Below are 144,179 nucleotides of genomic sequence, written 5' to 3' on the forward strand. Positions count from 1 at the left end.
GACATCCTTGCCAATCATTGTGCATACTCCATTATGCTTAGAGCTATCAGAAGAAAAGTAAGCTGTGCCAAATTTCTTAAAGGAGGCACGGGGTTCTCGCCCCTTTTTGAAATGGGTCTCCTGTAGCATTACAATATCACATCTGAGCCTTTTATAATCTTTAAAAGCAATGGTTCTTTTGTGTGGGATATTAAACCCCTTGACATTATGAGAGAGGATTTTTAAGTTGGACCTATCTATCAACATTAATACAGAATGGCAAAAGTGAAAATACAAATATCATGTACAGTTCAGCTTTGTAGATCGTGATGGATATGAGCGGCAACAAATAAAAAGCATGAGGCATCACACATACGGCAAGTACAATCATAGTAATAAAAAATAAACAAAAATTATAAACTAATCTAACAAGAAGTGTATTTTTAAAACTATACACCTTGACTGGGGAGTAACTGCGGTTGCTTAATGCTCTTGATTACTATACATTTGTTATTTAGAGGTTTCTGATAGAGACCTACAGGAGGAGGGGAGGAGGAGAGGGGGTGGGGAAAATAAAGGGGGTGTAGTGGAGGGAGAGGGGGTGCAGACAAGACTGGAAGACACCAGGCAAATGGAACTCAAGCCCCACCACCCTCCTACATCACCAGTGCATCATATTAACATAAACTGTTACCATCATTACATATTTGCAAAAATTGAACTCTGAGATGTCCAGTGTCCATAATTCCGGATTTGCAAGTCAAGAAAGAGAGTAAAAGGAACTGGTAACATAACATATCAGGATTACAACAATGATAATTTATCAACTAAACCAGCTGCTGATCATCAGCTTTCAATTTCTTACCCATTACCCAAGATCTGGAACAGTCCAAGGAGAAGAAGGCTAGGGACATCTCCCTAGCATGAGCAAAGTATTCCAGTGGCTGAGGCTTAATGTCCTGACCAAAATAGTCGGGTAAGGTGTGCGCTAGGGGTCTTGTGGACGTGGAGGGCCCGAGGGTGGAGTGTCTGTTTTCCTTCTCTTGGGGTGAACCTTGTTCCATTGAGGTCGTTGCTCCCTGGGGGGATCTAGGGCATTATCCGAGTGCTTTGCTGACGTCTCCAAAACGTTGTCAGCTGGAGGCACAATGGTAATGTTCAATTTCTTTGTCACGGTGTCTAGGTCATGGAAAGTTTTGTAGATGATCTGTGAACCGTTGTGGTTTATAATCAAGCTGAAGGGGTAACCCCAACGATATCTAATGTCGTGCTCTTGTAGGGCTTTAGTGAGGAATCTAACTTCCTTCCTCCTCTGTATGGTTTGTGGGCAGAGGTCCTGAAATATTTGTAAGGTATGATCTTTAAAAGTTATGGATCTTCTTGTTCTCGCCGCTTGCCAGATTTCTTCTTTAGTTGTGAATCTTAGGAACCGCATAATAACATCTCTGGGTGGAGCGGGAGGTTTAGAAGGGGGTCTGAGTGCTCTATGAATCCGTTCAATGTCGTCATGTTGCAAAGGGGGTGATCTGGGGCGCAGGGATTGGAATAGCTCCTTAACATACGATTTTAACTGCTCTTGGGAAACCTCCTCAGGAATGCCCCTAATCCTGAGGTTGTTTCTCCTCCCCCGGTTGTCAAGATCTTCCAGTCTTTCCTGCAGAGACTGTATCATAGAGTCTTGTATGGATAACTGTTGTGTGTTTGTACTGACTATGGAATTGAGCGCCTCTTGCCCCTCTTCTATGTAGTCGATTCTGGAGCTCATATCATTTAAGTCTTTCTTTAGCTCCCTCATCTCCCCTTTTATAAAGGATTTTAACGATTCGAAATCTGATTTGGAGGGGAGATCTGCTATTTGTGATGGCAGGGCTAATAGGGATCTGTATTGTGAAGATGTATATTCTGATTGCATCTCAGGAGGAGACTGCTCTTGTGAGTGGGAGGTCTCTATTAAGTTAGGATCTGACGGTTGAAAAAAAAGTAGTCACAGAAGGTGTAGACGTTGTTGGCTTGTTACCCTTATCTGGTTTAGGGCCTTTACACTGTGACATCTTGTAAGCCACCTGCAGGTGCAATGCAGGGCCTCTTAGAATCCTTCCCCTCTCTATCAACACAGTTGTATAGGTATTATGTGTGAAAACCCTGTTCTGATCTTTGAAATAATCAGCCCTTTTATATTTTAAATTTTAAATAGATCTATGTTGGGTGATGTGTTGCCCTCTATACATCAAGGTCTGAGAGGCCTCCGCGAGGCATAAATGTAGTATGACCCCTATCACAGGACACTAATAATAATGTATAAAGGATGGCTTTTATATTTTCTGTAAAAAATGACCCCAGTAGTGCTTTAGCCTTTATTGTTATCTCAGGCGTTTTTTCCCCCCCTGCTGGTTGCTTATCTGGAAGGCCCTAGTATGGGCTTAAGGCTGCTGTGGCACCTGATTTATTTTATAAACGAGACTCTTGCCCTTTAAGTCTCTAATTGGTGGCTGTGTGAAGCAGGGGTCTGTCTTTATGTCCGCAACCCGCGGCACTTGTGTGGGTAACAGAGGCAAATGTGGTCTTACCTCCGTGCCACGCCAGGTTGTCCTCTGTGATTCCCGGGCCCCACGCGTGCGGTACAAAAGCAGCGCAACCGGAGCGCATCCAAATTCCTCTAGCAACCCGCAACCGCTCCCCTCCGGCCAGCAGGTCCCACCGCAAGGGCTCTCAGGTATGTGAGCAGGCTTTCTAGTTGTAGTGGGTGCCCGGTTAGACTCGGATGTAAAGAGCCGTCGCTTAGGTTATCTCTTTGGCAAGTAAGGGCCGGTCCAAGATGGCGACCGGACCTTTGTCAGGTACATAGGCTCTTTCAGTTTAGTTAGAGAGGGAGTGGGAAAGGCAGTAGGGAAGGGGTCAGCTCCGCTCCGGGTCTCCTCTGTATTGTTAGGAAGGTATTTTTAATGAAGTCAGGGTCTCCACCATTTCACCTCTAGTTAGGTGAGCTGCAACGGCAACAGAGCTTCACACAAAGACGGCCATGTCCCAGCACGGCTTGGCTCCGCCCCCCATTGTATGTGTTTTTTTTACAGGCAAAAGAGCTGAAATTCTTGGGGCATGCCCCGCAAAGGGCCCTGTTCAGGGCTGGTAAGGTAAAAGAGCTTTTAACTTTTTTAATTTAGAATAGGGTAGGGAATTTTTTATTTTGGGGGTCTTTGTTATTTTATTAGGGGGCTTAGAGTAGGTGTAATTAGTTTAAAATTGTTGTAATAATTTTCTGATGTTTGTAAATATTTTTTTATTTTTTGTAACTTAGTTCTTTTTTATTTTTTGTACTTTAGCTAGTTTATTTAATTGTATTTATTTGTAGGAATTGTGTTTAATTAATTTATTGATAGTGTAGTGTTAGGTTAATTGTAGGTAATTGTAGGTAGTTTATTTAATTAATTTATTGATAGGGTAGTGTTAGGTTTAATTATATCTTAGGTTAGGATTTATTTTACAGGTAAATTTGTTATTATTTTAACTAGGTAACTATTAAATAGTTCTTAACTATTTAATAGCTATTGTACCTGGTTAAAATAATTACAAAGTTGCCTGTAAAATAAATATTAATCCTAAAATAGCTATAATATAATTATAATTTATATTGTAGCTATATTAGGATTTATTTTACAGGTAAGTATTTAGCTTTAAATAGGAATAAGTTATTTAATAAGAGTTAATTAATTTCGTTAGATGTAAATTATATTTAAGTTAGGGGGGTGTTAGTGTTAGGGTTAGACTTAGCTTTAGGGGTTAATCCATTTATTATAGTAGCGATGAGCTCCGGTCATCAGATTAGGGGTTAATAATTGAAGGTAGGTGTCGGCGATGTTAGGGAGGGCAGATTAGGGGTTAATACTATTTATGATAGGGTTAGTGAGGCGGATTAGGGGTTAATAACTTTATTATAGTAGCGCTCAGGTCCGCTCGGCAGATTAGGGGTTAATAAATGTAGGCAAGTGGAGGCGACGTTGAGGGGGGCAGATTAGGGGTTAATAAATATAATATAGGGGTCGGCGATGTTAGGGCAGCAGATTAGGGGTACATAGGGATAACGTAGGTTGCGGCGGTTTACTGAGCGGCAGATTAGGGGTTAAAAAAAATATGCAGGGGTCAGCGATAGCGGGAGCGGCAGATTAGGGGTTAATAAGTGTAAGGTTAGGGGTGTTTAGACTCGGGGTACATGTTAGAGTGTTAGGTGCAGACGTAGGAAGTGTTTCCCCATAGGAAACAATGGGGCTGCGTTAGGAGCTGAACGCTGCTTTTTTGCAGGTGTTAGGTTTTTTTTCAGCTCAAACAGCCCCATTGTTTCCTATGGGGATATCGTGCACGAGCACGTTTTTGAGGCTGGCCGCGTCCGTAAGCAACTCTGGTATCGAGAGTTGCATTTGCGGTAAAAATGCTCTACGCTCCTTTTTTGGAGCCTAACGCAGCATTTGTTTGAACTCTCGATACCAGAGTTAAATTTATGGTGCGGCCAGAAAAAAGCCTGCGGAGCGTTAACAGCCCTTCTACCGCCAAACTCCAAATCTAGGCCTAAATTAATAATAGGTGGAGATTTTAACCTTTCTCCAGATTTCCACTTGGATAGAAGCAGGAATGTGATAGGAGATCAAAAGAAAGGGTTAATTAAAAGAGGGAAATATGATAAAAAAGTGGTGAACCTCTTATTAGAGTCATTAAATCTAGTAGAAATATGGAGGTATAAAAATCCATCACAAAGAGAATATACATATCATTCAAAGGCTCAAGCCTCCTTTTCTAGGATTGACTTTTTTCTGATCTCAAAAGCATTAATTACACACACTAAAGAAGTCAATATTAATGAAATTATCATTTCTGATCACGCTGTGATCGATTTAAGCTTAACTTTAGGAAGGAAAAATGCTGGAATACTAAGTTTCAAATATACAAAATTTTTATATGGGTCAGCCAAATTTAGAGAACATATTAAGCAAAAATGGAGAGATTACTTAAACCATAATTTAGAGAGTGACCAGAATATGGAAACTATTTGGGAGGCAGGGAAGGCAGTAATTAGGGGGGAGATAACTTCTTATGTTTTAAAGAATAATAGAGAGATCAATAGACAATATAAAGAATTAAGCGAAAGAACATCACACTCATACAGCCAATATGTAGAAAAAAGATCTGAATTTTGGAGGAAAAAATATATGGAGAATAGAAAAGAACTAGAGATACATTTAAACCAGCAGGCTACAAGAGAGATTATGAAAGAAAAAGGGAAGATATACAGATTTGGAAACAGATCTGGTAAGTTATTGGCCTCTCTAGTTAAAATACAAAATTCGACTAAACACATTTTATCTATAAATAATATTTATAATTATAAATTTGGCTTTGGGTAAAGCCCCTGGACCTGATGGTCTTCCGGCAGAATGGTATAAAAGCATGAAAGAATCTTTAATAGATATAATGACAAACTTGTTTAATGACTATCTCAGAGATAAAATAAAGCCCTCAACAAAGATCCACAATGTGTAACTTCATACCGCCCTATATCTTTGCTTAACCAAGACTATAAGATATTACCTAAATATTTTCTAATAGATTAAAAGTACTTCTTCCAGAGTTAATACATAAGGATCAATCAGGTTTTATTCAGGCTAGGTCATCTAGTAAAAATATAAGTAAAGTTCTCCACATAGTAAACTATTTTTGGCTTTTGAAACAACAAAGAAGTAGTGATTTGATTCCAAACACTATAATGTTAGCCCTAGATGCCAAAAAGGCTTTCAACAGAGTCAAATGGCCATTTTTAACAGCTTGTCTAGCTGAATACAATATAAAAGGCTTATTTAATAACTTTATTAAAAATGTTTACTCCAATGCAAATGCATCTGTCACGGTCAACGGTGAACTATCATCCAGATTTAACTTGGGTAGAGGAACCCATTAGGGGTGTCCTCTATCTCCTCTATTATTTGATTTAGTACTGGAACCCTTGGCAATTAAACTAAGAAGTTTGTATCCAGGAATAGAAATAGAGAATGGACGATACCACCTTTCGCTATATGCAGATGACATGTTGCTGTTTATTCAAAAGCCTGAGCAACATTTAAAAAAGATTTTTGCTGCTATATCCGATTTTGGACACATTTCGGGCTTTAAAATTAACAACACAAAATCAGAAGTATTATGGTTGAACAAGAGAGACAGTGAGCCCATAGATGAATTCCCATTTATAGAGGTGTTAAACTTTATAACTTATTTAGGGATTAATATAGCCCCTAATCTGGAAAAATTGAACAACCTAAATTTTGAGAAAATTTTTGTATATATGGAAAAATCGTTTAAACGGTGGAATTCCTTACCTATTTCACTTATGGGAAGAGTACACATAATCAAAATGATGATCTTACCCAAGCTGTTATACCCCTTGAACATGCTACCAATTTTAATCCTTAAAAAGGATATTGAAAGATTAAATAAGCTCTTTATTAGGTTTATTTGGAAAGGGAAAAAAACACGTATTAGCTTGGATAAACTAAAGCAACCTATGTTACAAGGGGGACTGGGGGTTCCGGATGTGTATTTATATACCCTTTCATCATTGACTAGAATAGCTATAGATTGGATGATGGGTACTGAGCATTTCTATGAACACTCTTTAGAAAAAATAGCAGCCAGAGGGATAAATAAGGCTTATGTACTTCACACTGATCTGAAAGATATTGATCCGTTAATTAAAAATAATATCATGTATAAAGATGTTCTGAGAGCATGGTATAATATCAGTAAGATTATGAATTTCTCAATCAGAGGTTCAATAAATTTACCGAAACGTTGCTGTTATCACCCTGCTTGTCTTTACAATAAAAATATTATGCAGTCACACCTTGCTGCTTTTTGAACTTTCTCTGTGACCTTGGAAGTGGGTCATTGTGACTTTGCATAATTTAGCTGTGTGCTGGACTTTACTTCTGTTCTAGAGATACCTAATTAGTCATCTTGAACACTAAATGGCAGGAAATAGTGCTGCGATCTAGTGCTTTTGCAAATGGATAACCTTCTTGCAAAACTGCTGCTATACAGCATTTTCAAGATGTATCTTTTGAAAAATCAAAAACTTTTGTAAAAAGCTGCTGTGTGCATATTAACTGCAACTGGTGTCTGAAGTTCCAATTGCCTTTGCAAATAATTGCACTTATGTAGAGACTGCAAATTAAGTGAACATGATACACTTTGAAGATATTTCATTAGATATCTTGTTTGGAGCTTTCATTTCAAGTTTTTGTACATTTTCTTCTTTAATATATTTTTAGCAGTCATTTTGAATTCAATTAAAATAAAGTGATTACTAAGTGTACCCTTTAGTTATAACTAATATATTTTCAAGGTGACTTAAATTATTAAACCTTTTTATTAAAGGACATGACATGAATCGCTGAAATACATCACAACAAAATTGATCTCCTGACACACAAAGAATCATATGACAAAAAGAAAGTTTAATTAGCTTTTTAATTTCATTTTAGAATAATTTCAGCATCAAAGCATGTAAAAAAATACATTTGAATTATTTCTTCAATAAGCAGAGACATGTTAGTAAAAAGTTTACAGAGGAGAGTTGCTAATTTTCAGCCAGGACTGGAGATTCTTAAAGGGACATAAGGCTTCCAAAAAAAATGTTCAAATATAGCATTTCATTATTTAATTATTGCCTATATCTGCCCAATGCATTTTAGAGTTTGCAAAAGATTGTATAAGCTTCAGAAAGTGATGCAGAAGAAGATTAAATCTAGTGTATATAACAGAACATTTTTAAACTCTGACATAAATTATAAAGTAGATTTAAACAACTACCTATCAAATACTGTCAAGTGTTCCCTGCTTTCTATCTTATGGGCTAAATGACAAGTGGTGTGCTAATTAATGCTCCTGTTCGAGTGTTAACTGCGCAACAAGTAAGCTTTTTGTGCTTGTCGGGTTGCGCTCATATTATGAATTAAAAGTAAACTGTTTTTAATTGCACGCTTACCCAACAAGCACAAAAAGCTGGACGTAGATTACAGTGTGCGTGTTCACGTACTCCCCCATAGTAGTTAACGGAGAAAAAAAAGTGTAAAAAACCCAACTTACGCGCAAAACTGATATTTTCATGTGCTCTATCCCAACATGAAAATATTAATATTTTACATTCCAATGTTCTGCACATAGGGGAATATGTTCTAAGTATTTATAAATAGATATTCCTATTTTCCTATTTATATATATATATATATATATATAATTTTTGGGGTACAAGATATATTTATACCTATATATATATATATATATATATATATATATATATATATATATATATATATATATATATATATATATATATATATATACATGATTATATAAAGGTATAGATAAATACAGATATACATAGGAATATCTATTTATAAATACTTAGCACATATTCCCCTATGTGCAGAACATTGGAATGTAAAATATTTACAGTAAAAACACACTATAACATTTTATTAAAAATGAATATTACATAAATATGTTTTTTTACATGTTTTCATCTACTTAAAGAAATAGGGAAGTCAAAATTAAACGTGCATGATTCAGATAGAACATGTAATTTTAAGACACTTTTAAAATTCACTTCTATTTTCAAATGTTCTTTGTTCTCTTAGTATCCCTTGTTGAAAAAGAATACGCACATATCCTACACTAGTGGGAGCTGCTGCTGATTGGTGCCTGCACACATTTGTCTCTTGTGATTGGCTGACTAGATGTGTTCAGCTTCCTGCCAGTAGTGCAATGCTGTTCCTTCTGCAATGGATAACAAAAGAATGAAGCAAATTTGATAATAGAAGTAAATTGGAAAGTTGTTTAAAAATGTTATGTTCTATCTGAATCTTAAAAGAAAATGTTTGAGTGTACTATCCCTTTAACTGTAAAGGGTTCCAAATGCACACACACACACACATATTTATTATGATGCAGACGGACGCTGTCGGCATTTAACATTGCACAAGCATTTCTAGTGAAATGCTTGTGCAATGACGCCCCCTGCACATTCGCGGCCAATCAGCCTCTAGCAGGCAGTGTCTATCATCCCGATCGTATCTGATTATTGCTTTCCGCCACCTTATGTTAACTTATGTTTCCAACGATCTGGAAACTACGGGGGTAGATTGCAGCATCCGCTGCTTGTTCAATCTACCCCATAGTATTAAACATATTTCCTAACACGATTTAATATAAAGGAAAATGAGAAACTTCTAATTGTATACATCATGATTTTATATTAATGGTTAACAGGACAGTAAGCACTTGAGATTGCAGTATTGTTTATGTGTAGTAAATTAACTTTCCAATATTTATTTTACCTCTTTTGTGCATTTCCATTTTTTACAGGTTGAAAACACACAGGATTCCCAAACCTTATATTGCCACCATATCTATGCTTAAAGGGACAGCCTACTCCAGACTTTGTATTGTCTTAAAAGATAGATAATCCCTTTATTACCCATTCCCCAGTTCTGTATGACCAACACTGTTATATTAATACACTTTTTACCTGTGTGATTACCTTGTATCTAAGCATCTGCAGACTGCCCCTTATTATAAAGCTTTTTTACAGACTTTTTAGCCAATCAGTGCCTAGGTAACACCAGGGGAGTGAGCACAATATTATCTTTATGGCACACATGAACTTGCCCTGTCTAGCTTAAAAGAAACTGTCAAAATGCACTGAGATAAGAGGCAGCCTTCAAGGGCTTAGAAATTAGCATATGAGTCTAACTAGGATTAGGTTTCAACAAAGAATACCAAGAGAACAATGCAAATTTGATGATAAACGTAAACTAGAAAGTTGTTTAAAATTGCATGCCTTATCTGAATCATTAAAGTTTAATTTTGGCTCGACTGTCCTTATAAGCCATTTCCCACCTGTCTTGCAGTTCACGTTTAAAAACTTTTTGAAGTAATGTTTGTGTGAATAAACTATACAAACTATATATTGTTTTTTTCATCAGACCGAGCAAATTCAAAATATACCATTATTATATGTGTAAGTATCATCAGGTTTAAAAAATAGCGCATAATATGTGAAAAAAGTATATTTTTTTACTCCTGACTCAATAAATGATAGTATGTAATTTTATTTTTCTAAGCTCTATCATCAAAACCTGTGTGGATAAATATTTGAAATGAAGATCATTTCACAGTTTTTTTCCACTGTTTTATTGCAGGCATGTCAATTTGATAAATGATCAAAAACAGCATCTTAGAATTTACTGTACTGTTTTCAGCAATTAAACAGTTCTAGCCACCTGAAAAATTAAAATGGGGTACACAAAGCACACATTTGCAGAAAGTACACCCATTGGTGCATCTAATGAGGGGCTGCGAGTATTTCTAGCATGAATTTGGGGTGCACAGCAATTCATGGAATAAATTGCATTGCTTAGAAAAAAATAAAAATTCTAAGCAAAGAGCCATATTCCACTTATTATTACATTGCCTATTTTTGAGCTAGCAATACATGTAGCCCCTCATTTGATGCGCCAAGGGGTGTACTTTTATTTAATGTATCTTAGTTTCCCAGGTTTCCACAGCTGTCTGATTGAAGACTTAACCCATAAAAGTTGAAAGGTTTTTTTTTTTAGACGATTTCAAGATTGCCATGTCTGCTATTAAACAGTTCTAGCCACTTGGAAAATTAAAATATGGTACACAAAGCACATATTTGTAGAAAGTACATCCTTTGGCGCATCAAATAAGGGGCTACATGTATCTCTAACACATAACTGAAGTGCACAACAATTAATGGAATATGGTGCTTTGTATACAAAATATATATATTTTTTTTAGCAAAGAGCCATATTCCGCTTATTACAATGTCTATTTTTTTTTCTTTTATAATCTTTATTGACAATTATCAATGGTACAACAATAAAGGTCCAAGAAGACAACAACAATTATTGAGTTACAGACAAATACAGGCAATAAAAGGCATTGATGTTGCTATACATTGACAATAAATAGTCAGTTCAACTTAAGGCATAGTTTATAAGGTAGCATCCAATATTTCATGATGTCCACCTGTACAGAATCAAGGCAATAAGAGAACCAAAAAGAAGGCACAGACTTATGGGTTGAATTAAATATTATAATTACGAAGAATTTCTGGGAATTATAGCGGATTATTGGGGGTTAAAGGGGGTTGTAAGGTAGTAATTTGGAAATTGTGTCAGACTAGTAAAAACAAGGAAGGGGGAAGGGAGAGAGAGGGGGAAAGAAAAAAAAAGGGAGGAGTGTTAGAAGTAAAAGAGGGAAAGAGAAAGAAGGGAAAGAAGAAGAAGAGGGGTCACAAACTAAGGGAGAGCCGAGAAGAAGAGAAGAACACAGGAATCTTCGTCTCCAATTTTTATTTTATTGTTTCCCAAACTTCCCAGGCTTGGCAGTGGAGCTGTGTGTAAGGTATAAATACATTTATATGGATCTCAGCTGCAGATCTGTACAAAGTTCACCTTCACTAGGAGTTTACTTGTATCACAGTGACCTGTATATCTCACTTTAAGAAATACACAATTGTCAGGGAGTGAATTAATACAGAATGAAGATTACACCGACCAGTAGCAGTTTAGTATACTAGTGGTGATCGTGTAAAATAACACAGATAGTGGTTTCAGTTAGTAATACTGTTAACTTACTACAATTGACTGCATAGATACTAAGTAGAGATTAAAGGTTTCCCTGAGTTAAGTTCCTGAGTAGAACATAACTCAAGGGAAGAGTCAGAGCAAGGTTTTATCTAAGACTCAATACTCTGTATGTTCTGTTTTGAGACCAGAGTGTTAACAGAGCAGAGAAATGCTGGATAATTACCATGAGCTATATGCAGATTCAGTGAATAGCCTTAGACAGCGTGCACAGGAGGATTAGCTGGGAAGTACCTTGTATAACTCCAAGTTACTGACGTATCAGCTGGGTTCGTAGTTGTCTGTTGATGCGTACTACTCTCACTGAAGGCTCATAAGAAGCGAGAGGAGCTAGCAGGAACGGAATAGCGAAATCCCATAGTACGATGTAGGAAGCTGAATCCAACAATTACGATGAAAGGTAGTTGAATCCAACACTTAGGATAAATTCTGTTGCTGCATATTGCAGTGTTGATGAAAGGATTAGTCCCAAAGCAGCTTAAGACTTTTCAGGGTTAAATCCTTAGTCAGTACTGTAAAGGATAATAAACTTGACAGGATGATAGTATTGACAACAGTTGAAACAGTAGAGCTGTCTAATACCAAGGTAAGTAGTGGAATAGGAGACTTGTAATCCAAGAAGTTGCTAGCAACAATTCGATGCGTGCAGGCTCAGAACAAAGCTAGAGTGAATCAATCAAAATTACTAAGCACCTGTTAGCAGGTGTGATGAAGCTCTTAAAGGAGAAGGGGGATGTTCTAAGGAAGAATCATGACATTACCCCCTCCTCAAACAAGCTGTCCCACAGCTTGGGGACGAGGACGATCTGGAAAGCGTCGGTGAAATACATCTTTTAATCTTGGAGCGTGGATATTAGTGGACGGTCCCCAAGAATCATCTTGACTGGTATACCCCTTCCACATTACCAGATATTGCAATTGCCCTCTGCAAAGTCTTAAATCCAATAAAGTTTGTACCTCAAATTCATAAGGTAGATCTTGTACTGGTCCAGGAGGTAAAACAAGATTAGAGTCCCTCATGCGTTTAGCTGGTTTTAGCAAGGATACATGAAAAGTGGGATGGATACGCATGTTTGGTGGTAAATAAAGAGTGACTGCGTTGTCATTGATTATTTTAATAATGGGGAATGGACCTATGAACCTCCTACCCAGCTTTTTACAGGGTATCTGTATTTTTAAGTTTCTGGTCGATAATCACACAAAGTCACCAATACTATATTTAGGGGATGTATGACGTCTCAAGTCATAATACTTCTTTTGGTTGGATTGAGCATGAGAAATATTGTCATGAAGAATCTTGAAGACCTCTAAGAAAGAATTAGACAAATGGTCAACCTGAGGTGAGGCTGATATAATACCTGGAGCGAAAGTTAAAGTTGGTTGGTAACATAGCTAGCATAAAACGGTGTCATTTTAGTTGTGTAATTAATTGAATCGTTGAATGCATATTCTGCCATAGGTAAATATTTCATTGAGTCAGACTGATGATGTGAACAATAACAATGGAGATATTGTTCAAGCCATTGGTTTCGGGCATTCAGATTGTCCATTGGTCTGAGGATGGAAGGATGTGGTGAAGCGATGATCGATTTGTAGTAATTTACAGAGTTGTGTCTAGAAACGTGAGGTGAACTAGGTACCTCTGTCTGATATCAATGTTGGTGGTATTCCGTGAAACTTGACTATGTGATTTAGAAACAGGTCAGCTGTTTCAGTTGAGGTAGGTAATTTGCGGTAAGGGATGAAATGGGCCATTTTATTAGGAGATCAATGACTACTAAAATTGTATTTTGTTTTTGTGAGACTGGTAGTTTGACGATAAAATCCATGGCCACCTGTTGCTAAGGTCTTTCAGAACTCTTAATTGGCATAAGAACACCATAAGGAAATAGTTTTTCTGTTTTGGATGTTGCACAGACTGTGCAAATTTGTATGTAATCTGTTACACTTATTTTCAAACCAGGCCACCAAAATTCCCTTGAGATCTTTTCCAAGGTATGTCTGACTCCTTGGTGACCACAAAGTGGAGAATCATGGAATAACTGTAGTATAATAGGTCTTAAGTCACTTGGAATGTAGAGCTGTTCATTGTAGTAAAATAACCCGTTGGGTTTTTGGATGAGGGTCTTACGGGGAAGATCTGTGTCTGCAGTCAATGATTTCTTTAGTTTTATTGCAAAGTCTTCTGTTAATCCAATGAAGCGTTCACTAGGTATAATGCTGTTAGGTTCTTTTTGAAGGACAGGCTTCTTATCCTTGCGGGAAAGCGCATCAGCCTTGCTGTTTTTATTAGCGGGACGGTAGATAATGTTGTAGTTGAACCTGGCAAAGTAGAGGCTCCACCTAACTTGTCTTGAGGATATTGTTTTGTTATTCCGAAGATAATCTAGATTTTTATGATCCGTATATATGATTATAGGTTGTTCATTACCTTAAAGAAGATGCCTCCAATGTTCCAGTGAGCGTTTTATTGCTAGTAGACATGTGCGGTTCGTTTCGGATTTATTCGGAAATTCGGAAAATTCGGTAAATTCAGAGATTCGGATCGATTCGAATTTCCGAATTAAAATACTTCCGAATCTACCGAATGAATCCGAAATAGCTGCCGTATCTCCGAATAAATCCGAATTAGCTCGGTAAAATTCGGCATTTCCCCATAGGAAACAATGGGGAGTTTCGGCTGAAAAAAAAACTAACACCGCAACCCCATTGTTTCCTATGGGGAAACACTAAGTCTGCACCTAACACCCTAACATGTACCCCGAGTCTCTAAACACCCCTAATCTAACACTTATTAACCCTTAATCTGCCGCCCCCGCTATCGCTGACACCTGCATTATTTTATTAACCCCTAATCTGCCGACCGGATATCGCAGCCACTATAATAAATGTATTAACCCCTAAACCGCCACACTCCCGCCTCGCAAACACTATAATAAATTTCATTAACCCCTAATCTGCCCCCCCCAATGTCGCCGCAATCTAACTACAAGTAATAACCCCTAATCTGCCGACCGGACACCGCCGCCACCTACATTATAGCTATTAACCCCTAATTTGCTGTCCCTAACATCGCCGACCCCTACATTATAGTTATTAACCCCTAATCTGCCCCCCCAACGTCGCCGCAATCCTAACTACAAGTATTAACCCCTAATCTGCCGGCCGGACATCGCCGCCACATACATTATAGCTATTAACCCCTAATCTGCTGTCCCTAACATCGCCGACCCCTACATTATAGTTATTAACCCCTAATCTGCCCCCTCCTAACGTCGCCGCAATCTAACTACAAGTATTAACCCCTAATCTGCCGACCGGACACCGCCGCCACCTACATTATAGCTATTAACCCCTAATCTGCTGTCCCTAACATTGCCGAGCCCTACATTATAGTTATTAACCCCTAATCTGCCCCCCCAACGTCGCCGCAATCCTAACTACAAGTATTAACCCCTAATCTGCCGACCGGACATCACCGCCACCTACATTATAGCTATTAACCCCTAATCTGCTGTCCCTAACATCGCCGACCCCTACATTATAGTTATTAACCCCTAATCTGCCCCCCCCAATGTCGCCGCAATCCTAACTACAAGTATTAACCCCTAATCTGCCGACCGGACACCGCCGCCACCTACATTGTAGCTATTAACCCCTAATCTGCTGTCCCTAACATCACCGACCCCTACAATATAGTTATTAACCCCTAATCTGCCCCCCCTTAACGTCGCCGCAATCTAACTACAAGTATTAACCCCTAATCTGCCGACCGGACATCGCCGCCACTATAATAAATGTATTAACCCCTAAACCGCCGCACTCCCGCCTCGCAAACACTATAATAAATTTTATTAACCCCTAATCTGCCCTCCCTAACATCGCTGCCACCTACCTACAATTATTAACCCCTAATCTCCCGCCCCCAACGTCGCCGCTACTATAATAAGGTTATTAACCCCTAAACCTAAGTCTAACCCTAACCCTAACACCCCCTAACTTAAATATAATTTAAATAAAACGAAATAAATTTACTATAATTAAATAAATGAATCCTATTTAAAACTAAATACTTACCTGTAAAATAAACCCTAATATAGCTACAATATAACTAATAGTTACATTGTAGCTATCTTAGGGTTTATTTTTATTTTACAGGCAACTTTGTATTTATTTTAACTAGGTACAATAGTTATTAAATAGTTAATAACTATTTAATAACTATCTAGCTAAAATAAATACAAATTTACCTGTAAAATAAATCCTAACCTAAGTTACAATTACAACTAACACTACACTATCATTAAATTAATTAAATAAATGAATCCTATTTAAAACTAAATACTTACCTGTAAAATAAACCCTAATATAGCTGCAATATAACTAATTGTTACATTGTAGCTATTTTAGGATTTATATTTATTTTACAGACAACTTTGTATTTATTTTAACTAGGTACAATAGCTATTAAATAGTTATTGACTATTTAATAGCTACCTAGTTAAAATAATTACAAAATTACCTGTAAAATAAATCCTAACCTAAGTTACAATTAAACCTAACACTACACTATCATTAAATAAATTAACTACAAGTACCTACAATTAAATACAATTAAATAAACTAAACTAAAGTACAACCCCCCCCCCCAACTAAATTACAAATAATAAAAAAATATTACAAGAATTTTAAACTAATTACACCTAATCTAAGCCCCCTAATAAAATAACAAAGCCCCCCAAAATAAAAAAATGCCCTACCCTATACTAAATTACAAAAGTTAACAGCTCTATTACCTTACCAGCCCTTACAGCTCTTTTGCCTGTAAAAAAAAACACAATACCCCCCCACATTACAACCCACCACCCACATACCCCTACTCTAACCCAAACCCCCCTTAAATAAACCTAACACTACCCCCCTGAAGATCTCCCTACCTTGAGTCGTGTTCACCAAGCCGGGCCGAAGTCTTCATCCGATGGGGCAGAAGAGGACATCCAGACCGGCAGAAGTCTTCATCCAAGCGGGGCAAGAAGAGGTCTTCCATCCATCAGAAGTCTTGATCCAGGTGGCATCTTCTATGTTCATCCATCCGGAGCGGAGCGACAGCATCCTTAATACATCCGACGCGGAGCATCCTCTTCTTTCTTGATCCGACGACTAAATGACTGTACCTTTAAGTGACGTCATCCAAGATGGCGTCCCTTGAATTCCGATTGGTTGATAGGATTCTATCAGCCAATTGGAATTAAGGTAGGAAAAATCTGATTGGCTGATGGAATCAGCCAATCAGATTCAAGTTCAATCCGATTGGCTGATCCAATCAGCCAATCAGATTGACCTCGCATTCTATTGGCTGATCGGAACAGCCAATAGAATGTGAGGTCAATCTGATTGGCTGATTGGATCAGCCAATCGGATTGAACTTGAATCTGATTGACTGATTGAATCAGCCAATCAGATTTTCCTACCTTAATTCTGATTGGCTGATAGAATCCTATCAGCCAATCGGAATTCAAGGGACGCCATCTTGGATGACGTCACTTAAAGGTACAGTCATTTAGTCGTGGGATCAAGAAAGAAGAGGATGCTCCGCGTTGGATGTATTCAGGATGCTGCCGCTCCGCTCCGGATGGATGAACATAGAAGATGCCGCCTGGATCAAGACTTATGATGGATGGAAGACCTCTTCTTGCCCCGCTTGGATGAAGACTTCTGCCGGTCTGGATGTTCTCTTCTGCCCCATCGGATGAAGACTTCGGCCCGGCTGGGTGAACACGACTCAAGGTAGGGAGATCTTCAGGGGGGTAGTGCTAGGTTTATTTAAGGGGGGTTTGGGTTAGAGTAGGGGTATGTGGGTGGTGGGTTGTAATGTGGGGGGGTATTGTATTTTTTTTACAGGCAAAATAGTTGTTTTCTTTGGGGCATGTTTTTTGGTACTTTTCTGATGGATGGAAGACCTCTTCTTGCCCTGCTTGGATGAAGACTTCTGCTGGTCTGGATGTCCTCTTCTGCCCCATCGGATGAAGACTTCAGCCCAGCTGGGTGAACACGACTCAAGGTAGGGAGATCTTCAGGGGGGTAGTGTTAGGTTTATTTAAGGGGGGTTTAGGTTAGAGTAGGGGTATGTGGGTGGTGGATTGTGATGTGGGGGGGGGTATTGTGTTTTTTTTTTACAGGCAAAAGAGCTGTTTTCTTTGGGGCATGCCCCGCAAAAGGCCCTTTTAAGGGCTGGTAAGGTAATAGAGCTGTTAACTTTTGTAATTTAGTATAGGGTAGGGCATTTTTTATTTTGGGGGGCTTTGTTATTTTACTAGGGGGCTTAGATTAAGTGTAATTAGTTTAAAATTCTTGTAATATTTTTTTATTTTTTGTAATTTAGTGGGGTTTTTTTTTTGTAATTTAGTGTTTTTTTTTGTACTTTAGTTTAGTTTATTTAACCCCTTAAGGACCAGCGACGTACCCTGTATGTCGCTGGCCTTTTTTTGGGACTTGATTGTTTTATAGTGCGGTCTTGCCACCAGCGTTGAGACTGCACTATTCCACAAAGCCTTCTGGAGGGAGGGCATTAATAGCGTGTTCTTGCTAGACTTGTGCTATTATGTCCTGAAAAAACCCTTAACGACCAGTGACCTACAGGGTACATTGTGGTCATTAAGGGGTTAATTGTAGATAATTGTAGGTACTTGTAGTTAATTTATTTAATGATAGTGTAGTGTTAGGTTTAATTGTAACTTAGGTTAGGATTTATTTTACAGGTAATTTTGTAATTATTTTAACTAGGTAGCTATTAAATAGTCAATAACTATTTAATAGCTATTGTACCTAGTTAAAATAAATACAAAGTTGCCTGTAAAATAAATATAAATCCTAAAATAGCTACAATGTAACTATTAGTTAAATTGTAGCTATATTAGGGTTTATTTTACAGGTAAGTATTTAGTTTTAAATAGGATTCATTTATTTAATTAATTTAATGATAGTGTAGTGTTAGGTGTAATTGTAACTTAGGTTAGGATTTATCTTGGATGACGTCACTTAAAGGTACAGTCATTTAGTCGTGGGATCAAGAAAGAAGAGGATGCTCCGCGTTGGATGTATTCAGGATGCTGCCGCTCCGCTCCGGATGGATGAACATAGAAGATGCCGCCTGGATCAAGACTTATGATGGATGGAAGACCTCTTCTTGCCCCGCTTGGATGAAGACTTCTGCCGGTCTGGATGTTCTCTTCTGCCCCATCGGATGAAGACTTCGGCCCGGCTGGGTGAACACGACTCAAGGTAGGGAGATCTTCAGGGGGGTAGTGCTAGGTTTATTTAAGGGGGGTTTGGGTTAGAGTAGGGGTATGTGGGTGGTGGGTTGTAATGTGGGGGGGTATTGTATTTTTTTTACAGGCAAAATAGTTGTTTTCTTTGGGGCATGTTTTTTGGTACTTTTCTGATGGATGGAAGACCTCTTCTTGCCCTGCTTGGATGAAGACTTCTGCTGGTCTGGATGTCCTCTTCTGCCCCATCGGATGAAGACTTCAGCCCAGCTGGGTGAACACGACTCAAGGTAGGGAGATCTTCAGGGGGGTAGTGTTAGGTTTATTTAAGGGGGGTTTAGGTTAGAGTAGGGGTATGTGGGTGGTGGATTGTAATGTGGGGGGGGTATTGTGTTTTTTTTTTACAGGCAAAAGAGCTGTTTTCTTTGGGGCATGCCCCGCAAAAGGCCCTTTTAAGGGCTGGTAAGGTAATAGAGCTGTTAACTTTTGTAATTTAGTATAGGGTAGGGCATTTTTTATTTTGGGGGGCTTTGTTATTTTACTAGGGGGCTTAGATTAAGTGTAATTAGTTTAAAATTCTTGTAATATTTTTTTATTTTTTGTAATTTAGTGGGGGTTTTTTTTTGTAATTTAGTGGGTTTTTTTTGTACTTTAGTTTAGTTTATTTAATTGTAGATAATTGTAGGTACTTGTAGTTAATTTATTTAATGATAGTGTAGTGTTAGGTTTAATTGTAACTTAGGTTAGGATTTATTTTACAGGTAATTTTGTAATTATTTTAACTAGGTAGCTATTAAATAGTCAATCACTATTTAATAGCTATTGTACCTAGTTAAAATAAATACAAAGTTGCCTGTAAAATAAATATAAATCCTAAAATAGCTACAATGTAACTATTAGTTAAATTGTAGCTATATTAGGGTTTATTTTACAGGTAAGTATTTAGTTTTAAATAGGATTCATTTATTTAATTAATTTAATGATAGTGTAGTGTTAGGTGTAATTGTAACTTAGGTTAGGATTTATTTTACAGGTAAATTTGTATTTATTTTAGCTAGGTAGTTATTAAATAGTTATTAACTATTTAATAACTATTGTACCTAGATAAAATAAATACAAAGTTGCCTGTAAAATAAAAATAAACCCTAAGATAGCTACAATGTAACTATTAGTTATATTGTAGCTATCTTAGGGTTTATTTTACAGGTAAGTATTTAGTTTTAAATAGGATTCATTTATTTAATTATAGTAAATTTATTTCGTTTTATTTAAATTATATTTAAGTTAGGGGGTGTTAGGGGTTAATAAACTTATTATAGTAGCGGCGACGTTGGGGGCAGGAGATTAGGGGTTAATAATTGTAGGTAGGTGGCGGCGATGTTAGGGAGGGCAGATTAGGGGTTAATAAAGTTTATTATAGTGTTTGCGAGGCGGGAGTGTAGCGGTTTAGGGGTTAATACATTTATTATAGTGGCGGCGATGTCCGGTCGGCAGATTAGGGGTTAATACTTGTAGTGAGGTTGCGGCGACGTTGGGGGGGGGCAGATTAGGGGTTAATAACTATAATGTAGGGGTCGGCGATGTTAGGGACAGCAGATTAGGGGTTAATAGCTATAATGTAGGTGGCGGTGATGTCCGGTCGGCAGATTAGGGGTTAATACTTGTAGTTAGATTGCTGCGACGTTTGGGGGGGGCAGATTAGGGGTTAATAACTATAATGTAGGGGTCGGCGATGTTAGGGACAGCAGATTAGGGGTTAATAGCTATAATGTATGTGGCGGCAATGTCCGGTCGGCAGATTAGGGGTTAATACTTGTAGTTAGGTTGCGGCGACATTGGGGGGGGAAGATTAGGGGTTAATAACTATAATGTAGGGGTCGGCGATGTTAGGGACAGCAGATTAGGGGTTAATAGCTATAATATAGGTGGCGGCAATGTCCGGTCGGCAGATTAGGGGTTAATAGCTATAATGTAGGTGGCGGCGGTGTCCGGTCGGCAGATTAGGGGTTAAATCATTTTATTATAGGGTTTGCGATGTGGGGGGGCCTCGGTTTAGTGGTTCATAGGTAGTTTATGGGTGTTAGTGTACTAAAACATACCGAATTTCGGAACCGAATCGAACCGAATAGAACCGAATTCAGCCGAATTTATTCAAATTCTGAATAAATCCGAAACAAATTTATTCGAATCCGAATAAATCCGAAACAAATTCATTCAAATTTTGCCGAATTCGATTCGATCCGATCCGAAATTGGAAAAGTCTGAATCGATCCGAACCGAAAACTAACCGAATTTTTTAGCCATGCACATGTCTAATTGCTAGTAACTCCTTTTCACCTATCGGGTAGTTCATCTCAGCACTGTTAATTACTTTGGAGAAAAAAGCAATAGGGTGGATAGGTGCTGAGATAGCCACCCGTTGCGATAGGATCGCTCCTATGGGAAAATCGGATGAGTCGACTTCCAATATATATTGCAAACTCGGATTGGGAAAATGTAGAATGGGAGCACTTGTAAATCTTGCCTTTAAATCATTAAAGTCTATAAGGCCGAATTATCAAGTGTCTGTCGGACCTGATCCGACAATGCGGATCAGGTCCGACAGACATCGCTGAATGCGGAGAGCAATATGCTCTCCATATTCAGCATTGCACCAGCAGCTCACAAGAGCTGCTGGTGCAACACCGCCCCCTACAGACTTGCGGCCAATTGGCCGCCAGCAGGGGGTGTCAAACAACCCAATCGTACTCGATCGGGTTGAATTGTGGTGATTCCTGTCCGTCTCATCAGAGCAGGCGGACAGGGTTATGGAGCAGCGGTCTTTAGACCACTGCTCCATAACTTGTGTTTCTGGCGAGTTTGATAAATGGGCCTCCATATCTGCTTTGGTATTCCAGGGGAAGGTAGTTTAACCAGTGAGTGAAGTGAGTGGTTCAGCAATCCTTGAGAAGTTCCTAATAAATTTTCGGTAGTAATTTGCAAATCCTAAAAACCATTGTAGATCTTTCTTAGATTCTGGTTTTGCCCAATCTTTCACAGTCTGCACCTTATTTTGTTCCATTTGTATTCCTGCAGGACTGATGTGATAACCCAGGAATGATATCTCTTTGATATGGAATACACACTTTTCTGGTTTGGCGTACATCTGATGTGTACGCAATCTAGAGAGGACCCATCTAACATGTTTGACGTGATCTGTTAGGTTGTTGGAGTATATCAAGATGTCATTGAGATAGATCACAATACATACATCTAATAGGTATCTGAATACATAATTTATGAAGTATTGGAAAGTTGCGGGGGTGTTACACAACCCAAACCGCATGACTAAGTACTCATAGAGGCCATATCTTGTCCTAAAGGCAGTCAGTCATTCGTCCCCCTCTTTGATACGTACCAAATTGTACGCCCCACGGAGATCCAATTTTGTGAATATTTTAGCTTGATGTAGCCTTTCTATGAGTTCAGGTATCAGAGGTAAGGGGTACCTATTTTTAATTGTTTTATTGTTGAGTTCTCTGTAATCGATAATTGGCCTTAGTGTTGAATCCTTGTTCCTGACGAAGAACATGCCAGCTCCAGCAGGGGAGGTAGATGGTCTTATAAATTCTTTGCGTAGATTTTCATCAACATAGTTCTTTAAATATTCCAGTTCTGGTTGGCTCAAAGGGTATAGATGTCCATAAGGTACTACAGATCAGGGTTGTAAATCTATGGTACAGTCATAGACTCAATGTGGGGGAAGCGACTCAGCCTCCTTTTTACTAAAGACATCAGAGAAATCTGCGTAGTATTCTGGTAAATTAAAAGTTGGGTCTGTTATCTGAAGTAGATGATCTTGGTGAGGATAGCATGTGTTTAGACAGTACTCAGAAGTGAGGTCAACCTTTAAATGGTGATGGTAATACATCAAAACGTATATGTTCAGTATGACCTGAGGGTGTTTGTACTAATATAGGTATTGTTTGATGTGTGATAGGACCTGTAATTATACTAGAGCCATCAATAACACAAATAGAGACAGGTTTATGCTTGCACACCAAAGGTATTTTATTTTTAACAATTAACTCTTTATCCAGATAATTCCCATAAGCACCGGAATCCACGATTGCCTCAGTAGTCAGTCTGTTTTGATCCCACTGTAGAAGTAAAGAAAGATGGCATTAAGTGGGATTTCCCAATACTGGGTGAGAAGAGTGTAAATGTAAACACTTACTTTTCTTTGATTTTTGGAGTACAGGGCATTCTTTGACAACGTGATTTGGGTTTGCACAATACATGCACAATTGATGTGCCCTTCTTCGATTCCTTTCTTCAGAACTGAGGGGTCCTCTGATGATTCCAATCTCCATGGCTTCTACTGTGGTTTTACTAGTAGGGGATGATTGGGTATGGTTGTTTGAGCTTCTGTATGGAGCATCAGTTACACATTTTTCAGTCTTCCTTTCACGAAGTCTGCGATCAATTTGGATGACTAATTTCATTCATGCTTCTAGGGTGGCAGGAAGGTCCGTACGTGCCAATTCATCCTTTATGGGATCCGATAGGCCCAACCTAAACTGGTTCCTTAGGGCTATTGCATTCCATTGGGAATCAGAGGAGTATTGTTTGAAGTCTGTTATATAGTCTTCAACAGGGCGACAACCTTGTTTCAGACTACGCATATTTAATTCTGCAGTCAATTGCTGGTTGATATCCTGGTATAGTTCATCCATGGTAACAATGAACTGATCCAAGGATGATAGAATGGGGTCATTTGCCTCATAGCAGGTGTCTGCCCAAACACTGGGTTCACCCCTCAAGAATTAGACAATTGTTTATACCTTTATACTGTCAGTTTTGTATGTCCTGGGCTTCAGCTTGAACAATAAACTACAAGCATTTTTAAACTGCCAATAAGTCTTCCTGTTCCCAGAGAATGGTTCAGGTAAGGAGACCTGTGGTTCTGGAGTGGTATCATACTGATTGCTTTTCTCTGTCATAGAGTCCTTTATGATACTACATAAAGTCTGGTTCTCAACTTGGAGTTCTCTTAATCCTTGTCCAAGTTGATCTACCCTTTGGGATAGATTGTAAACAATCTGAATGAGATCTGCTGGTTCCGTAATATGGGGCTTAGTAATTATGTAAGGTTTAAATAAATTTATATGGATCTCAGCTGCAGATCTGTACAAAGTTCACCTTCACTAGGAATTTACTTGTATCACAGTGACCTGTATATCTCACTTTAAGAAATACACAACTGTCAGTTAGTATACTGCTGGTGATCGTGTAAAATAACACAGATAGTGGTTTCAAGTAGTAATACTGTTAACTTGGATTGGAAGCATGGTGGAAAACCAAGTTTATTCAACACTTCAAAGAGATATAGCCAATTTACTCAATCAAATGCCTTTTCGACATCTAAGGCTAGGGTAGTGCATGGGATGTTTTAGCGTTTGGTTTCAAGAAAATTTTTTAAAATACCCCTGGTATTATCGGGGCCATCCCAGTCTATCAATGCAGGGAGAATATAGTTGAGTCTGGTGGCTAGGACTTTAGCCTTGAGCTTTATGTCCACATTAATTAGCGATATAGGTCTAATGTTTTCACATGTATTTGGGTCCTTGCCAGGTTTTAGTATGGTGACAATGGTCACCTCTAAAAACTCAGAAGAGATAGTACCTGTCTGCCTAGCTAGTGTAAAAACTCTAGTGAATAGGGGCAAAAGAGAGTGGCTAAATTTCTTATAAAAGAGGGCTGTTTATCCATCCGGGCCTGGTGCCTTGTGTGGTTTTAAGGTCTTAATGGCTAGAGCAACCTCTTGTATACTAAAAGGAGCGTCTAGAAGGACCTTCTGTTCATCTGTCAATGACGGGAGGGATAGTGTGCCTAAAAAGTTTCTGATCGCTGTAGATGAAGGGGCAGGGGTATCTGGAGAATTTTTTAGGTTGTATAGGTCAGAATAGTATTTGGCAAATGCCTTACCTATATCGTCGGGAGTCTAACTATGCCATCAGGTGTCTTTATATAAGGTATGCGGGCGTCTGCTGTCCTCTGTCTCAGTTTATTGGCTAGGAGGCAATCTGCCTTGTTGCCTTTGGCGTAATAGATTTGTTTCACTTTTTGCAGTTTTCACTGCATTTTGGAATTTTCTAAATGAGTGATTTGAATCTTAACTGCATCTATTTGAGTAAGAACTTCGGGGTCAAGTGTGGCCTTGTGTCGGGACGTAAGACTACATAGTCATACCTGGAGTTGAGCTAGGGAGGCTCCTTGAATCTTATTATGTTTGGATTTGAGTTTTATCAAAAGACCTTGGATAAAGGCTTTAAGCGTGCCCCACAGGGAATAGTCACCCACTGAGCCATCATCATTAATAATTAGAAACTGTGTGATTTCCTCATGTAAATAGGTGATATTGCCCAGATCAGTCTGAATAGAACTCGGGTATTTTCCAAGGAGGCCGAGAGGTCGTGGTAGCAGGAGAATCCATAGTTATCTGAACGGGTGAATGGTCTGACCAAGTACAGTTTGGCATACATGCACTTTGGATGCAGTCTAGAAGGTGTGGTTCTCAGAAGATAAAGTCAATACGGGAAAACAAAGTATGGACTGCAGAGTAGTATGAGTAATCCCTAGACGAAGGGTGTAGGGAGCTCCAGACATCATAGAGGTTGTATTGCACTATAAGTGTGGAGAATTGTTTGGAGGTTTGAAGTAGGTAAAGGACATATGCCCTCTGTTTAGGGGACCATCTGTCTATCATGGTGTCAAGGAGAATATTGAAATCCCCTGCAAGAAGGAGGGTACCGGATTTGTGGATAGTTAAGAGACGCAAACATTTTCTGAGATGCTTCAGCATTAGGGCCATAGTAAGACGTGAGCGTGTAAGGGATTCCCTCTAGCTTGCAATTTAGGATTAAGAAAAGTCCCTGGGGGTCTGCATGTGCGTTAATCTTTTCAAACAGAATGTTCTTATGGATTAATATTGCTACACCTCTTGATTTACTCGTAAAAGATGTCATCTCGACAACTGGGAATCATTTGGATTTGAGGGGGATGGGGGGACCATCTACCCAGTGGGTCTCCTGGAGGAAGACTACCTTTGATTTTGCTTGATTGAGGTCCCGCAGGAGCCTACTGCGCTTGTTGAGGGTGTTAAGGCCTCGAACATTATGGGAGGTAAATTACACATTGTCTATTTTTGTGCTACGAATAAATGTGACCCCTCATTTGATGCGGCTTGGTGTGTTCTTAGAAATATTTAGTTTATATACCATATGGATCATCAGTGGAGGAATCAGAGTCTGAGTTCATAGAGAACTCAGCTGCTTCATCAGCACTGAGGTTTTTTAGCCATAATTCTCTTTACAAAATAAATATATATTTTTAAACAAATTATGTAGCTAGAAAATATGTAATTTTTATTGCAAAAAATAAGCTTCTTTGCAGTAAAAATACAGAAGTTTTGAAAGCTGGAGAGAGCTGCGTAAAGAGGGTGTTTTACTCATCTTCCAAGCACGCTAAGGGCTGATTTATCGAGACCACTGCTCCATAACTTGTCCGTAAATTTGCAGGGGGAAGCATTGCACCAGCAGTTCACAAGAACTTCTGGTGCACTGATAAATGCCGACAGCTTGCACTATGTTAAATATACCCTTAAAAGACTGATTATAAAAATATTTTTTAAATAGCATTCCTCTACCATTTATTAATTTGTAACCACATTATCCAGGTGATCATGGGATTACAAATATAATATTGGTCCTTATTGTAAAAGGGAATGCGACATTTCTCAGCTAGGGGATCACTGCGGTTGTAAAATCTGCAACAGTTACTGAGTACTTTGAAGGATGGATCGCAACTGCAGACTGAAAATATAAAGTTTTGTATCACTTAGGCGTAATGGGCTATTGTAGAAGCATAGACCACTTAGGCTGCAGTGAGAAATAATAAATGTAGTAGAATAATGGCAAAAGTTATGCCTTAAGGCTGAACTCCCAAGTCTGTTTATATAGCACAGAATGGGGTATATAACGTTAAGCAGGAATAAGGACTAGTTTCTCCTCACAACTCAAATGAGCAAATCCCATAATAGAGGCTTATATTAAATCCTGCCCAATACTGCTTGTTCTCCTGATAGCGAACAGGTACTTCACAACTATACTGCAATAACAGCTGTATTTGTTTCCTATTTAGGATCTTATAGAAATATGTACAGAGTCTCTCCCTTAAGCAGGTCCTGGTGGTTATTATTACAGCCACAGTCTGATGTGAACTGAGCAGTAGTGCTCTCGCCTTGGAGTCAGTAGCTGACAGAGGGAGGAGACTAGTGAATGCAAGCGTTAGTATTCGGCTATAATCCAAAAGCCGTTAGAGAAAGTCAGAGTTATGGAAGTCCCCTTGAATGACCACCAACTTACTCAGGTACCTGGAAGTAGTGGATAGCGATCTGTAATAGAAGTAGTTGGTAGGCAGTGCAGGGAAACAGCGGAGCTCACAGCGGTGACGTAGTCAGAGATTCCGAACAGGCTTCTGATGCGCTGACAGTTTGCTCAGAGTTTGGTGCAAAGGAAACATATGCATATCAGATTTGTAGAAATCGTTGCTTCTGTTGCAACAGGTAAATAAAGTCTTGGGAAGAATCCTGTGTGTTAGGATGAACAGGACTTTGTTTTTAATCCAAATAAGATCAAGGCGTTCCTGAACAAGAGGTTTCAAACCAGAGTAGCACAGTAACAAAGTGCAATAACTAAGCACCTGTTTGTTGTCAGGTGATCACTTAAATAGGGTAAGGTAGGAAAATCATGTGATCAGAATAAGAAAAGGTAAAACATGAAATGGAATCCTCACAGAGGCCCCCCCTCAAGGAAGCCGATCCTCCCCTTGATGCTTAGGTCTATGAGGGTAGCGCCTATGGAAATGAGAAAGGAGTCTAGGGCATTGATGTGGGTGTAAGGTTCCCAACTGTCATCATCCAGTGGATAGCCTTTCCATCTGACGAGATATTGCAACACACCATTACAAATTCTAGAGTCCAAAAGATCCTGTACCTCAAAGGAGTCAGTGTCTAGGGGTACGGGGTCTGGTGGGAGGATTGCCTTCAAGGTGGAAGAAGCTGTAGCCGGTTTAAGGAGTGAGACGTGAAATTTAGGATGAATGGGTAGTGATGGAGGAAGGTCGAGTGTGACTACATTTGAGTTGATAACATGAGTGATGGTAAATGGCCCAATAAACAAACCTGCCAATATCTTACCAGGAACGGGTATTTTAATATTTTTTGTTGAAAGCCAGACTTTATCACCTACAGTGTACATAGGGGAAGGTCTCCGATGAAGATCGTAATATTTCTTCTGTATGGCTTGTGCATTTTGGATCTTGTTTGTAGGAATTGGAAGTTTTCTGCTATAGAGCGTAGGAGGTCGTCAACCGAAGGACTCTTGGTAGGTTCCATGTCTCGAATAGAGAAGCTAGGGTGAAAAGCATAATTAGCGAAGAATGGAGAGAGGTTGGTTGAACTGTTTTTTGAGTTATTATATGCAAATTCTGCCATATATAGGAAACGAGCCCAATCAGATTGCTGGTAGGAGCAGTAACAGTGAAGGTACTGCTCAAGCCATTGATTTAACCTTTCGGTTTGACCGTTGGTTTGCGGATGGAAGGCTGTACTCAAACGGTGGTCAATTTGCAGATGTTGAGAGAGACATTTCCAGAACTTTGAGGTAAATTGTGACCCCCTGTCGGATGTTATGATATCAGGGAGTCCATGGAAACGAACAACCGTGTTCAGGAAAAGTAGGGCAGTCTCACTAGAAGTGGGTACCTTATGGAACTGGATGAACAAAGCCATATTAGTGAGGATGTCCGTAACAACCAAGATGGTGTTGAATCCAGAACTCAAGGGAAGTTTGACGATGAAGTCCATTCCAATATGAACCCATGGTCTGTTGGGGATATCCAACGGAATCAATTGGCCATACAGCTTATTCCTGTCTTTTTTTGAAGTGATACAGATAGTACAGGCTTGGATGTATTTACCAATCGAGTCACTCATGTTTGGCCACCAATAGTTTCTGGTTAGTAGATCTAATGTCCTCTTGATACCTGGGTGTCCTAGTAGCGGTGGATCATGGTGTTGTTAGATCAAGTTAGACCAGAGGTTTTCAAGAACGTATAACTTGGAGTCATGATAATAAAGATTATCCTTCAGTGTGAGTCGTTGGAAGGGAATCTGGTTATCCGCTTGTAGTGCTGCTTGGAGTTGTGTCCTGAATGAGGGCATCAGACCCAAGAATTTATCTGCGGGTATGATCGAAGTGGTTTCTTGAGAATTGGGAGGTCTGGGATCTTTCCGAGAAAGAGCATCGGCTTTACCGTTTTTGGAGCCAGGTCGGTATACAATTAAATAGTTGAATCTACTTAAATATAGACTCCATCTAACTTGTCAAGTGATCACTTAAATAGGGTAAGGTAGGAAAATCATGTGATCAGAATAAGAAAAGGTAAAACATGAAATGGAATCCTCACAGCGGTAATGCTGGTTACCACAGTGATCATTTAGCTATAATACATATACCAATATTTATTTTTCAAAAATAAACAAGTTTGTTTTTATAAAATGTATTTTGGTGCCTTTAGAGACCCCCAAATCCTTTTTATTTTAACTTTTTTTTTAAAAAATTAACTTTTTTATTTTTTATTATACACCCCAAAGGCTTATACTATTGGAAAGGGTAGATGACGATTACCTTTCCAATGGTGGGTCTTGAGGGCCTGTAGCTTGTAAGATGCCTGGGATACAGTCTTCTAAACAGCATGCCTCCATCTCCCTATAACTGACAATTGTCAGTTTTAAAGTTGCGCGGTGACGTCATCACATCATTGCACGTGGCGTCACCACATGAAACATGAAGCCCCGGTGATGCCTGTCACTAGCACCTGAGTGGGAAACTTTGCGACGGTTAAGAGCTGTCAGTAGAACTCAAGGGGTTAATTGACTTCAGCATAGAAAATAGGATAACAAACTGCAAAATGATAAAGACTTTGCTAACTGTGGCTTCGACAGCAATCTATCGGGAGCCATATTTTCAGCAGTCTTTGGATCCAGAAAGGTTACTTTTCAATTCAACGTGATCACAATAGCATCATTTTAGCTCTTGCTCGCTCTCACAAACTGGTTTTCACTCAGAAAAAGCCCTATTTGCACTATAGAACCAAAAACGGCATTGCGATATATTTTTGGCTCACTTTTCCGCTAATTTTCGAGCCCAGTTGTGGCTTAATAAATTCAGCATCTCTATACACTTGATAAGTCCTTGGAAGAGTTTGTCAGCCACCTGATAAACCTATTTACGTATTTTTCCAAACAGTTGCACCCATGTTAAACACTCTAAAATAACTACTGGAGACATTACAGATGTTAGTTTGCATGTGTGGTATTGATTCATTAAACCTCCATTCATCCTTATTGGAGAGGCTGTAAACAATCTCCATAGTGCTGCGGAATCTGTTGGTTCTCTACAAGTAACCAATAATAATAATATTTATAATAATAGTAAACAGGGCACATATACATATATGATGACTACGTGATATCATGTGTAGCTATATGGCTCTGCAGGAAAACTCACTAGAGGACACTTACATCTACAAATGGTGTGATTTATATTTCATATCTTATTGTATTTCTTACTCACACTGCCATGATTGTCACAAACAGTACAGTCGTTATTAAAATAGTTTTTTTTATAGGAGATTGCATAATTGTGACTTTCAGAGTTAAAAGAATAACATAAACAACACGCGCACAATAAAAAGATTAGTAGATTTTTTTTCTGACAAATAAACGGCTAGATTTAGGGCTCCATGTACTAAGCAGTCAGCGAGCTACCCGCAACAAATCTCGCATCCAAACTCGCAAACTGATATGTACAAAGCCGTCAATTATGTAAAAACTCGCATCTTTAAAATTGCGAGCGTACTTATCCGCCATACCTCGCTACCTCTCCATTTTTTACTGTAATTAGACACATTTGACCACCAACTCGCCAAAAACGAATGTACTAAAAAATCTATTTGTCCGCTCGCGTCAATCTCCGCCCCCACCTCGTTATTTTTCCCTCGCCACCTTTTAGGTGGCGGGCAAGGTACAAAACAATAGGAAAGCCACTAGACGCCAGTCTATACATATATAAAAGGCAGTAATATCAGCATTGTACTTACATTGTTCATTTCAGCAGCTATGGAGAGAATTCTGTTTTTGTTTATTCTCCGTTTGATGCAAATCCGGGCTAGAAGACAGAATACTGGAAATGTAGCTAATCGATTGGTTAGAAGAAGGAGAGTTCGAGTCCCCCGTGTATTCCTTCCACGGGTTGGTTTGCACAGCCTTTCTGACCGAGAGATCATACAAAGATTCCGGCTTGATCGTGAATCGATATTACACCTGTATCGAGAGATTGAAGATCATTTGGAGCCGATGACTGCTCGTTCACAAGCTATTCCGGGACTTCTGAAACTATTAGCGGCATTGAATTTTTTTGCAACAGGCTCCTTTCAGGCAGTTTCTAGAGTCATTATTGGAATGAGTCAATCTGCTTTTTCACGCCACTTATCCAAAGTAATAGGGGCTATGATGGTTATTTTTCATCGATATGTTTGTTTGCCATCTACCCCTGAAGAATGGCAATCTATCAAGTCAAATTTCTATAGGATGGCTGGGATGCCCAATGTCCTAGGTGCCATAGACTGTACCCATGTTGCTGTAAGACCACTTCAAGCTCGTGAGGAGATCTATAGGAATAGAAAGCATTTCCATTCCTTGAATGTCCAGATGGTCTGTGACCCCAACATGAGGATTATCAGTGTCCGTTCTAACTTTCCTGGCTCCTGTCATGATTCTTACATTTTAAGGCAGACTGGGTTATACCGGAAGTTCGAGGACGGAAATATGCCTGACGGATGGCTTCTAGGTAAGCATAACTGGCGTCTAATATGTCTCTCATTTCAATGTACCAAAATTGCGCCCAATTTGTCGACTGTAATCTGTATAGTTTAATTGTATTGTATAGTTCTGAATCTTTATAATTATTCTTATATTAATATTTATATTTATTATATCTTCTATTAGGAGATGGAGGGTACTCATGTACAGAATGGCTGTTGACTCCCTATAACAACCCACAGACCAGAAGTCAAGTACGTTTCAATGAAGCTCACCGATCTACCAGGGGGATTATTGAGAGGACTTTCGGTATTTTAAAAATGCGGTTTCGATGTCTTGATCGTTCTGGTGGTGCTATGCAGTATGCACCAGAGAAAGTTGCAAAAATTATATTGGTTTGCTGCATACTGCACAATATTGCAATTAAAAGAGGCTGTCCATTAGAAGATGAAGATCCAATAGATGCTGATGATTTACCAGAAGAAATATGTGTAGAACAAGCTAATAGGCGTGGAAATGCAACAAGGGACATGGTTTCAGAACAATATTTTGTGTTTGAGGATTAAAGTTTCAGTTGATCAATAAAAAACTTTCTTTATTAACTTGTCTCCATTTTTTTTTAAGAATTAAGGTTATTAAAAATCACTCATGATAAACAGTTAAATACATAACAGTTGTTGCTCTTCAATTATCAAAGGTTTCAAATAAATAAAGTTTATGATCAAAGTTATTACAGACAATATATTATAGGTAATACATTGTCTTTGTGACATCACACTAGTGTCTACAGCTGCTCTCACTCTTTTACATATGTGATTATTGTAATGTAATCCCTCCATAGCTGATGCTAATTCATTGTATTGTGTCATTGAATTGTAGCTGTAACAAGCGACAGTATATTCAACAGTGCTTTATGTTATCAGATTGGATTTTTGAGTTAAAAAAGACTTGCTAATTTTATTTGTTTTATTCTAACCTCTATTTTTAACAGCTACTAGGTTTTCCCATATTCAAATAAATACCTTAAGGGCTTACTCTTAGCACTTATTTTCTTAACCTTTATAATATATTTTTGCATTCAAGATTTGTTAAAAGAATAGTGGCATATAGAAAATAATGGCAAAATAAATTATTTTATTAAAAAATTATAATCTTTAAACATTATATATTAACAATTGTAAACCAAAGTAACTTGTAATACATATAAACACATCTGAAAAAAAAGGAAATGTTTAGAAACCAAATAACAATTGTAAACCAAAATAAATTCTAATACATATAAACACATATGAAACAAAGAAAATGTTTAGAAACAAAATAGCAATTGTAAACCAAACAACATTTTAATACATATAAACACATCTTAAAAAAATTAAATGTTTAGAAACAAAATAAAAATTGTAAACCAAAATAAATTTTAATACATAAAAACACATCTGAAACAAATAAAATGTTTAGAAACAATAACTATTGTAAACCAAAGTATAAATGTTAATACATATCAACACATCTGAAACAAAGAAAATGTATAGAAAACAAATATCATTTGTAATAACTATAAACATCGATATTTACAAACCTTCATAAAATACATTAATCTACATATACATTATATTTTTCTCTATTTTTCGGGGATACATATCTATATCAATGCGCTAATGATTGACATAACGATTAATCACGTCATCGTCTAACATGTCGCGTCCTGAACCTTTTGGTGCTGGAGAATTGGTGATATTAGTTTATGCCATGGATAAATATTTCCCTAAACGGATTGGTGGTGTGAGGGGAGTGAGACAGGAATGCAGAGACAAAATTATATACGAGATGCTGAGAAGAATGCATCGTATTTCAAAAATTAAAAGAACAAGACGACAGTGTCTTAGAAAATATAGTGATTTGAAGAGAAGAGAACCGAAGTGCTATAAATCGATTCGAAGATTGATAAGGACATGTAAGTTTCAAAATTATATATGAAATAATTTTTAATAATATAAAAAAAGGGTTTATTTTTGAACTGCGTCATCATTGACGAATCCAGGAAAATAATATTTTCTGAGTGTTACTTTGACTATATTAGTATATACAATTGCAAAAAGTTACAAAAGTAAGCATGCAGAACTGAGTTAGTAGATTAAAATTTAACTATATTACTATATACACTTAAAAGGTTAGAAAACTTAGCATACAAAAATGAGTTAGTAGAGTAAAATATAACTATATTAGTATATACCATTGAAACATGCAGAACTGAGTTAGTAGAATAAAATATAAATATATTACTATATAACATTGAAACATGTTAGAAAAGTAAGCATGCAGAACTGAATGTTTTGAAAACAAAAAATTACTTGGAAATTTTTTTTATATATATGTTTATAGATATGAGAAGTAGGAGAATGAAGTGTGCACACCCACCACGCTACTTAAGGTCAATGTTGGTGCAAACACCCAGAAGTGAAGCTCTTTCTCCACCTTTGCCAATAACACTATTGGATATTGAATTATCTCCAAATCCATATGAAATTTGTCATAAAGAGACACAGACAGGTAATGACTTATTATTTAAATTTTAAATCATATATTTTAGGTTTTGGCTTATAAAGTTTTAGCATGCAATATTAATCAAGTTGCTAATTTACTTCTATTATCATTTTTATCCTCATTAACTTTCTATCTTTATTTGAAAAAGAAGGCATCTAAGCTAAGGAGCCAGCCAATTTTTGGTTGAGCACCATGGACAGCACTCTTTGATTGGTTCTGTTCAATTAGCAAGTACAACACAGTTGGTTCACCAAAAATGGGCTGGCATCTAAACTTAGATTCTTGCTTTTCAAATAAAGATACAAAAAGAATGAAGTAAAATAGAAAGTTTATTTAAATTGCATGCACTATCTGAATCATGAAACTTAGAAATTGGGTTCTATGTCCCTTTTAATGATTATTATTATTATTGTTTTAAATAATATATACAAGGTTTTTGATTTAATAGTTTTCTATCTTTATCTTTGTAATTTCGTTCATAGATATTACCATGGAAGACATGGAAACTAGTATGGAAATGGAAGAATTTCAAAATCCTGATAGTGTGACAATATTTGAAGCATTGACTTCAGATGATACTCAACCAAGGATAGAAGTTTTACCAACAATGATGTTAGATAAAGGTATGTTTCATACTCAGTAATCTTAAATCTAAGAAAATCAAAATTTTAACTAATACATATTGTATATTTCAAATAGGAGTTGGCTCAGATGAAAGCTTTAAAGGAGTGGACATAAGTGTAGAAGCTAATATAGTAGATAACGTAGATAACAGCACATTGGGAGGTAATATTTGTGATGGAAAACCCTATCATACATTGAATATGTATATGAAAATTGAATTAAAATTTGCTTTGCATTTATTTTTCTACAGATTTATCTTCAACATCAACTATTGAAACTGCAGACAAAAGTACTCAGAGTTGTCTTGAAGATCATGTTAAACAAAACATTTCTAAAATTAGGGCAACTTTGGGAATGTTAATGGAGCAAGTAGATTTTTTATACCGTAAATATGTAATTTGATTTCATTTTTTGTTTTGTCATGATGATTGTCAGAAGAATGACAATTAATAACTGAGAAAAACTTTTGTGTTGAAGAATCAAAAGTGAGTTTGAATTTATGTAAATAAACGTTTTTTTTGGCCATAAAAAAATTTGTCTTTATTAAATAATAACATTTTAAACTTAAAATACACAAAAAATAACTTAGTAAACAATATACAGATTAAAAAAATGAACAGTGACTAAATAATACAAAATGTTCACTCCAGACGTGGCCTCTTTGGGTCTGTTGTACCCTCCCTTTCACTGACAATAGCCAACAGAGATTGTAATGTCCTTTCGCTGATGGTTAAAGCTCTGTTAATTTGATGGTTTTTCTCTTCATCCATCTGCCTCTGCCACTGGAACATCTCTCTTTGCAGCTGTAATTTCTGCATCTCTATCTCATTCCTTTGCATTTCTATTTCCACATTTTTTTCTGACAGAGCAGCCCAGCGGTCAATATTTGTGTTAATAATATTTTGCATTTCTCTGTGGTCCTCTCTGTATTGCCTTGCCAGTGTCAACATTTCCCTCAATGCAACATCGCCCAATAGTCCTTCTGCCGGTGTATTGTCAATATTTACACCACCTGTTTGCAGTGCAATTGGTGGTGCCTGTGTTTCAACAGGTTCCTCAATGTTTTCTGGTGTGTGAATTTCATCCGGTTGCGCATCTCCCAAATCTTCAAGAATATCTGGAGTCTCACTTCCATCATGCCCTCCTGGTGGTTCATCTTGAATGGGATTTTCCACTATCGGCATGAGATTGATAGTGATCTCCCTTGATGAGTTTTCTTCTTCTAGATCAAGACATAACAAATTGTTAGTAAATAAAAATAAAATGTTATAAAAACACTTGCAGAAATAGAATAGAAGGAGAGAGCAGATACAACCGTCATACACCAATTTAATTTATATTATATATTTATACATATGTGATACATACCATCAAATAATGGAGATGAATGTCCAGTCAATCGCTGGAAAAGACGTCCCAAATCACCTATAAAAAAATAAATAAAATAAAAATAAATAAATAAATAAAATTAAAATGTTTTTTTGTCAATGTAACGATATATTCAAAATTATTAATGGAAATGTATTTTGCAATTAACTGGACACTGAAGCAAAAATAATCTTTTTGAGAATAAGATATATTGCATGGAATTTCTATCAGCTTTCTTATGTAATACTATGATCAATTCTCAAAAAGAAAATAATGATACATTTTAAAACCATTAGAAAGTTGATTAAAATAGCATGCATGCTCTACACGAATCCTCATTTAAAAAATTTTGTACAGTGTCCCTTTCATGAAAATCTATGATCATTGCTATTTGAACTTCAAATTACATTCCATCTGTAAAAGATCTCGAAATAGAATATGTCAATAATGACATTTGACATTTAAAAAAAAAAAAAAAAAAAAAAAATTGAGAGATAAAAGAGATAAAACACACAACATTGAAATTATTCATTTGTAAAGTACTTACCAGTTGCTCTACCAACACCAGTTTGTGGAGTGCTGGTCCTTAGATCAGGTAGTGTGTCCGCCGAGGAAGTTGTGTGTGTAACATTAGATGATGAGCGTATTAATTGTCCATGTGTAAAACTGGCCGAAGGTCTGGAAACAGCTGCACTGGGTGGTCTTGAAACCGCAGAAGATGAAGTAGAACAAGTGGGCACTTCGTTACTCCTCACAGGCTCTGCTTGTGTTGTTGGCATCGCTTTAAAAAAAAAAAAAAAAAAAAAATTAGGTTTATTTTTATTTCTAGTTGAAACTGAAAGCTAGAAGTGTTAATAATAATAATTACAGCAGTGAATGCAGGCTCAATCATTAAAGGGACATGCCAACCACCTTTTTTTATGATTTGGAAAGAGAATGCAGTTATAAACATCTTTATAATTTACTTATATTATCTAATTTGTTTTATTCTCTTGATATTCTTTGTTGAAAAGCATTTGATTGATGCACAAAGAAGCCTCGTGTGATTGGCTCAACATGTGTATTTATTTTTCTTCAACTAAGAATATCTAGAAAATGAAGCCAAAGAAATAATGGAAGTAATATGTTGTTTAAATTTCAATTCTCTATCCGAATCATTAATAAAAGATTTTGGGTTTAGTGGCCCTTTAAAGGGACATGAACAAATATAATTACCTTTACAAATTGCATAAGAAAATGCTTTTTCAAAAATATTTAAATGTATTATGTTTTTGCATTCATTGGATTTTTATACTTTGAGGAAAAGCAAATCTATACAGGCACAGTAAATGATCATTGGTTGATGCACATAGATGGTTCATGTGACTGCGTCAACTATGTGCATAGCTATATCTGAAAAAAGTATGTTTATAAAGCGGAGAACAATTTGGAAAGATGTTAACAATAATATTCTATAGTCAAATAACGCAACATGGAAGTCAATAGATCAGAAATTTAAGAAGGCATGTGATCTGGGGTTAGTCTCATGATTAATGTCGGACATACTATTATTTTAATAGTTTCAAATTACATTATTTCTATTGCCATTATCTCTTTAAGGTTTCTATGCAATACTGGTTTGAAAATAAACACATGGGTGTTATCTTTAGGGATCACTATATTAATAATCAACAAATCTTTAGTTCCGTTAGACCATTAAAAAAAAGGCAGTATAACAACACTATTATTGTACAATTCCTTATACATATATGCGACATAAATGATTACAGTATTTGGGGCCTAAATGGCTTGTACAATCCCTTATACATATATGCGAGATAAATTATTACAGTATTTGGGGCCTAAATGGCTTGTACAATCCCTTATACATATATGCGACATAAATGATTACAGTATTTGGGGCCTAGATGGCATATAGGATACTGAAGCGTAAGAAGTCAGATAATGTTATTTTAAAGAAATATATATTGGAGACAATGACCTATCATAACTTTAAAAAAAACATTTACGTCAACTATGTTGTACATTTACCTCTTAAATCACTGTCACAATCATCCGTTATGCCAGTGATGATCTCTGGTCCCAGACGCTGAACAAGCTTCTGCTCATAGTCATTGAGGTCGGCCACATATGCTGGTCCACCTCCGGTAGCACGTGCCGAAATTTTTTTCTCTGGCCAATTTAGCTTTGGCGAAGCGTTTAATGTCGTTGTAACGCTTCTTCAGCTGATCAACATCCTTTTTTCCTGGACCCTGGGCACTAACAGCGTCGCTGATCCTTTGCCAGATCTGCTTCCTCCTAGAAAAATTTGTCTGTTTGACACGACAAGAGTCAATAATCATGTCAATCAAAACGACGTTTTGCTGATGAGAAAAGTGAGGATTCTTGGATTTTGAAGCGGTTTCAGATCCAGATGAAGCCATATCGAAATTGTAAATAAAGATCACAAAAACGAGCGCTCTGTAATTACTCTCCAAAAATGTTGGAACAATAATACAGTTGTTTAGAAAAGTTGTCCATTTATAGGAGCAAAATTCTATTCCCGCGACTACTATGACGTTCATGACACCTTACATGTCACGTGTTAACAATTGGCCAGACAATTGAACTGAAAGTTAAGTACATCAGCTTAGTCGCGGCGAGCGAGGCGTCAAATTTATCAATATTCCTCCACTGCTCGCGGCGGGCTAGACGTGTCTATTTATTGTGGGATTATTAGTACATAGCTACAGCGGACACCATTTCGCCCGCGGCGAGTAACGGCGAGTTTAGCCGCGTCTAAAATGACGGATGAATTGACGGCTTAGTACATGGAGCCCTATGAGTTTTGCGTTATAAGCTGTGCGGTGCTACCGTGCAGTTTTTTCTCACCGCTCTCTTACCTGCAGTGCTGGTATTACAGGTTTTTACAAACCCGGCGTTAAAAGGCAAGAAGTGAGCGTAGAGCAAAATTGTGCTACAGACCGCACTTCAATACCAGTGCTGCTTAAGTCAGTGGTGAGCTGGTCGTACGTGCTCGTGCACGATTTCCCCATAGACATCAATGGGGATAGCCGGCTGAAAAAAAGTCTAACATCTGCAAAAAAACAGCGTAAAACTCAGTAACACAGCCCTATTGATTCCTATGGGGAAACACATTTTAAGTTTACACCTAACACCCTAACATGAACCCCAAGTCTAACCCTAACCCTAACACCCCCTTACTTACATATAATTTAAATAAATCTAAATAAAAATTGCTATAATTAACTAAATTATTCCTATTTAAAACTAAATACTTACCTGTAAAATAAACCCTAAGCTAGTTACAATATAACTAATAGTTACATTGTAGCTATCTTATGGTTTATTTTTATTTTACAGGCAAGTTTGTATTTATTTTAACTAGGTAGAATAGTTAATAAATAGTTATTAACTATTTACTTACTACCTAGTTAAAATAAATACAAAAGTACCTGTAAAATAAAACCTAATCTGTCTTACACTAATACCTAACACTACACTACAATTAAATAAATTACCTACATTAAATACAATTAAATAAATTAAATTAAATTAGCTAAATCACAAAAAACAAACAAACACTAAATTACATAAAATAAAAAACAAATTACAGATCTTTAAACTAATTACACCTAATCTAAGAGCCCTATCAAAATAAAAAAAAGCCCCACAAAATAAAAAAAAACCCTAGCCTAAACTAAACTATCAATAGCCCTTAAAAGTGTCACGGTTTACACACATGGTATATCCCTTTAAGACATTCCCCTATAAATTCCCAGAATCCTCTAACAACAGTGCCAATTATTGTACCTCTGTGTAGCATGTTACTGCTGAACAGACTGCTCTCGCAATCGCTTACAACTAGATTCTTCCTGCCGGATACAACATTGTTACAGTGTCTTCTACAAGATCTTGACAAAGGCCGGTACACGGCTGAAACGCGTAGATGCACCATTGAACTGCTACCACTAACTACCAGAGCGCTCTGAGATTGTCTGGATTTCAAATTTCCCGCAGCAATACTGACAGCGGGGAATCCCCTCACAGATTGGAGGACTTCAGCCACGTGACGTTCGAGTTGACGTCACACGCCAAACGTTTGCCGACGAAGGACCACAGCTGACAGGAAAACAGCTGCGAGAAGGGACTTGAATACCCGGTCACTACACCCGGTCACTACGTACAAGAAAAGTGCTCGAAGTACCGGTTGAGTCTCTGAACCCAAAGAGAGCCTGCCCGGAGGTATTTGTCCTGCAGCGAAAAAGGTACTTTCATTTACTTTTAGCACTTGTCGGATTGGATTGGGGAGTCTTATGACTGTCTGGACACATTGAAATAGTACAGAAAAACAACAGGTCCTTTTGGCTTATCTGACCTTCTAAATCACACACTTTTTTTACTGCTGGATTTCACATAGGACAGTTTTTGCTAAGTGGAACTTTCAGTGGAATCTACACTGATATACGCCTAAGAAAAGTTTTTTCCTTTTTAGAATGTATTAGTTTTATAGGATTTAATTAAACCACCGGTGGTTCATTTAATGTCATTATATATCAATTTATGTATGTGTATTTATATGTACTATTAACTTATGCTATTGAATGATTTATTTTAACACTCAGTTTAATTTTAATATCCAATATAAAGATGATGTGATTTTATTAATAATAGTTGAGTCCGTTTTTTGTATAACGTTTTATTAATATTAGGTATTATCCTTGTTCTATTGGGAATCTTGATTTTTTAGATATACCGAGCTGTCTTTAGCGCCACATCTATTTTTGTTTTTATAAGATCCTATATAGAGAATGTAAAATAGAATAATACCTCCCACTGCCAAGATAATACCTGTATGATAAAATAAACAAAAAATAACAAATTAAATTCCTCAGTTTTCTACCTCCCCAACATAAACAAGGTCACTCTCGGACCATAAACTAATGCATTATAAATAGTAGCGGGAGGGTTACATACATATAAGGCCACTTTTGGACCTGTAATATGCTAATGGAACACATTTATCCTGAGGGTAACAGAAACTACTAACTTGCACGGAATATATGGAGGAATCCCTTCCTATAAAGACTTAGAAACAATTGTCAACTAAAGAAGACAAATGAGGGGGGGGGGGCAAAATAAAGGGGAGCAGGTCACCCGTTGGAATAGTCAAGAAAAATAAAAATAAAACAGACAAACAAAGACCCCCTAAAATAGCTATTGAGAGTGGACTAAATACTATGAGGGCTTACTTAGAAGAGCATACATTTCGAGGAGTACATTGTAAACCTTTAACTTGTACAACTGAGTAAATTTAAATAAGAGGGTTAATCATTAATGGAGGGTCTCATCTACATAAACATTTAACATATAAGAGATTAGCAGTGCATGGTATCCTTGTACATTTATCCCACAGGGTTACGCCTCTCCATCACTCATAAGACTAAGAAACACATACTGGATTCAAAACCGGGTGTTGTCACTGTTAAACACTGCTCATGTTCATGTTTTACATAATTTGCATAAGTTTTCTAACCTCTTTCCCAAACATTATATATCGCAGTCAAAGGATTAGACCATTACACCCTCCCAAAATGTCCACATTAAACATTTGTCCATCATAGATGTGTAGGCATGTTTTAGAGAGCCTACCCTAAGCAGCAGACATATTTGCCACTCAGAAACTTCTCTGCGGATGCTTAAAGGCTTAGCCCACACCAACCTTTATTGACTGCCGTGGGAACAGAAGCTGGGGCAGCTGTGTTAGGTATAGATACCGTCCGTAAAAGCCTCTATCAGCTCTCGATCTCCTCTGGCCTGAGGCTATATAAGTCCACCGAAATTGACTGCGGGTCTCTGTATACGTGTCAGGCTTTCTGTACCGGCCCACATGACTGCCTGCATTACTCCCCATGTAGGGCCAGCCAAAGTCACAGACAGATGTTGGCATAGAGCCGATCGGACCGAGCGGTGTAAAATCCTGTGGTCTCTGCATTTTCCACACCACGCTGGCTTCTCTTTGCGGCCGCACCAGGATCACTGTGAGGTCAGAAGTATGTGCTGCCCCAGTATGTGGGGATTGGCGCCTAGGTAATAAGCTATGGAGCCCTGACATCTGATCTGTCTTGATGCCGCTCCTCTCTAAGCCCTGCAGACCCATAACCGCTTCATATCTGCAATGTCCTTTAGGGTTTTGACAAAACAGCTCATTGGTAGATGTTCCCTGAATTAGGGGTTCCTTTGCCTCCGTGATGACTTTGCACATCTGAAATTCGAACTGATCCAGCAAAGCCTGTAGCGCTTGATACATCCCCTCCATAGCTGGATTCAGTTTCACTGCTCTCTTTAGGACAATAGTAGGTGGAAGTTATTTCCATATAGTTTTACACACTGCGTTTCCATATAGCAAGACAGCTCATACGGCTGTTACTCCTGACAGATCAGGACTCAGGGAGGGTAAATGAGGAGTCAGGTCTATTGCTAGGCCTCCGATGCGCACCTCACTTATTCCGGTCTGCCTGGCTGAAATTCAAAGACAAAAAACATATGTGTCCGTTCTCTGTATATTAAGCTATAATTCCATTGCAGTTTAGAACTTGAATCATATGCTTGTGAAGCATTAGGCAACGGTTCCCTCCGCTCCAGAATTCAGCCTAAGTGAAAAGCAGCCATCTTGGTCGGTGTTCAGACCCGCCCCCCTTGTGTGTATTTTTTATAAAGGTAAAAGAGCTGATTTCTTTGGGGCAATGCCCAGCAAAAGGCCCTTTTAAGGGCTATTGATAGTTTAGTTTAGGCTAAGTTTTTTTTTATTTTGGGGGGGCTCTTTATTTTGATAGGGCTCTTAGATTAGGTGTAATTAGTTTAAATATCTTGTAATTTGTTTTTTATTTTCTGTAATTTAGTGTTTTGTTTTTTTGTAATTTAGCTAATTGTATTTAATGTATTTAATTGTATTTCATTTAGGTAAGTTATTTAATTGTAGGGTAGTGTTAGGTGTTAGTGTAACTTAGGTTAGGTTTTTTTTACATGTCAATGTGTATTTATTTTAGCTAGGTAGTTATTAAATAGTTAATAACTATTTAGTAACTATTCTACCTAGTTAAAATAAAAAAATTAAATAAACCCTAAGCTAGATACAATGTAACTATTAGTTATATTGTAGCTAGTTTAGGGTTTATTTTATAGGTAAGTATTTAGTTTTAAATAGGAATAATTTAGGTAATGATAGGAATTTTATTTTCATTTATTTTAATTATATTTAAGTAGTGTTAGGGTTAGGGTCAGACTTAGGTTTAGGGGTTAATAAATTTAGAATAGTGGTGGCGACGTTGTGGACGGCAGATTAGGGGTTAAAAAATGTAGGTAGGTGGCGGCGATGTTAAGGGCTGCAGATTAGGGGTTAATAAATATAATGTAGATGTTGGCGATGTTGGGGGCAGCAGATTAGGGGTTAATAAGTATAATGTAGGTGGCGGCGATGTCCGGAGCAGCAGATTAGGGGTTAATAAGTATAATGTAGGTGGCGGCAATGTCGGGGGCGGCAGATTAGGGGTTAATAAGTGTAAGATAGGGGTGTTTAGACTTGGGGTTCATATTATTTTCATCATATCTTATAATTTACTATAAAAAAAAAAAAAAAAATATGAAGAAAAAATTGCAAAAAACACACTTTTTCTAACTTTGACTCCCAAAATCTGTTACACATCTAAAACCACCAAAAAAGACCCATGCTAAATTGTTTCTAAATTTTGTTCTGAGTTTAGAAATATCCAATGTTTACATGTGCTTTGCTTTTTTTGCAAGTTATAGGGCAATAAATACAAGTAGCTCTTTGCTATTTCCAAACCATTTTTTTTTTCAAAATTAGCAATAGTTACATTGTAACACTGATATATGTCAGGAATCCCTGAATAACCCTTTACATGTATATATTTATTTTAAGTAGGCAACCCAAAGTATTGATCTAGGCCCATTTTGATATATTATATTTCATGCCACCATTTCACCGCCAAATGCAATCAAATAAAAAAAATCGTTCCCTTTTTCACAAACTTTTTCGCAAACTTTTTCACAAACTTTTTCACAAACTTTAGGTTTCTGACTGTTTACAAACAGCTTGTGCAATTTTGGCACAAATGGTTGTAAATGCTTCTTTGGGATCCCCTTTGTTCAGAAATAGTAGACATATATGGCTGTGGCATTACTTTTTGGTAATTAGAAGGCCGCTAAATGCCGCTGCGCAACACACTTGTATTAGGCCCAGCAGTGAAGGGGTTAATTATGTAGCTTGTAGAAAGCTTGTAGGGTTAATTTTAGCTTTAGTGTAGTGTACTAGACAACCCAAAGTATTGATCTAGGCTCATTTTGATACATTTTATGCCACAATTTTACTGCCAAATTCGATCAAATAAAAAAAAATTGTTCACTTTTTCACTAACTTTGGGTTTCTCACTGAAATTATTTACAAACAGCTTGTGCAATTATGGCATAAATGGTTGTAAATGCTTCTTTGGGATCCCCTTTGTTTAGAAATAACAGACATATATGGCTTTGTCATTGGTTTTTGATAAGTAAAAGGCTGCTAAATGCCTGTGCGCACCACACTTGTATTATGCCCAGCAGTGATGGGGGTTAATTAGGTACCTTGTAAGGAAGGCTTGAAGGGTTAATTTTAGCTTTAGTGTAGAGATCAGCCTCCCACCTGACACATCCCACCCCCTGATCTCTCCCAAACAGCTCTCTTCCCTCCCCCACCCCACAATTGTCCCCATCATCTTAAGTACTGGCAGAAAGCTGCCAGTACTAAAATAAAAGGTTTTTTTTAATTAAAAAAAAAAAAATATATATATATATATATATATATATATATATTCTGTTGTGTAGGATCCCCCCTTAGCCCCCAACCTCCCTAACCCCCCCCCCCCAAAGAGCTCTCTAACCCTCCTCCAACTAACTATTTGCCACCATTTTGGGTACTGGCTGCTGCCTGCCAGTACCCACTTTGCAATCAAATGTGCCTTTTTTTATTTTTATTTTTAATAAACCCCACTTTTTCTATAGTGTGGCTGCCCCTCCATACCCCCTCCCAGATCCCTTTTTAAAAGTTATTTCCCCCCCTCCAGATCCCTTTTTAAAAGTTATTACCCCCCTCCTCTGCCACCTACCACCCTTCCCACCACTTCCAATTTGGCCACTGCCAGATCCCAGGCGCATGCGCGCCCCCCACCTCCCGCGCACACTCCCCCGCACACCTGACATTGTGCACAACTTCTGGCCGGATCGCTTCCAGACGCTTTAAACCCCTAACATCGTACAGGGTACGTCGTTGGTCTTTAAAGACCAGTTTGTGTGACATACCCTGTGCGACATGTGTTGTTGAGGGGTTAAGAGTGTTGTAAATTATGTACACAATGCTGCCCTCTAGTGCTCAAAAGCATTCTTGCAAAACTGTTGTTATCTAGCGTTACAAAGATATGCACTCCCACTACCTAGGTTTTCTCTTCAAAAAATGATATACTGAATTTGATAATAGAAGTACATTTTTGAATGCTCTGTTATAATCATGGATTCTATAAATAAAACAAAGAAGATCGCCTCATGATGCAGAACTCTGATATCAAGCAGATAAAAATCCTGGGTTGAATTAAAATGATACTCACAAAGGAGAAGCACTGTATGAAAGAGCTAAAATGGCAGGCTGGGCCTCTCAATCTCCAGCTGACTGTTTCACAGGACTCTCAATGGGGGTAAGTTTCTTGCCATGAAAAACAAAATACAGGATAACCGCCCAATGGTGAAGGATACCAAGAGTGTGTTTAAAATGTTTAAAAAGAAGTACTCACATTTTTTGAAGCACTAACTGGAGTGCTAGAAATGGCAGGCTAGACGTTATAGTCACCAGCTAACTAATTCTCTAAGGTCTTCCGGGGGAAGTGGACGTCGTCCGAAACTCAAATAGAAAAGGCCAGGACAAGTACTTTCTTTTATTTTTTTTAAAATATTTTTTTTTTATTGAGGGAATATAAACAGGTTACAGTACAATTGAGTACAAGTTACAGTATAGGCCACATTTGTATATGATATTGTATAACAGTTACAAATGATCAAAAACAGACAATAGAAACATCTCCTCATACATAAACATCTTTAGATAGGACTAACCCAGTAAAGGCTCCTCCATAGGGGCAAGTGGGGCAGTGCCCCTCAAATATTTTTTTGAGGAAAATAAAATAAAAAGTTTATTAAAAAAAATAAAAAACTTTATATATTAAAAAAAAAAAAATACATTGCACAGTTGGTGGCATATTTGGGTAATAACAATTTTTTTTGGGGGGTGGTAAAGAATATCTTGCCATTTTAATATAATTAAAAAAAAAAGAGGCTAAAAGCATTGATATCTAAAGGTTGACCTGTTTGAGAGCCCTTTTACACATTTGCACTGTGTCCCTTTGATATGTAAATTATGCCAGCCCTTTTATTTCTATGACGGATGTTTAACCATAGACGTCCTTTTAAAAAAAAAAAGAGGAGTCTCAAACTTCCATTGTAACGCTCGTGGGATACTCCTCTATCAGACCGAACTTGGCTAGTAGTCTTGTTATCCCGGCGTCGAGCCGGAATGATAGGGAATATCCCAAAACAGAGAAAGTTAGTAAGATGAAGATGGCGGCACTCGCCACAGGCAGGACAGTCCCCAGAAGCAATGGCAGAGCAGTCCAAGGCAAATCACTAGAATGGTTATACAGTAGACATGTGCAGCCGCGGAAAATTCGGTTCGGTTCAGTTCGGATCGATTCGGACCGATTCGAATTTCGGTTCGGATAGATTTGAATTCGGAAGAAATCAAATGAATTCGTTTCGGATTCATTCGGATTCTTTCGGATTCGTTTGAAATTTGGTTCGGTTCGATTCGATTCGGTTCGAATCTATTCGGATTTTCGGAATTTCAGCACTGTTAAGTGGGATGTACTGTGTATTACACTAGTATACTGTACAATACTAGTGTAATACATGGCCATCCGAATCCATCCGAATAAATTCGAATCGATTCGGATTTATTCGGTAGATTCGGCACTGCCGCAATTCGGAAATTCGAATCGATCCGAATTCCGAATTTGGTAAAATTCGTCCGAATTTCGATTCGGACCGAACCGAATCGCACATGTCTATTAGACAGGAAGGGTTTGGCAATAGTAAAGCAGTCAAAGGGCAAACCACTAGAATGATCAGGCAGGCAGGGTTTGGCAATGGTAAAGCAGTCCCAGGGCACATCACTAGAATGGTCAGGCAGGCAGGGTTCGGCAACAAAGAGGCAATCCAGAACAACAGGGGTTAAACAGGCAGAGAAGTCAGACAGGCAGGGTTCAGCAGCAGTATAATCAATCCAGAAAATTAGGGGTTAAACAGGAAGAATATTCAGACAGGCAGAGTTCAGCAGCAGTATATCAATCCGGCAATTTAGGGGTTAAACAGGTAAAGTAGTCAGACAGGCAAAGTTCAGCAGCAGTATATCAATCCAGCAATTCAGGGGTATAACAGGCAGAGTAGTCAGACAGGCAGGGTTCAAACACATAAAGGCAATACAGTAGTAACGATCTATCACACCCAGGAGCACACAAAGTAACACCTATACTTGGGCAGTGATAGATCATTATTGAGCAACTTATATAAGCGCAGGATTCACGCCAGAGGAATCTGGACCGGTATCTGAGAGAGAGGAGCGTGCGGCGATGACGTCAGCGCCGCACGCATCCGGACCCAACACAGCCTCTGGCAACGAGCAGGGAAGGAGACGCCGTGCCCCTAGCAACGGCTAGAGCGGTGCGGCGTGACATCCATTGGATGATACTGTATGGGGGGCGGGTTTACACAGAGGACGTCACCCATCTTTGAAAAGCAAATAAGAAGCGCTTGATTGTGAAGTGAGGAAGAGACTGCTGACTTTCTATCACTTCACTTAGTAACCTGCACTGTGGACCGGCCGGTTCTTGACACCTTCTCCATGTGGGCAAGGATAGCACAGGGCAGAGCGGTAAGTACAAGACTCCTCATTAAGTGCTAGATCCCTTTATTTGCTATGCTAGATATAGTGGAGCTACTATTTGTCAATTAAATGTGTCAGGCATTTTGACAACTTAGCGCTCCATATAAAGATATCTCCCCACTGCCGATGAGCTCAGTACTAACTTACTTGCTCCCTGCCATGCTGGTGCTGCAATGCTGTGTATTATCTAAGTACATTGGAGTCAGAGGCAGCCTATAATTAAACTGTCTGTTACCGGAATATGCCCAAACCCCTCTCTGTCTCTGCAACGAAAGGGTCAGCTCCCACTCCAATGTACTTAGATAATGCACAGCAAGGCATTGCAGCACCAGCATGTCAGGGGACAAGTAAGTTAGTACTGAGCTCATCGGCAGTAGGGAGGGATCTTTATACAGAGTGTTTCAAGCACTGACTGGTTGTAAGCAGAGCTCCCTGTGGGAGCGAGAATCTGCTGCACATAGCGCAGTGTGTAACTGAGATGTGATAATAACGTGGTGCAATTATTGTCTAATGCAAAAGTGTAGGTATTTTAAAGTGCGTTACTTGCGCAATTGCATTATACAAATGCTGGGGATGTATAAAGGGTTAATGTTAGAGATTTGTAAATGATGACGCAGCAGCTCCATCTTCAAATTGCGTGTGAACTGTGAAGTGTTGCTGGACCATGATATGTGGGTGTGTCTTTATCAGGCTTCGGTTCCTGTAGGTAAGATATGCTCAGAGTGACTGGAAGGATCACTTATATTATACGTTATATTTTGTAGACATGTGCATTACGTTTTGGACAAATTCAGAATTCGGCCTTATTTTGGCCGATTTGGTGATTCGGATGCATCCGGATTTCTGAATCGGCACATCCCGAAAAATTCCAAAAAATTCCAAAAATGAATAAATATGTTTCCGAATTTTCCGATCCATTATTCATATTCTGAATTTTTTATTGTTTCTTCCTAAACCGCAGTTCCCCAACAATAACTCTAAGACTATAATAAAGGCATTAACCCTTAAACCACCGTTCCCCGACATCACCGACACTAACTAAACCAATTAACCCCTAAACCGCACCCCCCACATCCCTGACACAAACTAAACCTATTAACCCCTAAACCGCTCCCTCCCCACATCGCCAACACAAACTAAACCTATTAACCCCTAAACCGCACCCCCCACATTGCCGACACAAACTAAACCTTTCAACCCCTAAACTGCACCCCCCACATCGCCAACACTAACTAAACCTATTAACCCCTAAACTGCCATTTTAAAACATTGCTGACACTAACTAAAGCTATTAACCCCTAAACCGCCATTCACAAACATCACCAATACTAACTAAACCTATCAACCCCTAAACCGCCGACCCCCACATCGCCGACACAAACTAAACCTTTACCCCTAAACTGCAACCCCCCCACATCGCCACCACTAAATAAAGCTATTAACCCCTAAACTGCACCCCCAAATCGCCAACACTAACTAAACCTATTAACCCCTAAACCGCTGTCCCAAAACATTGGCAACACTAAATAAAGCTATTAACCCCTAAACCGCTGTTCACAAACATCGACAATACTAACTAATCTTATTAACCCCTAAACCGTCGGCCCCCACATCACAACAACCTAAATTAAACTATATTTACCTCTAAACCTAAAACCCCCTAACTTTAAACCTAACCCGAGCCCTAAACCTAACCCTAGCCCTAAACCTAACCCTAACCCTAACCCTAAACTTAACACCGCCTAACTTTAACATAATTAAAATATAACTAAATTAAATTTACAATTATTAACTAATAATACCTATTTAAATCTAAATACAAAGTAACTTACCTATATTAACCCCTAAACCTAACACCCCCTAACTTTAAACCTAACCTAACCTTAGCCCTAAACCTAACACCCCCTAACTTTAACATAATTAAAATATAACTAAATTAAAGTTACAATTATTAACTAAATAATACCTATTTAAATCTATAATACATACTTATCTGTGAAATAAAACCTAAGCTAGCTACAATATAACTAATAGTTATATTGTAGCTAGCTTAGGTTTTATTTTTATTTCACAGGTAAGTTATTTATTTTAACTAGGTAGACTAGTTAGTAAAAATAGTTATTAACTATTTACTAACTACCTAGTTAAAATAAATACAAACTTAACTGAGAGCAAACTAGAGGGGGGAAGAGAGAGAGCAAAAGAGAGGGAGAGAGACAGCAAAAGAGGGGGAGAGAGTGCAAAAGAGAGAGTGGAGAGAAACAGCAAAAGAGGGGGGGGGGAGTGCAAAAGAGAGGGGAGAGAGGCAGCAAAAGAGAGGAGGGAGAGAAACAGCAAAAGAGGGGGAGAGAGAGCAAAAGAGAGGGAGAGAATCAGCAAAAGAGGGGGAGAGAGAGCAAAAGAGAGGGGGAGAGAGACAGCAAAAGAGAGAGGGGGAGAGAGACAGCAAATGAGAGAGGGGGAGAGAGACAGCAAATGAGAGAGGGGGAGAGAGACAGCAAAAGAGAGAGGGGGAGAGAGACAGCAAAAGAGAGGGGGGAGATAGACAGCAAAAAAGAGGGGGAGAGAGACAGCAAATGAGAGGGGGGAGAGAGACAGCAAAAGAGAAGGGGGAGAGAGACAGCAAAAGAGAGGGGGAGAGAGACAGCAAAAGAGAGGGGGGAGAATGCGCAAAAGAGAGGGGGAGAGTGCGCAAAAGAGAGGGGGATAGAGACAGCAAAAGAGAGAGGCGAGAGAGACACAGCAAATGAGAGGGGGAGACAGACAGCAAAAGAGAGAGGGGGAAAGAGACAGCAAAAGAGAGGGGGCAGATAGACAGCAAAAGAGAGAGGGGGAGAGAGACAGCAAACGAGAGGGGGGAGAGAGACAGCAAAAGAGAGGGGGGAGAGAGACAGCAAAAGAGAGGGGGAGAGAGACAGCAAAAGAGAGGGGGGAGAATGCGCAAAAGAGAGGGGGGAGAGTGCGCAAAAGAGAGGGGGAGAGTGCGCAAAAGAGAGGGGGGAGAGTGCGCAAAAGAGAGGGAGGAGAGAGAGCAAAAGAGAGGGGGAGAGAGTGCAAAAGAGATAGGGAGAGAGCGCAAAAGAGAGCGGGGGAGAGAGCACATAAGAGAGGGGGGAGAGAGCACAAAAGAGAGGGGGAGAGAGAACAAAATTGAGGGGGAGAGAAAGCAAAAGAGAGGAGATAGAGAGCAAATGATAGGATAGAGCAAACGAGAGGGGGAGAGAGAGCAAAAGAGAGGGAGAGAGACAGCAAAAGAGGGGGAGAGAGAGCGCACAAAAAAGGGGGGAGAGAGAGAGCGCAATAGAGAGAGAGAACGCAAAAGAGAGGGGGTTGAGAGAGTGTTAAAGAGAGGGGGAGAGAGAGCGCAAAAGAGAGGGGGAGAGAGAGCAAAAGAGAGGGGGGAGATAAATCAAAAGAGAGGGAAGAGAGGAAGCAAATGAGAGTGGGGGAGAGAGAGCGTAAAAGAGAGGGGGGGGGAGAGAGCACAAAAGAGAGGGGGAGATAGAGAGCGCAAAAGAGGGGGAGAGAGAGAGCGCAAAAGAGAGGGGAGAGAGAGTGCGTAAAAGAGGGGGAGAGAGCGCAAAAGAGAGAATGCAAAAGAGAGGGGGGAGAGAGAGCATAAAAGGGGGGAGAGATAGCACAAAAGAGAGGGGGAGAGAGAGCAAAAGAGGGGGGAGAGAAAGCAAAAGAGAGGGGGAGATAGAGGGAACAAAAGAGAGGGGGAGAGAGAGAGCAAAAGAGAGGTGGAGCGAGAGAGAACGCAAAAGAGAGGGGGAGAGAGCACAAAAGAGAGGGGGTGAGAGAGCAAAAGAGAGGGGGAGAGAGAGAGAGAGCAAGTAGTTGGACCGCTGTACTGCAAAAAATGGCACTTGTGAACGAGCTTTTGGACTAGTTAACTATATTGTAGCTAGCTTAGGTTTTATTTCACAGGTAAGTATGTATTTAGATTTAAATAGGTATTATTTAGTTAATAATTGTAACTTTAGTTATATTTTAATTATGTTAAAGTTAGGGGGTGTTAGGTTTAGGGGTTAATATAGGTTACTTTGTATTTAGATATAAATAGGTATTATTTTTTTTCTTTTCTTTAATTTAGTTATATTCTAATTATGTTAAAGTTAGGTGGTGTTAAGTTTAGGGTTAGGGTTAGGTGTAGGGTTAGGTTTAGGGTTAGGTTTAGTTTTTAAGTTAGGGGGTGTTAGGTTTAGGGGTTAATATAGTTTAATTTACATTGTTGCGATGTGGGGGTCGGCGGTTTAGGGGTTGATAGGTTTAGTTAGTATTGGTGATGTTTGTGAATGGCGGTTTAGGGGTTAATAGCTTTAGTTAGTGTCAGCAATGTTTTGGAACGGTGGTTTAGGGGTTAATAGGTTTAGTTAGTGTTGACGATGTGGGGGGTGCAGTTTAGGGGTTAATAGCTTTATTTAGAAGCGGCGATGTGGGGGAGTTGCGGTTTAGTGGTAAAGGTTTAGTTTGTGTCTATGATGTTTCGGAACGGCGGTTTAGATTTAAATAGGTATTATTTAGTTAATAATTTAAACTTTAATTTTTGGTCTATTTAAATTATGCTAAAGTTAGGGGGTGTTAGGTTTAGGTTTAGGGTTAGGGTTAGGTTTAGGGGTTAATAATATAGTTTAATTTAGGTTGTTGCAATATGGGGGTCGGCGGTTTAGGGGTTAATAGGTTTAGTTAGTATTGGCGATGTTTGTGAACGGCGGTTTAGGGGTTTATAGCTTTAGTTAGTGTTGGCGATGTTTTGGAACGGTGGTTTAGGGGTTAATAGGTTTAGTTAGTGTTGGCAACGTGGGGGGTGCGGTTTAGGGGTTAATAGCTTTATTTAGTGGCGGCAATGTGGGAGGGTTGCGGTTTAGGGGTAAAGGTTTAGTTTGTGTCTGCAATGTTTCGGTACGGCGGTTTAGATTTAAATAGGTATTATTTAGTTAATAATTTAAACTTTAATTTAGGTCTATTTAAATTATGTTAAAGTTAGGGAGTGTTAGGTTTAGGGTTAGGTTTAGGGGTTAATATAGTTTAATTTAGGTTGTTGCAATGTGGGGGGCGGCGGTTTAGGGGTTAATTAATAGTTTTAGTTAGTGTTGGTGATGTGGAGGGGGCGGTTTAGGGGTTAATAGGTTTAGTTAGTGTTGGTGATTTTTGGGAACAGCACTTTAGGGGTTAATAGGTTTAGGTAGCGTTGGCGATATGGGGGGGGCAGTTTAAGAGTTGATAGTTTTAGTTAGTGTCGGCGATGTCGGGGAATGGCGGTTTAGGGGTTAATACTTTAGTGATTTATTTAGTGTTGGTGATGTTTGGGAACGGCGGATTAGGGGTTAATAGGTTTAGGTAGTGTTGGCAATCTGGGGGTGTGTGATTTAGGGGTTAATAGGTTTTTTTCGTGTCGACAATGTCGGGGACCTGCGGTTTCGGGGTTAATAACTTTATTTTGTTATTTAGTTAGTTTCGGCAATGTGGGGAGCAGCAGTTTAGGGGTTAATAGGTTTAAGTAGTGTTAGTGATGTGTGGAGACGGCGATTTAGCGGTTAATAGCTTATTTAGTAGCGGCGTGGGTGGGGGCTGCGGTTTAACATAATTTTGTTTTCAGCAATCGCCAGAACATTAGTTAGAAATGACAATTCGGTCCATAATAAAGATTCGGTCCAACATTAATAATAATTCGGTAATGGTTTCGAATGCATCCAAATTTCAAAATTCGGAATGACACGAATAAATTCTGAAATAGAATTACCGACACATACCGAATTATTCCGAATGGCTCGACCCAAATTTTTTTATGGCCCGAATCGAAAGAAGCGAACCAAATTTTTCGATCGCATACAAGTCTAATATTTTGTTTGCAGCAGACAGAGACCCCTGCACATACCACAGCACTTCCCAGCTCTCCTGCATTGCATTCTCAGTTCTCCTGCTCACAACACTTTTCATTGTGTTAGCAGTGCTTGAAATGCTGTGAGCAGAGAAGCAGATATTTAAATGCTGGAGAATTTGCCTGTAGCAGCCTTTGCTGACAATTGGAAGCTCACAGATGCCTGCCCTGACAGTTGACAGGCGTGAGAACTGGCAGCTGTAAAGGAGGAAATGGGACCTGTGTTAGATGCAGAGCTGGAGCCCAGTTTTCTGAACGGTGGTGTGGGGGAAGAGGACTGAACTTGTGTGCTCTCCATCCCCATCCTGCATTCCTGATTACCAGTCAGCCGTCAGTAATCTGTTTTATAACATCTTTTAGAGCTCACAGGGCCAGGCTGTGAACAGCAGTACTGATATAATCTAGGGACCACTGCTGCACAGCCTGACCCTGTGAGCTCTAAAAGCTGTTATAACAAATTACTGAGCCGGTGTAGTGTCGAAATCTGCGACGGAATGTGCAACCGTGACATCACCACATTCCTCAGCGCACATGTGACTGGTTGACCACCAATCACCTGCTAGAGACACCTCCTTCATCACAATTCCGTCGGGTCGCCTGACTAGCACTACTGTCACTAAGTGACCTACACATTCAAGGCATCTGAGTGCTCACATTGGTCCGGGTGGGAAAATTATACAAGCAAAGGAGCTTCAATATTGCATTGTGCTCTTTTATTCTCCTAAAGCAACTTACCTCTAAAGCACTACACCGGAGGAGTGAAGATGTTGTGTATGAGGGTGACATAAAGACCTATAGCATATATTTTATGCTTATGATTGTTTGTACTCCCAAAAACAGGCTAAAAAAAGACATCTCTACCTTGTCATCTTTTTCTGAACCAAATTACTCTTTTAGAGCTTTCACACTCTCCACACCTATGCACTTATTGTCTCTGCAAAAGGCTCATTCTCGCCATCTTCATCATTCATTTGCTTGTATAATTTTCCCACCCGGATCAATGTGAGCACTCGGATCCCTTCAATGCGTAAGTCGCTTAGTGCAGTAGTGTAGTAGTAGTCAAGCGACCCGACGGAATGTGCGCCCGTGACGGAAGGAGGTGTCTCTAGCAGGTGATTGGTGGTCAACCAATCACGTGTGCACTGAGGAATGTTGTGACGTCACAGTCGCACATTCCGTTGGGTCGCAGATTTCGACACTTCACCGGCTGACCAGTAATGAGGAATGCATCATGTGTTCAAGTGTCTCACAGACGTCTCTGACATTGAAGGGGTTAAGCAATACTGTTGTCCTTGGTGGACTAGAAGTCTTATCTGCCATAAATGACAAGGCGAAAAAATAGGTGATGTCACTGTGTGTTTAAAAATGTGCAACATTGTCAAGAAATGTATTTTGCAATAAGAAAACATTTCATTCATATTTATAGGTATTTACTGAAATTCCTGCTGCAATAAGTTTATCTGTCCTGGAAACATGGGGGTCCAATGTATTGCAACTTTCTGACTGCTTAGTGGTTAAGCACTTCTTGTCATATAGATGTAGATAAAATGTAAAATAAAATAAAATTATATTACATTAAATATGTATATTTTATTAAATATGTATGACAAATTCTTATTAGGAATATGAATATATGAAAAACCTAGTTAATTCCCTGGTTCCATTTTTTTTTTAATTTTTTTTAAAGAACAGTGGGACTAATGTATACAGTTCAAATATATGGAGCCATCTGAGGGGCGTGGCTTTATTTCAAGGGGTGGGATCAGGGGCGGGGCCAAGTGTCCCACCATCTTCAAAATTCACTAGCCGCCACTAGACTAACCATAAGAATATAACATGGATTGAAGCCATTGCAGCCTTAGGGGTCGGTTTATCAAGCTCTGTATGAAGCTTGTTGCCCCTGTTTCTGCACGAGCCTTCAGGCTTGCCGGAAACAGAAGTTATGAAGTGGCGGTCTAAAGACCGCTGCTCAATAACTTGTTCGCCTGCTCTGAGGCCACAGACAGAAATCAACCCGATCGAATACGATCGAGTTGATTGACACCTCCTGCTAGCGGCAAATCTGCAGGGGGCGGCATTGAACCAGCAGTACACAAGAACTGCTGGTGCAATGATAAATGCCGACAGGGTATGCTGTCAGCATTTATTGATGTGCAGCGGACATGATACGCTACATTGTATCATGTCCGCTCGCTCTATGATAAATCTACTCCTTAGTCTCTAGGAACTTTTGATAGTTAAGAGAATGTTATCACACTTGTCTCCATTTTATACCCCTTTATCATGAAACCAGACCTCTCTTGGGTCTAACCATTGTCGTACATGAACATTAATGGGGTTATATTGAGGCAGGGAAAATAGGGAAGCTATGTGGATGAGATGCTAAACAGGAAATAGATTTAAGACCAAACCTGAAACAACTCTAAAAATATAGGGGTTTGCCTAACACCTTGTGGGGACAATTAACATATAGGGGGGGGGGTGTTTACAGTGAGAGATGACTCATGATGCCGCAGTTATAAAAACGTATATCACCTGGGTTTAATTTCATGGGCATAAGGAAACAATTTTGTTTTCACAACTAATTGAAACATGCCTGGCTTTTCCAGGACAAGTACTTTCTGATTACAGTGCTGTACTTTCCTTCTGAGTGTTACCATTTGAGTGAGGGTAGGATCATTGCTTTATATGATGGTGGAGGAAAAACACACATGTACACTCAAATGGTAACACTCAGAAGGAAAGTACAGCACTGTAATCAGAAAGTACTTGTCCTGACCATTTCTATTTGAGTTTTGGATGACTTCCACTTCCCCTGAAAGAACTTAGAGAATTAGTCAGCTGGTGACTATAACGTCTAGCCTGCCATTTCTAGTTAGTGCTTCAAACATGGTGAGCACTTCTTCTTACACATTTTAAACACATTCTTGGTATCCTCATTGATCTGCACCATTGGGCGGTTATCCTGTATTTTGTTTTTCATAACAAGAAACTTACCCCCATTGAGAGTCCTGTGAAACAGTCAGCTGGAGCCTGAGAGGCCCAGCCTGTCATTTTAGTCATTTCATACAGTGCTTCTCCTTTGTGAGTATCATTTTAATTCAACCCAAGATTTTTATCTACTTGATATCAGAGTTCTGCACCATGAGGCGATCTTCTTTTTTTTATAGAATCCATATTACAAGCCCAATCCGCTGGAAGAAGAGCAGACTTGTGGACATTACATCACGTTTGGGAAATCCTTCAAATACTTTTTTTTTTATCCTTTTAACCCCTTTTTTTATATATATCCATTTTTATTTTCAATATCTCTTTTTTATCACTTTATTTTTGTGATTTCACCTCTGAGTATTTTATTACTTGTGTATACCCTATATACCTGCATCACATTTCCCATAGATACATACTTCAATCTAGCGCCCTCTTTTGAACTTTTCTCTTTTTTAGAGAGCAAGTTAATTTTCTCCTTTCATCTGTATTAATCATAACAGAAAAGTGTTCGGTATCTTTTTCCCTCTAATGCCCCATTATATTAAAGAAGACACCATGACCACTATAGACCACTAATGAATATAACACTTTCTCAAAAATGTTTGCCAGTCCTGCTACAGTGCACCCACTATACCGCCATACTGCTCATTTATCAGCTTGGCACCGCAGTTTTTCGTGTAGATTATATTCTTAGGTGAATCATCATTTCTTCAGTCACGTAGCTTGAAATATTCACTGCCAATATTTTCTAGAAGAAACATCCATAATTATTTTGTTACAGGGTTTTTCTTCATTGCCCAGAGCCTTTATTATGCAAGTTTATTTATGGATAGAAACAGCTGATAAATGGTAGAATACCCCGTTGTTATCCTTCTATAGCGTTAAGTCTACAGGCAATTACGCTCTTGTAACAATTTGTTCTCATCAACTGCTAAAGCTCCGATAGCGAGTCGCATGACAGGATCTCATTCCATTTTCCAGTGTGATGTTTTTTTTTCCCTCCTAGGAAATTTGTGTGATACCAAATTGTACGAAATAACCCAATTTTCTGTTAGTAATTACCAGTGACAGTTATTTTAACCCATTTGCCGCCCCTTTGAAGAGCGTCTTTTGTTCTAAACATCAATTTGCAGTTTCTGTGCATTTATTTGTGCACAATATGAGCCAAAGGTTTCATTTTCTAAGTAAACCTTGTCATTTTAAAGAGACCATGAAAATTCCAGTAATGTAAAAAATAAATAGCAGTTAGCAATTAAAAAAAAATAATGAAACCTTTTAAAATTGGTAAATGATTGCCATTTGAAAATAGCAACTTTTAAATATATATTGTCCTACAAAAAGAAGATATTAATGTTAACAATAACAGTTTTGTTTCCATAGACATAATCATGCCTTTTTATGTAGTTATTATACAATTTCTTGCCCATGTGTTCTGCAATATATTTAGGGGAAAAATACAACTGACCCTTTTAGATTTTGTAATTTTCAAAGGATCCTCTAGTTAAAACTAATTTCTTTTGAATCCACTTAGAGATTATAATGACTAATTATGTTCAGCAAAAAAAAATCTATGCCATATTTTTATTATTTATTTTGCCCTCTTTTCCTGTAACCTAAGTCTGAAAATTAAAGGGACACATGTATATGTGTACGTACATATATATGTGTGTATGTATGTGTATGTACATATGCATGTGTGTATGTATGTATGCATATATATATATGTGTGTATTTGTATGAACATATATGTATGTGTATGCGTATGTGTATGAAGATATATATGTGTATGTATGTGTATCTGTATGTACATATATATGTGTATGTATGTACATATATATGTGTGTCTATGTGTGTGTCCAATGGCATGGAGAGTCCACAAATCCATTCAATTACTAGTGGGAAATCAACTCCTGGCCACCAAGTGGAGCCAATGAACACCCCAGCAAAGCTTCAAGTATCCTCCCACTTCCCACAATCCCCAGTCATTCTTTGCCTGTGTAACATTGTAGGTTTTGTTTCTGCTGGCAATTCCCTCTGCCCGCAGGGTTTCTGAGCTTTCGGCTCTACATTGTGATTCTCCTTATCTTATTCTTCATGCGGATAGTAGGATTCCTACCTAAGGTGGTTTCGGAACGCAATATTAACCAAGTAATTGTTGTTCCTTTATTTTGTCCTTTTCCTTCCTCTAAGAAGGAGCGGTTGTTGCGCAATCTGGATTTTGTGCATGCTTTGAAGTTCTATTTGCAGGCTATTTGCTCTTTTTGTTGTCTTTTCTGATAAACAGAGGGATCAGAAGGCCACTTCTTCTACTCTCTCCTTCTGGTTTAGAAGTGTTATTCGATTGGCTCATGAGACAGCTAGACAGCAGCTTCCAGAGAAAATTACGGCTCACTCCACTAGGGCTGTCGCCTCCTCTTGGGCCTTTAAAAATTATGCTTCTGTGGAACAGATTTGCAAGGCGGCCACTTGGTCATCTTTGCATACTTTTTCTAAATTTTACAAATGTGATGTTTTGCCTCAGCTGAGGTTTCCTTTGGGAGGAATGTTCTTCAAGCGATGGTGTCTTCTGTTTAGGCTCGCCTGTCTTGTGTATCCCTCCCTTCCATTTTGTGGACTCTAGCTTTGTTATTGATTCCCACTAGTAATTGAATACATATGTAGACTCTCCATGCCATTGGAAAGAAAATATAATATATGCTTACGTGATAAATTATTTTCTTTCCTGGTATGGAGAGTCCACGACCCACCCTTATTTTCGGACGTCTTTTTGTCATTTTCTAAACCTCAGGCACCTCTTTACCCTTTGTGTCTTCTTCTCTTTCCATTATTTACCTCGGCAGAATAATTGGGGATTGTGGGTAGTGGAAGGATACTTGAAGCTTTGCTGGGGTGTTCTTTGCCTCCACTTGGTGGCCAGGAGTTGAATTCCCACTAGTAATTTAATGGATTCGTGGACTCTCCATGCCAGGAAAGAAAATAATTTATCAAGTAAGCATAAATTATATATATATATATATATATATGTGTGTTTGTATATATATATATATATATATATATATGTGTGTGTGTGTGTGTGTGTGTGTATGTACATATATATGTGTGTGTTTGTGTATATATATATATATATATATATGTGTGTGTGTGTGTGTGTGTGTGTACATATATGTGTGTGTATGTATATATATATATATATATGTAATGACATAGATTCACTTTATAAATATTTATATATCTCAACAATAGTTTGAAAAAATTGTTAGTGTGTCACGAAAGTAACTAAACACAAGGATTTTCCCAAGTTACTAATGTGACTTAATATAGCCGTAAGTGTATCAGCTGAGGTCAGGTTTGTTGAGACAACAGAAAGATATTATACGGCTTCAGATAAATAACAGTTCATGCCTTTAGTCTTTGTTACTTATTAAGTATTTACCCACTCGGTTCATAGATGTAGTGGTCAGACTCCGCTCATGGAATCCGAGTAACTGAGCTTTCCCAGCCTCACTGAGAGGGGAGAGGCGCAGCAGCGATGAGGCGGCCGTAGCTGATGACGTAGGCGCCTAAGTTGTTGTGTCGGCTGTAAGCTGTGAAGCGGTTGCTGCTGGTGCTGAATGGCAGACGAGTAGGAAGGAATACTTCAGGAGATATCGTAAGTCTCTGGTAACTGAAGTGACCTAAGGCAAAAGAGTAGTTAGTTTCTTTAGTGAGTATCACAGGAAGTGACTGAAGTAACGACACAGACTTCATTAATCCAGCAATGAAGCAAAGTTCTCACATAACCCCCCCCCCCCAGGAAACCACAGCGAGGTTTCAAGGACGAGGCCTGTCTGGATTCCTCCGATGAAACAGTGAAACAAGCCTAGGAGCCGAAAGGTTGGAAGCAGGCTCCCAAGAATCCTCCTCATGACCATAGCCCATCCAATGGACCAGGTAGAACAATTGACCATGAAGAAGACGGGAGTCAAGGATGCTATGGACTTGAAACTCCTCCTGGGAACCCATATCCGAAGTACTGGGAAGAACCTTGAGTGTAGGCACATCAGAGAAACAAGGCTTCACCAGAGAAATATGAAAGGTGGGATGTACCTTCAGTGTAGGTGGGAGTTCCAATGTAACCGTAACCGGGTTATTAAGGAGGTAATGACAAAAGGTCCGAGAAATGTAGGACCCAATTTCTTACAGGGGTAATGCAGTTTCAGGTTCTTGGTGGATAACCAAACTCGTTGACCCACCTTATATCGGGGACTATCTCGATGACGTAGGTTGTAGTACTTGCTTTGCGAAGCTTGGGCTTCAAGAATATGATCTTTCACAGACAAGAAGATCCGAGAAATGTGGTTAACGGTGTCATTGACCTGAGGACATGGTGACTCAATCCTAGGCAGGAGATCCATACGAGGATGTAATCCATAGTTGATAAAGAAAGGGCTGAACCCAGTGGAAGTATTCACATGGTTGTTGTGAGCGAATTCTGCCAAGGGTAGGAAAGTCGCCCAGGTCTGTTGTTCCTGAGAACAATAACATCATAGATATTGTTCTATGGATTGATTCGCTCTCTCCGTTTGTCCATTCGACTGCGGGTGAAACGAGGTCGTGAGACACTGTTCCATATGAAGGGCTTTACAAAGACTTCTCCAGAATCTAGAAGTAAATTGTGTTCCACGGTCACTAACAACAGATTTAGGTATACCATGTAGTCTAACAATTTCTCTCAAAAAGAGGTCAGCTGTATGTTTCGAGGTTGGAAGTGCGGTTGTGGGAATAAAGTGAGCCATTTTTGAGAAGAGATCAGTGACAACAAATATAGTATTGAACCCGTTAGACCTGGGGAGGTCAACTATAAAATCCATTGAGACCTTTTCCCAAGGTTTTTGGGGAACTTGTAGTGGTTGTAAGAAACCACAAGGTCGTTGTTTAGCGTGTTTCGATGTAGCACAAATGGTACAAGTAGATAGAAAGGTCTGTACAGATTTCCTCATACCAGGCCACCAATAAGATCGGAGAAGCAATTCTGTAGTTTTATTAGTGCCCATGTGTCCTGCAAGGGGTGAATCATGAACTTGTCGTAGCACTAGTTGACAGTGGATGGGTGGCACATATAATTTTCCTTCCTTATAATATAACCCATCTGTATGTAGGGTAAGATCCCCCAGAGGTAATCCAGTATCAGATTGTTGTGCTTCCTGGATCTGAGATGTTAGGAATCCGATGAAACAATCTGGAGGAATTATTGTAGATGGAGAATTTTCAGAGGTAATTCGAGTATGTTGCCGAGACAGAGCATCAGCCTTACCATTTTTTTCCCCAGGCCTATAAGTGATGTTGTAACAAAATCTGGAGAAATAAAGGCTCCAACGAAGTTGTCTTGACGAAAGCGTTTTGTTTGTTTGCAAATATTGCAAGTTCTTGTGGTCGGTGAATATCACTATAGGGTGAATAGCTCCTTCCAAAAGGTGTCGCCAATGGTCAAATGAGCTTTTAATAGCTAACAACTCCTTTTCCCCTACAGGATAATTTAATTCAGCAGGTTGTAGGACTCTAGAAAAGTAAGCAACGGGATGCAGGGGTTCCTTACATGATGGTCTTTGGGATAGTACAGCCCCAATAGCGTAGTCTGAAGCATCAACTTCTAACACGAATTGATGGTTCATATCAGGGAATCTTAGGATGGGTTCAGATGAAAATTTACCCTTCAGAAAATCGAATGCTTCTTGGGCTTGAGGTGTCCAGAGAAAAGTGGAGTTCGTTTTGGTCAGGTCTGTGAGAGGTTTGCAGGTAGCTGCAAACCCTGGAATAAACTTCCTATAAAAGTTGGAAAAGCCTAGGAAGCGTTGTACATCCTTTTTAGAGGTAGGAACTGGCCAGTCAACAATGGCCTGTACTTTTCTCTTATCTATGGAGATGCCTTGTTCGGTAATTATATATCCCAAAAAAGAAATATTTTTTGTTTCAAAAATGCATTTTTCAGGTTTCGCGTATAACCTATTCTGCCTCAATCGGGAGAGGGCTTCCTCTGTGCCAGATCAGTGGAATATATGAGAATGTCATCAAGATAGACTATAATATACACATCCAGTATGTCTCTGAAAATGTCATTAATGAAACATTGGAATGTTGCTGGGGCATTGCACAGCCCGAATGGCATTACAGTATACTCATAAAATCCATATCTGGTCCTAAATGCTGTAAGCCATTCGTCTCCAGCTCTCATTCTGATTAGATTATTGGCGCCCCTAAGATCCAACTTGGTGAAAAATGAGGCTCCCCGCAATCTCTCTATCAGTTCTGGGATCAATGGAAGAGGATACCTATTTTTCTTAGTGTGCTTGTTTAATTCCCTATAATCTATTATAGGCCTGAGTGTACCATCCTTGTTGGTTACAAAAAACATGCCTGCACCAGCTGGAGATGTACTAGGTCTTATGAAACCCTTCTTAAGGTTGTCATCTATATATATTTTTAAATGTTCCAACTCAGGTTTAGATAGAGGGTACAGGTGCCCAAAGGGGATTGATACACCAGGGAGCAGATCTATAGGGCAATCATAAGCCCTGTGGGGTGGAAGAGAATCTGCTTCGGTTTTATCAAAAACATCTTTGTAATCTTGATATTGTGGAGGAATGATGTTGTCAGTGTTAGCTATAGATAGAAGGATTGAGTGGTTATGTATTGGTTCTGTAGGGAATGTAATAGTGGAGTGTCTCCAATCTATTTTAGGTTTATGGACATTTAACCATTTCATACCCAGGATCACATCGAACATAGGAGAAGTGATTACATCAAGGGATATCTGTTCAGTATTGGTGTTGTCAGTGTTTAATTGAAGAGGAATGGTTTGATGTGTTAGAGGACCACTTGATAACATACTACCATCAATAACTTTTACAGAGACTGGAATTTGCTTGGTGATTAAAGGTATTTTATTAGTTTTAACATAATTCACGTCAATGAAGTTTCCACAGGAGCCTGTATCAATTAGGGCTGTCGTCTGGATCTTGCAACATCCCCACTGTAGGAAGACAGGTATTGTTAAGTATGATGTAGAAATCAACTTTGAGAAAAAAATTATTTGAGGAATAACTTCCTTACCTAGCTTTTGTTTAGCCAACTGGGGGCAATCTTTAACTTCATGCTTTGAAGAAGCACAGTATAGGCTTTTTCCTTCTAGTTTTTTCTTGTAAGGACAGAGGTCCCTTAATAAACCCTATCTCCATTGGTTGTGGTAGATCCTTACCAGGAGGTGTTGGAGGCATAGGTACCCTTTTTACGACACCCAGTTTCTCAGACCGTCTCTCTCTTAGACGTCTGTCGATAGATATAGAAACCGTGTATAACTCCTCTAATGTATCAGGTAAACCAATGCGAGATATTTCATCTTTCAGTTCTTCACTTAAACCCAGCCTAAACTGATTTTTAAGTGAGACCTCGTTCCACATTGAATCTCTAGCATGTATTTTAAACTGGGTTATATAGGTTTCCACCGCATTTTTGTGCTGTTTCAGAGCACGTAAACTATTCTCCACCGAAATTTGTTTAAACAGATCATCGTAAAGGGTTGACATTTCAGCAAAGAAAGTCTCTAATGACCCCAAGATTGGGTCTTGTTTTTCAAAAAAGGTGTCTGCCCATGCCCTGTGCTCTCCCCTCAAATAGGAAATCACTGTTAAGACTCTTATCCTTTCAGAAGCATAAGTCTTAGGTTTCAATTCAAACAAGAGCATGCATGAATTCCTAAATTCTCTAAATTGTGAGCGATTTCCAGAAAATCTCTCAGGAGTTGAGACAGCAGGTTCTGGAAGATGCTCAGTAGTACTTGGTTTGGCTGAAAGGGTTTCTCTGAGACAGGCTTTTAAAGCCTGGTTCTCTACCTGTAGTTCACGAAATGAATTAGCCAAAACGTCCACCCTGTCTGACAAACTTTTTAAATGGTCTGCCATAGTATTTGTATCCATTGTTTTATAAGGAGTGGAATAATTTTTTAACAAGACAAGAAAACTGGTAATCACAATCTGTTAATTCTAATCGTGTTATTACTTTAGGCTGGATTAATATGTAATGACATAGATTCACTTTATAAATATTGATATATCTCAACAATAGTTTGAAAAAATTGTTAGTGTGTCACGAAAGTAACTAAACACAAGGATTTTCCCAAGTTACTAATGTGACTTAATATAGCCGTAAGTGTATCAGCTGAGGTCAGGTTTGTTGAGACAACAGAAAGATATTATACGGCTTCAGATAAATAACAGTTCATGCCTTTAGTCTTTGTTACTTATTAAGTATTTACCCACTCGGTTCGTGGAATTAATTAACAAATTTAAAAAAGAAGTTGAAATTAAGAAAGCACAAAAATTTCAAAGAGACTCTACTGACTATTCCTCTAATAAGGTTTATAGGTGGAGAAATCCTAACTTTGTACCCTTTAGAAGGGAGCATAGAAGGGCACCCAGACATACTACAGATAACTCTGGGGATTCATCATCTGATCAAGATTCTAGAAGCCCTTCCCCTTTAGGCCAAAGTTCTTACAAACACAAAACCAAAGAAAAAAGAGAACACACAGAGGGGGGAAGAGGAACAGGAAATCGTATGCAAACGAGACACAGCAAAAGATAACTGAAGACTTAGTAATTAATATCTCTTCTATTACGCTTGATCCACTTACCACCTCTGTTTTACAGAAAGGTTTATCCTTTATTCCTACAACAGGCCCCAATTTTTTTAAGATTGAAGCTGATTTACAACGCTTCTTTAGAAATCTTCGATTCAAAGCTTTTTTTGCTACCCATCCCCAAGAAAATAGACACAAAGCATTTGTTGATACTTTTAGCCAATTCCATACACAGGTTCAGGACCTTAGAACTAAAAGTTCAGCACATGCACCAACTACAAATAGTACAGTGGAATCATTCATTACATTAATTAAAAAAGACTTTGATAAATTAAAGATAAAGGGCACTAAAATGGGTATTTCTAACTTGACATTGGCTGAAAGGAAGGCTCTCGAGGATCTGAGGTCTAGAAAAGACTTGATAATCAAGCCAGCCGATAAGGGCGGGGCAATTGTTATCATGAACAGAGACCAGTATATGATAGAGGTTCAAAGTCAGCTGGATGTGACTGATAATTACTCAAAATTGACCTTCAATCCTACAAGTAAATTTCAATCTTATATACAATCCACAGTAGATATGGCACTTGATCAGTGCATCATCACTAAGAAACAAGCAGATTTCTTTATTCAAAAAGACCCTGTCATACCAGTAATATACTGTTTGCCAAAAATACATAAGTGTTTCAATAATCCCCCAGGGAGGCCCATTGTGGCTAGCACAAATTCCATTTTTCAACCAATCTCAATATTTATTGATAAGCTACTGCGACCTTTGCTTGAGGATGTTCCTTCACATTTGGAAGATTCCTCAGATTTTTTGAGACAGATTGGAAATTTGGAATTTAATGAGAATTCAATTCTTGTAACTTTGGACATTAAATCATTATATACATCCATACCACATCGTGAAGGTATGAAATGCATTGGTGCTCAATTAAACAGAATGGCTCTCTATTCACCCAGGGAACGGATGTTCATTATGGACTTGCTTGAAATAGTATTAACAAGGAACTATTTCCTCTTTGGAGATTCTTTCTATCTGCAAACAAAGGGTACGGCAATGGGGGCCAATATGGCCCCCACATATGCATCCCTATATGTACATGAGTTTGAACAAAAATTTGTATATAACAACCAGAGCTTTAAAACACATTGTAGCTTTTGGAAAAGATATATTGATGATGTCTTTATGGTTTGGACAGGTGATAGTAAATCACTTTTCTCCAACATTGGTGTGTCCGGTCCACGGCGTCATCCTTACTTGTGGGATATTCTCTTCCCCAACAGGAAATGGCAAAGAGTCCCAGCAAAGCTGGTCACATGATCCCTCCTAGGCTCCGCCCACCCCAGTCATTCTCTTTGCCGTTGCACAGGCAACATCTCCACGGAGATGGTTAAGAGTTTTTTGGTGTTTAAATGTAGTTTTATTCTTCTATCAAGTGTTTGTTATTTTAAAATAGTGCTGGTATGTACTATTTACTCTGAAACAGAAAAGGATGAAGATTTCTGTTTGTAAGAGGAAGATGATTTTAGCAGACAGTAACTGAAATCAATTGCTGTTTCCACACAGGACTGTTGAGATGAAGTAACTTCAGTTGGGGGAAACAGTTAGCAGTCTTTTCTGCTTAAGGTATGACTAGCCATATTTCTAACAAGACCATGTAATGCTGGAAGGCTGTCATTTCCCCTCATGGGGACCAGTAAGCCATTTTCTTAGTTAAACATAAAAGAATAAAGGGCTTCAAAAAGGGCTTAAAAACTGGTAGACATTTTTCTGGGCTAAAACAATTGCTTTACTAGGCATATTATGCAGATTCTAACTAATTATTGGTATTATAATCTTGGGGAACGTTTAGAAAAACGGCAGGCACTGTGTTGGACACCTTTTTCAGATGGGGCCTTTCTAGTTATAGACAGAGCCTCATTCTGGGACTGTATAGGGGTTAAATGTAAAAACGGCTCCGGTTCCGTTAATTTAAGGGTTAAAGCTCTAAAATTTGGTGTGCAATACTTTTAATGCTTTAAGACACTGTGGTGAAATTTTGGTGAATTTTGAACAATTCCTTCATACTTTTTCACATATTCAGTAATAAAGTGTTTTCAGTTTGAAATTTAAAGTGACAGTAACGGTTTTATTTTAAAACGTTTTTTGTGCTTTGTTGACAAGTTTAAGCCTGTTTAACATGTCTGTACCATCAGATAAGCTATGTTCTATATGTATGAAAGCCAATGTGTCTCCCCATTTAAATTTATGTGATAATTGTGCCATAGTGTCCAAACAAAGTAAGGACAGTATTGCAACAGATAATGATATTGCCCAAGATGATTCCTCAAATGAGGGGAGTAAACATGATACTACATCATCCCCTACTGTGTCTACACCAGTTATGCCCACACAGGAGGCCCCTAGTACATCTAGTGCGCCAATACTTATTACCATGCAACAATTAACGGCTGTAATGGATAACTCCATAGCAAATCTTTTATCCAAAATGCCTACTTATCAGAGAAAGCACGATTGCTCTGTTTTAAACACTGAAGAGCAAGAGGACGCTGATGATAACTGTTCTGACATACCCTCACACCAATCTCAAGGGGCCATGAGGGAGGTTTTGTCTGATGGAGAAATTTCAGATTCAGGAAAAATTTCTCATCAAGCTGAACCTGATGTTGTGACATTTAAATTTAAATTAGAACACCTCCGCGCACTGCTTAAGGAGGTGTTATCTACTCTGGATGATTGTGACAATTTGGTCATTCCAGAGAAATTATGTAAGATGGACAAGTTCCTAGAGGTTCCGGTGCCCCACGACGCTTTTCCTATACCCAAGCGGGTGGCGGACATAGTAAATAAAGAGTGGGAAAGGCCCGGCATACCTTTTATTCCCCCCCCTATATTTAAGAAATTATTTCCTATAGTCGACCCCAGAAAGGACTTATGGCAGACAGTCCCCTAGGTCGAGGGGGCGGTTTCTACTCTAAACAAACGCACTACTATTCCTATCGAAGATAGTTGTGCTTTCAAAGATCCTATGGATAAGAAATTAGAGGGTTTGCTTAAAAAGATTTTTGTACAGCAAGGTTACCTTCTACAACCAATTTCATGCATTGTTCCTGTCACTACGGCAGCGTGTTTCTGGTTCGAGGAACTAGAAAAATCGCTCAGTAAAGAATCTTCGTATGAGGAGGTTATGGACAGAGTTCAAGCACTTAAATTGGCTAACTCTTTTGTTTTAGATGCCGCTTTGCAATTAGCTAGATTAGCGGCGAAAAATTCAGGGTTTGCTGTCGTGGCGCGCAGAGTGCTTTGGCTAAAGTCTTGGTCAGCGGATGTGTCTTCCAAGACAAAATTGCTTAACATTCCTTTCAAAGGTAAAACATTATTTGGACCTGATTTGAAAGAGATTATTTCAGACATCACTGGGGGAAAGGGCCACGCCCTCCCACAGGATAGGTCTTTTAAGGCTAATAATAAGCCTAATTTTCGTCCCTTTCGCAGAAACGGACCAGTCTCTAATTCTGTATCCTCTAAGCAAGAGGGTAATACTTCACAACCCAAACCAGCCTGGAAACCAATGCAAGGCTGGAACAAGGGTAAGCAGGCCAAGAAGCCTTCCACTGCTACCAAAACAGCATGAAGGGATAGCCCCCGATCCGGGACCGGATCTAGTGGGGGGCAGACTTTCTCTCTTTGCTCAGGCGTGGGCAAGAGATGTTCAGGATCCTTGGGTGCTACAAATAGTTTCTCAAGGTTATCTCCTGGAATTCAAGGAACTACCCCCAAGGGGAAGGTTCCACAGGTCTCAATTATCTGCAAACCAAATAAAGAGACAGGCATTCTTACATTGTGTAGAAGACCTGTTAAAGATGGGAGTGATACATCCAGTTCCAATAAGAGAACAAGGAATGGGATTTTATTCCAATCTGTTCATAGTTCCCAAAAAAGAGGGAACATTCAGACCAATTTTGGATCTAAAGATCCTAAACAAATTTCTCAGGGAACCATCGTTCAAAATGGAAACTATTCGAACGATCCTACCTACTATCCAGGAAAATCAATTTATGACTACCGTGGATTTAAAGGATGCGTACCTACATATTCCTATCCACAAGGAACATCATCAGTTCCTAAGGTTCGCTTTTCTGGACAAGCATTACCAGTTTGTGGCACTTCCATTTGGATTAGCCACTGCTCCAAGGATTTTCACAAAGGTACTAGGGTCCCTTCTAGCGGTTCTAAGACCAAGGGGCATTGCAGTAGTACCTTACTTGGACGACATCCTGATTCAAGTGTCGTCCCTGTCAAAAGCAAAGGCTCATACGGACATCGTCCTAGCCTTTCTCAGATCTCACGGATGGAAGGTGAACAAAGAAAAAAGTTCTCTGTCCCCGTCAACAAGAGTTCCCTTCTTGGGAACAATAATAGATTCCTTAGAAATGAGGATTTTTCTGACAGAGGTCAGAAAATCAAAACTTCTAAGCTCTTGTCAAGTACTTCATTCTGTTCCTCGTCCTTCCATAGCGCAGTGCATGGAAGTAATAAGATTGATGGTTGCAACAATGGACATAGTTCCTTTTGCACGAATTCATCTAAGACCATTACAACTGTGCATGCTCAGACAGTGGAATGGGGATTATACAGACTTGTCTCCGAATATTCAAGTAGATCAAAAGACCAGAGATTCACTCCGTTGGTGGCTGACCCTGGACAATCTGTCACAGGGAATGAGCTTCCGCAGACCAGAGTGGGTCATTGTCACGACCGACGCCAGCCTAGTGGGCTGGGGCGCGGTCTGGGAATCCCTGAAAGCTCAGGGTCTATGGTCTCGGGAAGAGTCTCTTCTCCCGATAAACATTCTGGAACTGAGAGCGATATTCAATGCTCTCAGAGCTTGGCCTCAACTAGCAAAGGCCAAATTCATAAGGTTTCAGTCAGACAACATGACGACCGTTGCATATATCAATCATCAGGGGGGAACAAGGACTTAAATGGCGATGAAAGAAGTGACCAAGATAATTCAATGGGCGGAGGATCACTCCTGCCACTTGTCTGCGATCCACATCCCAGGAGGGGAAAATTGGGAAGCGGATTTTCTGAGTCGTCAGACATTCCATCCGGGGGAGTGGGAACTCCATCCGGAAATCTTTGCCCAAATAACTCAATTATGGGGCATTCCAGACATCGATCTGATGGCGTCTCGTTAGAACTTCAAGGTTCCTTGCTACGGGTCCAGATCCAGGGATCCCAAGGCGACCCTAGTAGATGCACTAGTAGCACCTTGGACCTTCAACCTAGCTTATGTATTCCCACCGTTTCCTCTCATCCCCAGGCTGGTAGCCAGGATCAATCAGGAGAGGGCCTCGGTGATCTTGATAGCTCCTGCGTGGCCACGCAGGACTTGGTATGCAGACCTGGTGAATATGTCATCGGCTCCACCATGGAAGCTACCTTTGAGACAGGACCTTCTTGTTCAGGGTCCATTCGAACATCCGAATCTGGTTTCCCTTTTATCAAAGCATGGGTTTTCAGATTCTGTAATAGATACTCTGATTCAGGCTAGAAAGCCTGTAACTAGAAAAATTTACCATAAAATATGGAAAAAATATATCTGTTGGTGTGAATCTAAAGGATTCCCATGGAACAAGATAAAAATTCCTAAGATTCTATCCTTTCTACAAGAAGGTTTGGAGAAAGGATTATCTGCAAGTTCTCTGAAGGGACAGATCTCTGCTTTATCTGTTTTACTTCACAAAAGACTGGCAGCTGTGCCAGATGTTCAAGCATTTGTTCAGGCTCTGGTTAGGATCAAGCCTGTTTACAGACCTTTGACTCCTCCCTGGAGTCTAAATCTAGTTCTTTCAGTTCTTCAAGGGGTTCCGTTTGAACCCTTACATTCCGTAGATATTAAGTTATTATCTTGGAAAGTTTTGTTTTTGGTTGCAATTTCTTCTGCTAGAAGAGTTTCAGAGTTATCTGCTCTGCAGTGTTCTCCGCCCTATCTGGTGTTCCATGCAGATAAGGTGGTTTTGCGTACTAAGCCTGGTTTTCTTCCGAAAGTTGTATCCAACAAAAATATTAACCAGGAGATAGTTGTACCTTCTTTGTGTCCGAATCCAGTTTCAAAGAAGGAACGTTTGTTACACAATTTGGACGTAGTCCATGCTCTAAAATTCTATTTAGAGGCTACTAAAGATTTCAGACAAACATCTTCCTTGTTTGTTGTTTATTCTGGTAAAAGGAGAGGTCAAAAAGCGACTTCTACCTCTCTTTCCTTTTGGCTTAAAAGCATTATCCGATTGGCTTATGAGACTGCCGGACGGCAGCCTCCTGAAAGAATCACAGCTCACTCCACTAGGGCTGTGGCTTCCACATGGGCCTTCAAGAACGAGGCTTCTGTTGACCAGATATGTAAGGCAGCGACTTGGTCTTCACTGCACACTTTTGCCAAATTTTACAAATTTGATACTTTTGCTTCTTCGGAGGCTATTTTTGGGAGAAAGGTTTTGCAAGCCGTGGTGCCTTCCATTTAGGTGACCTGATTTGCTCCCTCCCTTCATCCGTGTCCTAAAGCTTTGGTATTGGTTCCCACAAGTAAGGATGACGCCGTGGACCGGACACACCAATGTTGGAGAAAACAGAATTTATGCTTACCTGATAAATTACTTTCTCCAACGGTGTGTCCGGTCCACGGCCCGCCCTGGTTTTTTAATCAGGTCTGATGAATTATTTTCTCTAACTACAGTCACCACGGTATCATATGGTTTCTCCTATATATATTTCCTCCTGTCCGTTGGTCGAATGACTGGGATGGGAGGAGCCTAGGAGGGATCATGTGACCAGCTTTGCTGGGACTCTTTGCCATTTCCTGTTGGGGAAGAGAATATCCCACAAGTAAGGATGACGCCGTGGACCGGACACACCGTTGGAGAAAGTAATTTTTCAGGTAAGCATAAATTCTGTTATGTCTTTCTTTCAGGAATTGAATACTTTTGATCCAAACCTACAATTTACCATCAATTACGACTCTAAGACACAGAATTTTCTTTATATAACTATCTCATTGAGCAATGGTTCCTTGTTAACAGATGTGTTTAGAAAGGACACAGATAGAAACAATTTACTGGTCTTTTCTAGCTTCCATTCTCCACAGACTATCAAGAGCCTTCCTTTCAGCCAACTCCTAAGGGCTAAACGCATAGTTAATGATACATCACGTCTGAATGAACAATTTAACAACTTTTTTTATCGCTTTGAGAGCAGGGGATACCCCATTGACTTGTTGAATATGCACAAATCGAAGGTAGATCTTATCCCCCGCTCTGACCTTATTCAGAAAAAATCCAATAGGAGAACTTTAAATAATAGGATTCTATTTTTGGTACCCTATGGTTACCACATTGCTCCTTTAAAAAGGATTTTTAGGAAACACTGGGGTCTATTGTCAGAAGATAGATTATTCACTGGCACGTTGATTTTCCCTTATTCTCGTATAAGAGAATCCGCAATCTGAGAGATGCCCTGGTAAAAGCAGATACCCACATCGGGCCAATACGAATAGTTGATAATTCTGTTCCACAAGGTACTTTTCCTTGTAATAATTGTGCACAGTGTAACTCGATACAACTGGGAGATACAATTACACACCCCAGATCGGGCAAACGCTTACCAATTAGGGGACACTTTACCTGTTACTCTAATTATGTAGTCTATGTCATAAAATGCCCATGTGGGCTAGCTTACGTTGGTGAAACTACCAAATCTATCCGAGAAAGGATCAAACAGCATAAAGTAGCGATAGGTAAATTAGACCCCTCTGCCCCAGTTGCACATCATTTTACTCTTTTCAGGCATAAAAAAAGTCAACTTAAATTTCAGGTGGTAGATGGGGTTGGCCTTTTAAGGAGAGGTGGGAATAGACAAAAGTTGCTTTTTGAAAATGAAGCACTTTGGATCCAAAAAATGGATTCTTTAACCCCCTATGGTCTTAATAGGGAGATTACATGGGGTACCTTTATATAAGGACTGTGTCTTCATCTGTTCTCTTTAGTAAAAGATGTGCATAGACACTCTTTGTGTTTTTTCTTTTTTCCTTGTATTTATTAATTTTTTTAGAAAAATTCATTTTACTTTTAAAAAAATGTTTTTTATTAGATCCCCTTTTTTCATTTTTGTTTTTTATTGGTTCACTCTGAGTGTTGCTTAATTATTAACATTTATATCCCTCTACATTATTGCAACTTAAAAGTTTCGGTCCACAATTATTGTAAGAGCCGTATCACATTTACATATATCATGCAAAAGTTCCGTTACAGTTTAAAGATTACGTTTATTGCATTTGCGCATGTCTGTGGTGTGGCTCCTATGTTTGTGAGTGACTTACGATGGAATGACGCCAAGAGGGCGTGTTCTGGAGTTACAAGCTGCAAGTTTAAAAGGAGGTGGTTGTTCCGATGACGACAGGCCAAGTTGAAGAGCGGAGCCCGAAACGCGCGTTGCCTGACTGGTGGATGTGACGTCAGACGCCAAGAGAGTTGGATACTTACATGCTATATCGGGTCGCTGTCACTTTCGATTGATGTGGAGCACAGCTTGAATCACCACTGTTTTTTGTGACACGGACGCTCTCTGCTATACTCCAGACACGGTTTGGGTGAGATCGCTCTGAGAGCGCTGCACTTGCTAATACTTAATCCTTACGGCGGACCCTTGTCCTTGAGTGCCGGAGGGGCTTGATTATACAGTCACAAAGTTAACATACATATGGCAACAAATGTCAACATAGAAAAGGAAACACTTTATTACGTTTTGGTGATACTTGACATCATGTGTTATCCTGATAACGATTACCATCTATGGGATGTATGAACTTTCTAAAGTGCATGAACTGCTTCATCTGTGATTCTTTGCTGCATCTTTTATCTCTGCAATTGCCAGCTACCCTAACATTGCTTTTTCTGCCATTTGCATGAACTGCTTATAGTGCATGAACTGCCTGAAGTATTTGTATCCTGTTCAGATTTTCCTATGGTTTTGCATATATAACCTGGGTTTGCTTTTTACTCTCCATCTGACCTCCTCCACTCCATATTTGCTTGATAACTGGGGACGCCCAGTTTGTATGTATGTTTGTATGGATGTTGTGACATCATGATTTTGTGTATGCAACAATTTTCTTGTTACATTTTTCTTGTGAACATTAAAATATTTCCTTATTTCTTTGCACATTTTTGCATTTCATTATTTATTCACTTTTAGTGCGGAGTCTAATATTTGTATCTATACTATTTTTTGGTGTAATTGGTAGTAGTACACCTTAGTCTCGAGCACTTATTATCTTACATTGACTAAGTACATATATTTATTTTGTAGTGCTCATCCTCTGATTTATTATATATATATATATATATTATATATATATATATATATATATATATATATATATATATATATATATATATATATATATATATAAACAGATCCCCAAGGAAGGATAAGCACAGTCTTACAATTTCTTTCAGCTGCCAGGGTGCACTTTACAAACAAATTCAAAGTCCCATCACAAAAAGGCACTCGCTGGTCTTCATAAAATGTAACATTTTTTTAAATTCATCAATAAAAATACATAACGTCATATGTAATGTCATAAGATTAGTTCCCAAAATGCAGAACCCAAAAAACATATAACCCATCATACCCTCACCTGCCTTATATGCTCGTTAAAACCCATTAGCTCGACCATGTTGTCCTGTGATGACGTCATCACGATACGACGTTAGGGTGACACGTCACCGTCCATGAATCAGCTTACACCCTGTTACCATAGCAACATATACACGGAAGTGTATTACACCATTTGTGATATGCATCGTCTTGAAGGGGACAATGCTGTATAATCAGCAACAGTGAGCACACTATAATATGTAATATATAATAGTGACGATATTAGGCATAGCTAACATGTCATTACATAATGTCATACTGTCGCTAATCAATAAATACCAAACATATCACTCGCTGCTACTCTATGCAGTGTGCTCACCAGATCCCATTACTAAGAGGATAATTAAAATTAAAACATATTCCATCAAAACTATGTACATCTGGTTAAAATAATATATATACAATTTGACCATTTGTATTACACAGAGCAACCATAGAAAAATTAATCTATCTAAATATGCATTACAGTTTTACCCCCTTCATGTCTCCAGGAATATAGGTAGAAACCCATGGGTACCCACTAGAACGAACATCCATGTGGACCCACATTGGGTAATTACTTTTCTCCTGTGAGGTAATATGTTAGCCCAGACATCAGTCATTTAGTATAAAATGGCCCAAAATCTAGGAAGGTATTTAGCCCTCTTGGTACCAAAGTGTCCAATGTATGGATCCATTTTGTTTCCATTTGTAGTAGCTTTTTAGCTCTGTTGCCACCCCTAGCTAGAGGAGGAACATGATCAATCAGCATTGATCTAAGACATACAACATACATACAAGCCTGAGGAAACGGGGTGTTCCCCGAGAAACGCGTCGCTATTTTGTATGGTTTATGGGGAGATAGTTTGTCATCACCCAGCTGTAATCTGTTATACCATTTGGTATTTTTATTGTGTATAATAAAAAGACTGATTTTTAACTTTTACATAAGTCTGGCGTTGGTGTTACTATCCCCATCACAGTAACCTATAGCCCTCCCTCCTCCTTCCACTGCAGTATTTTAGCCGGTGTTTGACACCAAGGAGACAAGCATTCCTGATCGATTTGGGAGACACACAGCCAGCTGGTTTGCTGTTGAAAACCAGCCTGCTTCTACTGGCACAAGAGAGTGCCGCCTCGTTTGTGAGTACCCTTATTCTACTCTTTACTGGAATTCTGGTTATATTGATCCACACATGTGGCGCCTCTGTTTCTGTTTTTTGTTTTGCATCATAGAATACATCATCCAGTTGGGTGAAGACAGAGAGCAGCCTGTTCAAGCACTGATGGACATTTGAAGAGTCTTGCTGGACTTTCCAGATTGGGTTGCATATACCATCTGATTCGTATATATTATATATTTTTATTTTTATTGTTCATTTTTCACAATCTACTATTCATGCTGGCACACTAGTGTAAAATATTGTCATTTGTACCAATGCCAGCCGTTTTCTACATTTTTTCACTAATATTGTATTATCGTCTACACTAGATTTTAGCGCCTCCTATAGGAGCCCAGTGATAGTATTATCACGGTGACTCCCGTTCAGTCTATCTTTACCTGGTTTAGGTTTGATAGGAGAGCTGCTCCCTCTTATTATTTATATATTCTATATTATTTATAACTTTTTTGCTATCTGTCAATTATTGAATATATTTTTATAACTGTTGGTTTTATATATATTCTTTTATTTTTATTTTCCTTTATTTCTATCATCTTATATTAACATGTTGTCTTCCTCAGAGAGAGCTTTAAGGAGACAAAGCACCGCACATGATGATAGCAATACAGGAATTATTGTTGACCCCGCCACCAATGCCAGTATAGAGAGTTTGTTTACTAAGTTGGAAGACCTACTCAAAAATGAGAATAGGCATTGGTGGGACCTAGACTGTTTAAAGAAATACAAAGAAAAGAAACAGATCCCTAGGGGTTTGCGGGTTTTTAAGAATTGCTCTTTTAAAAACAACCCAGATTTGCTTACTAAGTGGTATGGTATTTTGGATGAGTGTTCTTTTAAACTTATTGACCTACTCATCTCCCATAGACAGTCATTGGTAGATGAGGTAGGGTTAGAAATAGACAACATCCAAAAAGAACTAGAAGGGTTTAAGGAACATCCCGAATACCACAAACTTAACACCCAAACGATCAAATCAGTAGATGAATATCAGACAGAAATCATAACTAATAAGAATAACAAAATTAAAAGAGACGAAGAAGACTATAGTAAAGGGGAAGTTTATACTTACAATAGAAATAAACCCAATAAAGTTAATGATTGGACCGTGGTTCAACGTCAAAAAAACAAGAATAATCATAACCATCAGTCCCACTATAACTCCCATCGGAATAATAAACATAATCCTAAGAATCCATTCAGTCACCCACGTGAGAACTATTATGGGGTTCACAATGGTAACCGTAACACTAATCCTCAGCAATACCATGAGGGGCAGGGGGTCAATCAGAATATAGAACCTCACCAAACTAGATTAACCTATGCAGATAGGGACTATAGAGGCACACCACAATATCAGGAATATCACAACCCCAACTATATTCCCATCAATAATAGATTCCAAGCCCTCAGTTCCGTGCAGGAAGAGGTATTTGAGCATTCGAGAGAAGTAAGACCCTCCACATCAAAGGCCTCCACTATTTCCTCTGCTCCATCGGGGCCTTTTTTAGAGAATTCGAACCTCGCACCCTTATGGAGGCGACCGAATCCTACCACAAATCAAAAGAAAAGACCTTTCCCAAACGGGGAAGGCGAGGGAGAGGGAAAACCAACAAAAAAGAAAAACTCTCAAAACTAAGAAAGGGTATATTTAATCTCTCTTCCCATATACTCTCAGATGATGAGGTGAGGGTTTTGGGAAGAGGCCTATCGTGCTGTCCCCCCAACTCGCATAACATTTTTGAACTTTTTGTGGATTTAAATAAATACACACGCAAATTATCAATACAGAGATATTTTGCAATAAAGGCTTTGAGAAAACAAAACATAGAGGGCTTACCTATCCTATTAAATTCAGGTCAAACAAGAAATCCCTCTATGGTTATATCATATGATCCTAGCTCACTAATGGAGGAACTCTTTGAAGGAGTAATTCATACCTCATTAGCTCCCCCCTCATCTTTTCACCCACCTAAGGAAGAAGTGTCTTATATAGACCTATATCAGCAACTAGTCTTCGAAGACTTTGAATCTATGCCAAAAAGGATTATGGGCAAAAAGAGAACTTGGCCCAACGAAGCCAGAGCCCTCAAAAGTCTGATGGATGACCGAAACCTGGTCATCCGTCAGGCTGACAAGGGCGGGGGCATAGTGCTGCAGAATTATTCTGACTATGTAAAAGAAGCCTGTAGAATTCTAGAGGATACCAAGTATTACACTAAATTAAAGTATGATCCAACCACAGAGTATATAAAAATTCTTAACACCTTATTGGAAAAAGGCCTTAACTCACAGATTCTAAACAAAAAAGAGAAAAGATACCTAACCCCTGACCATCCGAGTACACCTTTTTATTACCATCTACCTAAATTGCACAAGAATGAAATAGAGCCTCCTGGCAGGCCCATTATAGCTGGCATGAACAGTATCACCGACAGATTGTCAGAATATATTGACATCTACCTACAGAGGTATGTCATTACCTTACCATCCTATATTAAGGACACCAAAGACCTGCTCAATAAGCTTTCTCTGGTGCAATTAGATAAAAACAAGAAGTACCTTTGGCTCACATGTGATGTTGGATCACTTTATTTGAATATATCCCATGATCTGGGGATTAATACAACCTTGCACTATTTGAATAGAGATTTATACATGCCTCTAAACCAAAAAGAATACCTGATTTCCCTTATTAATTTTATTCTAAAACACAATTATTTTCAGTTTCTTGATTCCTTTTACCTACAGATCAGGGGAACGGCCATGGGCACCAGATTTGCCCCTAGTTTTGCCAACCTCTTTATGGGTTGTTATGAAGATCACTACATATATAATTCGCAATGGAGGGGCAATCTGGTGTTCTATGGCCGTTATATAGATGACCTGATATTTATTTTCGATGGTTTAGAATCAGAAGCCTTAGATTTTGTATCCCATCTAAATGATAACAATATGGGTATTAGTTTTACTCACAATCTACAAAAAGAAAACATAGAATTTCTTGATGTCATTCTATCTTGGGATCTAGAAGAGAATATTTCCACGTCCACTTTTTTTAAAAAGGTGGATTGTAATAATTTCCTACATTTCTCAAGCAACCATTTAACGAAATGGAAAACTAATATTCCTTATAGTCAGTTTTGCAGACTGCGAAGAAACTGCAGTACTATTGACCAATATAAACATTAATCGCAGATCCTGAAATGTAGATTCATTGAAAAAGGATACCCTGCAGAACTAGTCACAAAAGGCTATGAGAAAGCCAAGAATTTACATAGGGAACAATTATTATCCTCTGCCACATCATTAGACAGAGATAAGGAAACTTTTGCTAATAAACAACCTTTGTTTATTACACAATACAACTCTAACCATAAAATCATTAATAAAGTCCTTAAGAAACACTGGCCGATCCTTCTCAAAGACCCTGTACTGAAGAAAACACTTCCACCACAACCTAAATTAGTGTTTAAGAGAGCCCCTACTTACAAACAAAAACTAGCACCTAGCAAGGTGGTGATGTCTAAAAGGAAAGTTACTGATATCATAGGACCGAGAGATCAGACTCATAATAATCACACTTTTAGTAAAATAGGGACTTTTAGATGTGGGAAGAAACGATGCCACATGTGCAAATATATAACACATGGTCACAGTGATATATTAGTTAACCATACAAAAGAGTTAATACCTATCAAAAATCGACTATCCTGTGATTCCAATTATGTAATATATGCATTGTCCTGCCAATGTGGGATCCAGTATATAGGTAGGACCTGTAGAAAGATCAGGATCAGATGGAGTGAACATTTAAGGAATATTGAATCTAGATCGTTGAAACATAGTGTCTCTAGGCATATCTGCAATAGTTATATTCCTGGTAAATGTCCATTTAAAATTACTCCATTGGAAAAAATCCCCCCTAGCAATTTGTACAATAGGTTTTCCAAATTGAGACAAAGGGAAACCTATTGGATCTATAAATTTAAAAGTCTATTTCCCATTGGCCTCAACGAGGTTATAGACTCTGCAGCATTTGTGTAAATATATATTTGTTCATATTCATATTTATATGTGAGACTTTGCTACAATCAATACATGTATGGTTAGAGGTATGAATAAATGTAAGGCTAGATGAGCAGTTTGTGAGCTGGACTTTTCGACACCCCATTGTTGTTGGTCCACATATACAAGTATTACAACCTTTACCATAGAAAATTGTTACCTATAGGGAAACTGTTATTATAGTTATTACTTTAGACTAAGCACATCCTACACAATGTATTCTAATCACAACATTTTGACCTGTCTTTTTTCACCTCTTTACATATATATTTTATCTATATATACCCCCAGGTATCATAGGGGGTTAACACTATTACCTATTGATAATTATTTAAATATAATTCACTCTTGGATATAGCTTTACAACTTGATATACACTTATATACCCAGCACACTGTATGTCACATTATTCCAATAGGGATACAAGTCACCTACACAGATAATTTCATATCACACTTATTATTATTGATATTTGGAGTACTGTTTACTAGTCAGCGATCACCTTCTCTTTTTATTAATATTTAAGAGATGGTTATCAACTTCAAATTATACACAACACTATGTATTAGGGCAACACATTGACCTCGTAATACCACTTATTTATAGTGTACCCTGTAGTTCTGTAGTCTAGTTTTATAATTTTATAATTTCACCAATTGATAAGATAAATTAATTTTATTGTTACACTCCTAATTTATTTTCTATATCTATGTAGGATTGTCTTAGATTCATAATTGTTAGCCTTATTACTAGTCTAATACTAATTTATAGTATTTACATATCACTGTTGGTTAGATACCAGCGATATACTTTTGTCCAATAGCAGGATATGGGCTATGGTGGCGCTCGGTCACTGGCTCCCCATTCAGATATGGGCGTAATTATATCGCCCTTAGCAACCATAATACTATAAACTACACAAATTTGGGTCGTAGTGATCAGGTGAACATACGTCATTCCGTAGTGATGTCGGAACGACGGCAACAGCAATTGGGCACCCCCCCGATCACATGACATTACGTCATGACAATATTATGTTACAGCTATCAGCCACACTATTGATCACATGACATTATGTCATGACAACACAATACACAGTCCATGGCATAACCAATGGGATTGCAATGCCATACAACCGAGAGTGGAACCAATGGGATCGCAATGTGGGACCAGGCCCCCGATATAGCTGTAACCCTATTGGTTATGTTTTGGAACTAATGTCCAGTTTGCACATTGCAATTATATTGAGATCGAGATCGGTTATTAACGATTCAAGTGCTTTTTTACATATTACTATTAGGGACACATAGGTATATGAATTTGTATGATATTAATATCAATCATGATATACGATTGGAACTAATTATTGTTACAACTTCACAACAATGGGGAGTGTTTGGAAAGGAAGGACATGATTCGGATAAAGGAAGGGGAGGATTCATCTGAATATTAGGTTACTAAGCCCTATATAAAGGGCATTTATGCATACAACATACATACAAGCCTGAGGAAACGGGGTGTTCCCCGAGAAACGCGTCGCTATTTTGTATGGTTTATGGGGAGATAGTTTGTCATCACCCAGCTGTAATCTGTTATACCATTTGGTATTTTTATTGTGTATAATAAAAAGACTGATTTTTAACTTTTACATAAGTCTGGCGTTGGTGTTACTATCCCCATCACAGTAACCTAAGGGCACTATAGCCCTCCCTCCTCCTTCCACTGCAGTATTTTAGCCGGTGTTTGACACCAAGGAGACAAGCATTCCTGATCGATTTGGGAGACACACAGCCAGCTGGTTTGCTGTTGAAAACCAGCCTGCTTCTACTGGCACAAGAGAGTGCCGCCTCGTTTGTGAGTACCCTTATTCTACTCTTTACTCGAATTCTGGTTATATTGATCCACACATGTGGCGCCTCTGTTTCTGTTTTTTGTTTTGCATCATAGAATACATCATCCAGTTGGGTGAAGACAGAGAGCAGCCTGTTCAAGCACTGATGGACATTTGAAGAGTCTTGCTGGACTTTCCAGATTGAGTTGCATATACCATCTGATTCGTATATATTATATATTTTTATTTTTATTGTTCATTTTTCACAATCTGCTATTCATGCTGGCACACTAGTGTAAAATATTGTCATTTGTACCAATGCCAGCCGTTTTCTACATTTTTTCACTAATATTGTATTATCGTCTACACTAGATTTTAGCGCCTCCTATAGGAGCCCAGTGATAGTATTATCACGGTGACTCCCGTTCAGTTGATCTAAGACTTGATGCGCCATGATTATGCTTGGCGAAGTGGCGTGCCACTGGTTGTTCTGAATCTCCCTTGCTGAGGGCCTCCCGAATAGCCCAACGATGGTTGGCCATCCTGTCTCTGAGTATTGTTACTGTCTTGACGATGTAAACCAAAGAACATGGGCAAATTAACATGTATATAACATACGTACTTGTGCATGTTAACCTGTGGCAGATGGCATAACGCTTGTTGGTATTGGGGTGTTGGAATGACTGGCCTCTCATCATGCTGTTGTATGTCACACAGCTTCTGCATGTGAAGCATCTCTTTTTTGAGGTCTTCAGCAAGGTATCCTTATGATAATACTCAATTTGATTGGTTTTCCCCAATAAATCCCTCAGATTTTCCGCTTTTCAGTATACCATCCGTGGTGGCTTCATCATATGGAATGGGAGTGATGGATCTGATTCAAGAAGAGACCAATGCTGTTGTACTGACTTCCTTAGCACCTCATATGTGGGGGTGTATGTGGTCACACAATTCAACTGCTGGTTACCCTCACTGGGCTCCATATGTTTCCTTCCCATTGGGGCACTTAATAACCTTTCTTTGGTAGTTTGGACCATTTCACCATCATAGCCTCTCATCACTAGTTTTCTCTCCATCTCTGCAAGCTGCTCCATCATAGTTGGTAGCTCACTATTGTTTTGAATTACTCTTGAGAGTTGTGAGGTGACTATCCCCATCTTTTGATGCCTGGGATGGATGCTTCTGGCTTCCAATAAGGAATTTTGGTCAGTTGGCTTTGTGTACAATAATGTGCCAAAAGAGCAACCATCAAAAAGCCTTTTGTAGGGCATTGCCCTGATATAAACAGATCTTTTGCTCCAAAAAAATACAAACCTCCCCTAACACTATACAAACCCCCACCCCCCCTAACTACCAGGGGCCCTTAAAAGGGCCTTTTGTAGGGCATTGCCCTGAGATAAGCAGCTCTTTTGCTAAAATAAAAACCACCTCCTAAAAATATACATTACACAAAATAACAAACAAATTATCAAAAATAAAAAAAATATTCCTATTCTAATACCCATAAAAAAAAAAAAAAAAAAAAAAAAACCTAAACTAGAATAAAATACCAATGGCCCTTAAAAGGGCCTTTTGTAGGGCATTGCCCTAAAGATATCCACTCTTTTATTGAAAAAAAATTACAAAGACCCACTAACATTACAAACCCTCACCCCCCCCCAAACCCACAAAATAGAAAAAAAAAACTATCTAAAAAACCTAAGCTACCCATTGCCCTGAAAAGGACATTTGTATAGGCATTGCCCTTAAAAGGGCATTTAACTCTTTTACTGCCCAGACCCTAAACTAAAAAATAAAACCCACCACAATAAACCCTTAAAAAAGCCTAACACTAACCCCTGACGATCCACTTACAGTTTTTAAAGTCCCGCTTGAACGATCTTCATCCCGGCAAAGTCTTCATCCAGACGGCCTCTTCAATCTTCATCCCGGTGGCGACGTTCTGATCCAAGCGTGCAAGAAGTCTTCATTCAGGTGGCCTCTTCAATCTTCATCCAGGCAGCATCTTGTATCTTGATCCCGGAGGCGCGGAGCGGGTCGATCTGGAAGACATCCGGCGCGGAGCATCCACCTCATACGGTCGCCGCCGTACACTGAATCTTCAATGCAAGGGATGCGACTCAAGATGGTTTCCATTGCATTCCTATTAGCTGAAAAATTTGAATCAGCCAATAGGAATTAGGGCTGCTAAAATCCTATTGGCTGTTCAAATCAGCCAATAGTGTTAGGGTGCCAGGATTCAGATTGAGACAAGAAGTGCAAAAATAAGTCGGCGAGGAGGAGGCAGCCACCACAGGGCTTTTCCACTTGGTTTTGAAAAGGACTCATTTTTGCCTTGATTTTGTAATTATATTTGAACTTCCCTCATTTGAGAGGATTTTATTTCAGTTTTCTCTTATTTTGTTTTATTTTTTTATCTGTATTGTATACACAATTACCAATTTGCATTTTTTAAAGAGTATATCGATTAATATCACTATCTATATTATCACTAGCGCCCCCTTACTTTGCTGTAAGGCTATATATACATAAAATCCTATTGGCTGTTCAAATCAGCCAATAGTGTTAGGGTGCCAGGATTCAGATTGAGACGAGAAGTGCAAAAATAATCACACCTTTATTAATAGCAAAAAAGAATAAAAAGTCCACAAGTCAAATAACGAGTCAGGAGCCAAAGTGAATAGTCAGATGAGCTGGAATCAGGAACAAGGAAAACAGCAAAGTCAGGAACAAGCCAGGGATCAGGAACCAGGAAGGACGTCAGGCAGCCAGGTAATACACAGGAACTCTCACAAACAGGTCTGAGACAATGCAAAGGCAAAGCATACTGAACAGAGGCCCTTTAAATAATAAGTGATGACATCACAATTCTGAGATTGCATCCTGTCTCACATGGATGATGCACACCAGTCTGGCCATAAAAGGAAGTGCAGGAAATAAGCAGCATCCCCCACAATGCACCATAGTCAGGAAGAGATTTGAGTAAAATGGCTGCCAGCAGCACATGGCAAACACAACAGGGAAAAAACACTGACAGTACCTCCCCTCAACGACCCCTCCCCCACGGGAGGACAAAAGGCTTATTGGGGAAACGGGCATGGAAGGCACGGAGGAGGGCGGGAGCATAAACATCAGAGGAGGGAACCCAAAAACGCTCCTCCGGACCGTAGCCCCTCCAGTGAACCAAATACTGTACACGGCCCCTGGACATACGAGAATCAATAATGCTGCTGACCTCATACTCCTCATGGTTGTCAACAAAGATAGGACGGGGACAAGGCAACACAGTGGTAAACCAATTACAAACCAATGGTTTCAAGAGGGAGACATGAAAAACATTGGAGATGTTCATAGCAGGAGGAATTTCAAGAGTGTAGGCCACAGGATTAACCCGAAAAGGACCAACATAACAGGAAGCCAATTTATTGGAAAGCACACAAAGGTTCAAGTTGCGGAAGGACAGCCAAACTCTCTCACCAACCTGGTAGGAAGGTGCAGGCAGATGCCTACGATCAGCCTGGAACTTTTGGCGCTGCATAGAACGATGAAGGCAATCCTGAATCTGCACCCACATGGAACGGAGTTGCCAGAGATGCTCCTCCAAAGCCGGAATACCCTGAGACATGAAGGAATCGGGCAACAAGGATGGTTGAAACCCATAATTCACCATGAACGGGGATAACTTGGAGGAAGCATTAATAGCACTATTATGAGCAAACTCTGCCCAAGATAACAGTTCAGACCAATTATTGTGGTGATCTGAGACATAGCAATGGAGGAACTGTTCCAGAGCTTGATTAGACCGTTCCGCAGCCCCATTGGATTGAGGGTGATATTCCGAGCAGAAGGAAAGCTGGATCCCCATTTGAGCACAAAAGGAATGCCAAAATCTGGAGACAAACTGGCTACCCCGGTCCGACACTATCTCCTTGGGTAACCCATGTAAACGGAAGACCTCCCGGGCAAACAATGAAGCAAGCTCCTGAGCGGTAGGCAGCTTCATCAAGAGAATGCAATGTGACATTTTAGAAAAACGGTCAACCACCATAAGGATAACAGTATTGCCATTGGAAACAGGGAGCTCGACAATGAAGTCCATGAAAAGATGTGTCCAAGGACGCTCACCATTAGCAATAGGTTGAAGAAGGCCCACAGGAAGACGTCGAGGAGTCTTATTCTGTGCACAAACTGAGCAGGAGGCAACATACGCAGCAACATCAGAAAGAAAACCTGGCCACCAGAATTGTCGAGTGACAGACCAAATCATTTGGTTCTTGCCTGGGTGACCTGCGGCTTTAGGATAGTGGTAAGTGTGCAAAAGTTTAGTTTGAAGATTCTCAGGAACAAAACACTTACCACTAGGTTTCTCAGGAGGTGCATTGGTTTGTGCAGCCAGGATCTCCTCCCCCAAGGGAGAAGTCAAATTAGTACGTATGGTAGCCAAATTATGGTCAGGAGGTATAACAGGAGTAGGTACAGACTCCTCCATGGATAGAGGCAAAAATTGTTGAAAGAGGGCATCAGCCCTAACATTCTTACTACCAGGCAGGTAGGAGACCACATCATTTATTATTATTATCAGGTATTTGTAAAGCGCCAACAGACTCCGCAGCGCTGATTAATTAAATAATTAAACCGAGACAAAAATAGCGCCCATCTGGACCGAGACAAAAATAGCGCCTATCTGGCCTGTCGGGGCGACAAACGTTTTGCTTCAGATAGATAAGTTAAATTCTTGTGGTCAGTAAGAATGAGCACTGGCACGCTAGTACCCTCGAGAAGATGCCTCCATTCCTTAAGTGCCAAAATTATGGCCAGTAATTCCCTGTCGCCAATGTCATAATTGCACTCCGCTGGAGACAATTTCTTAGAGAAGAAACCACATGGATGAAAGGAACCATCAGGCATAGGACATTGAGACAAGAGGGCACCTACTCCAGTCTCAGACTCATCAACCTCAAGAACGAAAGGCAGGACAGGGTTAGGATGAGCCAGAACTGGAGCAACAGCAAAGGCAGTCTTAAGACTATCAAAGGCCTTAATGGCAGTAAGTGACCAATGGAGTGGATCATTCTCTTTACGGGTCATGTCTGTGATAGGTTTGACAAAGGAAGAAAAGTTTTTAATAAACTTTCTATAATAATTGGCGAACCCCAAAAAAACGTTGAATAGACCGAAGACCAACTGGGTGAGGCCACTGCAGAACTGCAGATAACTTGTCAGGATCCATGGAGAACCCTGCAATGGAGATAACATAACCTAGGAAGGTTACTTGAGTCTGATGGAACTCACATTTCTCGAGTTTACAAAACAGGCCGTTCTCACAAAGTCGCTAAAGTGGGTGAGTGTATGAGGATGTCGTCTAAGTACACCACAACACACTGTTGCAACATATCTCATAGGACATCATTAATAAATTCCTGAAAAACAGCAGGAGCATTACATAGGCCAAAGGGCATTACAAGATACTCATAATGCCCGCTCATAATGCTGTTTTCCATTTGTGGCCCTCCTTAATCCTAATGAGATTGTACGCTCCTCTCAAATCAAGTTTAGTAAAGACCGTAGCTCCCTTGAGGCAGTCAAAGAGTTCCGTAATAAGTGGAATAGGGTAAGCATTCTTAAGGGTAAGACGATTAAGACCCCTATAATCGATACATGCTCTTAACTCTCCACCCTTTTTCTTCACAAAGAAAAAGCCAGCCCCTGCAGGAGAGCAGGATTTGCGGATGATCCCCCGTGACAGAGCATCAGCAACATACTCCTCCATAGCACAATTCTCTGCAACAGACAGAGGGTACACCCGGCCCCGAGGAGGAATGGCTCCGGGTTGCAGGTCTATGGCACAATCTTAAGACTGGTGAGCAGGCAACGTACCGGCACACACCTTGTCAAACAGGAACTCTCGGTACTCCTCTGGCAATTGCGATACCGAAGAAGTGCACAAGACTTTAACTGGTTTCCGAAGACAAGTGGAAATACATTGCAAGGACCACGACAAAATTTCGGACCTGCGACAGTCGAGACTGGGATTGTGCTTTTGGAGCCAGGGATAACCCAGAACAACTGGAAATTGCGGATAGTTTATCACCTGGAGGGTTTCAAAATGGAGAGCCCAACAGCCATGGACAACGGAGCAGTTTTGTGAGTAACGAGTGCGGGCTGAAGGGGCTTGCCATCAATGGCCTCAATAGCAAGCGGAACGGACCGAGGCAAAACAGGAATGGAGTGCTTTGATACAAAAGCACTGTTAATGAAATAGCCCGCAGCACCGGAGTCAACAAGAGCCTGAGTGACTATGGAGGAGTCCACCCAGGAAAGGACAACCGTGACCAAAGGTTTCTCCTTAAGTGGTTCCGAGGACGAGGATAAACCACCTAAGGTCTGCCCCCGACAGGACCTTAGGTGTGAGCGTTTCCCAGTCGTGTAGGACAAGACTTCAAAAGGTGACCCTGTAACCCACAATATAGGCAGAGCCCCTCCCTCCTCCTAAAGGCCCTCTCCGCCGTGGAGAGACATGAGAATCCCAGCTGCATCGGCTCAGCAGTACCTGGTGACTCAGGACCAGGAGGCATGGGAGGAGAGGGAGGCATGGGTGGGAACAAAGATGTAGGAGACAACGGAACAGGAGGCTTCGGCAAGTGCTCCTTGAAAGAGGGACTCTCTCTGAGTCTGATGTCAATTAGGATAAAAAAAAGACACCAATGCTTTGAGATCCTCTGGTAAATCTCTGGCAGCAACTTCATCTTTAATCGCATCAGAGAGCCCATGAAAGAAGGCGGCAACAAGGGCTTCATTGTTCTAACCTACCTCTGCGGCAAGCATATGGAACTCAATAGCATACTGAGCAACAGATCTTGTACCTTGCTGAATGGACATGAGTCATTTAGCAGCAGAGGAGGAGCGAGCCAGAACATCAAATACCCTTTGAAAGGAGGCCACAAATTCAGGGTAATTTGAAATCACAGATTTATTAGTCTCCCACAAGGGATTAGCCCAGGCAAGAGCTGTGTCAGAGAGTAGCGAGATGAGAAATCCCACCTTAGCTCTGTCTTAGGGAAACGCCTGAGGTAACATCTCAAAGTAAATGCCCACCTGGTTCAAAAACCCTGTGCACTGAATAGGATCGCCTCCATATCGCTGAGGTAGAGGTGCAGAACCGGACATGCTCCTGGTAGGCATAGGTGCAGCAGCGGAAACAGGAGCAGCCATAACTTGCGGGACACTTTGGTCCAATGTGCAGTGCGAGTCAGCAGGGTTTGCAGGGCTAGTGCAAATTGATCCAAGCGGTGATCCTGTTCATCCATCCTGGAAATGATGGCAGGTAAAGGTGGATTATTAGCACCATCAGGATTCATGGCCTTTGCATAATGTCAGGGTGCCAGGATTCAGACTGAGACGAGAAGTGCAAAAATAATCACACCTTTATTAATAGCAAAAAATAATAAAAAGTCCACAAGTCAAATAACAAGCCAGGAGTCAAAACCAGAGCTGGTAGTCAGACGAGCCAATTCAGGAGCCAAAGTTAAGAGTCAGGAACAAGCCAGGGATCAGGAACCAGGAAGGACGTCAGGCAGCCAGGTAATACACAGGAACTCTCACAAACAGGTCTAAGACAACACAAAGGCAAAGCATGCTGAACAGAGGCCCTTTAATAATAAGTGATGACATCACAATTCTGAGACTGCATCCTGTCACACATGGATGATGCACACCAGTCTGGCCATAAAAGGAAGTGCAGGAAATGAGCAGCATCCCCCACAATGCACCATAGTCAGCAAGAGAGGTGAGTAAAATGGCTGCCAGCAGCACATGGCAAACACAACAGGGAAAAAACCCTGACATATAGGATTTAATTCAAATTAGCCAAAAGCATGAGAGCTGCTTATTTTAACAACTGTAAGTGGATCGTCAGGGGTTAGTGTTAGGTTTTTTTAAGGGTTTTTGGGGTATTTTGTTTTTTTTCTAGATTAGGGTTTGGGCAATGTAAAAGAGCTAAATGCCCTTTTAAGGGCAATGCCCATACAAATGCCCTTTTCAGGGCAATGGTTAGCTTATGTTATTTTAGATATTTTTTTTATTTGGGGGGGTTGGTTGGGTGGTGGGTTTTACTGTTAGGGGGTGTTTGTATTTTTTTTACAGGTAAAAGAGCTGATATCTTTGGGATAATGCCCCACAAAAGGCCCTTTTAAGGGCCATTAGTAGTTTATTGTAGGCTAGGTTATTTTTTAATTTTGGAGGACTTTCTTATTTTGATAGGGCTATTATATTAGGTGTAATTCTTTTTTATTTTTGATTATTTGTTATTTTTAGTAATTTAGTGGGGTTTTTTTGTAATTTATTTTTATTTTTTGTAATTTAGTTACTTTTTGTAGCGTAGTGTTAGCATTTTTTATCGGTAGTTTAGTTTTATTTAATTGGTAGTTTAATTTTAGTTTAATAATTATAATAGTTTAATTGTTAGTTTAAAATAAATGTTTTTAATTTGACAGGTAAGTTTTAATTTAAGCTAGGGAAATTGTAGTTTTAATATAAAGTTAGGGGGTCGTTAGGTTTAGGGGTTACTAGTTTAAATTAGTTTATTTCGTTGTGGGGTGCTTTTGGTTTAGGGGTTAATAGTTTATTTTAGTATATTTCATTGTGGGGAGCTTTAGGGGTTAATAGGTTTATTATAGCGGCCGTGTGGGCGGACGGCAGATTAGGGTGCCTATCTATCAAGCTCCGAAAGGAGCTTGACGGCCTGTGTTTCTGGCGAGTTTTCAGACTCGCCAGAAACAGCAGTTATGAAGCAGCGATCACAAAGACTGCTGCTCCATAACCCACTCTGAGCAGGCAGACAGGAATCGCAACAATTCAACCCAATCAAGTACGATCGGGTTGATTGACACCTCCTGCTGGCGGCCCATTGGCCACAAGTCTGGTGCAATGTTAAATGCGGAGAGCGTATTGCTCTCCGTATTCAGCGATGTCTTGCGGACCTGATCCGCCCTGTCGGATCAGGTTCGCAAGACATTTCTTAAATATGCCTCTAGGGGTTAATAATATTAAAATCGTGTTTGCGATGCGGGAGGGCTTCGGTTTAGGGGTTAATAAGCTTATTATAGTGGCGACAATGTCGGGGAGCGGCGGAATAGGGGTAAATACATTTTTTTGTGGCGCCGATGTCGGGAGTGGCAGATTCTAGGTTAATACATTTATTATAGTGTTTGCGATGCAGGAGGCCTCAATTTAGGGTTAATAGGTAGTTTATGGGTGTAAGTGCACTTTGTAACACTTTAGTTATGAGTTTTATGTTACAGCTTTGTAGTGTAAAACTCATAACTACTGACTTTAGATGGCGGTACAGATCTTGTTGTTTTAGGCTGTAACGCTCACTTTTTAGCCGTACCGCAAAACTTGTAATACCGGCGCTATGGGAATCCCATGAAGAAACGTAATTTTTACATGTGCGGGACTGACGTTGCGTTACAGGCTAAAAGGTGTGCGGTATAGCTATACCGACAAGACTTGTAATAGCTGCGGTGCTGTTTTAACGCTGAAAATGCCATATTATCAGCGTTACAAGTCGCAATGCAAAAGTTAGCAACTCACAGAGAAATTCAATAGGGGGGTCTCTTGTATAGAGGGTTCCCAGTCACCAAGGACCTGACAGCTACAACACCCCCCTCATGAGGAATTGAGGTGTATAAGCTGTCCACGTCGATGGTGACGAGGACATCACTGGCCCATAGCCCCTCATATTCCCTCAGTGTTGTAATTAAACTGGGTGAGTCCTGTAAATACGCAGGGGTACCCTTCACCACCGGTTCTAGGTGAAAATCTATATATATGGCCAGGCTAGACAGTAGAGAATCCCTGGCAGACACTATAGGTCTGCCAGGGGGATCCTTAAGGTTCTTGTGCACTTTAGGCAGCAAATATAGTATGGAGATTTTAGGATGATCAGTTGCTAGAAAACCTCTTGTTCAGATAACAATCCGAATTCATAATCTCTATTCAGATACTCATCAATATTCCTCTTAAAGGTCACTGTGAGGTTTCCCTTTAGTTTTATATACACCTTGGTATCTGATAATTGTCTTAAAGCTTCAGTTCTATAGTCTGCATAATCCTCTATGACAATGGACCCCACTTTGTCCGCCGGGTGGATAATTATGCTACTGTCATTACTCAGATTTTTGATAGCAGTCGCTCTTCTTTGTTTAAATTAGGATAAGTGGCATAAGATTGTGTATTTTTTACATCATGGCATAACATTTGTGTGAAATTCTTTATTGATGGATGTGTATTAGAGGGTTCAAATGCAGATGTTTTTTTAAATATAGAGGGTGTCGTTATTGTGCTACTCCTAAATGATTCTTTTAACTTGAGCTGCCTTTGCAGTTTATGAATATCAACAAAAGTGTTGAATGTGTCACACTTAAGGATAGGTACAAAAGACAATCCCCGATTTAGAACTGTATCACTGAGGGCTCTACTACTTAAGTTAAACACAATATTCATTTCTTTTTCTGTTGCTTTTTGCAATTTATGTCCCCCTCTCCTGATGTGCGGCCGTCTAGTTCTTTTTGATCTTTTTGATCTATGGGTATCGGTGGTTTGGCCGTGGACCTCGTAGCAACCCCAGAAAAAGATTGTGACTGATTGAATGTCCCCTTAGTATTGGTGTCCTTTCCACATTCTCATTGCCAGATGATTCACCCCCACTGGTATCTACAATGCTTAAGGAGTTTTTAGCACGTATATTTCTACATCTGAATCTATTGGGGACCTCATCCTTGGCATATAACCATCTATATATGCATTTATCCCTATAGTCACTTTCTACAGTGCTCAGTGTTTTATTCTTAAAGGCAATCAATTCACTGTATTTAGTAACCATATTTTCTAACTTAGTCACCCACTCCTGTGATTTATCTTCAGCTAGTTCCTGGTAACTCTGCAATTTTGTGGCATCAATTTCAGATTTTATCTTAAACTCAAGTCTACTGACTTCCTCAATGACCAATAAAACACGGTCATATGAGCATTTATTTAAAATTGAACACCACTTTCTGCAGAATTCCATTTTCTGTCCAGCCAGGGTAGGGATACTTTTGATTCTAAAACCCCTAGGGATATTTTTTTCTACATTTATACCCTGAAAGATAAACAGCATGGAGGTGGTAATCAATCTCCTTCCTACGTAGATTAAGTAATTTATGATAAATATTAATTGGGGTATTACCCCTCAACTTACTTGTCATCAGTCACTCTAATTCGCTCTGTGTCCTAATCATACCCTCACCTGCCTTATATGCTTGATAAAACCCATTAGCTCGACTGTGTTGTCCTGTGATGACGTCATCAGGCTACGACGTTAGCGTGATGCGTCACCACAAATCAGCTTACACCCTGTTCCCATAGCAACATATACACAAAAGTGTATTACCCCACTTGTGACATACATCATCTTGAAGGGGACAAAGCTGTATAATCAGCAACAGTGAACACACTATAATATGTAACATATAATAGCGGCAATTTGAGGCATAGCACATAGCATGTCATTACATAATGTCATACTGTCGCTAATCATTAACTACCAAACATATCACTCACTACTACTCTATGCAGTGCGCTCACTAGGTCCCATTACTAAGAGGATAATTAAAATAAAAACATATTCTATCAAAACTATGTACATCTGGTTAAAATAATATATATACAATTTGACCATTTATATTACACAAAGCAACCATAGAAAAATTCTAAAAATGCATTATAATTTTACCCCCTTCATGTTTCCAGGAATATAGGTAGAAACCTGTGGGTACCCACTAGAGCGAACACCCATGTGAACCCACATCGGGTAATTACTTTTCTCCAGTGAGGTAATATGTTAGCCCAGACATCAGTCATTTAGTATAAAATGGCCCAAAATCCAGGAAGGTATTTAGCCCTCTTGGTACCAAAGTGTCCAATGTATTGATCCATTTGTTTCCATTTGTAGTAGCTTTTTAGCTCTGTTGCCACCCCTAGCTAGAGGAGGAACATGATCAATCAGCATGAGCTAAGACTTGATATGCCATGATTATGCTTGGCAAAGTGGTGTGCCACTGGTTGTTCTGAATTTCCCTTGCTGAGGGCCTCCCAAATAGCACATTGATGGTTGGCCATCCTGTCTCTGAAGCTTGTTACTGTCTTGCCGATGTAAACCATAGAACATGGGCAAATTAACATGTATATAGCATACGTACTTGTGCATGTTAACCTGTGGTGAATGGCATAACGCTTATTGGTCTGGGGGTGTTGGAATGACTGGCCTCTCATCATGCTGTTGCATGTCACACAACTTCCACATGTGAAGCATCTCTTTTTTGAGGTCTTCAGCCAGGTATCCTTATGATAACACTCAATTGGATCGGTTTTCACCAATAAATCCCTCAGATTATCCACTCTCCGGTATACCATCCGTGGTGGCTTCATCATATGGAATGGGAGTGATGAATCTGATTCAAGAAGAGACCAATGCTGTTGTACTGACTTCCTCAGCACCTCACATGTGGGGGTGTATGTGGTCACAAAATTCAATTGCTCGGTACCCTCACCCTTGGCTGTCCCAGAGATCTGTAAATAATAATCCCTCTCAAACCTAAAAAATTCTTCTCAAGATATAAAGTTAGCAACTCACAGACTTTATGTCTTGAGAAGAACAATGTAACGAAGAACATTGTTACATCGATGATGTGTTTTTGGTGTGAGGGAGTAGTACAGTTGAACTGGAGCAGTGGGTATCATGTTTCAACACCATGGACTGTCCCATATGATTTAAGTTGTAGTACAGTGAGACTGTCATACATTTCTTAGACCTCAATATATGTAAGGTAATGCCTGTGATGGTTGCTCTTTTGGCACATTGTTGTACACAAGGCCAACTGACCAAAATTCCTTATTGGAAGCCAGAAGCTTCCATCCCAGGCATCAAAAGACTCACAAGAGTCAATTGAAACAATAGTGAGGTACCCACTATGATGTAGCAGCTTGCAGAGATGGAGAGAAAACTAGTGATGAGAGGCTATGATGGTGAAATGGTCCAAACTACCAAGGAAAGGTTATTAAGTGCCCCAATGGGAAGGAAACATATGGAGCCCGGTGAGGGTACCCAGCAATTGAATTTTGTGACCACATACACCTCCACATGTGAGGTGCTGAGGAAATCAGTACAACAGCAATGGTCTCTTCTTGAATCATATCCATCACTTCCATTCCATATGATGAAGCCACCATGGATGGTATACCAGAGAGTGGATAATCTGAGGGATTTATTAGTGAAAATCAATCCAATTGAGTGTTATTATAAGGATACTGGGCTGAAGACCTCAAAAAAAGGATGCTTCACATGCGGAAGTTGTGTGACATGCAACAGCATCATGAGAGGCCAATCATTCCAACACCACCATACCAACAAGCATGCCATCCGCCACAGGTTAACATGCACAAGTACGTATGTTATATACATGTTAATCTGCCCATGTTCTTTGCTTTACATCGGCAAGACAGTAACAAGCTTCAGAGACAGGATGGCCAACCATCAATGTGCTATATGGGAGGCCCTTAGCAAGGGAGATTAAAAACAACCAGTGGCACGCCACTTCACCAAGCATAATCATGGCGTATCAAGTTTTAGATCAATGCTGATTGATCATGTTCCTCCTCTAGCTAGGGGTGGCAACAGAGCTAAAAAGCTACTACAAATGGAAACAAAATGGATCCATACATTGGACACTTTGGTACCAAGAGGGCTAAATACCTTCCTGGATTTTGGGCCATTTTATACTAAATGTCTGATGTCTGGGCTAACATATTACCTCACTGGAGAAAAGTAATTACCCGATGTGGATCCACATGGATGTTCGTTCTAGTGGGTACCCACGGGTTTCTACCTATATTCCTGGAAACATGAATAGGGTAAAACTGTAATGCATATTTAGATAGATTCATTTTTCTATGGTTGCTCTGTGTAATACAAATGGTCAAATTGTATATATATTATTTTAACCAGATGTACATAGTTTTGATGGAATATGTTTTTACTTTAATCATCCTCTTAGTAATGGGACCTAGTGAGCGCACTGCATAGATTAGTAGCGAGTGATATGTTTGGTAGTTACTGATTAGCGACAGTATGACATTATGTAATGACATGTTAGCTATGCCTCATATCGCCACTGTTATATATTACATATTATAGTGTGCTCACTGTTGTTGATTATACAGCATTGTCCCCTTCAAGACAATGTATATCACAAGTGGTGTAATACACTTCCGTGTATATGTTGCTATGGCAACGGGGTGTAAGCTGATTTGTGGTGATGCGTCACGCTAACGCCGTAGCGTGATGACGTCATCACAGGACAACATGGTCGAGCTAATGGGTTTTAACAAGCATATAAGGCAGGTGAGGGTATGATAGGTTATATGTTTTTTTGGGTTCTGCTTTTTGGGAACCAATATTATGAAATTTGACAAAGGTGTATAAATTGCACCAAAACGTTATGTCTTTTTATTGATGAATTGAAATAAATGTTGCATTTTATGGTGAAAACCAATCCATTTGAGTGTTATCATAAGGATACTGGGCTGAAGACCTCAAAAAAGGGATTCTTCACATGCGGAAGTTGTGTGACATGCAACAGCATGATGAGAGGCCAGTCATTCCAACACCACCATACCAACAAGCGTTAAGCCATCCACCACAGGTTAACATGCACAAGTACATATGTTATATACATGTTAATCTGCCCATGTTCTTTGGTTTACATCGGCAAGACAGTAACAGGCTTCAGAGACAGGATGGCCAACCATCAATGTGCTATTCGGGAGGCCCTCAGTAAGGGAGATTCAGAACAACCAGTGGCACGCCAGTTCACCAAGCATAATCATGGCGTATCAAGTTTTAGATCAATGCTGATTGATCATGTTCCTCCTCTAGCTAGGGGTGGCCACAGAGCAAAAAAGCTACTACAAATGGAAACAAAATGGATCCATACATTGGACACTTTGGTACCAAGAGGGCTAAATACCTTCCTGGATTTTGGGCCCTTTTATACTAAATAACTGATGTCTGGGCAAACATATTACCTCACTGGAGAAAAGTAATTACCCGATGTGGATCCACATGGATGTTCGTTTTAGTGGGTACCCACGGGTTTCTACCTATATTCCTGGAAACATGAATAGGGTAAAACTGTAATGCATATTTAGATAGATTAATTTTCTCCAACATTGGTGTGTCCGGTCCACGGCGTCATCCTTACTTGTGGGAATATCTCTTCCCCAACAGGAAATGGCAAAGAGTCCCAGCAAAGCTGGCCATATAGTCCCTCCTAGGCTCCGCCCACCCCAGTCATTCTCTTTGCCGTTGCATAGGCAACATCTCCATGGAGATGGTTAAGAGTATGTGGTGTTTAGTTGTAGTTTTTTTATTCTACTATCAAGAGTTTGTTATTTTAAAATAGTGCTGGTATGTACTATTTACTCTGAAACAGAAAAAGATGAAGAATTCTGTTTGTGAGAGGAAGATGATTTTAGCAGACAGTAACTAAAATCCTTTGCTGTTTCCACATAGGACTGTTGAGATGAAGTAACTTCAGTTGGGGGAAACAGTTAGCAGACTTTTCTGCTTAAGGTATGACTAGCCATATTTCTAACAAGACTGTGTAATGCTGGAAGGCTGTCATTTCCCCTCATGGGGACAGGTAAGCCATTTTCTTAGTCTCAAGCAGAATAAAGGGCTTAATATGGGCTATAAAACTGGTAGACACTTTTATGGGCAAAATCGATTGCTTTATTTGAGCATTTTATACATGTTTATGCTGGTTTTTCACATTTATAAACTTGGGGAACGTTTTTTTAACGTCAGGCACTATGTTAGACACCTTTTCCAGTCAGGAAGGGCCTTCCCAGTTGTAGGCTGAGCCTCATTTTCGCGCCATTACTGCGCAGTTGTTTTTGAGAGCAAGTCATGCAGATGCATGTGTAAGGACCTGAAAATAGTTGGAAAAGTTCCTAGAAGGCGTCATTTGGTATCGTATTCCCCTCTGGGCTTGGTAGAGTCGCAGCAAAGGCTGTAGCTGGGACTGTAGAGGGGTTAAAACTGTAACCGGCTCCGGTTTCGTTATTTTAAGGGTTAAAGCTCTGAAAATTGATGTGCAATACTTTTAATGCTTTAAGACACTGTGATGAAATTTTGGTAAATTTTGAACAATTCCTTCATATTTTTTCACATATTCAGTAATAAAGTGTGCTCTGTTTAAAATTTAAAGAGACAGTAACGGTTTTGTTTTAAAACGGTTTTTGTGTTTTACTGACAAGTTTAAGCCTGTTTAACATGTCTGTGCCTTCAGATAAGCTATGTTCTATATGTATGAAAGTCAATGTGTCTCCCCTTCTAAATTATGTGATAATTGTGCCAAAGTGTCCAAACAAAGTAAGGACAGTACTGTCACAGATAATGAAGTTGCCCAAGATGATTCTTCAGATGAAGAGAGTAGACATGGTTCTACATCATCTCCTTCTGTGTCTACACCAGTTTTGACCACTCAGGAGGCCCCTAGTACTTCTAGCGCGCCAATGCTTATTACCATGCAACAATTGACGGCTGTAATGGATAACTCCATAGCAAATATTTTATCCAAAATGCCTGCATATCAGAGAAAGCGTGATTGCTCTGTTTTAAACACTGAAGAGCAGGAGGGCGCTGATGATAATTGTTCTGTCATACCCTCACACCAATCTGAAGGGGCCATGAGGGAGGTTTTGTCAGATGGGGAAATTTCAGATTCAGGAAAAATTTCCCAACAGGCTGAACCTGATGTTGTGACATTTAAATTTAAATTAGAACATCTCCGCGCACTGCTTAAGGAGGTGTTATCTACTCTGGATGATTGTGACAACCTGGTCATTCCAGAAAAATTATGCAAGATGGACAAGTTCCTAGAGGTTCCGGTGCACCCCGACGCTTTTCCTATACCCAAGCGGGTGGCGGACATAGTGAATAAGGAATGGGAGAAGCCCGGCATACCTTTTGTTCCCCCTCCTATATTTAAGAAATTATTTCCTATGGTCGACCCCAGAAAGGACTTATGGCAGACAGTCCCTAAGGTCGAGGGGGCAGTTTCTACTCTAAACAAGCGCACTACTATTCCTATCGAGGATAATTGTGCTTTCAAAGATCCTATGGATAAAAAATTGGAGGGTTTGCTTAAAAAGATTTTTATACAGCAAGGTTACCTTCTTCAACCCATTTCGTGCATTGTTCCTGTCACTACAGCAGCGTGGTTCTGGTTCGAGGAACTAGAAAAGTCGCTCAGTAGAGAGACTCCATATGAGGAGGTTATGGACAGAGTTCACGCACTTAAGTTGGCTAACTCCTTTATTTTAGATGCCGCTTTGCAAATAGCTAGATTAGCGGCGAAAAATTCAGGTTTTGCAATTGTGGCGCGCAGAGCGCTTTGGCTAAAGTCTTGGTCAGCGGATGTATCATCCAAGACAAAATTGCTTAATATCCCCTTCAAGGGTAAAACTCTCTTTGGGCCAGAATTGAAAGAGATTATCTCAGACATCACTGGGGGAAAGGGCCACGCCCTCCCACAAGATATGCCTTTCAAAGCCAAGAATAAGTCTAATTTTCGTTCCTTTCGTAATTTCAGGAACGGACCGGGCTCTAATTCTGCATCCTCTAAGCAAGAGGGTAATACCTCACAGACCATACCAGCCTGGAAACCGATGCAAGGCTGGAACAAGGGTAAGCAGGCCAAGAAGCCTGCCGCTGCTAACAAAACAGCATGAAGGAGTAGCCCCCGATCCGGGACCGGATCTAGTGGGGGGCAGACTCTCTCTCTTTGCTCAGGCTTGGGCAAGAGATGTTCAGGATCCCTGGACGCTAGAAATAGTTTCTCAGGGTTATCTTCTGGAATTCAAGGAACTACCCCCAAGGGGAAGGTTCCACATGTCTCACTTATCCTCAAACCAAATAAAGAGACAGGCATTCTTACATTGTGTAGAAGACCTGTTAAAGATGGGGGTGATACACCCAGTTCCAACGGCGGAACAAGGAATGGGATTTTACTCAAATCTGTTTGTAGTTCCCAAAAAAGAGGGAACTTTCAGACCAATCCTGGATTTAAAGATCCTAAACAAATTTCTCAGAGTACCATCGTTCAAGATGGAAACCATTCGAACGATTCTACCCACAATTCAGGAAGGTCAATTTATGACTACCGTGGATCTAAAGGATGCGTATCTACATATCCCTATCCACAAAGAACATCATCAGTTCCTAAGGTTCGCCTTTCTGGACAAACATTACCAGTTTGTGGCACTCCCATTCGGGTTAGCCACTGCTCCAAGGATTTTCACAAAGGTACTCGGATCCCTTCTAGCGGTTCTAAGACCAAGGGGCATTGCAGTAGTACCGTACTTGGACGACATTCTAGTACAAGCGTCGTCCCTTTCAAAGGCAAAGGCTCACTCAGACATCGTTCTGGCCTTTCTCAGATCTCACGGATGGAAGGTGAACATAGAAAAAAGTTCCCTGTCTCCGTCGACAAGAGTTCCCTTCTTGGGAACAATAATAGATTCTTTAGAAATGAGGATTTTCTTGACAGAAGTCAGAAAGTCAAAACTTCTAAACGCTTGTCAAGTTCTTCATTCTATTCCTCGTCCTTCCATAGCTCAGTGCATGGAAGTAGTAGGTTTGATGGTTGCAGCAATGGACATAGTTCCTTTTGCGCAAATTCATCTAAGACCATTACAACTGTGCATGCTGAAACAGTGGAATGGGGACTATACAGACTTGTCTCCAGTGATTCAAGTAGATCAGAAGACCAGAGACTCACTCCGTTGGTGGCTAACCCAGGATCACCTATCCCAGGGAATGAGCTTCCCTGGGATAGGTGATCCTGGGTTAGCCACCAACGGTGGTCTCGGGAAGAGTCTCTTCTCCCGATAAACATTCTGGAACTAAGAGCGATATTCAATGCCCTCAGGGCTTGGCCTCAGCTAGCAAAGGCCAGATTCATAAGATTCCAATCAGACAACATGACGACTGTTGCGTATCTCAATCATCAGGGGGGAACAAGGAGTTCCCTAGCAATGAAAGAAGTGACCAAAATAATACAATGGGCGGAGAATCACTCCTGCCACCTATCTGCGATCCACATCCCAGGTGTGGAAAACTGGGAAGCGGATTATTTGAGTCGTCAGACATTCCATCCGGGGGAGTGGGAACTCCACCCGGAGATCTTTGCCCAGTTGACGCAACTATGGGGCATTCCAGATATGGATCTGATGGCCTCTCGTCAGAACTTCAAGGTTCCTTGCTACGGGTCCAGATCCACTGATCCCAAGGCGACTCTAGTGGATGCACTAGTAGCGCCTTGGACCTTCAACCTAGCTTTTGTGTTTCCACCGTTTCCTCTCATTCCCAGGCTGGTAGCCAGGATCAAACAGGAGAGGGCCTCGGTGATCTTGATAGCTCCTGCGTGGCCACGCAGGACTTGGTATGCAGACCTGGTGAATATGTCATCGGTTCCACCATGGAAGCTACCTTTGAGACAGGACCTTCTTGTTCAGGGTCCATTCGAACATCCAAATCTGGTCTCCCTCCAGCTGACGGCTTGGAGATTGAACGCTTGATTCTATCAAAGCGTGGGTTTTCAGATTCCGTGATAGATACTCTGGTTCAAGCCAGAAAACCAGTAACTAGAAAGATTTACCATAAAATATGGTGTGAATCCAAGGGATTCCCATGGAATAAGATAAAGATTCCTAGGATTCTTTCCTTTCTACAAGAAGGTTTGGATAAAGGATTATCTGCGAGTTCTCTAAAGGGACAGATTTCTGCTTTATCTGTCCTACTACACAAACGACTGGCAGTTGTGCCAGATGTTCAAGCATTTGTTCAGGCTTTGGTTAGGATCAAGCCTGTTTACAGACCTTTGACTCCTCCCTGGAGTTTAAATCTAGTTCTTTCAGTTCTTCAAGGGGTTCCGTTTGAACCTTTACATTCCATAGATATTAAGTTGTTATCTTGGAAAGTTTTGTTTTTGGTTGCTATTTCTTCTGCTAGAAGAGTTTCTGAGTTATCTGCTCTACAGTGTACTCCACCCTATCTGGTGCTCCATTCAGATAAGGTTGTTCTGCGTACTAAGCCTGGTTTTCTACCAAAGGTTCTTTCCAACAAAAATATTAATCAGGAGATAGTTGTACCTTCTTTGTGTCCGAATCCAGTTTCAAAGAAGGAACGTTTGCTACACAATTTAGATGTAGTCCATGCTCTAAAGTTCTACTTAGAAGCTACAAAAGAGTTCTGACAAACTTCTTCTCTGTTTGTCGTCTATTCTGGTAAAAGGAGAGGTCAAAAAGCAACTTCTACCTCTCTTTCCTTTTGGCTTAAAAGCATCATCCGATTGGCTTATGAGACTGCCGGACGGCAGCCTCCTGAAAGAATCACAGCTCACTCCTCTAGGGCTGTAGCTTCCACATGGGCTTTCAAGAACGAGGCTTCTGTTGATCAGATATGTAAGGCAGCGACTTGGTCATCACTGCACACTTTTGCCAAATTTTACAAATTTGATACTTTTGCTTCTTCGGAGGCTATTTTTGGGAGAAAGGTTTTGCAAGCCGTGGTGCCTTCCGTTTAGGTGACCTGATTTGCTCCCTCCCTTCATCCGTGTCCTAAAGCTTTGGTATTGGTTCCCACAAGTAAGGATGACGCCGTGGACCGGACACACCAATGTTGGAGAAAACAGAATTTATGCTTACCTGATAAATTACTTTCTCCAACGGTGTGTCCGGTCCACGGCCCGCCCTGGTTTTTTAATCAGGTCCGATGAATTATTTTCTTTAACTACAGTCACCACGACACCCTATGGTTTCTCCTTTTTTTTCCTCCTGTCCGTAGGTCAAATGACTGGGGTGGGCGGAGCCTAGGAGGGACTATATGGCCAGCTTTGCTGGGACTCTTTGCCATTTCCTGTTGGGGAAGAGATATTCCCACAAGTAAGGATGACGCCGTGGACCGGACACACTGTTGGAGAAAGTAATTTATCAGGTAAGCATAAATTATGTTTTTCTATGGTTGCTCTGTGTAACACAAATGGTCAAATTGTATATATATTATTTTAACCAGATGTACATACAGGGAGTGCAGAATTATTAGGCAAGTTGTATTTTTGAGGATTAATTTTATTATTGAACAACAACCATGTTCTCAATGAACCCAAAAAACTAATTAATATCAAAGCTGAATATTTTTGGAAGTAGTTTTTAGTTTGTTTTTAGTTTTAGCTATTTTAGGAGGATATCTGTGTGTGCAGGTGACTATTACTGTGCATAATTATTAGGCAACTTAACAAAAAACAAATATATACCCATTTCAATTATTTATTTTTACCAGAGAAACCAATATAACATCTCAACATTCACAAATATACATTTCTGACATTCAAAAACAAAACAAAAACAAATCAGTGACCAATATAGCTACCTTTCTTTGCAAGGACACTCAAAAGCCTGCCATCCATGGATTCTGTCAGTGTTTTGATCTGTTCACCATCAACATTGCGTGCAGCAGCAACCACAGCCTCCTAGACACTGTTCAGAGAGGTGTACTGTTTTCCCTCCTTGTAAATCTCACATTTGATGATGGACCACAGGTTCTCAATGGGGTTCAGATCAGGTGAACAAGGAGGCCATGTCATTAGATTTTCTTCTTTTATACCCTTTCTTGCCAGCCACGCTGTGGAGTACTTGGACGCGTGTGATGGAGCATTGTCCTGCATGAAAATCATGTTTTTCTTGAAGGATGCAGACTTCTTCCTGTACCACTACTTGAAGAAGGTGTCTTCCAGAAACTGGCAGTAGGACTGGGAGTTGAGCTTGACTCCATCCTCAACCCGAAAAGGCCCCACAAGCTCATCTTTGATGATACCAGCCCAAACCAGTACTCCACCTCCACCTTGCTGGCGTCTGAGTCGGACTGGAGCTCTCTGCCCTTTACCAATCCAGCCACGGGCCCATCCATCTGGCCCATCAAGACTCACTCTCATTTCATCAGTCCATAAAACCTTAGAAAAATCAGTCTTGAGATATTTCTTGGCCCAGTCTTGACGTTTCAGCTTGTGTGTCTTGTTCAGTGGTGGTCGTCTTTCAGCCTTTCTTACCTTGGCCATGTCTCTGAGTATTGCACACCTTGTGCTTTTGGGCACTCCAGTGATGTTGCAGCTCTGAAATATGGCCAAACTGGTGGCAAGTGGCATCTTGGCAGCTGCACGCTTGACTTTTCTCAGTTCATGGGCAGTTATTTTGCACCTTGGTTTTTCCACACGCTTCTTGCGACGCTGTTGACTATTTTGAATGAAACGCTTGATTGTTCGATGATCACGCTTCAGAAGCTTTGCAATTTTAAGAGTGCTGCATCCCTCTGCAAGATATATCACTATTTTTGACTTTTCTGAGCCTGTCAAGTCCTTCTTTTGACCCATTTTGCCAAAGGAAAGGAAGTTGCCTAATAATTATGCACACCTGATATAGGGTGTTGATGTCATTAGACCACACCCCTTCTCATTACAGAGATGCACATCACTTAATATGCTTAATTGGTAGTAGGCTTTCGAGCCTATACAGCTTGGAGTAAGACAACATGCATAAAGAGGATGATGTGGTCAAAATACTCATTTGCCTAATAATTCTGCACTCCCTGTAGTTTTGATGGAATATGTTTTTATTTATTTTTTTTTAAATCATAGTTTTTTTTATTGAGGTAATTCAAGAAGGTAACTTACAGTTTACATTGTCACATTTAAAAGAATACAGAACAAAGTGTCTCATATGACTATGTCAAGTAACACATATGTTAGTGCCAAACAGTGTTACCTATACAAGAAAGCTGCAAATAACATATAGAATTCTTAAGTAGTACAGTAAAACATATTACCACTATTAGCTGTGTCACACTTAAAATGCAACTATAATAATTCGATACCTCTTTTTCATATATAAGATAATAAAATGATAGAATTTAAACAACCCTGGTAAATTATACTTCCTATAGAGTGATACATGAATTATAATAGAGGTGTATTTATTTTTGAAGGATTGACAAATTATAGGGAAGCATAACAAGTTGCTCCTATTAGATACACGTGAACAAGGGGCAAAGAGCCTCATTTTCATGATAAACAAAAGATTAAGAGCAACTTATGACAAAATGATGTTTGTAGCGGGTTAATACCGCTTATTTATCCACCTAATATAAGAGTGGATTATAGCTATGAGGGCGGGGGACGGAGCTATAAATTCTATTAGAGTTTACAAACTTTCCAGGCTGTCATCACTATAGCTGTACTCTATACATACGCTTACGTAGAAACCTGCTCAAATATCCTGGGTTTTTGTGTATAATATGGGTCAGATTATATTCTAGAACAATTATTCTCATAGCAGAGTATCAGGATGTATGTAACGTGAGATATAAGGTAGATAATATGAAACATAGTATAAAACGAGATATAAAGGGCTTCTAGAGGAGCTCCTCTCCTGGGGAGATGCCATCTACCGGCGACAAGGGAAAAGGGAGTAGGGGTATGACCCGCAGGCAACAAGTACCGGCGGGAAAGGAAGGAGAGGAGTCCCTTCTGTATTATTTACGTATAATGCCAATTCCGCTGGTCCGGCCGCAGCCAGCAGAACAAGACTAGATTAGTATACCGAACCCTTCTAAATAAACATACATTATCTATGTATACTGCAACATCCTGACTCACAATTAGGGTGTCTAAAGTAAACTTTCTAACTTAGGATGATTTGAAAATATAACCTTGACAGATGTCAGTGATATACCAAGAAAATGTTACCTATCTGGAGCAAGCTTATGTTATTGAGTAGGAGCCCTATTGAAGTGCATTTAAATGTAGGTAATGATATCAACTTGGGGTGTCCTTTTTAGATTACCTGTTTCCAAAGTAGGAAATGGATATGCCTAAATACAATTCGGGGCCCTATGAGGCATCTTAATCTGTAGACTATTGATAACAATAACCAGTATTATATAGAAAATGAACTAGTATTGGGCAAAGGCTGAGCTCAGAAGTTATATCTCACATAAACCAGCAAAAGACGTGCACACTGTTAGCCAGTAAAACTAAGTCCCTGCTAATAATTTAAAAATAAAACAGTGTATGCATATAGACACTGGACACGGGAGTCATGACAAAATACCTATGACAAACAAATATATATTAGTACAATTACTAGGTTATGTGTGATCCTAGTGGCCTCTAATAGTGTGGGATAACTTCTTAACTATGGGGGAGGGGATGCAGCGGGCAAAAGCCGAAAGTATATGGGCATGTTATGAAAGGAATAAGTAGAAGGCTTGACAGTTAATAGTGGTTCCCCTATGTACTACCACAGGAACACTGATGTTTCTATACCCCATAACACTAGTACGTTATGAGGGAGATGAGCAACAAGCTAGGGTATGAAGTCTGTTGAAATTACTAATATTATGTAGGCGTTCCAGATAGTTGGGGGTATGTTAGCATATGAGCACTAAACTGACAACCTGGGGGGAAATGTGTATTTTCTGCAATCAATAACAGCCTTCAGGACTGCAATAGGTAGAGATTAGGGACTCCCAGATTAAACTCCGTAGGAATGTGGTAAAACAGAACTTTAGCATATAACACACAATAAGAGTCCTGACAGAGGGTATTCAATAAAACAGGGAAAAACAATAACATAGGGGGACAGAATAATACCATCCAGTGCAATTAACATAATTGTCATCCGTCCTGAATAAAACTTGAAGCGTGAGTGTAGTTAGAGTCTACACGTTAAGAGAAAACCTCTACAAAGTTGTACATATGGACTGCAGTCATTGTATGAGGCTAGTCTCTATATTCAAGCTATATCTATACACAAGAGGGCTTAGTATTATAATTGACATTACACAAATTGCCATTAACTATATTAGACCATATATGTGCACTTACCATAGGACATTGTCAGAGTGATAACCAATTACACATACATACTTTATACATAACCATGTGCCGCTAAAACAGCCCTATTTATATATTAACAGTGATATGACGTCCCACATAATGATAAGAAGGAGCAGTTTATGTCATGCTGGGAGTATAGAAAATGCAATGTTAAAGTCCTGCCATATTTATAAAACAGAGAGGAGGGTTCCTGTCAGTCCGGATATACCCGTCTTTGACTTCCAGGGAAAGCCTCCTGAACTAACCTATGCCAGAACGCATAGGAGCCGGGGCCCCTGGAATCATGCTGGCCCGGTGATCATGTGTCAAATAGAGCTGCACCGCTATGTAAGAAAGAGTATTAGGGTGACTTCTGGAGCGTGGATATAGCCTCACACATGACTGCAGGCTGAGCTCGGCATCTGTTGTCTCACTTAGCGTAGGCTTCTGACTTGAAAGGAGGTTTCCGATACTATCGGTATCTGCAGAGCCGATGGTAATGTGAGCTGTAGGCTGTAGGTCGTTAGGTTTGCTTGTGCCATTAAACTTTGACCACGACACCTCTAGATGAATTGCGCTATGCTGCACAGACCTCATATGGATGTTGTGCGGCTGCAGGATATGTAGCTGTTTATCGCTATCAGATTGTGCCTCCATCTTAGGCTCGAGGCTCCAGATCTCTGCTTTAAACCCTTCTTCCATAGCCCTGAATGCGTCTCCTCCTAAATGTGGTGAAGTGAGTTCACTAAAGTCATTCACTCCCTCAGATTCACCCGGCAGCGGTGCATATTGTTGCGGGTCACTAGCGGCTCTCAATTCCTCAATAAGTGCCTGCCGATGGTGGTCTAAAGAGAGCATTAAGTTGCGCAGTTTAAGAATGATTTGCCTCTCCATGAGGCAGCTTAAGGGGGAATTAAAAGCAGAGCTGTATCTCTTAGGAGCAGGATGATGTATAGAAGTCTCACAATATGGCGGCGCACTCCATGCAACAGCCTCAGTAAGCTGACAGGCCTTCATGCTGTTGCGTTGTCATCTGTAATATATTATGAGCCAATCTTCTATGCCTTGTATACCCACGCTTGTTTGGGGCTAGATCTGATAGTATGAGAGTATCTCACATGCCAAAAATATAAAGTTTATAGCTCACATATCAGGAGCTCTGAAGTAGTGTGTCTTGCTGCGTTGGCTGCTGGCTCCGCCCCCTATATTTTTATTTTAATCATCCTCTTAGTAATGGGACCTAGTGAGCGCACTGCATAGAGTAGTAGCGAGTGATATGTTTGGTAGTTATTGATTAGCGACAGTATGACATTATGTAATGACATGTTAGCTATGCCTAATATCGTCACTATTATATATTACATATTATAGTGTGCTCACTGTTGCTGATTATACAGCATTGTCCCCTTCAAGACGATGTATATCACAAGTGGTGTAATACACTTCTGTGTATATGTTGCTATGGCAACGGGGTGTAAGCTGATTTGTGGTGACGCGTCACGCTAACGCCGTAGAGTGATGACGTCATCACAGGACAACACAGTTGAGCTAATGGGTTTTAACGAGCATATAAGACAGGTGAGGGTATGATGGGTTATATGTTTTTTTGGGTTCTGCTTTTTGGCAACCAATCTTATGAAATTTGACAAAGGTGTATAAATTGCACTGAAATGTTATGTCTTTTTATTGATGAATTGAAATAAATGTTAAATTTTATGAAGACCAGCGAGTGCCTTTTTGTGATTGGACTTTGAATTTGTTTGTAAAGTGCACCCTGGCAGCTGAAAGAAATTGTAAGACTGTGCTTATCCTTCCTTGGGGATCTGTTTGTCTATTAATTTGGTAGTAACAAAGTAGCGGTTCCAAATACATCAAACAGGAGAAAATATGCCAGTTAAAACATCCATTTTATTGTGCAAAAAAGTTAAAAAGAACAAAAGGGCACAGCACAGAATCTGCAGATTCTGTGCTGTGCCCTTTTGTTCTTTTTAACTTTTTTCACCTGTTTGATGTATTTGGAACCGCTACTTTGTTACTACTATATTGGATTACTTTTATTCAAGGGCGGATTGGAGAGCTTCCAACATCACAGCCAGTGCCGTGAACACACTGTCGGCATTATATCAAGGTCTTACGCTCTCTGTAACTACAAGCAATATTTGCTAACCGGGATTGGTTTCTTGTGACTACACAGGGAAGTTTGTTTGGATATCCCCAAACTACTACAGCGATTGCCGAATCTATAAGGCGAGTCTGGACAGAAGAGTGGTAAGCCTTGTTGATATCAGTATACTTATACGTTCATTGTGGAATACACTTCTTTATTGTTAACCTTGTGATAGCCGCTAATTGTGGGACTTGGAGAAAGTTGATTTCACAGAGGGTTATACGTAAGCACTCATAAGAGGTTACACTTTAAAATATTCTGCGACAAATACAGAAGTGTCTATTTATTTGGATAATGCACTCCAGCTTTATTTGAACAAGTTATATTATTTGGTTTTGCACGGAACCTGAATTGCAATCTGCGCACTATTTGAACCTGAACTTTATTTGTATTTATACAGACTTTTTTTTCAACATGGCAACCATAGCACCGGACATGGATAATATGTACATGGATGAAGATTTAAACACTGAGCCGTATTCAGTGATGAGGATGCAGAGCGAATTAGAGTGATGGATGACTTAAGTGAGTTGAGGGGTGATACCCCAATTAATATTTATCATAAATTACTTAATCTACGTAGGAAGGAGATTGATTACCACCTCCATGCTATTTATCTTTCAGGGTATCATCATAAAAAATATATCCCTAGGGGTTTTAGAATCAAAAATATCCCCACCCTAGCTAGACAGAATATGGAATTCTGCAGGAAGTGGTGTTCAATTTTAAATAAATGCTCATATGACCTTGTTTTATTGGTCATTGAGGAAGTAAATAGACTTAAGTTTTAGATAAAATCTGAAAATTAAGCCACAAAACTGCAGAGTTACCAGGTACTAGCTGAAGATAAATCACAGGAGTGGGTGACTAAGTAAGATAATATGGTCACTAAATACAGGAGTGAATTGATTGCCTTTAAGAATAAAAAAATGAGCAGTGTAGAAAGTGACTATAGGGATAAACGCATATACAGATGGTTATATGGCAAGGATGAGGTCCCCAATAGATTCAGACATAGAAATATACGTTCTAAAAACTCCTTAAGCATTGTAGATACCAGTGGGTTTGAATCATCTGACAAAGTGGCAATGAGAATGTATGTGTATCTGGATGCACATATATATGTGTATGTATGTGTATGTACATATATAGGTGTGTGTATGTGTATGTGTGTGTACATATGTATGTGTGTATATATATATATATATATATATATACAGTATATATATATATATATATATATATATATATATATATATTTCCTGATACTGTCACCCAGTCTATACCTGTGCCTCACCTCCCCTGTGCCTCAGTGCAACCAATATAGCAAAGGGAGAAGTATATATATACCCCTATTTGTTCTATAGGGGTATATACTGTATGTGCCATTTACTGTATGTGTACATGAACTAGTACTCTAGTAGAGCATGTATATGTCTAATTAAAGTGCTGATTGTAATACTCTAGCAATGACTCTAAAAGATTACATAGCATGTTGCAATATTGCTATGAACATATTACGCATTATATAGCTTCGCGTTGTATAGTTATTTCTGTTTTTTCTGATAATTTTACAAATGTATATAAATTAATAATTGCATAGCAAGACATAGAAACTATCAACTGCTATCATTTCTTTGTATTGGCTAATCAAAAGGATGCAGGAACCAATAGAATTCAATGACTGTGTACATATGATGCATTACAATCAAGAGTTAATATTGTCTATGATTAAGGCTGGGTGAAAGCTGTAATGCGTAAGATGGATAACCCACCTGCAGTCTTCCTCATTTTTTTGTGCATTGTCCCTTCTTGTTTTTACACTGTCACTTACCATTAAGATTGTGAATTTTGAGCAAGCCATTTTCTCTGACTTTTCCCTCTATATATATATATATATATATATATATATATATATATATATATATGTATGTGAACTCCAGATCTCAAATACTTAGAAGAATCCACCAGGGTGCTATATAAAAAGATACAAATAGTCATAGGAAAGGATAGCACTCACTGGATAATATAGTAAAACTCAGCTTTTTATTGCAGAGTATCAAAAGTAAAACGGTCCCATGACGTTTTGGTGCCAACTATCACCTTTATTAAATGGTTCAAATCAGTTCATCTGGCAGATGGCATAGCCTGACATCCGAAAATGAGCAAGTTAAAAACATGAGGATATTGTAGCCTTATATAAACTGTGTCCAACTTAATTGACTAATAGTAGCAGTGCTTGTTTGCATGTACGAGTGAGCGTCACATAGGTCACGTCCCTTCCGAAACTGTGATGAAGTGTAATTGGTGAAACCAGCACCGTATTAGCACAAGCCTCTTCATCCGGAGTTGGGTATGCCACATGGCTAATTTGCATAGCTATTGTTGTGTGACGTATGCAATCAGGAGAGCGTCTTTCAGTAAGGCTATAGAAATCCTAAAAACGATATTTAAAAATGATGTATAGACCATCACTGTAAACAATAAACACACATATATAATCAGAAGATGTTAAAGTGCACATTCATTTCATAGATAGTATGAAGGGTTAGATGGTATGTGTTAACTTTGTGCAGAGGGTGTAATTATGCACCAGTCATAGATATATTAGCAAAGGTTGGATCCAATCAGAATTGATGAGAGCCCCCCATGCTGGGGCTAAGAGAAGTCAAACAGGCAGGTGTAGTCGAGTAAATCACCACAGAGATAAAAGCTGTATCATAGTTATGACAGTCCAATCTTTACCTATAAAGGGGCCACAGTCAAATTGTATGTTGAGCCCCCTGGGTTCCACCGTATCCAGAGTGTAAATCCATTTTGACTCTTGATGAAGCAAAATTCTGCCACGGTCACCGCCCCTGGTCAGAGGTGGTATGTGGTCTATAATCATGGTCCTCAGACTGGAGATACTGTGTTTCAACAGTGCAAAGTGGCATGCCACTGGCTGCTCTGAGGTACCCTTCTTGATGGCCTCCCTGATGGCATGCCTATGGTTGGCCATCCTTTCATGAAAAGATATAATGGTTTTTCCTACATAAAACCGGGAGCACAGACACACCAAGATGTAAACAACATACATGCTCACTCTAAGTTGTATCTTGTAGCGTTTGTTGTAGTGTGGATGCTGGAATGTAGGACCCATTTGCATACCATTACAGGTAATGCAATCTCCACATTTGAAGCATCCCATTTTGGCTGATTTAAGCAATGTGTCCTTTTGATAGGAATCCTTGGGGACATCTTCTGATTATATATGTGTGTTCATTGTTTACAGTGATGGTGTATACATTGTTTTTAAATATCATTTTTTGGATTTCTATGGCCTTACTGAAAAACGCTCTCCTGATTGCATACATCACACAACAATAGCTATGTAAATTAGCCATGTGGCATACCCAACTCCGGATGAAGAGGCTTGTGCTAATACGGTGCTGGTTTCATCAATTACAGTTCATTACAGTTCTGGAAGGGGCGTGGCCTATGTGACGTGCACTCGTACATGCAAACAAGCACTGCTACTATCAGTCAATTAAGTTGGACACAGTGTATATAAGGCTACAATATCCTCATGTTTTTAACTTGCTCATTTTCGGATGTCAGGCTATGCCATCTGCCTGATGAACTGATTTGAACCATTTGATAAAGGTGCTAGTTAGCACCGAAATGTCATGGGACCGTTTTTGATACTCTGCAATAAAAGCTAAGTTTTACTATATTATCCAGTGAGTGGTATCCTTTTCATATGACTTTCATATGACTATATATATATATATATATATATATATATATATATATATATATATATACAGTAAACATATATAAATATATATATAGTGAGGGGGGGAAATTATTTGATTCCCTGCTTATTTTGTACGTTTTCCCACTGACAAAGAAATGATCAGTCTATAATTTTAATGGTAGGGTTATTTGAACAGTGAGAGACAGAATAACAACAAAAAATCAAGAAAAGCACATTTAAAAAAAGTTAGAAAATGATTTGCATTTTAATGAGTGAAATAAGTATTTGACCACTTTGCAAACCATGACTTAGTACTTGGTGGCAAAACCCTTGTTGGCAATCACAGAGGTCAGACATTTCTTGTAGTTGGCCACCAGGTTTGCACACATCTCAGGAGGGATTCTGTCCCATTCCTTATTGCAGATCCTCTCCAAGTCATTAAGGTTTTCGAGGCTGACATTTTGCAACTCGAACCTTCAGCTCCCTCCACAAATTTTCTATGGGATTATGGTCTGGAGACTGACTAGGCCACTCCAGGACCTTAATGTGCTTCATGTTGAGCCACTCCTTTGTTGCCTTAACCGTGTGTGTCATTGTCATGCTGGAATACCCATCCACGACCCATTTTCAATGCCCTGGCTGAGGGAAGGAGGTTCTCACCCAAGATTTGACGGTACATGGCCCCGTCTATCGTCCCTTTTTATACGGTGAAGTTGTCCTGTCCCCTTAGCAGAAAAAAACCCCAAAGCATAATATTTCCACCTCCATGTTTGACAGTGGGGATGGTGTTCCTGGGGTCATAGGCAGCATTCCTCCTGCTCCAAACACAGTGAGTTGAGTTGATGCCAAAGAGCTCGATTTTGGTCTCATCTGACCACAATACTTTCACCCAGTTCTCCTCTGAATTATTCAGATGTTCATTGTCAAACTTCAGACGGGCCTGTACATGTGCTTTCTTGAGCAGGGGAGCCATGCAGGCACTGCAGGATGTCAGTCCTTCATGACGTAGTGATTATCAATTGCTTTCTTGTTGACTATAGTCCCAGCTGCCTTGAGATCATTGACAAGATCCTCCTGTGTAGTTCTGGGCTGATTCCTCCCCATTCTACAAGGTGAGATCTTGCATGGAGCCCCAGACCGAGGGAGATTGACAGGAGGCACATTTTGGAATTTTGCCCTGGGAGCCAGATTCTCTAGAAACAGCCCTGCTAGGGAGGATGGTATCAGGTTAAAGACCAGAGAGGTGAGATCTTGCATGGAGCCCCAGACCGAGGGAGATTGACAGTTATTTTGTGTTCCTTCCATTTGCGAATAATCGCACCAACTGTTGTCACCTTCTCACTAAGCTGCTTGGCGATGGTCTTGTAGCCCATTCCAGCCTTGTGTAGGTCTGCAATCTTGTCCCTGACATCCTTGGACAGCTCTTTGGTCTTGGCCATGGTGGATAGTTTGGAATCTGATTGATTGCTTTTGTAGACAGGTGTCTTTTATACAGGTAACAAGATGAGATTAGGAGCACTCCATTTAAGAGAGTGCTCCTAATCTAAGATCATTACCTGTATAAAAGACACCTGGGAGTCAGAAATCTTGCTGATTGATAGGGGATCAAATTCTTATTTCACTCATTAAAATGCAAATCAATTTATAACTTTTTTGAAATGCATTTTTCTGGATATTTTTGTTGATATTCTGTCTCTCACTGTTCAAATAAATCAACCATTAAAATTATAGATTGATAATTTCTTTGTCAGTTGGCAAACGTACAAAATCATCAGGGGATCAATTAATTTTTTCCCTCACTGTAAAGATATTTTTTGATAATATCAATATATTTGGAAAAAAACATTGTAGTAGAAAAAGGACATATTTAAAGGGATAGGAAAGTCATAATTTAGGATACACCATAGAATTTTAAGACAATTCTATTATTATTGTTCTCTTGGTGTCCATTGTTGAAAAGCATATGTAAATATCCTTAGCAGCAGCAATGCACTACTAGGAGATAACTGGTGGTTGGCTGCAACACACATTTGTCTCTTGTCATTTGCTCATCAGATGTGTTCAGCTAGGTCCCAGTAGTGCACTGCTGGTTTGGAGCTGACCTCTAAATGACAGATCAAATTCTTATTTCACTCATTAAAATGCAAATCAATATTATAACTTTTTTGAAATGCGTTTTTCTGGATATTTTTGTTGATATTCTGTCTCTCACTGCTCAAATAAACCTACCATTAAATTATAGACTGATAATTTCTTTGTCAGTGGGCAAACGTACAAAATCAGCAGGGGATCAAATATATTTTCCCCTCACTATATAAATATATATATATATATATATATATATATATATATATATATATATATATATATATATATATATATATATATATATATATATATATTGGTTTCAGCAGGCAAAAGCAGCTATTTGGCATAACAAAATAAAGGCAATGATGATATTTGTAAACAATTTGACTCCAGAAGTTAAAATGGATCATTTTATTTATTTTTATTTATTCATTTGAAAATAATATAATGAAACAGTACAAGATAAAACAACAGACAACACTGTCACTTATGGCCTGGTTCCAATTTTCACTCCCACTGTATCATGTGACAGCCATCAGCCAATCACACTTTTGCACATGCTCAGAAGGAGCTGGTGCCTCAGAAAGAGTGCATATATAAACTGCATATTTTTTAAATAATGGAAATACGTATATTAGAAAGGTTTTTTTTTTTAAATTGTATGCTTTATCTGAATCATAAAACTTTAATTTTAACTTAGCCCTTTAAGGGGAGTTCAATAATATGTTTTATGTTAAGGAGAGACACTATCTTTACAGTATAACTCCCAATAAAACAAGATGATCATTTCTCTCCAAGCTGATGAGTTTTTGAGAATCCTTAGAGTCCATTCCTGTTATAACAAGTCTTGATCACCGGATTGTTTGACCCAGATTGACAGTCCCTCCAGAATACTTATAGCAAATAACAATAAGCTCATCCTTCACAATTGCATCAAAAATATTTTTTTGTTTACAAGAATAAAAAGAAAACCAGTAGTCTACGCGTTTCGGTCTTCAACAAGACCTTTTTCAAGACTGGTAACGGCTAGGAAGTATTTTACTCCTAGCCGTTACCAGTCTTGAAAAAGGTCTTGTTAAAGACCGAAACACATAGATAAGTCGATTATTCTGGAAAACGGCTCACTCTGGTAAGCATGATACCATTTATCTGGAAGTTTTTTTGCGTTATTGCACTATGTTATCTATCTTTTATAGGACATAGGATATCGTTCAGTACCATTGTTATTGAAGATTAACCTGAAGATTTTATTGGGAAGCATTGTATACTAAGGAAGTATTTTTATAATATCTAACATCGGATGCAGCTTATAATAACCATTGGATACAACCTTTGGGTCCTATCATTATAAATACCATCGGATACATCTTTGGATAATATCACACCTATATAGATATATATATACATATATATATATATATATATTTTTCAATATTTTTTATTTTTTACACTCTAATTTAAATCCAGGCAAATTATTTTTGTTCTCTTCACTCACACTCTGGTTTTGAACATTTTTTATGTATTTTTGGTATACACCTATACATTTCATTTTGGACACATTTTTGGAGTTTTGGGATTTAATTTTTTAATCAGTTTTTTATTCACCCACCTTGGATATACTTCATTATTAAGATAAGGATTTTGGACATTTCTGACCCTTTCTTTTTGTGTATTTTTTGCTTAATTTATTTTTAGCTTAATTTGTTTTATATAGTTTCCTTATTTGTATATCACTTGATAGCTTTTACGTTGAAATGAATATCATTTTAACACATTGCCACCATTGCACCTTACCATTGTTATCTATATTTTGCATACTCTGTGCTAAATCTACTGTATCCATTGTAGACAACTTTGGAACTAGATAGCATTGTGTATTATTCCTAACTCTGTACACATTGAATACTACTCTGGAATTAGACACCAATGTTAGTATATGCTTTTTAGATTTTTTATTTTCCCTTGTCAAAATAAATGTCATATATTTTTCATCTGTATCGAAATTCACCTTATTAATATCCTATAACCCTTGCACCTCTTATTACCCTCACATACCCTTATATATCCCTCTTTACGCTATTATAGCCTTCAGCTCTTTTAGCGCTCCTCATTTCTGCTATATACCAAGTTCGCCATGAGATCTGGTTGAGAGATCTTGCCACCAGGAGCAGCTTAGATGTTCTATTTAGGTGCTGTGGAAATAATTCTTCTCTTTTCGCAGAGATTCTGTGCTCTATCATTTTTTTATTTTTTTTTATAAATGTTCCTTATATTTGTATTTTGTTTTTTACATTTTTAAATTGTATGTGTTTTTCAATTAAAATAAATATAGTTTTTATTTGTGACATGAATTTCAAATTTAAAAGTTTAATTCAACTTATTGTTTTGGAAATGAAATACCATATTCTTAAAGTGAATGTAAATTTTGATGCTAAAGTGCCCGTTTTTTTAAAATTCGACTAAAAACAGGGGCACTTTAATTCATCAAAATTTACATTTCACTCGTGTTGTGAAAAAAACGTATCTTTTAAACCTGACAGCTGCTCCAGCTTCCTCCTCCCATCGCAAAGCCTCTTCCTGGTAAAATGAGGAATCCGGCTTCCTCCAATCACGGCGTTGAATCAGACACTGATTCCCCCGGGGGGGAAGCTGTGATTGGAGGAAGACCGATCCATAATTTCTGACGTCAGAAATGGCTTGCGACGACCAGGGGGAAGCTGGAGCGGCTGCCAAGTTAAGTATTTTTGATGAATTAAAGTGCCCTTGTTTTTAATCAAATTTTTAAAAAACGGGCACTTTAGCATCAAAATTTACATTAACTTTAAGTTGGAAACATACTGCAATGTTATGCTTACAGGGTAATTTTTCAGCTTGTTGTAATCTTTTTTCAAGAGTCTCCAATAATGGAAGTTTTTTATTATATTCTTTAATATGCTTTTAAAGGATTTAAAAAAAAAAATCTTATATTTGACAATAAAGAGAAATAAGTTTTACCTTGCGCGTGTGAACGCTACATGTAGTCAAATGGTGCGATCTCTTTTGAAAAAACTGAGAAGCTGAAGAAGACAGCGAGGAAGGAAGTAAAGCTTTGGGTGTTAAAACTTTAAGATGCCTCCTTTCCTACAGGCATTGCAAGGTTAATGTAACATAATTCTGTGCATAGTGCACAATTAGGTAACATTAATAACAACGTTAGTTGGACGTTTAAGTTATATTCCCGGTGTAATTTATAATTATTTTTGCAGAGTAATATATATTTTTACATTTATATATTTTTGTTCAGTGTTTTCATTTTATCCTTGGAGCTCATAGTTTTCTGTGTGCTTTAATCATTTTTATTGCAAGATTTAATAATTTGTTATTTCATATTATACGGCCATAACTGTATCAAAGCATTACAAGTGGAGCTCTATTGATCCTATCGCATTCTTGTGCTAAGATTAATGCACAATTTGGTATAACAAGTGAATGGTAAGATAGTTTTATCAGAGAATGTTAGCGGGAACAATTTTTTTTAAATACGCCCTATACTTTTAATGGAGAACACAGTCTGTGCTTTCATTGGTGGTGTGTTATTGTTTTTTGTGTGGCGCAACAAATAATAGCTCTGAAATATTTAGTGCACCTTGAGACCTGAAGTAAAGTATTAGGGCTAAAATAAAAGTATCACAAACATATTTATAATATGTAAAGTTTTGGACTAGGAAGGGGTGTATATGTATGTATATATGTATGTATATATGTATGTATGTATATATGTATGTATATATGTATGTATGTATATATGTATGTATATATGTATGTATATATGATGTATGTATATATGTATGTATATATGTATGTATGTATATATGTATGTATATATGTATATATGTATGTATATATGATGTATGTATATATGTATGTATATATGTATGTATGTATATGTATATATATATGTATGTATGTATGTATGTATATATGTATATATGTATGTATATATGATGTATGTATATATGTATGTATATATGTATGTATGTATATGTATATATGTATGTATGTATATATGTATGTATATATGTATGTATGTATATATGTATGTATATATGTATGTATGTATATATGTATGTATGTATATGTATATATGTATGTATGTATATATGTATGTATGTATATATGTATGTATATATGTATGTATGTATATATGTATGTGTATATGTATGTATATATATATGTGTATATATGATGTATGTATATATGTATGTATATATGTATGTATGTATATGTATATATGTATGTATGTATGTATGTATGTATGTATGTATATATGTATATATGTATGTATGTATATATGTATGTATATATGTATGTATATATGATGTATGTATGTATGTATATATGTATGTATATATGTATGTATATATATATGTATGTATATATGTATGTATATATGTATGTAGGTATGTATGTATGTATATGTATATATGTATGTATGTATGTATATATGTATAGATAGATAGATGATAGATGGATAGATAATGTGTGTGTGTATGGATTTGTATGTTTGTGTGTGTACATATGTACAGGGAGTGCAGAATTATTAGGCAAGTTGTATTTTTGAGGATTAATTTTATTATTGAACAACAACCATGTTCTCAATGAACCCAAAAAACTCATTAATATCAAAGCTGAATATTTTTGGAAGTAGTTTTTAGTTTGTTTTTAGTTATAGCTATTTTAGGGGGATATCTGTGTGTGCAGGTGACTATTACTGTGCATAATTATTAGGCAACTTAACAAAAAACAAATATATACCCATTTCAATTATTTATTTTTACCAGTGAAACCAATATAACATCTCAACATTCACAAATATACATTTCTGACATTCAAAAACAAAACAAAAACAAATCAGTGACCAATATAGCCACCTTTCTTTGCAAGGACACTCAAAAGCCTGCCATCCATGGATTCTGTCAGTGTTTTGATCTGTTCACCATCAACATTGCGTGCAGCAGCAACCACAGCCTCCCAGACACTGTTCAGAGAGGTGTACTGTTTTCCCTCCTTGTAAATCTCACATTTGATGATGGACCACAGGTTTTCAATGGGGTTCAGATCAGGTGAACAAAGAGGCCATGTCATTAGATTTTCTTCTTTTATACCCTTTCTTGCCAGCCACGCTGTGGAGTACTTGGACGCGTGTGATGGAGCATTGTCCTGCATGAAAATCATGTTTTTCTTGAAGGATGCAGACTTCTTCCTGTACCACTGCTTGAAGAAGGTGTCTTCCAGAAACTGGCAGTAGGACTGGGAGTTGAGCTTGACTCCATCCTCAACCCGAAAAGGCCCCACAAGCTCATCTTTGATGATACCATCCCAAACCAGTACTCCACCTCCACCTTGCTGGTGTCTGAGTCGGACTGGAGCTCTCTGCCCTTTACCAATCCAGCCACGGGCCCATCCATCTGGCCCATCAAGACTCACTCTCATTTCATCAGTCCATAAAACCTTAGAAAAATCTGTCTTGAGATATTTCATGGCCCAGTCTTGACGTTTCAGCTTGTTCAGTGGTGGTCGTCTTTCAGCCTTTCTTACCTTGGCCATGTCTCTGAGTATTGCACACCTTGTTCTTTTGGGCACTCCAGTGATGTTGCAGCTCTGAAATATGGCCAAACTGGTGGCAAGTGGCATCTTGGCAGCTGCACGCTTGACTTTTCTCAGTTCATGGGCAGTTATTTTGCGCCTTGGTTTTTCCACACGCTTCTTGTGACCCTGTTGACTATTTTGAATGAAACGCTTGATTGTTCGATGATCACGCTTCAGAAGCTTTGCAATTTTAAGAGTGCTGCATCCCTCTGCAAGATATCTCACTATTTTTGACTTTTCTGAGCCTGTCAAGTCCTTCTTTTGACCCATTTTGCCAAAGGAAAGGAAGTTGCCTAATAATTATGCACACCTGATATAGGGTGTTGATGTCATTAGACCACACCCCTTCTCATTACAGAGATGCACATCACCTAATATGCTTAATTGGTAGCAGGCTTTCGAGCCTATACAGCTTGGAGTAAGACAACATGCATAAAGAGGATGATGTGGTCAAAATACTCATTTGCCTAATAATTCTGCACTCCCTGTATATGTATATGTATGTGTGTGCACAAATCCAAACATACAGATATATATATATATATATATATATATATATATATATATATATATATATATATATATATATATATAATGTACCTTTGAGCCCCTTTACAGTCCAGCACCTTATAATATACAATTTCCCTTTATATCACTGTTTAAACATTTTCATTTTTACACGCATACACATATATAAAAGACTTTAAGCCCTGTTGTAGCACAAAATCGGTTTAGCACTCAAGCGAAAGTCAGGACCTGAATTTTTCAACAGATTTTACCATGCCCTAGGCCAGTGCTTTCCAAACTATGTGTCGTGTAGTGTGTTGGCAGCAGTGTGTAGGTGTGTCCCTACTTCAGCACAATTTTTTTTAAATATAAAATTCTTTTAAAAATGTTTTTTTGGTTTTGATTGCACAAGCAGTATGCAAATAATCTAAGTGAGAAACCCAAAGGCCTAAATTATGAATTTTGCGTTACGGTGCGTTACGGCCATTGCACTGGAATGGCAGGTAACTCATATTAAAAGTTGTGGCAGTATAGCTATACTGCAAGCATTTCTCCAACATTGGTGTGTCCAGTCCACGGCGTCATCCATTACTTGTGGGAAATATTCTCCCCCACAGGGAAAGGCAAGGAGAGCACACAGCAAGAGCTGTCCATATAGCTCCCCCTCTGGCTCCGCCCCCCAGTCATTCTCCTTGCCGCTCTGAACAAGTAGCATCTCCACGGGGATGGTGAGGAGTTTGTGGTGTTAGTTGTAGTTTTTTATTCTTCTATCAAGAGTTTGTTATTTTAAAATAGTGCTGGCTTGTACTATTTACTCTACAACAGAAAAGTGATGAAGATTTCTGTTTAAGAGGGCTATGATTTTAGCACAAGTAAATAAAATCCATTTCTGTTACCACGCAGGACTGTTGAAACCAGAGAACTTCAGTTGGGGGTAACAGTTTGCAGACTTATCTGCTTCAGGTATGACTAGTCTCCTTCTAACAACACAGGCTAATGCTAGATGACAGTCATTTTTCCCCTCAGGGAAAACGGTAAGCCATTTTTCTTTCACCTCAGCAAAAAAAGATAACAGGCTTCCCCTTTTTGATTTTTATGCTGGTAGACACTGTCAGGGGCCAAATCGATTGTTTTTTATTACAATATGATGGCAATTGAAATGTTTTATAAGCTCATATACACTTGGGGACGTTTTTTATTGATCTGGCTTGCTTTAGACACCTAAATCTAGTCAGGAAGGCCCCTTCACTCTAGTGTACTGAGGGAGGAGGCCTCATTTTGGCACTTCAGTTAATTTCAAGGCAGTGCATGCAGTTCCATGTGAGAGGGTCCTGTGGCTCAGAAAGTGACTCCAGAAGGCTTATTTCTGTGGATGATTGACCCCTAAGAAAGGTAAAAGTTGCAGCAATGCTGTAAGCAGGGATTGTGGTGTATAAAAACGGTTAAATCCAACAATTAGCTCCGGTTTGCTTGTTTTAATATTCATATTTGCTGTGCAATACTTTCTAAGCATTAAGACACTGGGGTCCAAATTTCAGAAAAATCGGATATTGCCTTCATAGTTTTTTGAACATTCAGAAATAAAGTGTGTCATTTTATTATTTAAAGAGACAGTAACGTTTTTGTTTAAAATCGTTTTTATTGCATTGTTTGCCTGCCTAAATCTGTTTAACATGTCTGTGCCATCAGATAACCTATGTTCTGTGTGTGTAGAGACAAATGTGGTTCCCCCTTCGAGTGTTTGTGATAATTGTGCCATAGCGTCCAAACAAAATGAGGACAGCTCTGTTACATTTCATAATGTTGCCCAAGATGATTTATCTAATGAAGGTAGTTGGATAGCTCTACATCCTCTCCTTCTGTGTCTACACCAGCTTTGCCCGCGCAGGTGACACCTAGCGTGCCAGTGCTTATTTCTATGCAACAATTAACAGCAGTAGTGGATAATTTTATAGCAAATCTTGTATCCAAACTGCCAGCATTTCAGAGAAAGCGTGATTGTTCAGCTTTAAATACAGATAAAAGGGATGAACAATCGGACGCTGACGATGCTTTATCTATTTTACCCTCACATCAATCGGAATTGGCTGTGAGGGAAGGGCTGTCTGAGGGTGAAATTTCAGACTCAGGAAAAATTTCTCAACAGGCAGAACCTGATATAGTAGCATTTAAGTTTAAACTAGAACATCTCCGCGCTTTGCTAAAGGAGGTATTAGCTACTCTGGATGACTGTGATTCTATGGTAGTACCAGAGAAGTTGTGCAAATTGGACAAATTTTTAGAGGTCCCAGTGCACGATGACGCTTTTCCAGTACCCAAAAGGGTAGCGAACATAGTGGAAAAGGAGTGGGAGAAGCCAGGTGTACCCTTTGCCCCACCTCCTATATTTAAGAAAATGTTTCCCATAGTAGACCCTAGAAGGGACACATGGCAGACGGTCCTGAAGGTTGAGGGAGTTGTTTCAACACTAGCGAAGCGCACCACTATTCCTATAGAGGACAGCTGTGCTTTCAAAGATCCTATGGATAAAAAATTGGAAGGATTGCTTAAAAAGATTTTTGTTCAGCAAGGGTTCATCCTTCAACCAGCTACGTGTGTTATTACTGTCACTTCAGCGGCGTTCTTTTGGTTCGAGGAACTAGAAAGGTCGCTCCAGAAAGAGACTTCCTATGAAGAAGTCATGGACAGAATTCACGCATTAAAATTAGCTAATTCCTTTATATTGGATGCCGCCTTTCAAATAACGAAATTGGCGACGAAAAACTCAGGTTTTGCTATAGTAGCGCGGAGGGCGCTTTGGCTGAAATCCTGGTCGGCAGATGTGTCGTCCAAGACTAAGTTACTTAATATTCCTTTCAAGGGTAAGACCCTTTTTGGGCCCGGAATTGAAGGAAATTATTTAAGACATCACTGGGGGTAAGGGCCATGCCCTCCCACAGGATAGGCCTTTTAAGGCTAAGAACAAGTCTAATTTTCGTTCCTTTCGCAATTTCAGGAACGGACCGGCTAATAACTCCACTGCCGCTAGACAAGAAGGTAACGCAGCCCAGCCCAAACCCGCTTGGAAGCCCATGCAAGGCTGGAACAAGGGTAAACAGACCAAGAAACCTGCTGCTGCTACCAAGACAGCAATGAAGGGGTAGCCCCGATCCGGGACCGGATCTGGTAGGGGGCAGACTATCTCTCTTCGCTCAGGCTTGGGCAAGAGATGTTCCGGATCCCTGGGCACTAGAGATAATCTCCAAGGGATACCTGGTAGAGTTCAAGGGACTTCCTCCAAGGGGAAGGTTCCACCTGTCTCGCTTATCTTCAGACCAGATAAAGAAACAGGCATTCTTACATTGTGTAAGAGATCTATCAAAGATGGGAGTGATAAACCCAGTCCCCTCCGGGGAACAAGGTCTAGGTTTTTACTCAAACCTGTTTGTGGTTCCCAAAAAAGAGGGAACTTTCAGGCCAATTCTGGATTTAAAGATATTAAACAAGTTCCTCAGTGTTCCATCCTTCAAAATGGAAACGATTCGGACAATCTTGCCGACAATCCAGCAGGGTCAATATTTGACTACCGTGGATCTAAAGGATGTGTATCTGCATATTCCAATCCACAAAACTCATCATCAGTTCCTGAGGTTCGCCTTTCTGGACAAACATTACCAGTTTGTGGCTCTTCCATTCGGTTTAGCCACCGCTCCCAGAATTTTCACAAAGGTGCTAGGGTCCCTTCTAGCGGTCCTAAGGCCGAGGGGCATCGCTGTAGCACCTTATCTAGACGACATCCTAATCCAAGCGTCATCTTTTTCCAAAGCAAGGGCCCACACAGACATTGTGTTGGCTTTTCTCAGATCTCATGGGTGGAAGGTGAACATAGAAAAGAGTTCACTGTCCTTTTCTGGGAACAATAATAGATTCTGTGGAAATGAAGATCTTCCTGACAGAAGTCAGAAAGCTAAAGCTTCTAAACGTTTCTCGAGTTCTTCATTCTATTCCTCAACCCTCCATAGCTCAGTGCATGGAAGTAATAGGAATAATGGTCGCAGCAATGGACGTGGTTCCTTTTGCTCTAATTCATCTAAGACCATTACAGCTGTGCATGCTCAATCAGTGGAATGGGGACTATACAGACTTGTCTCCCCAAATTCAAGTAGACCAGGTAACCAGGGACTCACTTCTCTGGTGGTTGACCCAGGATCACCTGTCTCAGGGAATGAGTTTCCGCAGACCGGAGTGGGTCATCGTCACGACCGACGCCAGCCTCTTGGGGTGGGGCACGGTCTGGGACTCCCTGAAAGCTCAGGGCCTATGGTCTCGGGAAGAGTCGCTTCTCCCGATAAACATTTTGGAACTAAGAGCAATATTCTATGCGCTCCTGGCTTGGCCTCAGCTAGCGGAAGCCAGGTTCATAAGATTTCAGTCGGACAACATAACGACTGTTACGTACATCAATCATCAGGGGGGAACAAAGAGTTCCCTAGCGATGAAGGAAGTAACCAAGATTATCCAATGGGCAGAGAATCACTCCTGCCATCTATCTGCTATTCACATCCCAGGAGTAGACAACTGGGAGGCGGACTATTTGAGTCGTCAGACTTTCCATCCGGGGGAGTGGGAACTCCACCTGGAGGTCTTTGCTCAGTTAACCCAATTATGGGGCATTCCAGACATGGATCTAATGGCGTCCCGTCAGAACTTCAAGATTCCTTGCTACGGGTCCAGATCCAGGGATCCCAAGGCAACTCTAGTGGATGCATTAGTGGCGCCTTGGTCGTTCAACCTAGCGTATGTGTTTCCACAGTTTCCTCTCCTTCCCAGGCTCATAGCCAGGATCAAACAGGAGAAGGCCTTGGTGATTCTGATAGCTCCTGCGTGGCCATGCAGGACTTGGTATGCAGACCTGGTGAATATGTCATCGGCTCCACCATGGAAGCTACCTTTGAGACAGGATCTTCTAGTACAAGGTCCATTCGAACATCCAAATCTAGTTTCTCTGCAGCTGACTGCTTGGAAATTGAACGCTTGCTTTTATCCAAGCGTGGGTTTTCGAATTCTGTGATAGATACTCTGGTCCAAGCCAGAAAACCAGTGACTAGAAAGATTTACCATAAAATATGGAAAAAATATATCTGCTGGTGTGAATCCAAGGGATTCTCCTGGAGTAAGATTAAAATTCCAAAGATTCTCTCCTTTCTCCAAGAAGGTTTGGATAAAGGGTTGTCAGCTAGTTCTCTAAAAGGACAGATTTCTGCTTTATCTGTCTTGTTACACAAACGACTGGCAGCTGTGCCAGATGTACAAGCTTTTGTTCAGGCTTTGGTTAGAATCAAGCCTGTTTACAGACCCATGACTCCTCCTTGGAGTCTAAATTTAGTTCTTTCAGTTCTTCAAGGGGTTCCGTTTGAACCTTTACATTCCATAGATATTAAGTTATTATCTTGGAAAGTTCTGTTTTTGGTTGCTATTTCTTCTGCTAGAAGAGTTTCTGAATTATCTGCTTTGCAATGTAATCCACCCTATCTGGTTTTCCATTCAGATAAGGTTGTTTTGCGTACAAAGCCTGGTTTTCTTCCAAAAGTTGTTTCCAACAAGAATATTAACCAGGAAATAGTTGTTCCTTCTCTGTGTCTGAATCCAGTTTCAAAGAAGGAACGTTTATTACACAATTTAGATGTTGTTCGTGCTTTAAAGTTCTACTTAGAAGCAACAAAAGATTTTAGACAAACCTCATCTTTGTTTGTCGTTTACTCTGGTAAGAGGAGAGGTCAAAATCTACTGCTACCTCTCTCTCTTTCTGGCTGAAAAGCATTATCCGATTGGCTTATGAGACTGCCGGACGGCAACCTCCTGACCGAATCACAGGTCACTTTACTAGGGCTGTGGCTTCCACTTGGGCCTACAAGAACGAGGCTTCTGTTGATCAGATATGTAAGGCAGCGACTTGGTCCTCTCTGCACAATTTTGCCAAATTCTACAAATTTGATACTTATGCTTCTTCGGAGGCTATTTTTGGGAGAAAGGTTTTGCAAGCCGTGGTGCCTTCCATTTAGGTAACCTGATTTGCTCCCTCCCTTCATTCATGTCCTAAAGCTTTGGTATTGGTTCCCACAAGTAATGGATGACGCCGTGGACCGGACACACCAATGTTGGAGAAAACAAAATTTATGCTTACCTGATAAATTACTTTCTAAAAACACACCTTTGGAGGGCGGTCCACGGCCCGCCCTGGTTTCCTAATCAGGTTGAAAAATGTTTTCTTTATACACTACAGTCACCACGGCACCCTATAGTTTCACCTTTTTCTCCTAACCGTCGGTCGAATGACTGGGGGGCGGAGCCAGAGGGGGAGCTATATGGACAGCTCTTGCTGTGTGCTCTCCTTGCCTTTCCCTGTGGGGGAGAATATTTCCCACAAGTAATGGATGACGCCGTGGACCGGACACACCGTTGGAGAAAGTAATTTATCAGGTAAGCATAAATTCTGTTTTTAGCCTGTAATGCAACGTCCATTCCGCACTCAAAAAAATGACATTTGAGTGGGGGATTTTCCATAGCGTTTTATTACAGGTTGTGCGGTCCGGCTAAAATGCTTGCGTTACAGCCTATGCTGACACAATCCATTCTGCCATCTGAGACCAGTAGTTATGGATTTTGCAAAACAAAAAGTTTTACTAAACTCATAACTAAAATCTTACAAAGTACACTAACACCCATAAACTACCTAATACCCCTAAACCGCCACCCTCCCACATCACAAATACTATATTACACCTATTAACCCCTAATATGCCACCACCCACATTGTGACTATTAACCCCTTAATGACCGGACCATTTTTCAGTTTTCTTACCCTTAATGACAATGGTTATTTTTACATTTCTGCAGTGTTAGTGTTTAGCTGTAATTTTCCTCTTACTCATTTACTGTACCCACACATATTATATACCGTTTTTCTCGCCATTAAATGGACTTTCTAAAGATACCATTTTTTTCATCATATCTTATAATTTAATATAAAAAATATATAAAATATGAGGAAAAAATGGAAAAAAACACACTTTTTCTAACTTTGACCTCCAAAATCTGTTACACATCTACAATCACAAAAAAACACCCATGCTAAATAGTTTCTAAATTTTGTCCTGAGTTTAGAAATACCCAATGGTTACATGTTCTTTGCTTTTTTTGTAACTTATAGGGCCATAAATACAAGTAGCACTTTGCTATTTCCAAACCACTTTTTTTCAAAATTAGCGCTAGTTACATTGGAACACTGATATCTGTCCGGAATCCCTGAATATCCATTGACATGCATATATTTTTTTTTAGTAGACATCCCAAAGTATTGATCTAGGCCCATTTTGGTATATTTCATGCCACCATTTCACTGCCAAATGCGAGCAAATAAAAAAAATTGTTCACTTTTTCACAAATTTTGTCACAAACTTTAGGTTTCTCACTGAAATTATTTACAAACAGTTTGTGCAATTATGGCACAAATGGTTGTAAATGCTTCTCTGGGATCCCCTTTGTTCAGAAATAGCAGACATATATGGCTTTGGCGTTGCTTTTTGGTAATTAGAAGGCCGCTAAATGCAGCTGCGCACCACACGTGTATTATGCCCAGCAGTGAAGGGGTTAATTAGGGATCTTGTAGAGACCTTGAAGGGTTAATTTTAGCTTTAGTGTAGTGTAGTAGACAACCCAAAGTATTGATCTAGGCCCATTTTGGTATATTTCATGCCACCATTTCACCGCCAAATGCGAGCAAATAAAAAAAAAGTGTCATTTTTCACAATTTTAGGTTTCTCACTTAAATTATTTACAAACAGCTTGAGCAATTATGGCACAAATGGTTGTAAATGCTTCTCTGGGATCTCCTTTGTTCAGAAATAGCAGACATATATGGCTTTGGCGTTGCTTTTTGGCAATTAGGAGGCCGCTAAATGCTGCTGCGCACCACACTTGTATTATGCCCAGCAGTGAAGGGGTTAATTAGGTAGCTTGTAGAGAGCTTGCAGGGTTAATTTTAGCTTTAGTGTAGAGATTAGCCTCCCACCTGACACATCCCACCCCCTGATCCCTCCCAGACAGCTCTCTTCCCTCCCCCACCCCACAATTGTCCCCGCCATCTTAAGTACTGGCAGAAAGTCTGCCAGTACTAAAATAAAAGATGTTTGTTTGTTTTTTTTGTTTTTTTTTATTATTCAGCTGTGATGGACCCCTGCCTTAACCCCCAACCTCCCTGATCCCCCCCAAACACCTCTCTAACCCTCCCCACCTACCTATTTGCCACCATCTTGGGTACTGGCAGCTGTCTGCCAGTACCCAGTTTTCCCCAAAAAATAAAGTGTGTGTTTTTTTTATTTTTAGTTGTTTTTTTCATTTTTTCTGTAGTGTAGCTGCCCCCCCCCAGTACCCCCACCCCCCTAACCCTACCAGATCCTATTATTATTATTTTTTTTAAAAAGTTTGCTGCCCCCCCTCCCTCTTAACAAAATTCATTGGTGGCAGACTGGCAGTGTTTGCTGCGCGCGCGTACGCCCCCCCCTCCGCACGCTCCCGGCATCCGGCGTGCACAATGCACTTGTAGGAACCGGATGCCGGGTAGCGATGGGCCGCCCACCCTCCTCCCTTGTAAGCTCCCACCCACCAACGAACGGCCCCATAGCTACCGGTGCAGAGAGGGCCACAGAGTGGCTCTCTCTGCATCGGATGCTTTTTACAGGGTATTGCAGGATGCCTCAATATCGAGGCATCACTGCAATACCCTGAGAGCTGCTGGAAGCGATTGCGATCGCTTCCAGCACTCTGTTAGACAACTGACGTACCAGGTACGTCCATTGTCACTAACTGCTAGTTTTTGCAGGACGTACCTGGTACGTCAGTTGTCATTAAGGGGTTAAATAAAGCTATTAACCCCTAATCCGCTGCCCACCCACATCACCAACACTAAATAAATCTGGTAACTCCTAATCCGCCTCTCCCCAACATCGCCGACACTAAATAAAATTATTAACCCCTAATCCACCCCCGACACCTAAATAAACTGATTAACCCCTAATCCGCCACTCCCCGACATCGTCAACACTAAATAAACCTATTAACCCCTAAACCGCCGGCCCCCCACATCGCATCTAATAAATAAACCTATTAACCCCTAAACCACAGGAACCCCTCATCGGAAAACACGAAATTAAACTATAAACCCCTAAATCTAACACCCCCTAACTTTAAATTAAAAGTTACAATATAACTATCTTAAAACAAATAAAAACTTACCTGTGAAATAAAAAAATAACTAACATTAAACTATAAATTAACCTAACATTACTATTCTAATAAAAAAATTTTTAAAAAACCAATTAATAAACCTAAATTACACATTTAAAAAAAACAAATAGTACGAAAAAATAAATAAATCTAACATTACAAAAATAATGAACACAAAATTATGAAAAATAAAAAACTTTAAGATTACAAAAAATAAACAAAATGATCAAAATTAAAAACAAATACACCTAATCTATAGCCCTATAAAAATAAAAAGCCCCCCCACAATAAAAACACCCCCTAACCTACAATAAACTACCAATAGCCCTTAAAAGGGCATTTTGTAGGGCATTGCCCAAAGTTAAACAGCTTTTTTACCTAGAAAAAAAATACAAAGTCCCCCAACAGTAAAACCCCCGACACAACAAACCCCCAAAATAAAAAACCTAAGTCTAAAAAAAACCTAAGCTACCCATTGCCCCTAAAGGGGCATTTTTATGGGCATTCTCTTAAAAGGGCATTCAGCTTTTTTACAAGCCCAAAGCCTTAATCTTAAAAAAAAAAACACCCCCTTAAAAAAAAATAAAAAAAAAAATAACACTAACCCAAAATATCTAATCACGGTTCGTGAAGTCCAGACATCCATCACCATCCAGGCAGCGAGAAGTCTTAATCCATGCGACAAGAAGTCTTTATCCAGGCGGCAACATCTTCATCCATCGAAGGGGCGCAGCTATCCAGGACCGGGCGATGAAATCCTGCGCAGAGTGTCCTCTTCATACGATCACCGTCGTACACTGAAGTTGAATGCAAGGTACCCATTTAAAAATGGCGTGCCTTGCATTCCTATTGGCTGATTTGACTCTCTCTATTTATGTCTATGGGGGAAAGAGTGCATGAGCACGTAAACTATGCTCTTGATTTTTGTGCGGTATGGAGCTTAACGCACCGTAACACACAGCACAAGGAGGTTTTTCAGTAACTCGTAATGGCAGCTCTATGGAAAGTGCGGTACCATTCATTTTATTGCGTTCTTGCGTTCTTTAAGTACCCTGTTTAGCGCAAAACTCGTAATCTAGGTGTATGTCTGTGAAAAAGTTAACAATTTTTTAATATAATCAAATTTGGCTGTGAAATGGTGGCATAAAATATACCAAAAATGGGCCTAGACCAATACCTTAGGTTGTCTATTTAAAAAATATATATAGTTTTGCAAGCTAAATAAAAAACAAATGGAGTGATAGCAAGAATGCTAAAAAATTCTCTAATATTTTGGGCAAGTTCTTCTCTGAAATTCCCAGTAGTGAAGGGATTAAAGTATAAAAGAGAAAGTGCAAAGTTTAAATGCAATAATACTTAAGGACCTAACCTGAAACGTAAAGTAATAAAAAATACAAAGCACAAAGTGTAAATGTAACTAAACTCTCATATCATGCAGTGCTATATTGTACAAAGTGTAAGTGTAACTAAACTCTCATATCATGCAGTGCTATATTGCACTGGGCTTGTCTCTGCTTCACACACATAAATGAAAGAAATCTCACAGTGCTGGAGAGTTCCGCCCTTTTTTATTTTGAGTATTCAGTGAGTTCAGCCCCTTTGAAGTCTGAATAACAATTTATCTCCAAGCTGGAGAATTTTTGATCACCAGAGCCATTGATGCCAATTTACTAATGTGTGGACAGCATACACAGTTGGCATTTATCAATGGACAGCATTTCTAGTGAAATGCTTGTGCAATGCCGCCCCCTGCACATTCACGGCCAATCGGCCACTAGCAGGGGTGTCAATCCACCCAATAGTATCTGATCAGGCTGATTAAGAGGTGGCGGACAAGTTAAGAAGCAGTGGTTTTATAACCGCTTCTTCTTAATTTCTGCTTCAGCTGGACCTTAAAGGGACAGTATACACTCATTTTCATATAGCTGCATGTTATAGATACTACTATAAAGAATAAGATGCACAGATACTGATATAAAAATCCAGTATAAAACTGTTTAAAAACTTACTTAGAAGCTCTCAGTTTAGCTCTGTTGAAAAGGTAGCTGGAAAGCCCACTGCAAGTGGTAAATAAGACACTCCCCCCTCCCCCTTCTTTTGCATATGAAAAGACCCTTTATACAAACAGCAGCAAGCTGGAGAAGGTAGCTGACGGCATTCACATAAAACTTTGGGGCTTGGTTAGGAGTCTGAAAATCAGAGCAATGTTATTTAAAAATAAGCAAAACTATACATTTATTTAAAAAAAAACAACTTTATGGGCATTATAAATAGATCATCTACAAAACATTTATGCAAAGAAAAAATGAGTGTATAATGTCCCTTTACGCGGAGTGGGTCAGAAGCAGCATCCGCTGCTTCATAAATCGACCACTTGGTCTCAAAAAATCCAGTTACTGCACATTGTCCAACTAAAATTTCATTTTGTCCTGGATAAAAATGTTATAAAGAATTAGTTTTGCTGTTTCCTGATTGAACTGCTTGGACGTGCAGGAGTTTACATGCTGAGTATACTGGGAGCTAAGTCACAGCTCCATAGTATGTGAGAACAAATCCCCATTTAAAATAAATATCCAAATCTAGGAGAATTTCACTATTGTTTTCACCTTTCCTTTTGAGGTTTTCTACCTTCAAACCTACCTTGTGGAGTGGGAGGGGGGTAACAACTCTTAGGGGGACTATATCCTTATTACTTGTGCACAGCATTTGGTTTATATTTTTATATTTTTCTTGTTATGCATCTGGTCTGGGTCTGCTCTTGCGCGCTTGCTTTATGGCTGGCACCTATTTATTCCAATAAAAAGTATAGTTTTTTTAAACATTTTCTATACAACATCATTCCTTGTGCAAAAAAAAATATTGTATTATTTAAAGCACTTCATAAATTTAAAGGGAAACGAAGCAACTTTGGTAATGAGGTTGAAGAAAACTTTTTTTTATATCTAACAGATAGGGTTGCCCCTGCCAGTAGGGATGGGCGAATGTTTTGCAACATTCGAAAAATGAAACGAATTTCAACACATCTGTTTGTTTTTTCGAACTTCAAATGTGTGTACAACATTCTAACATTCTTTTAATGTAATAGTAATTCTAATGTTTTTTTTAAATGATAAATTCAAATGATACATTTAAAATAGGAACATTAGAATTGATATATTTGTATCTATTGTGTATCCATTTTCTAAATTCTCTACCACATGAACTATTGAACTTCTAAATAGTATTTGTTAAATTGAATGTTACATTCGAAATGTTGAATGTGGATATTTGATCAAATTATTATCTTTCAAAAATGAAAGTAGCATTCGAAAACCAGAAATAACATTTGATTACTGAATTTTAATGGATTTTCATTCATATCAACATTCAAATGTCCAAAACGAAAGTCCGCAGGGCTATTTGTTCTACCAAACGAATTACACTTTCACCACATTTGCCCATCCCTAATTGTCAGCTGTACATCCTATGGCATGGATGATAAGTGGGCTCCCCCTAAAAACTCAACCTTAAGCCCCATCCTTTATCCTAACATGTATATTTCATAGCTGATCAGTCATTTTATCCCCTTGGTTGCTAGTAACATACACTTCAATAATTTTACATTTTTGAATAGCAGAAACACATGTAGTAAATTTTACCCCTTGACTGCCAGAAGCACAGCCACCTACTAAATTGCCTGTAACACATATAATAGAACATGCAAAGTGTCACTTCATTTGGGGCCATATTTGAGAGGCATGGGAGGCCTTTTACATTTAGCAGACACATATGGAATGTGTCCAATATTTATGTATAGATTTCACAGCCTGCTACAAAGTACTGTCCTGCTGAATACTGGCGAAGGACACAAGGCTACATTACTACAAGACTGTATTTGCAACTGTAGGCATTTACAATTAATATAGCATGTCCACCTATTTTTTTTAAATATAAATACATTTAAAAAAAAAATGTTTCTATGGGACTACGCTCACACCTCATGACCTCACCCCTATTATTATAAACCTTACAGATGTTTATGAAGTGATTACTTTACCAGGGCTGTGCATTCTATTAAAGGGATAGTAAACCTCAACATTTTCTTTTAGGATTCAGATAGAACATACAATTTTAAACAACTTTCCACTTTAATTCTATTATCAAATTTTCTTCATTCTCTTGTTATCCATTGCTAAAGGGACAGCATTGAACTACTGACAGGAAGCTGAAAATATCTATTTAATCAATCACAAGAGACAAATGTGTGCAGGCACCAATTAGCAGCAGCTCCCACTACTGTATGATATGTGCATATTCATTTTTTAACAAGGGATACTAAGAGAACAAAGCACATTTGAAAATAGAAGTGAATTTATAAGTGTCTTAAAATGACATGCTCTATCTAATTCATGCAAGTTTAATTTTGACTTTCCGGGGGCGGAGCTTGCCACGAGACAGAGTAGTCGCACTATCAGAGAGCTCTGTTGACCAATTACATATTACTTTTTAGGGATCTAAACTATCCTTTACCTGTATTCCCGTCCTCCCTGGTTCCAGTGTACCTGCAGCAGTGGGAAAAACAAAAGGAAAAGAAAAAGTGAAGAAAATAAGGACCCACTAGAACTTATAGTAGCTACAAGCAGCAAACTTCCGAGCTACCTCCGGCTCCTGTTTGGCGCCAAATTAAGAGATTAATTTATCCTGCTTGATCATCCTCCCTACTCGCAACTGGTAATCCAGATTCCAGAACAGGCAACCGGCACAACACAGACCAGCACAGTTGCAGATTCGGAGAGACGCTTTGTAGCCCGGCCAGGAGCAGTATGGATCAGCTCTGCTAGCCTGAGGGGATTTGTGTGCGGCCTTTGCACACCGACGGAGGTTGGATCATAGGAGGGCCTTCCTGATTCTAGATAACACACGCACTTAGCGGCCCAGGTCACACAGCTCACTGGACTACAGTCTGAGGATTCCCCCTTTAATATCTGCGACAGTCAGTGTATTGACCTAAGCACTGCACCTACTCTCACTACAGAGACAAGAGGAGACCCAACACAAGGCAAATATAGGCGGTAAGCTTGCACAGCCTATTCTCTTCTACATTTATTAATACAATTAAGACTGCCATATTTTTACAGCCCTCCTATCAAACTATAGAGCTCTACCTTGTACCAAAGCCTCACCAAGAGGCCTCCTGGGTTACTCACCAATATTATTCATAATCTTAATTAAAGGATCCTAGACAGGAGTACCCAGCCCTTTGAACTATAACTGGCACAAACAGCATCACCTATATTTACCCAGTTAGCTGAGGCCCAATACCCTCAATACACAGCTCTAATATCCCACACCTGGATCATTCATTTACCCTATTCAAAGGAGCAAACTTTGTACATCCAGGCCTGTGTACCTTCGCACAACTATATATATAGGAGATTGGGCTTGGGATTCCCCCACAAACTCCTACCTAAATACTTGGTAGATCCAGGTACTTAATCACCGGTACCCTCTGTCCTCTCGCCTACCTTTCCCTTCGGCCTATTTTGCCTACGGGTCATACCCCATGTTCCATTTTCCTTATCTGCTCAGATAGAGTACTTACCCCAGGAGAGAGGGAGATCTCTAGTTACTTGTGTGGACCTCCGAGCAAGCTGAGACCTAAGAAACACTCTCCTTAATGGCAACCCCATTCAAGAAACACATCCCCAAGATATCATGATGTGCTAATTTTGCTAACTAGGGGGGTGCCGGATCCACCTTCTCCATCTGCCATTCTCTAAAGGAGGTCACTCACTCTATCCTCTTAGGGAATACCTGAAGTTTCATTAATCTCACATTATACAATATGGCTCACTCTCAAAAGAAGAAGCAGAAACAATCTGAAGCCCCAAAAAGCACTTTATCAGATCATTTTACCAGCAAAATTCACTATGAACAAGACATGTCAGATGATGATTCAAAAGAATCGATGATCTCCACTAAATGATCTAATAGAGCCGCAAGTTACTCAGTAGAGAGGTCCTTCACTACACATTCCTCTATACTAGACTCCATTAAAGAGTTGTCAGAAAAGATGGACTCTCACCACTCATCTCTTAAACAAGAGCTCAAAAAGTCGTTCTCAGAACTTAAATGAGATTTCTCCTCACTTGGAGAAAGGACAGAAATCCTAGAAAGGAAACAATAAGACCTTCATCTGGACCACTCCAATCTCCTTTCTTATACCCAGTCACTCACTAAAATGATTTTGGACTTAGAATCCAAAATGGCGGACTTGGAAGATAGGTCGCGCCAAAACATCATAAGGATTTGCGGCATACCAGAAGAAGTTGGAACAACAGACTCTCTAAATACCTTCTGGATCTGTTCAGGGAACTCCTACAAGATCAAGAGGCCCTTATGGACAGAGCTCATCAGGCACGGAGAAATTCACCTTCAGGTTCACATAGAGATGTAATAATTAGATTACATTATTACACATTTAAAGAAAAACTACTTATTGCATCATTTCAGAACAAAAATCTAAAGGACCCCTATCAGGCCTCTCAAATCTATCCGGACTTATCCTCACACACTCTAGCCAAGAGACACTCCATCCAGCAGGTTACCCAATGCCTTTGCAAAAACAACATTAAATATAGATGGAACTTCCCAGTCAAGTTATTCATTCAAATAGATAAACGCCCTTACACCATTTCCACACCAGATCAGGGGATAAAACTTCTACTTTCTGTAGGATTACTTCATCCTTTAAATCAACCCAAAGATGCAACCGAAAATGCATAGAGACTAAACGTTACAGCTCCAGAGTGGCATCCATTGCCACAAAGGTTCAGCTACCAGGCCAAAAGAAAAGAAATCCCATCAACCAATGAGGAACCCTGACTATGAAATAGTATCCTGAACGGCACAACTTTATCGTTACAAACTCACATATCCATCCCAACAGTTTGCTATTCCCTACAGTCCCAGGCGAGGATACCTGATTGTTCCCATGATAACGGAACTACACTGACAGAACTATAGATATTTGGTTATATATTCTATTCAATGTAGTTAATTGTTCATAACATTATCCCAGTTGTCTTGATGTACTAACTCCTTGTTTTCCTTTCACAGATGAGTTACATAGTTTTAGTTCTAGTGAAACTTCATTTGATTTAAGAGGTTTTGCTAGCTCACAATTACACTAAACATTAACCTGCTAGAAAATCTGCTTACGTGGACTAATGTTAAATTATATATATTCTATATACAACTGCAATTGAATTAAGTGATTGCTATGGGCCAGATCTCATACTTATGATTCTCATAGTAGAGATAATGGCTCCCCTCTACATCTACACCTATCTTAGGGAAGTAACCAATTAGACTGAAATTATCAAAATTCCTGAATATGCTTAGATCTGCATACATAGGTCTCATCGTTCAACGATACAAGATTCACACACCAACCATACGCTATAGCAGAGGGCCACATACACAGAGAACCCATAGGTCTGTTTCCACACAGAGGAAATAATACATATTCTAATTTATATGCCCTATGGCTGTACTGCTTTAACATCAAGACTTGTAAACTTTAGGGATGCGCAAACTACTATTTTGTTCCTCATCTCACCTCATTTCAGAGTATATGGAGGATTTTCAACAAACAGAAGGTTATCTAACTCAGACTACAATCCTGTCTATGCCTATATCTCTGCTACCATATTATCATACCCCCAACGGAGTTATTACTGTGTATAAGTTATATATGTATATAATGCTCTTAAGGATGAATACCTGTCAATATTGAGACTGTTGTTAATCTTTTTGGTTTAGCTCTGATTGATCCACAGACCTATTTGCAAATTATAACTTGAAGGTTAGTGTTTAACGGAATCTCGCCCCCTCCTATCGAATTCTTAACATTTTCATCCCAGGTGGAGAACCCCCCTCCCCGGTACCCACCTCCACCACCGCTAGTTGCCTTAACTCACAAAAATACTTGTTTTACAAGTATATATCCTAGCAACCCCTCTCCCTACATAGGCCCCATCCTATTGATCCTATAGTGACACCCAAAGTACTTGGTCCACTATTGATATAATTTATGGTGCACTCTCGATTGCATTCTACATACATTGCATTTGCAGCTCCCTCCCCCCTCCTTACCCCCCCATTACTTTCGAGCAGCTCTCACCGGCTGAACATTCCTTCCCTTCTCTTCTCTATTACACAAGATTCTGAAAAGTATACCTAGACCTGTTGCTCTCGTAGATCATTTAATTTTTTTAATTTTTTTCTCTCCTCTCTGCACCTCCCCTTTCCCCACGTCATGGCACAAATTCGCATTTTGACACTTAAATCTCAAGGCCTCAATTTGCCCACTAAAGTTAGTCTTATGCTGAACATGCTCCAACACACCCGAGTAGATGTCACATTTGCTCATGAAGACTGATATCCCCTGAGCTGACAAGAAATTCCCAGATGTTATAGAAGATTCATACGAGTCCAAATCCAGAGGAGTAGCAATTCTCATTAACTCTCACCTCACTTATAAGCCTATTTACATAGAGCGCAATCCACAAGCACACTTTATTATAATAGTTTATAGATTAAATGACAAATTAGTTACCTTAGTAAATGCCTATGCCCCTAATTCAAAACAAATTAAGTTCTTTAAACAACTCCTGGGTTTGGTTTCAGCAGTCAAACAGGGTGAATTGATACTGGGGGGGGGGACCTAAACTTAATCTGAGACCCTACAATGGACAGACTAGGCTTAAAGATTTCCTTAGTAGAAAGATCAGCCCACCCTCTCTCTATCACGTTTCAGAAATTATTTAATCAATATGATCTGTATGACATTTGGAGAGCCCTACATCCCTCAGATAAAGAGTTAACATTTTACTCGCCACCACACAAATCCTACACCGGAATCGACTTCTTCTTTACGAGTTCACGTGCTTTAGATCATATCACTTACGCAAGGATTTTCCCTGTGGCCTGGTCAGATCATGACTCCCTCCTCATTATAATTGGTCCACACTTTACTCACTCACCCCCCCTCGTGGTGTCTCAAAGACTACTTAGTTACAAATCCTACTCTTAGACTAGAAACACAAGAAAATATTATTAGCTATCTAGAGCTAAATGATACTCCACATATCTCAGCAGAGGTCTTATGGGCTTCCCTTAAGGCATTTCTTAGAGGCCACTAAATTATTAAAGTGACCCATATTCCTAAAGCTCAGGATGCCTTGCTAGCCTCGTTAACTTGCCAAATCAGATCTTTAAAAAAACGGCTTTCCACATCTTACACTGTAGAGTAAATATCAGACATTACGCCGCAGATTAGAACACTTGAATGTCAGAAAACACATGCTAACATAGAAAAACTCAAACAACTGTACTATTATAAAAGTAATAAGGATTCCTCGCTTTTGGCAACGAAATTACGAAGCCAAACTGCCAAGTCTAAAATAACCTGTCTTAAAACACAACACAGCAAAGTATCCTCAACAAAAGAGATTGGTGAAGCTTTTAGATTATATTATCATAAATAATATAATCTTTGAGTTTAATGACCCTAACCACCCTCTTCCCACAACAGAAATTCGCTCTTTTCTGAAGACCCTAAACCTCCCTCAGCTTACAGAAGATGATTCTCAGGATCTTATCTCCCCAATCACTCTTGAAGAAGTGCAAACAAGTGTTAAAGAACTTAAAATGGCTAAGTTCCCAGGACCGGATGGTTTCACAGGTCAATTCTATGAAACTTTCGAACCCATAGTTACTCCCATCCTTTGCAGAACTTTTAATGAAGTAATGTATAAGGGTCTTTTCCGCAAAGAATACCTAGAAGCTACAATTACCACTATCCTAAAACCAGGTAAAGATCCTAAAGACCGTGGCAGCTATCGCCCTATCTAGCTACTTATTCTGGATACTAAATTAGACGCCAACATTATTGCTACTATGCTTTCTAAAATAGTTTACACCCTGGTCCATAAAGACCAAGTGGGTTTCATTCCCCTAAGAGAAGGGCCGGATTTCCTCACTAAAGCTGCTAAGGAGGGGGTGCCCCTTCTCGCCCTGTCGTTATATGCTAAAAAGGCCTTCGACAGGGTGAGGTGAGAATATTTATGGGAGACTATGAGAGCATTCAAGCTCCAAAATAAACATAACTGCTGTACAAGCTCTGTACTCTAACCCATCTGCTAAGATTAAGGGAGTGGGCTTCCAGTCTGGTCCATTTGAAATTTCCAACTGGACCAGGCAGGGTTGCCTCCTTTTACCATTGCTATTTGCACTTTCAATAGAACCTGTTGCACAAGCCATTAGACTAGATCCAGATATCTCAGGTTTTCCAAACAAGATGTTCAACATAAAATTACACGCTATGCAGACAACATTACCCTTCTTCTGACGCTCCCATCCAAATCCTTACCAGCCATCTTCAAACTACTTAACAAATTCAACACCATGACCGTTACTATAAATTGAATATTTCCAAGACCGAAGCTCTACATATTAACATCTCACCTCCTGAACTGACCCTCTTACAGAAAAAATACAAGTTTCAATGGTCCACACACTCTATCAAATTATAAGGAATACACCTTAGCATGTCCACTACCACTGTCATTTCCAAAAACTTCTCAGATGAACTCCCTGAGTGGCAAAAACCTCTAGACACTTGGGAATACAGAGAGATATCATTGACTGGAAGAATAGCCACCATCAAAATGTCCTTTATTCCCAAGATAATTTACCTTTTCCGGTGCCTCCCGATTAAAGTACCCAGAACCATCCTCAACAAACTCCAGAGCCTCATTACCTTCTATGTTTGGAGAGGTTAAAAACCTAGGACCTCCAAACAGACTTTACAGAGAAACACCACTAAAGGTGGATTAAGTTTACCAAATATTATCCTTTACTATCATGCTGCTTGCTTGACCCACTTAATGAGTTGGAGTCACACAAATAACATTTCATCTTGGCGGGAAGTAGAGCAATCTCTTCTACCATCTGGTCTAAAATTACATGACCTACCTTGGATCCCCCCACACTGTAGGAAGGACCTTAAGATAGAACATCCTGTAATTCTTGACACCTTACAATTCTGGGACCAAATAAGACGTTTACCTACTATTGCCCCCCATCCCTCACTACAACAGACAATCGCAAGCTCTCTCTTCTGCCTCCCCGACTCGCATATTTTCACCTGGCAAAAAATCAACGCCACATATATATCGGATCTCTACGATCATAAAAGCTTACTATCACATAATAGACTATGCACAGAATTACAGATACTGCACACGCTTAGATTCGAAGCATTTCACCTCTGCTCTCTCATCAGGTCATGGGGGTTCCGTAGGGTTAACATTAGGGATACTATGAGTTGGGAACAGAGATGGACTCATGCCCATGTAATCAAGAGGATATTATCATATCACTATGATCTACTTCTTGATCTTCATACCCACCATAAGATCTCACAACATTCAGCATAAGAAAGAGAACTACATTTCACTGCTGACATCGACTCATGGCATAAAGAGATCCTATTCACCAAAAAACTCCTACACTGCGCAACTTTGTGGGAACTCCACTACAAGATTGTAGTTTGCTGGTACTTGGTACCTGCCGCTCTACATAAAATATATAATAATCAACCTCCTACATGCTGGAGAGACTGTGGCCAGATAGGCATGCAGAGCCACATCTGGTGGTCCTGCCCAAAAATTAAACCAGTGGGGACACAACTCTTCACCATTTTTGGTTTAATCCACATCACTTTACCATTTAGACCACAAACATGCCTCATCCACTTAGACTTTCCAGCAATGACACCAGCACAAAAAACTTTAACTATCTACCTCCTAATGTCCACTAAATTAGAAATTGCAAAAGCCTGGAATCACCCCCCCCCCCCCCACTACTATAGCACAAATCATCTCAACAATAATCTATGTGCAGAAGATGGAATCATACTCTTACTCAGTCCTAGATAAACTAGACTTTTATTTTGAAACATGGCTACCCTGGATAGATATTTTTTCTAACTGAGTCATTCTGGGATTCCAAACACCCCCCTTCCCCTTAGTGTGTGTTTTTTTTAACCCTTTGTTTCAGTTTTGAGCAATCTACGGAAAACAAAGTTCCATAAGATATAATATTTTAAAATGAGAAATAATTCCATAACACTGGGCACTTATATTATTACATTCTCCAAATAATAATAGATCCAATCCTCTTGCAATAAGCAGATGATTATGGGGCCCATTTAACAAGCTCCGTAGGGAGCTTGTGGGCCCGTGTTTCTGGCGAGTCTTCAGACTCGCCAGAAACACAAGTTATGGAGCTGCGGTCTAAAGACCGCTGCTCCATAACCCTGTCCGCTTGCTCTGAGCAATCGGACAGGAATCGCCAGAAATCAACCCGATCGCGTAGGATCGGTTGATTGACACCCCCCTGCTGGCGGCCGATTAACCGCGAGTCTGCAGGGGGCGGCGTTGCACCAGAAGCTCTTGTGAGCTGCTGGTGCAATGCTGAATACGGAGAGCGTATTGCTCTCCGCATTCAGCGAGGTCTTGCGGACGTTATCCGAAGTGTCGGATCAGGTCCGCAAGACCTTTCTTAAATTGGGGCCTATATGTGTACTACGATTATCTTTATTCAAATTTCTTTACGAATACATACTCTTTTCTTTGTTATCTGTTAGTTATTATGTTTGCCCTAGGTTATAAATTGTATTACAATGTACAAGTATATGTATATCCCTGCGAGGATATGAAAGATGATTATGTTTGTACCTAATCTCAATAAAATCTTCTTAATAATAATTTTGACTTTCCTATCCCTTTAAATACAAACATTGTTTTGTTTTGTTTTTCCCCCCAATTTGTAGTCAAACAACTATTTGACACCAGCTCAATAATAAACTGTGTAATCTCATTAAAAGTTGTTCAGAAGAATACAAAATGGATTTTGTTCGTTTTCTGACCCCTCTAGGGAACAGTTAACAGATATTTACTCTATTTATCCTATG

Source organism: Bombina bombina, chromosome 6 (assembly GCF_027579735.1).
Source record: "Bombina bombina isolate aBomBom1 chromosome 6, aBomBom1.pri, whole genome shotgun sequence".
Taxonomy (NCBI): Eukaryota; Metazoa; Chordata; class Amphibia; order Anura; family Bombinatoridae; genus Bombina; species Bombina bombina.